Here is a 144,179-nt window from a genome sequence, read left to right as displayed (position 1 = left end):
AACAGGAATAATTTTTACTAAAATAATCTCAGTGTAAAAAAAATTGTACTGTTTTAAGGATTACAATAATAATTTTATTAGCCTGGTCCTCTGAATGTACATGCGAAGAGATTTTCAGTCCCCATCCCATTAGAGTTTTAGTCTCGAAGGGAAACAATTTAAGATTTCAGGAACTTAAGATTTCTTCCATCCCATTTCATTTGCTGGTCGAGAGAAAACTTGAAGAACAGATATTACTTCTACTGAAATCAACAGAAGTTTTGCCACTGACTTCAGTGAAAACAGAATTATGCTTTTATACTCTCTTGTTCTCTCTGTTGTGAGGCTGAAAATCAGGAAGTCATAATTGTGCTATAGAGATATACACACCTGCACACTCCTAAATTAGACCATTTTTGCTTAAATATAATTATACTATGTAGGGATCAAACACCACATTGGTTTTAGTTTTATCTTGGTTCTCCTCAATGGATCTATTTTTTTCTGCTAAACATCTGCTAAAAAGCTGTCAAAGGTGCTTAATGACACACATTTAAGTACAGTACAGTACATTCATCTGAGCAGAAGTAATTTAACTCAAGGACGCAGCATCTGTTCCGTTCAATTTTTCCATGGATTGAATGATTACAGGAAGGGAACACTAAAGTTTAATATGTTAATCAAATGTAAATCTAGTACACCAGTGCCCTGTCATATACCTAAATATGAGCGTACAATTCTTCATCTGTTTTCTGTTTCCACTAAAGATACACAAGTTTCTCCTAAAAACACTGAAGTCCTTAATCCATTTTTTAGAGATTAAAAAAGTAATTAGTTTATTTTATTATATAGTTAGCTGTTTTCTTGCTCAACCTTTCAGCCTGCAGGTTGGATGAGTGTCATAAGACTGATCTGTGGGATGAATCCTGTATGGGGTTGGTATGGGTGTCTGGATGCTGCTTCATGATACCCAGATTGAGTCCTGTGTGCCTAAATTCCACCTCACCCTGCCCAGATTGGGTCCCACATGCCCAGATTACACCTCATACTGACAGGATTGGGCACCATGTGCCTGGATCCAACCTCACAAAATTGGGCTTCACATGCCTGGATTTTGCTTTGTGCCCCACCGGATACTGCCTCACACTGCCTGCACCACCCAGATCCTACCTCATGCCACCCTGATGTGCCTGGATCTTGCCTTGCACCATCCAAATCTCACTTCACACCACTCAGTTTAGGACCGGTGCTGCCCTGCATATGTGCTGTAGCGTGCAGGACCAGCCTATCTGCTTGCAGGCCTCCCCAGAAGTCTGGAAATTTGGCAGCAAGGGAGTGGCAATTAACACCGCTACCAAGCCCTCCTGCCAAATTTCTGGACCCCTGGAGAATGCTGTGGGCCAGATGACACAGCTCCATGGACAGGATCTGGCTGGTGGGTTGGGGAATATAAATCAAAGGGCAGATGTGATGATTGCATATTATTATGTTACTATAAGGGACTTTAATCCTGACATGATTTGTTGAATTATAAGCCCACAACCACCATTGGCATAGGCAGATACAATTCTATCTAAATCAGTGGAATTGTGCCTGTTTGTAAACAGTGAGTTTGGCTTTGCATTCTAATGCTCTTTATCACTGAAAATTGGAAGTTTCACAAAGGAAGTCACTTTATTTGCCTCAGACTTTCTCTCTTGATGACTAGCTGCAAAAGTGAGTATGCATAGGAATGGGGACTGTAAACTAAGAGAAGACACCAACTATACTGCTGTGTTGGAAAGTGTTAATGGTTGCCAGGAAATGGTCATTGATCTATAGACAATTACAGACCATATTAATGTCAATGGGTATACTAAGTACCATTCTTTCAGGCTAAATAGAAAGGGCAATTAAGCCTCTTTATGTAGTGAGATAGCTAGAAAAACAGAAGGCAGAACCCAAAACAATTCAAAAGCCTAGTCAAAAGTTAAATCACTGGTTGCAAACACAAAAGCTAGGAGATTGCTTTGTAAACCTTATGTATACATTAGAAGAAAAAAGAAAAGATGGGAGAGTGGAAAGAAACAGTCAGTGATAAATTTGGTTTTCTGGGGCAGCATGTGGCACAAAATCAACTGCAGAGGCTCGAGAGTTGTAAGCAAGGAAATTGCCCACTGTTTATTTCTACTGTGCTCATGGAAACAGAACTTTGCCTATATTCTGTAAGCAAGATTGCACTAAAGAATATAATTAATTCATTAACGTCAATTTCTCCTCCTAATTGAATTACATGTACAAGTCACTATATATTAGTTACCTGCTTCTTCAGAAGGGCTCAGTAACCCAAAAGAGCAAGGAAATGAAATTAGGAGAGCAACTATTGTATTTCAAACAGTTGAACCTTAGTTATAAGAAATATCAAGGAGCTTGGAAGAATGTTTTCTAGCCTTATGTGGTATAGGAGTGGCTCTCATAATGATATAGTATCATCCGAACACTAAACTAAGGCCAGTGACCCAATGCGCTAGGCACTGTACAAACATAGTAAATGACGTCCTGCGCCTGATATAATTAAATGAAGCATGTTACTAAGGCCACATCCAGTATGGAAAGTGAGTAGACTTTATGCAAGAGGCAATGAATTCTTGGGGTGATATTGTTTATTGGACCAACTGTATAGTTGGGATAAAGTTAGACAAGCTTTTGAATGCAAGACATTTTCAATAAAAAGGTTGTCTAACTTTATGCCAACTACATAGCTGGTACAATAAAAGATACCTCCTTATGAAATCCATGCTTATCACATCGTTTCTGGAACATCATGGCTACAACATTCTTCATATGCTACCAGTACACTGTATGTCATTTAGATTAGCAGATGTGCTTGTACCTAAACCAGGAAAAGTGACTCCTGCCTGCTCCCAAGGTATCAAGCTATCTACCCCAAAGTACACCAGCTTGTGCATAAAAAACCCCAAAACAAATGCCAGTGGTTGCTGTTAACGAGTCTGAACAAAGAGCTGTCTGTTATAGCATTATCTTTGAGGTCAGGTGAAATTCTCGGTCAATGAATCTGCAGTGCATCACTTAGAAGAGGGCTGGCCAACCTGTGACAGGAGTGCCACAAGCCACTGCTGCCAGGAAAGATGTGTTTGGATCACAGCAGCAGCCAGAAGTCACTGCTTCCACTTTGCTCTGGACCCCTGGTGGTGTCCCTGCATTGTTTGCAAATGCAGCACAGCAGCAGATAGGACAGAAGCACCCCCCCACCCCACACACACACACGTACAACACCCAACTGCCTCCCTGCAGCCCCTCGCCCCCCCAAACTCCCAAAACCAAAATCCCACAGGAGCCCAGAAGAACTGACTTTATCATAGCGTAATGAGATGGCTATTCTTGTGTGTGCTCTTGCCCTCTACTGGATGGAATCAGAAGTGCTCAGCCAAGTGCCATATAGAATTTATACTGCGAACCATTAATAGAAATTTTTCTTTAAAATCAAATAGTTGTTGTCTGGGCATTTGAAGCAAAAGCATGTCAGTACTATCTTGGTTTTTGCTGTATATATTAAGATACACCCCACTCTGCTAACAACTATGAGTCACAGGTCATCACTCATTTTTATAGTACTTTTCCTCTTCTGTTTTTTCCTAACATGTCACTTTGACTCAAAATGTTGAAGTGAAAATAAATGAAATATTTAGCAATTTCTATTTCCAACTCTAAAATAGACATTGTATTATTGGAGAACTTGTTTATGACTCTAAAGTCTGGAGGAAACAATTGCTACTGTATTAGTTTTCAACAAGTTCCTATTTGTGAAAGTACTGCATGGTTCAATCAGTACTGGTGGGAAACAGCTCATCCTTGTATATTGCTAATTAGGAAGGCATCTACATGCCAATCAAAATTATTTCAACAGCAAAAGTGACAGAAGTAAAACTACAATTCATGTTCTTTATAAAATGGAACATAAAATCCAATATTGTTTGCACTAGAGCCCTTTGTTTTGAATGGGAAAGCAAATGATACTGTTTTATAGATTCCAGTGCTTCAATCATTTTGTTCAAGGCTTCAGGGCACAGAGGACCTGTCATGTCATTCATAATTCTAAATTTTACCTCCATTTTTCCATTAGCAGCCTCTGGTCCAGAGGTCTGCACCATGGCAGAAAAAGCTGATGGTAGGCTAAAATTTATCCTATGTGGCTTCAAGAAATCAAGAGCAATTTTGTTTTTTTGAAACAAGTTTTGTCTAGTTGCACAAGTATGAAAAAGGACTGGGTTTTTCTTGTCTACATTATCTCAAAACAGTTTACTATCCTCAAACAAAAATTTGCCAAGCAATTTGTTTATGTAAAATTAGTCCATTATTCAAAATAGATGCATCTTAAAGTAGCAGACCTAAACAGCTACACTTTCTGTAATTAAATGTGATCATTTTCAATATATTATCTGCAAGCTAAAAATATTTGGGTACTCTAGGCATTGACCTGCTAGACAGAGTGTAATCGTTAACAGCTATTTGTGAAAATGTATTATAAAGCTGCCTATGAACATTTGAAAATACTAGGCTAGACTCCATTCTGTTATATGGATGGAAATCCAGAATAATGAGATTGGCTCAACTTGCACTGGTGTAAATGAGAAACAGAATTTGGCTAAATAACTATATAATTCATTACATCTTTACAGGTACAGCTTCAAGACAGGTAGACTGAAGACCTGCCATAAGGGGCAGCCTACCTCAGACAGGCAAAAAGCAACAGCCAGAACTTAACAGAACACTGGAAGCATGGAAAGCGTTACACCCTATTATGGGGAGTTGCATGCTCCTCCCTGCAAAGCTGCTCAGCTCCTCTGCTAGTGAGGACTGGAGGCCCAGCTTACCACATTCCTCTCCCCATCAGCTTTTGAGGACTGCACATCTAGAAGTGCCATGTACAATTATTTTTCCCTAAACTACTGGGGACTTGACTCCAGATGTAAAGGATAAAATCCTATATGCACAGGCAATTTGATTATAGATTTGGCAATATTTGCTCATTTGTACCAATACGAGCCACTGAAACATGGGACTTGAAGACACAGGAAGAAATAGAGACAGGTTCAGCTGGTATTCTATAGGGACACTGAGAACATAGAGACACCAACAAATCCTGATCCTAGCACATCTGTAGCACAGATCCTGGCTACACCATTAAACCATATTCTCACCCTCCCCGTACCCCCAGGACAGCCCTACTCAACTACCTAACTTCATTGGCTGCTGAAGGACAGAGTCCATGATTTGGCATTTACAAGGTGTTTCAGAATGATGCTGTAGAGATAATGAGCTTCCACAATGTTTCCCTGACTCAACAAGTATTTGAGGGAAACAGATTCACCTCCTGCAAGTCTGCTGTAGAAGTGTTTAGAGTGCAAACCACTCTCCAAGCTGCCAAACTACTAGACGTTGCCCATAAGGTCTGAGGAACCCATCACCATCAAGAACATAATAATCCCTTCTGCCCAACAAGATTGTTATAGCAACCTTGTTGTGGTCACTGGGCCAGATTTGCTTTGGATTATGTAGGCAAAAGCTTGCCTAAGTGTAGGCCCACACATGGGCAACTGGTGCCACCTTAGTCAGGGGGGCATGTGCCCCCCCCCCCCGCTGCCAGTGACCTATCAGCTGCCAGGGGGGTCCCCCTGAGGCCGATTGCACTGGCTGGGAAGTGGCTGTGGCACTCCCTGAAGTGGCTGCGGCGCCTCCACTCCCCAGCGGGCACTCAGGTGTGGGGAGCGCAGCCTGTCAGGAGGTGCACATGCACCCCCTACATGTTGCCACTGGGCCCACACCCCCAAGGCAGAAAGTATGCCAGGTGGGGAGGCTATGGTAGTACAAAATGGTCACAACCAACCTTGTGCTGAATTACAGGGGCAGGAGGAGGCCTAGTGCTATCCAAAGAGGAAGAAGTATACTGGCTGGGAGGAGATGAAGCCAAGATGCTTAGAATCAGTGCATTAAATTGGAAGCACACTACAGCACATCTCTCTCAGCCTAGCAGCTTTGCCAAAGCTCTTCCACTACTGTAAATGCTCCTTTAGCGCTTGGATTCTCATTGGTGCAGAGAAGGCAAAACTGCAAATCCTTGGCCTGGACCAAATTAACTGACTTACTTCGCATGTAGGCCACCTGCATAAAGATGTAGAAACTATGGATTAGAAGCAGTGCTTCCATGCATACAAGAGATTTATTCTGAACAAACTTATTCTAGTATATACAAAGTAAGACAGTTAGTGTAAGAGTGACATTGTAGCTGTGATAGTCCAGAAATTATGCGAGAGGCAAGGATTTCTTAGGGTGATATCTTTTATTGGACCACATATGGAAATCTATCCCAACTACATAGTTGGTCCAATGAAAAAAATATCACCCTAAGAAATCCTTGCCTCTCACAAAAAAAGAGGTCACATCAGACAGTTTGAGATATGAAACATAAATCCAAGGCAAATTTATTGTAAAAGTAACATCGACACATACTTGCTTTACAACACAAGAATATTTTACTTAAAAAGGCCTATAGCAGCAGAAGCACCCAAGTCATCAATCCCAAGAATTGTGTAATTAACAAATTCAAAACACTATTTATTAAAAATGGTTAATCTCAAACTGAGTGCTACAATAGATGTGTTTTCATTAATCCTTTCTTTAAATTAGTGCTGTTTTTTTTCTTCTGCAGGGCTATTGTAGCAAACATCTGATAAGAATAGAACATTGGTTTCTTTCTTCACAAATTTCAATCCCCCTGACATCAAACTATAATGTTATTAAATTAGGTAAAGGAGCTCCTATGTAGTACAGGAACTCCTATATTAATAGAGATTTGACCAATGTCCTAAATTCTAGTCTTTTAGCTTATATATTTGCTATCACTCTAGTTCTGTGATTCTCCAGAGTTATGAGAGATCCTTTTAAGGGTGCAATGGGTGATGAAAAATATTAGTGTTGTTAGGTATCCAAATGCCAACACACAGTTCACAAGATAAACTCAGAGATTTCACACGGGGTCAAAAACACTCTGACCTGTTGTTGTCTTCTTGAGTTCTTTGCAAAATAAAAATTGGCCTATTACATTTCTGTTGTCAAAAAATTAGAAAAGCTAAGAGCCAGCATTTTCTGAGGAATGGTTTGGGTCTAAAAGGGCTGAAAAATCACTGTTCTGGTTATTAGAGCCAGATATCATCCCCATCCTAAATGAGGATCCACTTCTTTCTGCGTATTTGGAATTCCAAGCTCTCATTGTAATGATATTAAACATATGAATAGGGTAAAAATTTTCAGTATAGCCTTGGGCAAGCCACATCATATACAAAAACTTATATAATTAATTATTACAAAATCATTTGGATGATGCAGAGATACCATTTCCAGCATGGTTTATCACATGATGCTAACCTGAAAACTAAAGTTCATGATCAACACATCACTCTTAAATTATTGCAATAAAATTATCATTTTAGTAGAAATCCAATCAGAGCACTTACCCTGCAATCCATATCACCTCCTCCTGCTTCCCAAGTCCCCAAGATTCATATTCTTCCTAAAAACACAGTAAGGTTGAGCATTCCCAACATAAACAAACAAAACCCCCAGCCTACACCATATTGGAAGTATGGGGACAAAATAAAAAATGGACTGACACATGCAAGGGGTTATTTACAGACTAATTTGATTTGTTAACATCTATTTAAATTTAAACAGAAGATTCTCTGGAATTCCAGTTTGCTGGAACCTATGACCCTGGTGTAACATTTCAGGATAGTACAGCTACAGCTCCAGTGGCTTTTTTGCACCTTGCATTTAATGCTTGCTTGGATAAAGTGGGTAGACAGCAGTGGGATAATTTCTACCCAATCAGAGAAGGCAGCAGACCACTGTCCTTCACTGAACAATATACCTTCTAGCTTGCTTTCTTTCTGGATCTATATAGCCTTCACTTTTGGCTGCCCAATGAGCCAGCTTCAAGAGAAAGGCTTGAGGACACTGTAGACAACATTTAGCCTGGTGGTTAGATTACTTTACTAGGAAGTAGGAGATGTGGGTTCATATGCCCCTGTGGGAGAGGGGCATATGAACCCAAATGAACCAGATTCTCCCACTCCTGGATCAGGTGTCTTAATCACTAAGGGTGCCTGTACACATGTGGAACGTCTGCTCTGACGCATTCTAATTAGGACACATTGCAGCCGACTCGATTCATCTAGTCTGCTGGAGCATTCTAATTAGCACATTCCAGCAGCCTCGGCTCGCTGCCATGTGTATTCAGCATTCCTGCATTTCGAAATGGCAGCAGGGGCACTTTAACTAAAGCTTGGTTAGTGAGCTTTATTTGAAGCACCCCCACCACCATTTTGAAGCGCAGGACACTGAATATACCAGACATTGTGGGTGTTTCAATTACAGCGCGTCCCAGGAGCTGCTCTAATTTAAACACGTGCATATGTGTTCCAAAGGTATTAAGCTAAAGAGGTGAGTGAGAGGGTTTTCTTCCTTCTCTAGTATCAAATGGTTGCTGGTCGTGATTTTTCTCTGATAGGCTCCTTGGTGGCGTAGGACCACCTGGGGAACCAATGCTCAGAAAATGAGTGCAGGCCAAGCATGGCTATACAAGTGGAAACAGAATATAAACTCTGCATAAGAGCCCAAAATTATACTTGCGCAGCTATGTAGGCATGCAAAGGTGAAATAAGATTATCTTGGACTACCCTTATGCCTAGAATTTAGGCTCCTGTTTCTAGGAGTGGAATTCACAAACTTGAGCTAGACACCTCAGTTTTTGTACACCCCAAAAAAGATTTTGCATTAAATAACCAGTGAATAAGATGCATAAGAAATCTCAAGGGCAGGGACAGAATCCTTGGACTCCCTCCCATAAGCATCCATATAACTACCGAACATGCACAGTAGGTTGCATGCTGGCCCTGCAGAAATGAAGCTCCTTACACATACACCTTGGCCAGCACAAGTCCTGACATTGTAGCTGAGCAAAACCCTGATCATTAGAAAGCTCTAAATGCCAGAGAAGGATGGCCCCCCATGTTTTATCTGAGTGGCCTAGTAGCTAGGGCACCCACCTAGGAAAAAGGAGATAAGGATAAATATATTAAAGACTGTGCAAAAGCAATCCGGGCTCATGGTAGAGATGATATCTTTTATTAGACCAACAAGATTTTTGCAAAAAAAAAATTATTTAATTGCAAGCTTTCAGGCACAAACACCCTTCCGCAGGCATCAGAGAAAAGACTGTAAAAGTTCTCCTGGGTAGAAATGAAAGTTCATATTTTATAGGATTTCACAGAGGAGTCAATAGATGAAAAACTCCTCTGGGCAAGCAATTCTTAGCTGGTAAGGAGTCTCTCAGCTCTTTTGTAAGGCTCTCTGTTATGATGCAAATTACCTTAAACAAAGGCAGGAGTAGTGTCTGAGGTTTCAGGTGGTCACAGCTGCTTCTGGCTTGGGAAATTATTAAGATTTCATTTAAAAAATGAAAGACTGTGCAGCAGTCAGCTACTGGGAGGGCGGGGGGAGGGGGAGGAGGAGAAGAAGAAGAGGGGGAAAAGATAAGTGCCCAAGCTAATGTGCACAGTGCTATATTTTGCCTCTCTACAAACAACATGGGTACACTAAGGGGAATTAAGATAAGAGTTTTGTGAGCTGCAAGAGATACCCTACATCCCTGATCAAATAGATTTCATCAGAGAAAAAAAAAACCAGACAGACTGGTTGGGACTTGAAAGAGAACAGGGTTAAGAGATCTTGGGGGTGTTGAAAGAATTCTGGCTGGAAGAAAATATTACTAATCTGGAGGCTGGGAAATATATATTACTGGGGCTACTGTAAATGTATCTTGCAGTTCAGCCCAGAGTAGGCATCCATGAGGAATGAGGTATTAGAAGTTTAGGTTAAGATCTTTCCCCTCCCATTTAAATTTATGCTGCCGTTTGATCTAATTGTTCTGCAGTTTCATCCATTAGAACAGGCACTTGTTAAAGAGAAACTAATAAGATTCCTACCTATTCTTAATCTGCAAATATTTCTGCCTCCTGTGAAAGAAACCAGATTTGAAACAATTGAACTAGCAGAAAATGTTAAACAAAAGGACAAAGAAAATTGTGGATATATTTTAGTGAATTAAAGAGGTGAACATTGGCAAAAAAATTAGGGTGCTAAAGGATAACACAATCCTACTCAGTTCTGTTGAGGTCTGCCCAACAGTAGATATTACTGCCCATGAGCATTTTAAATACAAACAACTTCCCTCCCTCCCCCCACTAAAAGCACATATCCACTGCTCTCAATATCCATGGGGGTAGGGGAGGGAGGGCGGGCAGAAATTGTGCTATTTATCTGATAGCATTAATCTTCAGTTAACTAAGTTGTGGCGGTCGAGTGGCACGCCGAGCTGTGGCCAGTGGCCCGAAATGGCAGGCGGGTACTTTTGACCGATGGAGCAGAATTAGGCACGGATGTGTATTGGTTGCAACAAGGTTGTTTACTTACGCTACTGATGTGCGCAGCGCAGGAAGAACTGGCTTAATTGCAGTTACAAACGAGTTGCAAACATAGCGAGAGAAATGTAGCAAGAGCCCTTGAAGCAAGAGGAGACATTCCATAAACGAATTACCGAGTGCACAAGGAAGGGGATATGTCGGACAGGTCGGTGACGGGGAGTCACTGGTGGGTGATCAGTCCGCCAGGTTTACTCCGAGAAATGTGCGGAGTTCTCCGACTTGGGCGGAAACTGCTCTAACTTTTATATGGCTAGAGAGCCAATTGCTAGTCACCAAGTATGAATAATTTATAACCGGCCAATGGTGGTGTGCGTGTCTGCATAAAGTTGGCGGGAACTTTTTCTAAGCTGTAATTTTCCATTTCTGTGGCATATAGTTATTGGGTTCTGACATAGCGGAATTTTCCACCATGACCTAGTTACTGCCACCAGCGGAATTTTCCACTGTGCCATAGCATTCAGAATGATTGACAGCAGAATGACTGACAGCGGGGTTTTCCACTATGGCAGGAGATTCCACTGTGGCGGGAGATTCCACTGTGCCATAGGCATCCAGCTGCTAATGGGTTCTGACATAAGTAAGGTGAGCTCAAGGCCTAGGATAAATTAGGGGAAGAAGCTTTACTACCAAAGGCAAGAAATTTTTCACTAACAACAAAAACCTTCTAGAAAACAGACTTTCTATGCTATTTCTGTGTATGCTGCTTTCCATTAGAATAAGTGAAATGGGGTATTAGTTAAAATGCAGACACCCCTGAGCTGGAATAAGAGTCTTGAAAAAAGGTTGAGCTTTTCTACAATACGTATAATTTTTTTCCTATAAAATAAACTTCGAGTTGTTTAATGATGTCACCAATTCACACAGAGCAAGGACACAACATATGGCACATGTGGATCACATGAGTTTGAAATGAATCATCTACCTCTTTCTGACATGCAATTGAGAGACATAGCTATTAACTGTCCAGACAAGTTAACATTAACAAATCATTACTGCAATTTATAGCCAGGTCAATACAAACTGCCATCACTCCATGGGACTTCCTTGTCTGCTCCTCAGTCACCATTTTTACAATGGGCCAAGGAAATGTGAAATTCTGGTGCCCCGTCTGCTGTCTACATACTGGCTGCAATCAGTTCTAGCCCGATGACAAACTTGTTGGCAAAATCACATTGTTCTCAACTGTCTAATTCCACAGTTTATTATGGCTGGCAACAATGAAAATTAGATGAGCTTAAATTGCTTTTTTGGTGTTATTAGCATTTTTCTCTCTATACATAGTAGCAGACAAGGTAGCATCTGTAGTAGCAATACTGGCAATCCATTTTTGCAATTGACTTAAGAATTCTGAACAGTACAAGCTGGAAGTTTCACCACCAGTATTTCTGAGAAGACTAGGTGACAGAGAAAGATGTATAATTTTATCCAACTGTGTGATGCCCTAGAATTGAAATGTTAGGATTTGCTGCGGTCCCAGTTAGAGGGTGAAGTACTTTTTGCAGGACTGATCAGTCTCCCAAAGTAGCATTATAATCCCTGTTTCTAAGGCATGAAGACTTTCATATACGCTTCACAGAATTATAGGATGAAAAACAATGAATGGGCTGCAGCTCTCTGGAAGTGGGACTTTTCAGGAAATCTTGCCTAAAAAAAAAAGTTAAAACAGGTTGATTTGTGCAGTTAGAGATTCCATAAGTGAGGGGTGTCAAAGTCACCCTATGCCCTAGGCTGGATTTGGACTGTAGTGTTCCTTATGGGCTGGACCCAGCCCAGGGTCAGAGACAGATCTGACAGAGCAAGCATGTGGCCTGCCTAGGAACATGGCCACCGAGGCATGACAGCCGGAAATTCTGTGTCAGGCTACACACCCCCTAGCCATGTCCCCCATTTCTTTAGCCTGCTGGTAGCCTGGCATGCCAAATGGAGCTGCTCTGTGGGCAGAGGTAGATCCAGGATTTGCAAAGGGGAGTACAGTATTGCAGGGATGGGCTGAAGAGTCAGCTACAGGATTTGGCAGAAAGGGGTGCAATTGTAGGTGTGGCTGCACTCCCTGCTCGCAGCCTTCTCCCTCAATCTCATCTGGGCAGGCAAGCCATCAGCTGCTCCTGCAGCCCCATCTAAGTCCCAAGGAAGGTAACATTGCTCCCTTCCCCTCGATGCTCAGAAGCATGTCCCCTCTCCTTTCCTTCCTTCCCTCTCAGTCCCTTCCCCCCCCCATGCCCCAGTCTGTCCTCTGCCACTGACAGGTGCTGTCCTGGAAGGGAGATGAGCTCCTGCCTCCTTCAGCTGGGCTGGGTGGGGGCTGCACTTGCCAGGGTCTGTGGCAGCAGTGACAGTGGACAAAGGCCACATTCCCCCTCCCTGCACCTGATCTTGAGTAGACAGGGAACACCCGGGGGAGAGGGCAGGGAGGAGGAATGCACCTGCTGACTCCCACTCTTGTCATAACCCTAGGTTGAGCACAGCACCCATGCAGCCCAGCTGTAGCAGGCAAAAGCTTCACTTTCTTCCACCTCCAACCCAGAGGCATGCAAGGGAGAGGAGAGAAGAGAGGGGATGGGCCTTTGAACATAGCTGGGAAGGAAGGGGAGAAATGCTTACTTCTTTGAGAGTTAAATCCCTGGCTGTTGCTTCATTGGCCTGGCTGGAAAGGGAGGTGCAGGTGTACCACTGCTCCCCCTCTGGATCCACCCTGGCTGTATGCTTGACAACACTGCTATAAACAAGGGAAATTTCAGCCAGACATGTATGCAAGAGGCAAAAATGTTATTCTCATCACAACACACCCTCTGTTTCTTTATGAAAAGCCAGGTTGAGACTAACACCTGTCACTTGGGCAAGCGGGGGCTCTGTGGCTTCAGTGAAGCTATACTAATTTCCACCAGCAAAGAATTTGACCAGATGTATGTGCTGGCATTTGCACATATTCACGGTCTCAGGAAATTGATGTTACAACTGGGAAAATGCATCACAACCTATAACAAATCTTCCTATCCAATTTCTGAAGCCTATTGTGGTTTCAGACCAGTCAGAGGTACAAAAGATATGATCTTTGTTGCTAGACAGCTGCAACGGAAGTGCCAGGAGCAACACCAAGATCTAAAGCCTTTGATTCAATCAACAGAGAAGCCCTATGGAAGATCCTGATGAGATCTGGAAACCTGCCAAAATTTGTTACCGTTATCAGACTTCTTCATGATACCATGACAGTGGGTGCATCTACACATGGCGGTATGTATTCATAAAATCCACGGGCAAAAGCCATGATGCCGCTGCTATGTCGTCACAGCAACACACTCCCTCAATATAGCATGTTGCTACAGCAACACAGCAGTTAAAAGTAATGTGCACCACTGGCATGGCACAATACGGGCTGTTACTGCATCATCATTTAGTACTTCCTGTTGGAAATGCTAAATGACAGCACAGTAACCACGGTGCCATAGGGGCACATGTAGACATGCCCAGTGAGTCCTAAGCAATGGCTAAGAAACAGACCCCTTTACTATTAGAACTGGAGTTAAACAAGGCTGTGCAATTGCACTAGCACTCTTTGCTGTCTGTAGTGCAGCTCTTCAATGTATTATTGCTAACAGACTTCCATCTAGAGTCAGCATCCAGTATCACATAGACAGAAATAACCAACTGCTCCATAACTGAACTTTAATATGCTGCCAACATGTGGGTGTGCGCCCACTCAGTTGAAGAGCTCCAGGTCGCTATTGCTCCTGTAAAATATATGAAATACTTGGACTCACCATTGATTTCATAAAAACCATGATCTTCTACCAATCCATACCAAGCCAACCAGATGCTCCTCTACACATTATAATTAGAGGGTGTTCCTCAGAGAATGTTAAGCATTTCTCTTATCTGGGTAGCCACCTTCCCCAAAAAGTAAACAAAGACTATGATATTCAACACCAGATTAAATCTGCCAGTGCTGCTTTTAGACATCTGCAAAATTGTGTCTTTGATGATCTTGATATCAGGACTCAAAACAAACTTCTTGTCTACCAAGCTGTTGTCATTCGTACCTGGATGTATGGCGTGAAACTTGGACAACTTATCCGAAACACCTGAAAACTTTGGAATGTTACCATCAGTGATTTCTTTGGAAGATCTTCCATATGAATTGGAAGGACAGAAGACCAAACACCAGTGTTCTGGCTCAAGCAAACACCACCATCATTGAAGCCATGTTTAAGGCACCAGCCCTGTTGGACAGGACATGTCATAAGGATGCCTGACAACCATCTCCCAAAACAGGCCCTCTACTCCCAACAATCTGAAATCACCACTGTAGAGGTAGGGAAAAGAAGAGATTTAAGGGCATCTTGAAGACCAATCTGACGAAATACTGATGATGTTAATATTGGATCTGGGAGCACTGAATCATCTCATATGGCACCCTGATGTATGACAAGGCATTGGTCATTTCAAGCAAAATTGTCATGCTATGGAGATGGATAGACAAGACTTACAAAGGGAAAGAGCTGTGACCTGATATCACCAGGATCTACTTCTTCCTGGAACTATTTGCCACATCTGCAGTTGAACAGGCAGATCTTAGATTGGTTGTCTTAGTCATCTATGGACCCAGCGATGACTTCTCTATTTACTGGAAGACTGTCATCCTCATAATAACACGCAATTGCCACTGCTGCTATATCCAGTCCATGCAGATAATAATTTAAATTAATTCAAGAAGTAGCCACATTCTCTTGTGTGTTGCACATCCCTAGCATAAAGAGACTCTGATTTTAGATACTAGGTTCCATAACGTTACAAATGAATAATAAAGTATGGGCACAGAAAATGAGTAAAATTCACTGCTAAAAGTATTGAGAGAAATATCCTAGCTTAATCTTAACAAGTAGATATTTTTCCTGATTATTAGAGAAATCCAAATCCTCATCTGAAAAGCTACAATTACATGGTCACTTGTACCTTTTTATCTTTAGGGACTACCTGTGTGATTTAGGAAAGAATATTTTCTTTTATGAGTTGTACTGCATAAAATGGCTCTGTGATTTGCAAGGGGTGGGAAGCAATTATTCTCTGTAGCATATGACAGTAAACACTGTGCCAGGGGTACAATACCTGGGCTCAAAGAACCTTCTCTGCTTCACTGCAGCAGTTCCTATGCAATTTACTCAGAGTGTGTCCCAAAGCACATTATACATGAGCAAGATACTGCAAGTGATTATGTAGGCACATAGGGAGACCATTAAGCAATTGCTTACGCACAAACACACACATTCCAGCCTGTTCAGTGAGTATTGTCCAAGACACTGTAATTGCAGAAAATGCCACCAGATCTTTATTTTACCCCGCAGCACAGCACAGCACAGCACAGCACAGCACAGCAATAAGAGATGAGTCTGCATTTAACATCTAATCTCCTTGTATCTTTAGATGGCAAATTAATGTAGCGATATTGCCTTCACTAGAACAACCATAGAGGCAGTTTACATCGCCTTGTTCCTGCTGAAACTCTCACTATGTAACAGATCATTAACATTTTACTACACAGCATTGTCAGCATAGTTAATATCGGAGTCTTGATAAAGGATTTGAATATATAGCATTTTCAGTTGCTATGAGAAGCTCAAGGCTTAACTAAAGAAGGGTACACAAAGAGAACAGATCTTACCTCCATCTGAAATCCAAATTTTGCTATTAATTCTTTGATAAGGCAGAATTCACGATTCGTTTTCTAAACAAATAATTGTATTAAAGTTAAATTAATTACTCAATTAATTAACTAGATACTGAACAGTAATTGAGTTCAGCATCAGATAAGCATTTTCAAATGTGTTTGTATGTGCATGCAGTTTGTCTCTCTTTCTCCCTCTCTCTCTCATTTAAAACAAACAAAGAGCACAAGTGATCCTACAGATAGTTAGGCATGCAAGCAGACATGAGTAGGCCCACTGGAATCCATTTTGTTAATTTTGGAACCACTGTAAGAATCTGTAGGATCAAGCCAAAAAGTTTTATAATGTTTTATACCAAACAGTGATATTTTATAAGAAGTCAGCACTAAAAGATAAATGCTATGTGCTTACAGCACTCTGCTGGTCAAATGTATTTGCTCATAGTGCAAATTCTGCAGTTTGGTTTTATGCAAGGTCTGGTACTACACTATAAGTCACTAGTTCAAATCTCAACAGTTACTACAAAGTGAGGTTATATTCATGCAGTCACCATGAGACTGTTGTCAAAACGGCTAGTTTCGTTCCCCTGGAGGCTTGTTCAATTACCCTCAAGGAAAGAGTCACACATACAGGCTGGGTCCATCTAGGTTTATTGTTTGCAAACAGTTCGACCGAGGAGCAGAGAGCTCAAATCAGGGCCAACGATGAGTCCGGCCTGGAATCACATTTTTATAGCTTACATTCAACAGAGTCTTGACGTACTAGAAGTTTATTGCCTGCAGTACCAGTTCCTAATTGTGACGTCTTATCTTGTAGGCTGTACTTAACTAGTTATTGGTTAATGTGACTTATCAGGGTTAGTACGTGCGCACTCAAAGGTAGAATTGCAGCATGCTCAGAAGAAAAGAGCAATTTCAACAAAGTTAGTTAAACTTTAGTAACTTCTTATCTTAACGTAACCTTAAGGCACTGGACAGAGATGATTTCAAAATGCAAGGCAAGCAGTAAGAACCACAGCTTGGACATTAGACCTCCTGATCTTTACACAAAAGGGTCATAAGATGGTCATAAGACACTTCTATCATATGGTTGTTGCTCAAGCATTACTGCAAAATTATGGGGGCTAATGTCTTTTTACTACAAGACAAGGGACTGGGTTTTCAAAAGCACTCAGCCTGGCCCTTGGCTTCACTTCAAGCAAAATCAAAAGCTGGGATGAGTCCTTAGATTTTTTACAATTTACATCCAAAGTTTAATAGATGCAAAAGAAAAAATCTAAATGTGTCTACTAAGTAAACACACACACACATCCCTTCATTCAAGCATCACCAACCATACACTAACCCAGGTTGCTGTATTTAGGTGCCACCACAGACTGAACAGACTGCAGCACTGTTTTTTTCGTTGGACTTTAACCTCAGTACAGGTTCAGTCTGCTCCTCTTCATGGGGATGGAGCCTCAGGGCCCAATTGCATTATGACCTGAAGATTGGTACTGATTCTCTATACTCCCCCATCAATTCAGCATGTTTTTTCTTCGAATTCCACCTTGTGTGCACTGAGATATGGATCACCACTTCAGGGATACTCAGTGGTGGAAGCAGAGAGACAAAGAGCACTTATAGAGCAAGAGTTGTCAACCGGCAGTACGTGTACCCCTGCGGGTATTTGGACCGGTCCTACAGGGTATGTGTGGGCTGGCGGGGACAGAGTGCCGCCACCTCGCAGGAGCAAGACTGAGGTGGGGTGAGGGCAATGGCACCCCCCTGCAGGGCAGGGAAGCTTGCATGCAGGGGCTGCAGTGCCACACACCAGCCCGATGAGCTTCCCCCTGCAAAGGGGTATCACTGCCCTCACCCCAGCCCCGTAAGAGTCCCCGCCCCGCCCTGGCCCTGCTCCTGGGAGGTGGAGGTGCTCCATGCTCACCTGCCTGCATGCCATCCCTCCCCGCAACTTGTTGTCCAGCAGTGCGCTGCCCCCCACCCTTGTTCAGCGTCCAGCTGCCAGGGGTACTTAGACTAAAAAAGGTTGAAAACCCCTGTTATAGAGCATTTAAAAAAAAAAGTTACTCTTTCATTAGCACAAAAAGCATACAAATGTGGACAAAATAATAAGTTTCTGCACACATGTCCCTGCCTCATTTTCCTCACTAGAGTGTTTTTTTGCACATAGGTAAATGCCCTCTTAGTCCCCTGCCTTTTCCCCAAAGCCCTAGAATTTCCCTTGTTATTCCTCTGCAGCCAGTTTCCTCCTTCCTTGGTTAATGTAACAATTAAAAAAAGATTTCTCTCTTTTACTATGCTTTTCTCCCTTGCCCAAGCTTCCTTTGTCTCCATGAGTCTCCCTGAATTCCCCTTTGTTAGGTGATCTTTTGATCAATTGGTTAATCTCCACCTGTGATTCTTTGATTGCTTGCTTGCCACCCCCTGGATTTCAGACTCACAAACTGGTTTGCCCTAACTGGCAGCCAGCACTTCAATGAAGAAGCTAAATTTGATTGAACAATAGTCAATAATTACTGACCCTCTATAATTAACTCTGTGCTTGGTGCAAGAATCTCCCCTCCATTTCCTGTGTTTTTTGTGCCAATATGAAGACAAGAGATAAAAGAGAAAACAGCCAAGCCCTAAATTCAAAACGGAGTTCAGGCAGATGTAGATACACTAGGGATTCAAATATAAAAAACACATTTATACCAACTTTATGCTGTTACTGAAAAGGAGCAAACAACATACAGCTCCGTATCACTGGAACTTATTTGAATTTGGTGTAAAATTATCATGGGGCTCATAAACTGTGGAACTTATACTAGGGTAGATGTGAGTCTGCAGTTCTCTCTCCATAACCATTTACTCAAGGCAAATAGGCTATATTATTTGTTGAATGCCAGATAACAATGCCAAGACACAGTAATAGCAGTGTACTGCATGCAGCAGTTTCAGAATAGCTGCTCCTCTGTCTGATCTGGATCCCAGTATAATTGACATTGGTATACAAAAATTATGAAAATTACACTAGTGTGGAGATGACATAAGAATCCCTTATGTGAAAAACAGAACTCAAAAGTTATATACATGTATGGGTTCACCACTGTCACAGTGAATGTCCTATGTAAAATGAGTTATGATCTTGTTATAAACGCCTGTTACAAACCCTATTCTGCAAATGCCTGCAAGATGACTGTCATTCAGTAAAATAATTTTCAGAAGCACCCAGGTGACAATGAGACTTGTGTTCCTTAGTCACTTGCTGACTTTGGACAATCCTACCCTACATTATCATATTTTTGAAAAGGTGTGACACCAGTCTGTAGTTTCACTAATCGTTTCCCACTCAATGGGGCATGTTTACATGAGCATTAATGCACTTTAGTTAATGCGCATTAAATCTAGTACCTCCATTGTGAGGTACTAGGAAAATGTGCATTAGCCTGTCTTAATGCACATTAGCCTATTTTAATGCATGATAACTAAGTAGCACATTTTAGTGATGTTTTATTGCACATTAAAACAGGCATGTCTAGACATGCCCACTCATGAGTGTTCTCCCCAACTTCTGAAGAACTGGTTACATACATAGCTCCAAGTATATATGTGTAAGTGCTTATAGAATTGAGGCTGTACCTCAGTCCTATAAGATACAAGAGTTCTATTGGATTTTGGATAGTGTATTACCAATGAATTCCAGCATGTTGCCCTTGTCTTCAACAGGAGTTGAGGGAACCCAGTCCCTAAAAAGGTCAGGTACTTTGTGTGGACGAATAAGTGCTAGTTTGATGCCTTTATTCAGTCTCACAAATAGTCTCTTCCATGAGCTGTTCCATTGACTTCTGATGCCAAGAATTATTGAATAAAGGTAAGGTTATTAGAAACTGGCCCAAACAAGTATGAGCCTTGTTTACATGTTAATATTAAGTGGCTCCTTGAGCTTTTAACCCTTGTTTTGTCCATATAGTAACACCTGAAACTAATTTTAAGCACACTTTAGGTGGCACACAAACACTCTCTCTCTCTCTCACTTGCCTGCAGCTTCCAGGCCTGCACACAGAGCATGTGATACCCTTGTCTCCAATCACCTTCCACCACTAACCCCAGCTACTCACAGCCCCAACCAACTCCTTGCTGGGGCAAGGTGGGAAGTGCTGGGAAAGCAGAGGCAGAGCAAAATTCCAAACATCTATGGATATTTTAAAAACCTCCCGGATGGAGATGGAAGGGCTAAAAAAGATGACACATCCAGGAAAACTCAGACATATGGTCACTCTAACAAAGAGAATCACTTGTTTCAAACACCAACCAAGGAACTTTACAAAAACTGTGTAGAACTTTACACAGTCCCATCTGCTTCCTGTTATAGCTTTACAGATATGGGGCAGATATCATTAACATTTTTGCCATGTTTTCCCTTTATTTATTTATTTAATTTTTTAAAAGAAATTTGTGCGTGTCCAGAGTCAAATCAGTTCCAAATCTGTGAGTCATTCAAGAACCATACGTGGCCCTACTACAGGCAAGCATCCTCCACCCCTACCTGGGTTTTCAGATGCTTCCAAATCCTTTGGTGGGCGTCCTACTTGCAGACCTAAGCCCAGAGACTTGGGGTTCATATGCCCCCCAGGTTTCGCTTGTCCTCAACCATATGGCTGCAGGAACAAGTTAGGGAGGAGTCTCCCATTTCTATAAAGTCAGTATGTAGCCAAATTCTTCCCCCTAGAAGCTGGACAGTGGGAAGCTAACTATGAGGCTCCCCTAAAAAGTTCCGTCTGTAAGCACACAAGCATGCAACCATCCACAACACAGTGCCATTTTAATTGTATTATCTTAGGGTAGTTCCCCTGCCACCATCATGGTCATAGTTGTGGTGGGCCAGTAGGGGGTGCTCCCACATTGAGCCACCCTCCTCACTGTACTCGACCACCTTCCAGGCTCCAAGTGCCTCCCTGGGGGTACCTCACATCTGGACAACGCCCTTTCTGGAGCACACCCACAAGCCTGAGGGTAACCCCACCACCACCCAAAGTCTGGACTGATCTTGGACTTATACCCTCTGGGAAAAATATGTCTAGTAGTCCTTGAGGGTACTTGACCCACTGCAAGAACCGAGGGTACTTTCCTCAGTCTGAAGCACAAGTAGTGGTCTCCCTTAGTCGGCCAAACCAAGGGGACCCCAAGGCATAATCTAGGCTCTCTCCCAATAAGTCTTCCACACTAGTTACAAAGGATAACTTTATTGGTTACAAGGAGTAGGTTTGGAATAGGGTACAGAGTAGAGTAATATCAGAGAAATCCCTTAGAGCAAACAGTAGCATGATAGCTTTTGGTTATACATCTGTGTTACTGCAAGCTATATATGCAGTTAGATCCCAAGTAGCTTACTCACAAGTGTCATCCAGAGGCAGGTGGAGATTCCCTTTGGAGGCAGGCAGTTCATTGACCATGAGTTGAGAGAGAGAGAGAGAGAGAGAGAGAGAGAGATATTCAGATGGTTCAGCTTCTCTGTGAGTTCTCATCATGGCTGCTGCGGCTGCTCCTCCTCCTGGGCAGTCCTTCACTTATATAGACCTTATGACCTTATTTACCTGCTGCTAGCCAATCAATCTGAAATGCATCACTGGTTGCCATGTAGACTGGCAGGGTCTCTAGCCCCCACCCATTGCTTAGAACAATAGGGAATTTAAGCCCCAACCCAGGTGTGTGAGGCCAGTCATGTAGGCAGAGGGAGCCGGTTTCCCCCTCCCTCGGGAATGTATTCAGCTCAGGTTACAACTCAGGGTTACCTGAAGCCCATGGGGCCAGGAGTGTCTGCCCTTTGCAGTGACCATGGTAACCAAATTGTCAGATAACAGAGTTTGGGGAGAGACAGAGATGGTATTCTGCCACAACAGTATCTTCCCTTTAATATTGTAAATGATTTCTCCGTTTCCTAAAACCTGGTCCTTAATTTCCTGCCACCATAGTAGCATAATAAAGGGGCAGCAACCAGGGCACCAAACCCAGGCTCCAAGGTGGGGAGGATGGAGGGAGGGTCAGACACAAAACAATAGCAGCTGTTTTGCTGCTACTGCCATCAGTCCAGCAGGCAGCTTCTGCCCCTTGCACTGCTGCCACCCAGGGCACAGAAAGGCTCTGAGCTGCTATGCTGACTTCTTTTCTACATGAGACAGGCCACATCAACCAAATTCTAATACTTTTTTTTTTTTAGATGAACTCCTCATCATCTGGATTATCAGATTTGGGCTACTGTATATCTGAAGATTAAAGCCTATTTCCTGCAAACTGCTGTGTCTGGGCGGACCACAAATCAAGTGAATTCTATGGCTCTGTCAGGGATTCACCTGCACAGGGCACCCTACTGCAATAGGGGTGTTAATGACAAGCAACTGTCTAAGAGGTGCCATCCTTTCCAAGATTCTCAGATGACTACAACTAGGTTGTAAATAAAAGTCCATTAATGACTGGCTAGGGAAGCGGAAGCTCTTGATATGTATAACCAATTCTTTATTTACTGTTTTTAGCATAATTAAAATAGACATAGCCAAGTACTATATGTAATAACCTTAATGTTTGAAAAAAAAGAAACAAAGTAGGTTCTTTTTCGACATCCCTTCTTACTGTCAGATCTCTGGGGCAGGGACTAACTTTTTGTTTTGTGTTTATACAGGTTGAAGACAATTACTTTGGTGAAGTCACCTTGCACTAGGCCAAAGTTGCATCAATTTATTTCAACAGCAATACCTATAAGACTTCCACTCATCATGAATTACATAGGCGTGGGATCCAAACCCAAGTTTTATGTTTTATGTAAGGAGTTTTTTAGTGGCAATAAATGGAAATAAATCTATATGATTACACAAATAAATCAGATCAAAATCCCTTAACTACAGAAACAGAACAGTGCAGTCAACAAATGAAGCATTGGCTGCAGAACAAAGCCACCCAACTTGGAAAACACAGGAAATTTTTCAATATATGAAATACTTTTATTAGTGCAACAACAACTGTGAAAACAGGCTCTGTGTCATAAAGAAAACCATTTTTACCTATTGAAAATGTGACGCTCCTGAAAATGTGATGCTCCTGGACAGTGAATGATACTTTTGTATAACCTCAGGAGATAAGGGTAATGCCATGATTTAATTTCACATGAGGACTTCCAGAGCTAAAACATGATTTGATTAATAAGTCAGAAACTAAGATGTCTAATTGAAAGATGTCTTTATTATATTTTATATTAATAACCTTGCTCAACTGTACTGCAGATTCATTTAAAACCCATACTGCAGCTGAAACATTAAGGATCACTACTATTTACCCATTCCTGTGCCGACCCACTTAGATTGTATTCAGTGACATGATTGTTTACTTGATTTAGTACTATCCTTCGAACTAGCAAGGATGGAAATAAAAATGTACAGTTTGGCTTTGGACTTTTAAAAATCTGCTTCTTTTCTTACATGGCTGAATCTCTGTCTCACAGTTTTCAAACTGACTTTTCTTCAGCTAACAATTTCTTGTATCTTACAGGGTCTGCCCTCCTCCCCTTTTTCGAATCCCCTGAAGTCCTCTCTCATGAAATGAAACTTAAAAGAGACTGCTCTCATTGAAGCCACTGGAAATTGGCCACTAACTTTGTAAAGAATTGAGTGTCAGCTCCTCAGGTTGTAATTTGTTAACAATTCAGCATAACTCCACTGGAGTTATATCAATTACTCTAGATTGATGCTGGCATAAATGAGATCAAAACTTAGTCCCAATTTTTTCAAAACTCAAATAATTTACTGGACAGTTATTCTTTCTAACAGTTTTGCTAAAAGATTTTATGATTGTGTGATCTGCTACTCCTGCTATGACATACGCTTCATTTACAGCTGCATGTTTGTTGATGACAATAACTAGCAGAAGATAAATGTATATTCTGCTGAAAATAACCGATTATTTCAAATTACTGTCTTTTCAAATCCTGAAAGGGGAAAATACATTCTGGTTCTTCCAAACTGTAGAATGAAGAAGTTACATTTTGTAGATTAGTTTGCTTTTGAATATATAATTTTGTTATTAAATATGACATTGTGTCATATTTAAAAATAAATGTATTTTATCACCTCAGCAAGTGAGTCACTGAAAAGACTAAAGTTGGTTCTTAAATTTCGCACACCGCACGCCTGTTACCATAAATTCTGCATGTATGGCATGTTATGAGCACTGTATTTTGCCTGGCATATTCTTTAGAACAGCATTTCCCAACCCATGGGTTGCAACCCAAAAGTGAGTTTAAAGTATATATGAAAGGGCCGGCAACAATCACAGGAAAACACAGAAAATCACAGATTTTCTCTTTTAAAGGAGAAAAACATGGAAAACTGTGGGTTTCCCCTAGCAGGCTAGCAGAGTTCCAATCTGCCAGGGGCTGCTTCGGCCTGGGAGGAAGACGATCAGGCAGGGGGCAGCACATGCATGTGCGCGCGCTGAAGTGGCGGGCAGCGTGGGTGGCCTGAGGGGAGTGGTGGCTGGGTCATGGAAGGGGGGGAGGGAGTGTAAACCATGGTCCAGCATGCGAACAGCTGGTAGTGGGAGGAGGTGAGGGCAGCATGGCTCTCTCCCCATCTGTTACTTCTGCTGGCAGTGAAGCTGGCATGGGGTTCCTAGCAGTGGTGGTGGCAGCAATGAGTCTTGCCACCCTGCGCCACTCTGCCTTCCCACACCAGGTCCTGCCCACTGGGCTACATGTTGATATTGGATACATCCATATCCAATACTGTCTACTTGGGTCCTATATCCATCCTCCTCTACAAATGTTATCAATGAAGTTTGAAAGAGGTTGAAAATACATAGAAGCAGCATGTAAAACTGCTAAGTTTGGAATGCCTGCCTTAGTTTTTATCATCAGGAACATCCTAGCTGCTGCTCTGAAGCTTTTGAAAACATTTTAAAATAAACCTTGTAACAGGTACTCCTGCAAAGGTAAAATGTAGAGGCATGTACCTTGAAAAAAGGTGAACAAAGTACACTGATCATTACTTATCAAATAAACTAGCAGCTAGGAACCTGTGACTTACATCAGCACTTCATAGCAGAAACCTTTCCAACTATATGAAAATGAAGTTTGGGTTTTATCATCCACAGAGGAATCTGAGAAATGAATTTACCATGGGATGATACTTTGGTTTGTAGGCTTTACTACACCTTCTAATCTACTTTTTTCATTTTTATTTGTATTTTGGCTCTGTAGGTTAACAGAAAAATGATTCTAACTACTATGACCTCTAGTGGACATAATGCAATCAAGCATAAAAGTGAATTATGGAATTCTTCCCAGTAATCATGTGGATGGCTGATCTAATATTTTCCCCATCATCTTGTAAAAGGTAATAGAAATTGATTAAAATCAATAGCATTTACTTCTCTTGTCTTTGAAATCTTTTGTTACTATAAAGCTGTAAGGCTATCCACTTTTCCCACATTTATAAGTATGAAAAACATTGGTTGTAAAAGTAAATTGATAGTCACAAAAAAACCCCCATAAAAGCAAACACATGTATCTCAGGTGGTAGATGTAATGAAAAAGCAATCGCTTTATTTTGTGACTGGCTGTTTCTTTTAGAAGCAGAGCACTCTGTATCAGCAAGTTTTCTGCCCAGCTTTGGCATCAGTTTTGAAGATATATACTCACTTGCCTTTTCTCTTGGAGAAAAGGAGCCAAATTCATACCTGGTTTAAACTCAGTGAGATGAACAGAGTTACATCACAGATAAATTTATCCCAGGATGTTAAGGATGGATGTGCAAAATCATGGCACTTGGAAGAAAAAAAGGAGGAAGAAAAAAAAGGACTCCCCCCTGTTAAATTCCAAATAAAAAAAATACTAAGAGAAAATGTTAAGGAGGACAAAATCGGGAAACAAGGCAGTTGAGGTATGGCTGAATACAAACAGAAATTTCTGTACAGAAAAGATAAAAACAAGAATGGATAAAGGAATTAAGATAACTAAAACCAGTGCATAAACGGTGGGTGCTGACTTGGCTGCAAATAAAACTACAACGAAGAATTAATAGATCCTTTTGCACTGTTTTCTGAAAGGGTATGTGTGTGTCTATAAAATGTGTGTGTATGTTTATAAAAAGTGTGTGTGTCTATAAGAGGTGTGTTGGTATGTGTATGTTTGTCTAGAAAAGGGTGTGTGTGTCTAGAAAATGAGTATGTTTGTCTAGAAAAGGGGGGGTTCTAGAAGAGGTATGTAAAGGTTTATACTAGTTGTGTGCATAAAAGTTGTGTATGTCCCAAAAATGTGGGTGCATTTGTCTATAAAAAGGGTGTGTATGTGCATCTATACAACGTTTGTGTGTGTTTAGAAAAGGGGTGTGTATATATCTAGCAAAAGGATGTTTATGTCTATAGAAGGTGCATTTGTGTAGAAGGGGGGTGTATCTAGAAAAGGTACGTGTGTGTTTATAAAAGAAGTGCACATCTAGAAAAGGTGTGTGTGTCTAGAAAAGGGGTGGATGTGTGTCAAGAAAAGGTCTATGTTTATCTTGAAAAGGGTGTGTGTGTGTGTGTGTGTCTAGAAAAGGGGTGCAGATGCATATTTGTAAAAGAGGTGTATGTAAGTCTAGAAAAGGTGAGTGCATTTGTCTAGAAAAGGGGTGTGTATGTACATCTATACAATGGGTGTGTGCGCCTAGAAAAGAGGTGTGTGTATATCTAAAAAAGGGGTGTCCATGTGCGTATGTCTATAAAAGGTGTGTTTGTCTAGAAAAGGGTTGTATGTCTATAAAGGGGGGGCTGTTTCAAGAAAAGGTGGGTGTATTTGTCTATAAAAGGTATGCGTGTGTGTCTATATGTATATCTAGACTTTTCTAGGTGTATGTGCATGTGTAAAAGGTGTGCGTGTGTGTAAAAGGGGTGTGTGTGTGTGCACTGCACCTGTAGACAAGGAGGTGGAGACCCAGAGGAAAAGGAGTGGGAGAGAAGTCACCTAAGCCAGGCTCCAGGGGCTCTCTCATGAGAGATATGCCCACCCCAGCAGCGCCACACCCTCACCCCAGCATGCCGTTTTCTCCCCACTTCTCCACTGCCCACCCCATGGCCTGGTGGCAGAGCCAGCTCGACCTTTCCTGCCCCACCGCAGCTGCAGCTTCCCCGCACTGGGACCTAGGCAGGCTAAGCCAGGGTGGGCAGGGCAGTGCCAGAGCCTTTGGGCTGCAGCTTCTTGGCCTCGCAGCTTCTCATGGGCACGGCACAAGCCAGATGCAGTGAATGGACACCCCACTCCCAAGCCGCCACCACCGCCCTTCAGTGCCCAGCTCACCCTCACCCCCTGCTCTTGGCTGGGGACAAGGGCATGGAGCCTCCCTGGGTAGGCTCCTTTGGGCTGCCCCAGGAGTGGGGCTACCCCCTTTGCCACCCACCACTACAGTGTGTGTGTGCATGTCTATACAAGGGCTGTGTGGGGCTATACAAGGTGGGGGTGTCTAGAAGAGGGGGGGTATCTATAGAGGGGGTGTGGGTATATGTATGTGTATCCCTACAAGGGGGTTGCGTGTGTGTGTCTATAAAAGATGTGTGCAAGTGTGTGTCAATACAAGGTGTATGTGTCTATGAACGCAGGGATGTATATAAGGTGTGTGGGTGTATGTATATGTGTGTCTACACAAGGGGTTTGTGTATGTGTGTCTATCAAAGGGTGTGTGTGTCTATTCAAGATGCGAGTGTCTAGAAAAGGGGGTGTAGGTGTATACAAAGTGTGGGTGTATGTGTGTGTCTACACAAGGGGTTTGCGTGTCTGTACAAGGTGTGTGCATACGTGTGCCTACAAAAGGGGGGTGTGCGTGTCTATACAAGGCGTGTGTGCGTGCCTATGAAAGGTATGTGTGCATGTCTCAGTGTTGCCAACCCCACCATGTCAAAAATCATGAGACAAACTCTTAAAAATCAAGAGATTTGGACTGTAAATCATGAGAAGCTGTTTTTGAATTGTGTGTGTGCGTGCATGTGTGTGTAGGGGTTATTTGTGGAGGTGTTGGGGACAGGGGGCAGGGTGGTTGGAGCCCGGGGAAGGAGGGTTGATGTGGGTCAGGAGTACGGGGCAGCAGCAGGGCCGGGGGGGCTGTGGCTTGGGAGTGAGGGGCAGACACACAGACTCACACGCACAGATACACAGACAGACACAAACACACACACACGCAGACACACACACAGCTACATCCGCAGACACACACAGACACGCAGACACACAAATACATAGATACACTTGCACACACAGACAGAGAAATACACAGACACACACAGATGTATACACGCACACTCGCAGACGCACACCCGGTTACAGCCAGCCACACGCAGACACACAGAGGCGGCGGGGCCCCGGGCGGGCCGGGGGAGGCAGCGCACGTGGCGGCGGGGTGCGCGCGGGGCCGGGCTGTGCTGCCGGCGCTCTGCCCCGGGGCGGCCCCCGACGTGTGGTGCCCAGGCGGGCGGGAGGGCAGAGGCGCCCCGAGGGCGGGCCGAGGCAGGAGGCGGAGGCGGTCCGCCCGCCCCCGCCTCGCTGCGCCCGCCTCCCGCACCCTGCGGCGGCCGCGGCGCGGCGCGGAGCGGAGCCGGCATGGGCGGGCAGCGCTGAGCGCGCGGGCAGCGGAGCCATGAGCCGAGGGCGGGCGGGCGGCGTGGCCGTGGCCGTGCCCGTGGTGCTGAACGTGGGCGGCACGCGGTACTCGCTGTCCCGCGAGGTGCTGAAGGACCTGCCGCTGCGGCGCCTGAGCCGCCTGCACGCCTGCCGCTCGGCGCGGGACGCGCTGGAGCTGTGCGACGACTACGACGGCGAGCGCAACGAGTACTTCTTCGACCGGCACGCCGAGGCCTTCGGCTTCCTGCTGCTCTACGTGCGCCACGGCCACCTGCGCTTCGCGCCGCACATGTGCGAGCTCTCCTTCTACAACGAGATGCTGTACTGGGGGCTGGACGGCTCGCACCTCGACTACTGCTGCCAGCGCCGCCTGGACGACCGCATGTCCGACACCTACACCTTCTGCTCGGCCGAGGAGCAGCCCCCCGCCGGCCCGGCCCCGGCCCCGGCCCCCGACGGCTGGCTGGACAGGATGCGCCGCACCTTCGAGGAGCCCGCGTCCTCGCTGGCGGCGCAGATCCTGGCCACTGTCTCCATCCTCTTCGTCATCGTGTCCATGGTGGTGCTGTGCGCCAGCACGCTGCCCGACTGGCGGGCGGCCGAGAACCGCAGCGTGGAGGAGCACAGCAGGTACACAGCAGAGTCAGTGAGGGAGCCCTCCGGGTAGGAGTCACTTCTTTTCCCCCCTGCCGTCCCGTGCCGTCCCGTGCCGTCCCGTCTGTAACGTGCCGTGCCGTGCCGTGCAGTGCCGTCCCGTCGCTCGTCCCCGTGCCCCCGGGCAGGTCCAGGAGCTGCCTGCCCGCCTTCTCCTTCTTTACCCTGGGCACTAGGGCTGTGTTGCAGGCACACGGGGGTCTTTGGGCATCTGGGTGCTAGGGCTGTGTGGGCAAATGAGATTGTTTCCATAAATGTATCTTTGGGCACTGCCTGGATGCCCTGGTTCCTCTTTTTTAACCCCGGGGGCTAGAGTGGTGTCTTGGGCAGACAAGTTTCTTTGGGTAAATGGATCTCTGGGCGCTGCCTTGCTTCCCCTGTTTTAACTCTGGGCGCTAGGTCTGCGGTGTGGGCAGAAAAGGTACTTTTGGTAAATGTGTCTCTGGGTGCTGCCTCGCTTCCCCTGTTTTAACCCTGGGTGCTGGGGCTCTGTTGTGGGCAGAAAAGGTACTTCGGGTAAATCCATCTCTGGGTGCCACCTGGCTGCCCTGGTCTCCCTGCTTTAACCCAGGGTGCTAGGTCTGTGTTGTGGGCAGACAAGGGGCTTTGGGTAAATGTAGTATCTCTGGGCGCTGGCTGGCTATCCTGGTTCTCCTGCTTTAACCCTGGGTGCTAGGGCAGTGTTATCATCAGACATGGTTTGCTGGGTAAATGTGGTATCTTTTAGACCAGCTGAATAGTTGGAAAAAATTAAAAAAAAATCATTCTTTGCAAGCTTTTGGGCATAAATGCCCATCTTTGGGCATAGGGTGTTTTTGTGCTTTCCTGGGTGGCAGAGAAGCCAGTATGAGGTGTGTGCGGTGGCAGGGGTGAGGGCAGCCCTACGTGAAGTTTAGATGGTGGATGTATGGGGTGGTTAGGATGGGGATGGTCCTGCCTCAGGCAGGGGTTTAGGCTAGAGCAGTGGTTTTTGAACTGTTTTCATTTGTGGACCCCTAAATTTTGAATGGAGCTGCAGACTGCTTTGAATTGTGTGTGGCTGTTCGCATACTTTTGATTCATCATAGTCATTTTTCGCAGACCCCTTCAACATCATCTGCGGACCACAGGTTGAAAACCACTGGACTAGATCAGTGGTTCTCAACCTTTTTTGTACCAGGACCAGTTTGTAAATATGGATGGCCAGTCCTGACCCAGTGCCCCTCACTCCTGACCCCCTTCAGACCCCAGTGTGTGAGGCAGAGTGTGTGTGTGTGGGGCATGGGGTGTGTGTGTGGGGCCCCCAAGCAGCCCCTCACAGACTGGAAGTCTGCCAGCCTGCAAGGGAAAAGACACTATTTCCCATGTTTTTCTCCTTTAAAGGAAAATCCATTTTTAAAGTTTGTTCGTGGTCCTTTCATATATTTTGCAACCCACTTTTGGGTCATGACCCACAGATTGAGAAATACTGGACTAGATGACTTCCGGCCTCTCTGATTTTCTGTGGCTGTGAGTCAGCACCCCTGCCCTGAGTCCTCCTGCCCAGCATCTGCTTTGTCCTGTGTTTAGGGCAGTATAAGCTTTCAGGAGGTGCCTGCTTCCCTACCAGGAAGGCAGGGGAGTTTAGCAGCCGCCCTTGAGCCTAGAGCAGCTTTCTCAGTCATAAAGTCCTCCCAAGGGTGATACACCGTGTTGGCATCCTTAGGCGGGCAGCCACAACTCACAGGGACAACCGGGTGCTCTCCAGTAGGAACCCCCATTCTGCCTTGTCTGTTCTGGGCTTTCTGAGCTCTTTGCTCCAGAAGAATTACACTAGTGTTTAGCTCTAGTCAGAAAAAGGAGTAAAACAAAGAGCCGCTTGTCAGAGGGCAGCCTGGCTCTCAGGAGGGTGCCTCCAGGCTAGAAAAGTTTGAGGTGCAGGCAGAATTTCAGGGAGCAACTGATTGCAGTGGCATTTGCAGCAGTGTTGGTGAGGTCAGACTATGACTGCTTTTTATTATCGCTGTGCAAGTTCTGGATGGTGCTTCAAGCCCAGGACTAAACTGAACTCCCACCAGTAACGCTTCTGAAGTCCAGTCAGACTCATAGGAGGAAGGATTACTCAAGTGATGAAGGGTGGTAAAATTCAGGCCCTAAAAGTGGGGCAGACAAGCAAACTAGAGCCTTAAACTGAAAGAAATAGATGTAATCCTCATTTTTGATTTTATGTTTGAAAAGGTGGAATGCCACCTGTATTCCCTCACTGTATGTACAGGTCCCAGTTCTGAAATATATACTGTACACAGTAACGTTTTGATCCTGCAAAAATCTTGAGAGCATGAGTAACTTTTCTCCTACGCATCTTTGCAGGATCAGATTTTATCTATAGAAATCTGGATGAAAGAGAGCAGGCAGATCTAATAGAGAAGTGGGTCCATTCCCATTCATGTACATTGCATAAGGCCCACATACCAGATGTGACAGATATGTAATCTGGGGTCACACACTGCCTTTGATGGTAGCCAAAGCATGTTTAAAAGCATTTACGTGGTGAAACAAACTTTCAAAACAAATGCAAAGTTTACACTTGAGGACAGAGCCCTAAAACTACTAGCCTTATTGATGAGGACAGTCCTTGTTCTGCTGGTTTATGGTTTCATGCCAACATTAAACTGATGTAACAATAATGACTTCAGTAGAGTTAACTCTGATTATAACAGCCAAAGACTAGAATCAAGCTTACTGACTTCTTGTTGGGACTTTTCTCATAAGTAAAGAGTACTCATTTGAGCCAGGCTGACATATCCATAAAGAGAAATATATATTGTCAATATTCCCCTGTTCCTCCTGTAGTGACTGAAGATGTTTCTGATCCAACAAAAGTTTTCATCTTCCACTATTCCACCTATTTTTCTTATCCCTAAAATTAAATTCTAATCTTATCACAATGAAGTCATAATCTCGTCATCATCTGCTGCAATAGAATTAATAGGAATATGATGTATTCTACATTACTGGCCAAATACACGTCTAGGATGTATGTTAATGGTTTTCATAACTTCACTGGGAGTTGCATCTGTGTTTCCGACTGCAGCTGGACTAAAGATTTCACTACAAGGTTGTTTAGGAGGTGGAGACAGATTTGGAAGTAACCGATTCGTGTTTCGATACAAAAATTGTGGCAGGGAAAGAAGAGATTCAGGTTAAAGTTCAGTATATTTAAGTGTTCCTTCCAGGCTTTTAAAAGCTCATTTTCAAATGACCCTGTAATGCCCATAATTATTTTAGGGATCCCCTTCAAAGCAGGGATGCCTTGAGTGACTTTATTATAAAGAGGTAATTAGCTGCGTTAGTCTGGTGTTACGCAGAAGGGCAGGGTAGATTTGCAACTTTATAGAATGACTAAAGGACAACATCTGATGAAGTAAGCCCTTTGCTTACACAAGCTTATGCTATACCTCTCTGATTTAATTAGTCTATAATTTGCAGATCTACCCTGCCTTCTGGCTTCCTCTTATAGAACATAAAAAGTTGCTTAGATACCCAATGCAAAAATACGTGCTGTGAGACCTGTGCACTACTGACTTAAGTCATGGTGGTTCTGTCTTGTGGGTGGTGATTTGAAGTTGTTTCACTTACCTGAGTGCTTATTTACAGCTAAGTATTGCATGTTTGCTACTTCAAAGTAAAATTCACTTATGGCCTATACATGCAAAAACATATGCTTGTGACTTTATTTACCTGAATAACCCCATCAGGCATGTGGACAGTAAGGGAAAAATAAATAACGGGTTGGTGTATAAATAACATGAAAAGCCCAGTACTAATAGATTGAGCTTCTGTAGGACTGTTTGCAAATGCATATGCCTGGAAACTGCAAAGAACTGGCCTGGGGGAAAGGGATTAGAGTCATGGTTTACCAGTCCCTGCTGTCTGTTCCACATTGATCTCTAACATGCAGCCAGTGGTGCTGCTTGGTTCATAATAGTTCATAATGGTGAAGATACCACAAACAGATACAACACATTCTTCTTTTCTGCCCTCAGGTTGTCCCATTGTGGCGCAGTTCTTACACATAACAGTAATTACATTCCCTTTGCCTGCTGCCAGTACAAAGAACCTAAACACCCTGGAACCTAAACACACTCATTTTCCCTGGAAGAAAATAAATCTAAGGCTAGGGACAGAAATCATATATAAATCAGTTTAAGTGATCAGAAACCAGTTTAAACCTGTAACAAAACAAAAGTTCAGTGCACATAAACCACTTTCAAAATAGCTGAAACTGGTCTGAGATAAACATGGTTGTCTGTAGTATCAGACTTAACTGATTTAGGTCAAACCAGTTTATGGAACTTCTGTCCTAGACCCCTTCTTGATTCAAGTTAAATCAGAGCCCCCCAGCATCCTAGGATGCTTTGCAGCCCTGGGCTGGGCTGGGCTGGGCTGTGCTGTCTGCTCCAGCAGAGCAAGGTTGGCCCCATCCCTCTGCTCCCTAGCTGGAGCGCTACTTCTGCTCTGGCTGGCTGAGAAGGGGGTGGGAGTGGGAAACCTGGCCCTGGACCACAGCTTGGCAGTCCGTTTGGTGGGGGCAAAGCTGCCCCAGCCTGGCTTTTCCCTGCTTGATGCTTCAGCGGAGGGGGCCTTGGCCAGACCACAGTCTTGGCTCCGAACCACAGCTGGAGTTTGCCAGTGGCGAGCTGTCCCTGCCAGGCTTTTGCTCCCACTGCCTCACTCAAGCAGGTGGGTGGGTGGGCAGGCAGGGGGTGCATGGCCACAGCCAAGCCCCGACAGCCTGAGGCAGGGGGGCAGGGGTGTTTAAGCCCCCCCTGTGGCCACAAGGGAGCCCAGCTGGAGTCTGCATGGGAGGGGCTGCCACACTTCTGCCCCCATCTCGAGTGAGAGGAGAGGTCAGCCTCTGCCAGGGTTTCCTTTGTCTCTCCTTGCTGAAGCAGAGAGTGGGGGGGGGGGGGGAGGGGGGGGCATGGCCACGCCGCCTGGGGCTCAAATACCGAGGCAGGGAGAGAAAGGGTTTAAACCCCTTCCCTGGCCCACATGGGACCCCAGCCAGGGTCTGCCTGGATGGGGGAGAGGGGACAGCCCCTGCCAGGCTTCTGCCCTTGTGCTCTCCGCTCGAGGGGGCGGTGCCTGCCAGGGTTTTGCCCCCCCCCCCACCCAGGCAGATTTGGCTGGGGTCCCATGTGGGTATGGTAGGGGATTTAAACCCCCTTCCCCCACTCCCCCAACTTGTTGACCTGGGGCCGGGGTCAGGGCATGGCCACACCCCCACTCTCTGCTCAAGTGGGGAAGGGGCAAAAGCCTAACAGGGGCTGCCCCCGCTCTCCAGTCCCCTCCCTGCCTGGGGGGGTGGGGTGGGGCAGCTGCTGCTAGGGGTTTGTTTCCCACACTATATGAGTGAGGTCTGTGGCTACACCCCACTCCAGGCTGGCAGGTTTAAGGGGGAAGGGGGTTTTAAAGACTGTAAAGTCTTTATGGGGCTTTACAGCTGCCCCATAAAGTCCAATCCTAGGAACATTCACGAGTGTGTCAATTATTTATGTGCACACGTGTTTCCAGGATTGGGCTTAGTATGCTTATTTCCCAGCTGGGTTTACTGCCTTCTCAATTTAACATTACTTATTTCTGAAGTCAGATTTCCAGAAGTGCACAGCATCTATTGAGACATTGTGGCAGGTTTCTCAAAATAACTCAATATATATAATGGATGTGTTCAAGTCTTTTGACCTTAACTTAAGAAGTGAAAGGATACTGTGAACTTTTTATTTTGTTTGGGTGTTGAGGTAGAAGAACTTTTTAACATTTAGCACTCAGTTTTTGGGGTGTTAATTCCTTGGGCCATATTATTACATTTGTTTCTAACTAGAATTAATGAACATTTTCATTAAAAATGGCAATACTATACTGTCCATATACTTAAATATTTTAAAGATGAATGAGAAGAAATTAAAATCTTACCTTTTCATAAGCTTCTGTAATTTCCCCAGATCAGGCAAAACTTTGAGAGGACCGGCCTGAAGTTCTTTTTTAGTCAAATTTCCCATTCCATGTTAACCTGAGTAAGCACTGTAGGACTATACTGTTTTGTTAAATATATCACCTCATGTAGCTTTCCTAAGGTCTGATCCAAAACCGAACTGAAGTCATTGGAAGGACTCCTACAAGCTTCAGTGTTTGGATCACACTTCTTAATTGTCTGGATGTCCTGATTAGCAGAGGATGTATGTGCTTTTGTGTGTCTAGATGCTCTCTCCTTCATAAAACACAAACAAAATAATTGAGACTGCTTTCTCTGGTATCGATTTTTTTGCATAAATATTCACATACCAGTACTAGAATTGACTTGAATACCCATTTTTTTATGATATTGGTGCAAGGATCTTGTGTATATTCCTGTTAGTTACTGATCTATATACTCATCTTTTTTTTATATATTTGGATGTTTTTATTTTCTAAAAGCACAACCAGTTTAGAATCACTATTGCAAAAAATACCACCAGTGCCACGTTAATAGAATAAGCTATGAAGATTATATCTGGCTTGTGTAAAATAATTCTAGGGTATAACATATATAAAGATAAGCACTATGTTGCATGAGTTGTCATTGGAAACTAACAATCTTTATGATTTGCAATTAGGCTATTTTTAATTTAAAATACTAGCTAGAGTGCGAGTTAGTGCCAGTTAACTCCCAAGTGTGTTTATTTGGATGTGAGCACCTGCCAGTTAGAAAATGGACTTGAGACCTTAACATCTTTCACATGGTTCTCTGAAATTCCAAAGTATAATCATAGAACAAGTAACCTATAAGTCAAAGTTTCCATATTTTACCAATTGCCCTGAACCACTGATGTATCCTGTCAGGATATCCTATTTCACAGCAGGTTAGTTTAAGTTGCGTAGATTGACACTCGCTTCTGATTCTGGAAATGCAGCCACATGCCTGCAGTGGCCCAGGCCACATCCCCTCAATGACCTGGGCTAGAAGTGTTAGAGCACACTCCCTCTTTGGCTAGGGCAGACAGCTTGGGCCAAGGCTAGCCTACCCACCTACCAGGGGTGGGGAGGGTTTGCCAGGGAGGTGCAAAGCATCTTGAGAAGCTGGGGGACTGTGAGTTGACTTGACTCTGGAGGGGATCTGGGACAAAAGTTCAACAAACCAATTTAACATAAACCAGTCAAGTCTGATACTACATCCATCTAGATTTATCTGAAGCCGGTTTTGGCCAGTTGTGCACTGAACTTCTGTTGTGTTATGATTTGAATTGGTTTCTGATCACCAGGGATCCTGGTTTCCTCTGTTTAAAAATTGCAAATTCTCTGATTAAAAAACCCCAAATCCACAATTAAAACGAAACACCATTTTATATATATATATATATATATATATATATATATATATATATAGGTATCTGTTGAACACAAAGTTTTGTTGATATATTTACAATTTTAAAGCAATTTGGAAGCCTACCAGTACCTCAATCACTATAATAAAATAAATTCTAAATACCTATAAGTTCTGGTGTTTGATTTTGGATTTTTTATCATGGAAAATCAGAGCTCTCCCTGTGCCCTTCACTCACCAGGATACGGATTCAGTTGCTACAGCTGTCTTCTGCCACTGCTTTGTGGTGCTGAGCAGCCCTGATATGCTGGTGCCCTGCCTATGCCGTTGCCCCTCACTCCTGACCCACAGCCCCCTGGGCCCTGCTGGTGACTTTCACTCCCCACCTACAACCCCCCCACCCTGTCCAGCCCTGCCGGAGGGGGGGGGGGGGGCCACAGCTGCCAGGGCTATGGGGCCATGGACCCGCATCTGCAGCCCCCTGTCCCCCGCAGCAGCTCCCAAACCCCTGATGCCACCTGTGGGAGGTGGCTACTGTGGTGGAGTAGAGTGCCGAGCCTGGCTCCCCCTTCCCAATGGGCGGCACAGCTAGAGCAGAGCCCATCAGGCTGGCGGCAGGTGCATGCTGCCTGCTGTGGGCTCACGGCTCCCCGTCCTGCTGCCCTATCCCCAGGGCCTCCACAGCTGCTGCCATGGCAAGGTGCCCCCTCCCTGTATGGCAGTAGCGAGGGGCACACTTCTGTGTCGCCACTCCTGCAGCTGCTGGGCAGGCATGGGGCACTATGCCATGGCAGCGTGGAGCTCCTAGTGGCAGCAACAAGCTTCCCCACCCCACTGTGCCCTGCCCTGGATCTCACCCACTGGGCTTCAGAGTTCCAGGGGGGAGGGCAGCAGGGCGGGAAGCCTGAGCCTTCAGAGGGCAGCCTGCACCCTCCCCGTGCACAAATCTGAAGGAGTATGTGCAGTGGTGGGGAGCCCGCTCCATGGATGAGCCGCCTGCAGCTCTGTCCTGCTCCCTGCCCAGGCCCTGCAGCTGTGCATTCTGGGCCTGGGCCCCAAGCCACACACCCTGCACCAGCTGGGCAGCAGCCCCATCCCAACTCTCTCCCTCACTACGGGGGCTTCAATTCCCCTCTCCCCCCAACTTACCTCCAGGAAGCTGCAGGAGCTGCTCTCCAGGCTGCCAGGGAGCCATGTGCATGTGTACGTGCGCATATGCACATGGCACCGCCTGCTGATCATCCTCCTCCTGCTTCTCTCAGCCCCTTGCAGGTTGAAACTCTGCCAGCCTGCAAGGGGAAACCCATTGTTTCCCGTGTTTTTCTTTTAAAGGAGAAAAATCCACGGGTTTTCCTGTAAAATGAGAAAATCTGGGGTATTCTCCTTAAAATGAGAAAATCCACATTTTACCGTGTTTTTCCATGGTGAATGGAATCTCGGCTGATACTGATCTATGTGTAATTTCTGACCCTAGCCCTGGCGATGTCATGCTTCCATCTTCGGGAGTGGGATGGGGAAATAAGACTTCCAAACTCTGCTGATTCGAGATTGCAGAAAATGGGCTCCTGGTTTGTAGAGGGGCTGTCCTGCATAGTGCTGTTTCTAGATGTGCGGGGGTAGAAATTTAGAACTGATGTTTTCGGTAACAACATCATTTTGCACAGAAATATTTTTGAATCTTTGCTGTCTTGATGTCCTGGCATGTCCCTGTCCTCAGAGCTGTAAAACTGCATTAAGATTTCTCTCAGCTGTTGGAGGATAACAGCAGGGATGCTACTTTCCCCTTATGTTGCTTTTTTTGGCAGTTCAGAGACTTCTTTGCTCCCTTCTGAGTCACACAACAGATGGATATGTAGACACCAGCAAGTTTCCGATTGGTTGACCCAACTATAAACTGATCTTGTACATGATCTTTCTACGTGCATTCTTAAGTCTTACCATAAGGTCATTAGAAGTCATTTGATGCAATGGAGACACAACAACAGTTGTGTGAATGTGGGTGTTGTGCATACCCAGTGTTGCTAATAAATAACTCATTAATATCAGGAAAAACACTGTTCCCCCTTTTCCACATGCAGAAATCATGATTAAATCTGTGTTGAATGAAACCTTCAGCTACCAAGCATGTATAATTGCTATTTTGCCTAAGCAAAGTAAAATAAAAGTAGCTGCTTTCTAAACAACATTTATCATCAATTACCAGAGGGCCTTTGTTCATATTATAGATTTCTGCCAAGCCTCTATTTAAAAATTTAAGCTGTATGTGAATCTTAAAAAGTACAGTAAATACATCTGAACCCACTAGTGTTTATTTGCCTAACTTCACAGAATGTGAGAATGTGAAACCACCCAAAACATTTGTTTCCAACATTTAGTTAAAAACAAAGGAAAAATAATACTCTTCCTCTTCAGGCTAAGAGCCAATTGGCAGGTTGTGGTCCCAAACATCATTTTCTGATTAAATTTTACACTTAAAAACAAGGATTGCAGATTGGTAATTGAACTACAGATATAATTTGAAATTAGGGGTGTAAACGCCTCTGGTAATCCTGTCTTATGCCATAACATTTTCTCATAAGGACAGAGAGACATATACCCAGACCCATGCGTGGGTGGAAAAAGAGGAAAAGGTTGCAAGGACGTGCAAGGAGGTCACGTCTCCTCTTACTCATGCAGATGCTGGACTGAAGGGAATCTGGAAGACAAGGCTCTCAGGTCTGGGTGCTAGGTGCAAAATCAATAGAGAAGGATGAAGAAGAGACAGGACTAGAGTTTTCTTCTTGCCAGTTGCAATGACTAATAGAAGGCAGCTACTTAGCCATATTTGGGCACAGTAGCTGCACTGCACAGCAAGTCCAAAAGGTTTTTTTTACCTTAACTTGGGGTAGTGCATTTCACTATTGATGCTGTGGTTATATACCAGAGCATAGTCCAGCCAGGCACACTATCACTGGCAAAAATTAAAGAAGAATACTTGGATTCCACTTAGAAGTTTTGAGAAAATAATGCATCGAAAACTCCCAACCCTTTTTATGTTTCTTATTCTATAGTACTTACCCAGGCAAAACTCCCGTTTACCTCAAAAATAAGTTATCATGTCTTCACGTCACTGGGAATTGCTAGAGAAAGGACTCAAGCACTGGGACCAAGAGTTGAACATTTTTTTTTCTAGTTCAATGCTGCTTTTATGTGAAAATAGGCATTAGCAACAACTGGCACAAATTGATGTTGACAGCCTTTAATCACATACTGTCTTGTCATCTGTTTTCTTCATGTATCCTGTTGCCTATGTATGTTTTATTCATGGCAAAAAGCCACACCGCTGATTTCTTTTCTTTTTTTGCCCTCAAGATTTCAACTAATTTGTTGGTGAATACTAATAAGAAAGTAAATTGTTACTCTGGAAAAAATTAATAATTCACAGTTGAAAGATGTTTTGTGACAACTGAGAATGATTGCATTACAAACTAGTCTTGTTGGGTCACTGACAGACATGGTGGGGAAAAAAAGGGCACTTTGCTTTCAGTGTAGTGTGCTCCAATGATAGCACATGCCCAGAAGAGGAGCCGCATTAGTTTGACCCAGCTTGCCCAGCATCTGTATAGATCAGGCACTTCCATGGGGCTTTTTGGCACTTTTATCTAATAGCTGATTCAGTTATCTAATGGCTGATTTGCTGGGTCAGACTAACACAGTAGTTGATTCAATCAGCTATTAGATAAAAGTGCTAAAAAGCACCATGGAAGTGCCTGATCTATACAGATGTTGGGTGAACTGGGGCAAACTAACGCAGTTCCTCTTCCAATAAAGCTCCATTTTTGTTTGTTTTTTTCCATGTCTGTCAGCAGCCTTAGTGATTTAAAAAAGATTCTGACAGCAGTTGAACCAGTATATATGTAAAATTGGTTATTCTGCTGGGGTATCATCAGACAGAACAGAAAATGAAAGAAAATGATTGGTTTAGAGTAGAAACAAGGCAATAGAGAACTTAGATTCTCAGTTTATTGACAAAAAACTACATGGATGAAATGCCAAGAGTCTATTTTTAAAACTTATGGGTATCCAGAGATTTCGAGTTTTAGATGAGAAATAAACTCTCATTGTGTACAGATTAATGAAGGGAACATTAACACTATAGGAAACATACCATGTCATATGTGCTGGAATAGCTAGCCACTGAATAAAAAGAAAAGGATTCAGCATTTTTTTTAAATGTCTCAATTTCTGTGAATTTTACAGGGAGCATTATTAGCTGCTTATATTTTTTCCTTAAATCTGTTTTTAATGTGTTTTTAATATTAAGCTGGTTTAAAACTGAAATGAAGGACAAAACCATGATCAAATCATATGGCAGTAGATACACTTTATGGTATTGGGTAAAATATAGTATCTTGTAAACATATATTTAAACTTTTTAAATTACATATTAGTTGGCAGATGGACAACAGCAAAACAGTCAGTCTGTCATCTAGCACAATAAGCACTAAGCAGTTTTAAATTGTATGTGTATCATTTATCCTTTTCCGCCTTACATGCCTGCCGTTTAAAAAGAAATGATGTTTTGCATAAGTAAATATTTTGAGAAATTTATGAATCATGATTATAGAACATGTCCTGACACCTGTCTTCCAAATAAATGAATGTTAGATGGCTTCAGTTTCATATTAAATATGAAAGATAAGTAGACTGCATTAATGGCTTTGCTAAATTTCATTTTTAATAGATGCAATTTATCCATTAATGAGCCTACAAGTAACAACAAATTACTTAAGGTGGAGATACTCAACCTGAAGATGCAAAACTAACCTGTATCTCCACAGACTTCTCATGTAGGTTAGAAGTCTGATCATCACGTTCTTCTAGCTGTTCCTGATCACAGGAGCACTAGCCATCTCATCAGCAACACATATGGACCAGAGCTGCTGGAATCTAATCTCAGAAGGGAAAAGAAACTGGCCAGAGAGAAGTACCCCTTTCTTCCTGACAGTAGAAAATGGGTATGGAAGGAAGAATAGGAAGAGAAACTGCTTTTCTTGTTCTTCTTCTCAATAGCCAGGAGGTACATGGATTAAGAGGGGAGAAAGACAGGTCAGAGAGAGTGATCACAGTTATAGCATTGAAGAGTCTCAAAGCTACAAGGCAATTATATTATTATATCCCAAATTTGCTTTGTTTGATGATCTAATCTCACTGCTCCAAACACTTCAATCAAGGCAGCAATTATTTTGTAACTTTCATTGGTTCTAGTCTATGATAAAGTGGCTTTCCAGTTCTTTGAAGTACACTATCAATTTAAGTTTACTGTCCAGCTGAAAAGCTGTTGCAGCTGCTTGTGGTCCAAGTGAGGTCTCTAGGTCTTCTAGCTTTCATGGTCTTGGAGGGTCTCCTTGTCTTTAGCTATTGGGTATATAGCATCTCTCTCACCCTTTCTTGGCCATGAAACTAACTACAAACTAGGTGTTCCTTTGCCTGTCTCACTTGTAGGACTCAATTGAGTAGACATTCTTAGAGCACACATAACAGAGTGGGCCCTGAAGAAAACATGCCCAGAGCTAGCAGATTCCTTTAATCTGATACTTGAGTGATCAATAGGATCCATCTAAGATGTGGGAGATCTGCCTTAAATTCCCTTTACTGCCTAAGAGTATTTGAATCCACCTTTTTGGAGAATACCCTAATCTCTAGGACACTATTTTGTGCTGGGAATGAAGAGGTGCTCTTAGGAGTGAAGGCACACTCCTGTCCTATAGCTCAGATTTTTTTTCAGCATGCCAGCTTTTGTGAATGTCATTCAGAGGTGTCTAACTCTCCCCATGCACTGTCTTGTATCTAACGTGCCTAACTCTCCATATATTGCATAGGGAGCTATGCGACTAACAAAGTTGTTGTAAATTCTGGCACTGACTCTGCTGTTCACCAGGGGTATAACAGCTCCTTGGGTCAGATTAAGGGCATGGAACTAGGGGCACGGTCTGGATTGGGCCATGGTCTGGATTGGTCCCACAGACCAGTCCTGTGAACTGCAGTCAGTACACAGGGCTGGTCCAGTATAGACACCACATGCAGCACACAGTACAAGCTGGCCCTAACATATGTACTGGCTCCAGCTCATTGCATCACATGCAACACACGCCAGCCCCAGTCCTGGTGCCACATGCTGCATGCAGTGTGAAAGGCTGGTCTGGGGCTTGTGCTGAATATGGTGCCATATCTGTGTGCTGGATCCAGTGCATGGTGCTAGTCTGAATCATAGAAAATTAGGGTTGGAAGGGACCTCAAGAGGTCATCTAGTCCAACCCTCTACTCAAAGCAGGACCATCCCCAACTAAATCACACCACCCAAGTCTTTCTCTAGCTGGGTCTTAAAAACCTCCAAGGATGGAGATTCCACAACCTCTGGGTAACCTGTTCCAGTGTTTTACTACCCTCCTAGTGAGAAAGTTTTTCCTAATGTCTGACCTAAACTTCCATTGCTGCAACTTGACATCATTGCTCCTTGTTCTGTCATCTACCACTACTGAGACCAGTCTAACTCCATCATCTTTTGAACCCCCTTCAGGTACTTGAAGGTTGCTATTAAATCCCCACTCGGTCTTCTCTTCTCCAGACTACAAACGCCCAGTTCCCTCAGACATTCCTTAAAAGTCATGTCTCTCAGACCCCATTCCTATTGCCCTCTGCCAGACTCTCCCCAATTTGTCTACATCCTTTTTGTAGCGGGGGAAAGGGGAGGCAAAACTGAACACAATACTCCAGATGTGGTCTCACTAGTACTGAATAAAGGAGAACAATCACTTCCCTTGATCTGCTGGCAACATTACTAGTAATGCAGATATTGTTAGCCTTCTTCACAATAAGGGCACACTGTTTGCTCACATTCAGCTTATTGTCCCCAGGTCCTTTTCTGCAGAGCCGCTGCTTAGCCAGTTGGTCCCCAGCCTGTACCAGTGCATTAATTGTTCTGTCCTAAGTACAGGAATATGCAATTGTCCTTGCTGAACCTCATGAGCCTTCTTTTGGTCCAGTCCTCAATTTGTCAAGGTCTCTCTAAATCCTAGCCCCATCCTCCAGCATATCCACTATTCCCCACATCTTGGTGTCATCTGTAGACTTACTGAGGTGCACTCTATACCACCTTCTAGGTCACTGATGAAGATATTGAACAAAACTGCCCTCAGGACCAACCCCTGGGGCACTCCACTCGACACCAGCTGTCAGCTAGACATGCAGCCATTGATTACTACCCTCTGAGCCTGATGCTGCAGTCAGTTTTCTATCCACCTTATAGTCGCTTCATCCAATCTGTAGTTCCTTAGCTCGCCTGCAAAAAGGTTGTGGGAGACCATATAAAAAACCTTGGTAAGTCAAGGTATATAATTTCTAGGGTTGGAAGGGACCTGAACAGATCATCAAGTCTGACCCCCTGCCCTGGGCAGAAACAAGTGTTGGGATCATAATATCCCAGCCAGATATCTACCCAATATCATATCCACTTCTCTCCCTGCATCCACAGAGCCAGTCATTTCATCATAGGAGGCAATCAGGTTGGTTAGGCATGACTTTGCCTTGTTGAATCCACGCTGCCTGTTCCTAATCACCTTCTTCTCCTCCAGGTGCTTAGAAATGGATTGCTTTAGAACTTGCTCCATCATTTTTCCAGGGACTGAAATGAGGCTGACCAATGTGTAGTTCCATGGATCCTCTTTATTTCCTTTCTTAAAGATGGGCCCTTACACACATGCGGTGAGTCTATTCCGATGCACTGGAAATCTAGTATGTCAGAGCAGACTCAATTAAACGAGTCTGCTGTAGTATGTAATTGATGCACCTGGCGCTGCGTTGGGTGCAGGTGTATAAGTGGTGCAGCATGCATTAGTGCTGAGAAAATGGCGGGTGGTATGCTTTGAACTAAAACATGTTTGATGCGTTTTAGTTCAAAGCACACCACTGCCATTTTCTCAGCACTGATGCGCACTGTGCTACTTATACACCTGTACCTGATGCAACACTGGGAGCTTTTAATTAGCACTAAAAGTGCCCAGTGTTGCATTGGGAGCATGTGTTAAAATGCCCTATATATGCCCTTTTCCAGTCATCCAGGACCTCTCCCAATCGTCACAAGTTTTCCAAGATGATGGCCAGTGACTCTGCAATCACATCAGCCAACTTTCTCAACAGCCCCAGGTATATTCCATCCTGCCCCATGGACTTGTACACATCCAGCTTTTCTAAATAGTCCCTAACCTGTTCTTTTGGCACTGCTGGCTGCTGACCTCCTCCCCAAACTATGCTGCCAGGTGCAGTAGTCTGGGAGCTGACATTGCCTGTGAAGATCAAAGTGAAAAAGGTATTGAGCACTTCTGCCTTTTCCACCTCGTGTGTCACTAGATTGCTTCCCCCATTCAGTAAGGGACCCACTCTTTCCCTGATCTTCCTCTTGCTGGTCACATACTTATAGAAACCCTTCTTGTTATCCTTCATGTCCCTTGCTAGCTGCAATTGTGCTTTGGCTTTCCTGATTTCATCCTTGCATGCCTGAACAATGCTTGTATACTCCCCTCTAGTCATTTGTCCAAGTTTCCACTTCTTGCAAGCTTCCTTTTTGTGTTTTAGCTCACTGGAGTTCCCTGCTAAGCTAAGTTGATCTTTTGCCATTCGTGCTAGTCTTCCTGCACATCAGGATGGCTCATCCCTGCGCCCTCAGTAACTTTTCTGTAAAGTACAGCCAGTGCTCCTGGACTCATTTTCCCTTCAGACTGGCCTTCCAGGGGATCCTGCCCATCTCCTGCCCAACACTCTCCCAACAGATGTCAGGGTGATTCAAGTTCCCCATGAGAACCAGGGCCGGTGATCACGAAACTTCCACTAGCTGTTTGAAGAAAGCCTGATTCACCCCTTCCTCCTGGTGTGGTGGTCTATAGCAGACACCCACCACAACATCCCCCTTGTTGCTCTCCCCTCTGACCCTAACCCAGAAACTTTCAACAGGCTTGTTTCCAATTTCATACTGGAGCTCTGAGCAATCATACTGCTCTTTTTTTTTTTTTACCTAAAAAGCAACTTCTGCTTCTCTTTCCCCTGCTTGTTCTTCCTGAAAAGGTTATAGCCCACATGACTGAAGCACTATCATGGATGGGTATCTCACCAAGTCTCTGTTATTTCAATCATGTCATAATTGTGGGGGTCTGAGCTGGGGGTCTGATCTGGATTGGCCCAGATCTGGCACACAGGGCTGGCCCAGTCCAGGCCTGCATGCACCATATGCCCCAGATCAGTCCTGTGTGCTATGTGCAGCACATGTCAGACCAGCTCCATGTACCACGTGCTGCATGCAGGGTGCTCTGAGATCCATAGGCAGCACCACAGGCTGGATAATAGAGCTTTGTTGCCAGCATCCAAAAGGGAAAATACATAATCTGTAGTCCAAACTCAGTATCATCATTCTGGCTGCATAAAGCCTACATTTCTGTGTGCGCTATTTTGAAAGAACATAAAGGTTATAGCCAAATGTGAGTTTTTAAACATGGAGATTCTGTAGATAGTCAAGGGGACAACAACCTTATAACTTGTGCTGATTGTATTCAGTGCCACCACTAAAGCAAACAGTGAACTCTTTGTGAAAAGAAAAACATTTTCAAGAGTCACTTATTTTATATAAACCAAGTAGGTTGTAATGAATATTACATCAATATTATGCATTTCATAGGCCCTCTCTCTGAGAAGGCAACCTGCCTTACACAAGTTCTCTGGCCAGCAGTATTAGAATGCAGCAGGGTGCCCATAGTGGCTGCTGCACCCAGAGGCAGCAGCAACTATTACAATAGCATGGCTGCAGCAAAAGCTGGGTTTCTCATCCCCCACTCCCATCAGTACCCAGTTGCCCCACTCTGTTTACATTACTTACCCTGGCTATGCATACAGCTATAACAGCTCTCTCTAATTCTATTTCTAGCTACTTGTTAATGACAGCAGTTAGTTTACGACGGTGGGAGGGGGGTACGGTGTTACAGATGATTCCTGTGTCCATTACCTCCTTCATTTTTAGAGTCCAATCTATCTTTGGATATAGGACCTGCACTTAAAGTCTACCCATTGAGGCTAATACAGCTGTTAGGTTATTGCCTCTGTGGTTTAGACAACATCAACATGATCTCTTGTCCTCAGCCAGCGACTCTGTGAACTAACTCCTATGCCATGCTTCTAGTACAATTGATTTTTTAGCAAAACAAATGCAGAATCTTCTCTGCTTGAATTTCAACCTTGAATCCACTTAATGGTTCTGAAAATATTCTGGTCCACCACCTCCAAGCTATCCTTCCTGGCTAGAGAAAGCTTCTGCAGTGGTGTTGGGGATAGATGAAGTAAGATTAGTCTTACACTGAGTGCTGGAGAGCTCCCTTTTAGAATTGGTAAGTCTTTTAATTATTTTAGATGTTACCCTAGATGGTAGATAAATGTTTCAGAAGTGTTCCAGATTTTGCAAGTACACTCAGATATATTGTCATTAACAGTAGCAATGTGTAATCCTAACAAAGCATTCAGTAAATAAAATACAAATGTAATCAAATCCCCATCAGTAATCAGTTAGTAGCTGTGCTCAGCAGATCAATTTGTCTGTTTTATTATATGTACACAATAAGGCTCAGAATAAGATAGCATGGCTCTCTGGTACATCCTCTTTTACAGGTTTAAAGTAATATCAGTTTAGTAATGTCTGTAAACAAAACAAACATCCATTAAAATGTTATTAACGAAAATAAAATGTTCCACTTTGTTTCTTTTGACAGGATAATTGAAGCTATCTGCATAGGCTGGTTCACTGCAGAATGTATTGTGAGGTTCATCATCTCCAAAAACAAGTGTGAGTTTGTCAAAAGACCCTTGAATGTCATTGATTTGCTGGCAATCACTCCTTACTATATCTCTGTGCTAATGACAGTTTTTACAGGGGAAAATTCTCAGCTCCAGAGAGCAGGAGTCACTTTGAGGGTCCTTAGAATGATGAGGATTTTTTGGGTGATTAAACTTGCCCGACACTTCATAGGCCTTCAAACGCTTGGTCTGACTCTGAAGCGTTGTTACAGAGAGATGGTTATGCTACTTGTATTTATCTGTGTTGCTATGGCAATTTTTAGTGCACTTTCCCAACTCCTTGAAAATGGGCTGGACTTGGGAACAAAGAATAAAGACTATGCCAGCATTCCCGCTGCCTGCTGGTGGGTAATAATTTCTATGACCACAGTTGGGTATGGCGACATGTGCCCTATCACTGTACCAGGAAGGATTCTTGGTGGAATTTGTGTGGTTAGTGGAATTGTTTTATTAGCCTTGCCAATTACTTTCATTTATCATAGCTTTGTGCAGTGTTATCACGAGCTCAAGTTCCGATCTGCTAGATATGGCAGGAGTCTCTCTGCTGAATTCTTAAACTAATGACTGCATCTTCAACACATAATAATACTAATAGTACAAACGAAGCTTATTCTTGGTAGAAGAAGGTGGTGGACACTCCCTTCATGTGCCCTTCCTGCTGAATGATTTAAGGAATAATATCATCAACTTTGGAAAACATCAGACACCATTCAAATCTGAAGAATGCCTACCTGCTTTGGGCCCATAGCATGGAACAGCAGGGGCAGTAGTGGTATTGAGATCTGAGGAACAGAATAGAACAACAGTGGGTTTGGAAAGTCCTCAACCTTTCATTTGGCTTTGCCCTCATTTTGCGGTTTTAAACAACCACACACCAAAAATAAATACATAAAGAAAAAATCAAGGTCTTGCTATAGAGACATGAAAGGGCCTACAACTCACTGGGAGTCACTGCTTCTTAGCACATTTGTCTGAGCAGTGTATAGCAGAAGTTGGTAAAATATTTTAAAATCTGAAGGTCTTTTGACCTAGTTCTCATGAGTAATATCCAGAAAACATGGAAACATTGTAGTGGAAAACTACTTTGACTCCTTCAAGCTATGTGGTTGAGGGAATAATTTGGTCCTATGAAAGAGGAAATATATAAGTACAGAGGCAAGGAGAGACTCAGGACCTGATTCTGATCTCATTTAAAGGCACTTAAATCCACAGGAACATGTGTGAAATTACTTCATATATACAGTGGAGTAATCAAGATAAGTAGTTGGCTTTATGTTGTAGCAGATGCTTATTTTACTGCAGTTAGTGTTTCTCTGCTAATAAGGTTTACAATCAAACTAATACTGTATTTTATAAAAATGAGAGTAAAATTCAGTCATTGACTGTATGTTCGATGTACTGACTGCTAGCTCAATGGGTGAGAGAGCGCAAATTTTGCTAAGCACCATCACCATGAGGCTATATGCCCATGAGCCTTGATTTTTTTAAATTTTATTAACCACATTTCTTACATCAATGTGAAATAGTTTACCTAAGAGAAATGAGCCATAACAAGAGCCCATAATTTGAGACATTTCAAAGTAATCTGGAGAAAGCACTAGAAAACAGGAGTGCATACACACGCACTATGTTGACTTAAAACAAGGTGACTTAACTAAGTCAACTTAATGGTTGACTTAATTTAAGCCATGTTGGAGCATGTACATGTATAGCTCCTCGACATAGTGGCAGCCATCTTGTGAGCTAAGTCAACTTAACTAATGCGACTCAAGATAATACAACTTGAAGGTGCATTATCTTGCGCCACATTTCAATTGGACTCTGTTCCACATACGTATATATGCTGTGACAGTTAAGTTGATTTAAAAAAGTTAAGTTGGTGTAACTGTCAGAAAGTTTGTACTGTACATGTGTACACTCCCCAGAAGAACAATTATCCCCTTTCAGGGACTGGTGCAGAAGTCCTAAATAAGGTGGGTATTTTTTACCTTTAAATTCTCTGATAATCCTTATTGAGGGATCCACTGTGAATTGATATAATTTAAACATAAGTTAAAAGAAAACCCTGTCAAGCAGTCTGGGTGATACAGAAAAGGAGTATTCCAAATGGCCGGAAGTTGTGCTTGGCAAAAAGCAATGTATTTTCCAATGTCAGTATAGGACTCAAAGGAATGAAGTTAGATTCCAAAATGTGTACACTATGTTCCTTGTGTAGTATTGCTTGTCTATAACTCTGAAAGGCTTTAATATATAACTATGCTGTTAAACTTTATAAATACATTTAGGTATGGCTTCACATATTTATGCATTAAACAAAACCCACAGGAAACAAAAATTCTGAATACAGGGGCTCAGAATTACTAATATATTTGAATGTGATATTCTTGCCTGAAAATTGTTGAAAAATGTTTACTATTACTCTACAATAGAAGGATATTTTGATGCTTTGTACACATTTTTGTTACAGCTTTAGAAATAAAGTGTCTGGCACCTAGAAACTGAAATCTCCAGTTCTGCTCATTCAAACTAAAAGTATTAGTATAAGTATATAACCAGTACTTGTAGAGTACTGACCTGAAAAGTTAGAGCTCTTAAGTGGGATATTAGTAGTTTATAACGGAGAAAAGGTTATTCTGCTACAGATAATCAATGAAAGAAGGGAACTGTTTCACAGTAAGAAGATGTAAAGCCATCTGAAATAAAAATCAGCTATGCTCTTGATTTTCATGGTTCTGATTTTCATTACACATTACTTCGCCTGAAGTTCTGGTTTCTTCAGTCATTTCCAGTAGCCAGAACTAAGAAAGGGCTTAGATGCCTACAACAGAACTTAAGCAGAATGGCGTGGGGGAGGTAGTGCAAGTTCCAGTTCTTGTTCCTAAAGTTATTTGTGTTTCTTAACCAGAGATTGTTGAATACATAAGTAAGGATGGCAGCAGGATCATAACCCAGGACTCCCCATCCCCAGGTGAATGCCCAAGCCTGTGGAAAAGTGAGGATGCCACAAGATCCTTTTAAGGGTGCTGCAGGGTGCTACACAATATCAGCACTTTTAGGTGTACAAACACCTACACATAATTCACAAGAGAAACCCAGAGATTTAAAATAGGAATCCATAGTGTAAAAACCCTTCTGATCTATTGTAGCCTTTCTGAGTTGTTTGAAACAGAAGAAAGCTATGCTAGCTTTCACTTGTTTTTTCACTACAGCAAAAATAAGAGCTGGCATTTTCCAAGGGGTGCTTGAGTCTAACAGGGTTGAGAATGACTAACCTGTAGTCAGTAGACCTATGCGAATAGGGAAGAACTCGATTCGGATTTGGTCGATTCGGAGGACAGTGATGGGGGCCTCTGGGCACTCATGGCAGAGCCCCCCTGTGCAGCGCGGGGCAGTGGGGGGCAGGGGAGATGGCACCTGTGTGGCAGCTGCCCTATGGCGCAGGTGCAGCGCAGCTTGGCAGGGTGCTGTGCGCTCTCTGAGAGCTGGGGCTGCGAGGCTCCAGCTGACTGCTGGAGCCGCCCCACCTCCCAGATAGCGCACCCCACTGCACCTGTGCCATGGGACAGCTGCTGTGTGGGTGCCAGGCAGAGGTGGGGGGGCAATCCCCACTGCCCCCTACTGCCCTGTGCTGCACAGGTGGGCTCTGCCACGAGCCCTCAGAGGCCCTAATCTCAACTGCTTTTTCCTTTTTTTTTAAATTTGCTGGGAGGCTGAGCTGGGCCCGGGGATGGGGCTGGGCAGGGAAGCCATGGGGGCTTCTCCTGTCGGACCCCCAGCTGTGACTGCCTCTGCCCTGGTGGTGGGGGGGCCACGGGGACTATGCCCTGCCACCGCTTGCCCAGCCAGTGGTGGGGGGTAGGGCACGATGCAGCCGTGGCTCGCTCTGGGTGGCAGCAGGGCGTAGCCCCTACTCCCAGTGCTGTTGCGCCCACATCCTGCGCCCCCCTCCCTGAATCCAACAGCCCCCGCTCCCCGCCCCAGCTGGGCAGCTTGTCCCAGCCCCAATCCCTGCCACCCCCACACCCTTCCCTCCCCAACAGACTTACCAGCTGGAGGCAGCTGTCAGCTGCCTGTTTAGTCTATGGCCGAATCTCCAAAGCAGCCAAATCTTTTCCGAAGCTTTTCTGAATTGATTTGGATGCTTCAAATTGATTCAGAGCTTTTAATTGGTCTCCCAATTTGATTCAGATTTGGAGATTCAGCCCCCGAATCAGGCCAAATCTCCTCTGAATCGAATCAGCTACTGAAGCTCCGCACAGCCCTAGTAGTCAGACTCCCTCTTGCTTGCTGGCTGTCTGGCTCCATCAAACTTGCACTCCTTTCTGCACAGCAGCACAGTTTCAGTGAGCTATGCTGTTCGGTGTGGTTAAAGCACTCACTTGGGAATTGGGAGATACAAGTTTAACCCAGGAAATGAGGGGGGTTCAGTGTTTGAGCTGCTAGAACACGATATAAATGGTGGGCAGAATTCCTACAATTGTCTTATTAAAGAAAACAGTGAGCCCTGTTCAGTTCTTTCAGAGTAAAATGTTGGTTCTTACCCTCAGGAGAGGTTTAGTCTCTGTATTTTCTGAATTGCCCATCCGAGGTACCTGCTTCTCCTGATATACTGTACAGGAAGCCTGGTGCTGGATTCGACTCTGGGGCCCAGCACCTAATATCAGGCTTTGCACTGCCTAAGTTGGTAAGCACCAAAGTCCTTTATCAATTTTTACAATTATGCAAGTCATTTTTCAGCTTTCACTGCAAACAAAACCCCAGTTATAAATTAACGCATAAAATGATTTACAAAAAATTGATTTGTATTGTGCATCATTTTGTATAGACAATTGAAGACGTAGTTTCCAAAAAACAAACCAGAGTGTCTAGAATATATATAAGAGCACAGAAAATGTGTTGTTTTATGAAGTGTTTCTAAACAGATTTTTCTTAGAATATGAAGAGTACTTAATTATGTAATGGAATATGTATGTTTATGAAATTGTGGAGGTCATCTTAAATCATGCAGACTTTTAGGTTGCTACTGTTCAGCTTTGTCTCGCAGATTAAAAAGAGAACTATATCTCTTAGGTGTTTTTAAGTTGCATTACAATAATATATTAATTTGAATAGGTAAGTGAATATTAAGTAAGATTCCATTACAAATAAATTTGTCTTTCTACAGCTAGCTTATGTGTAGATCATTTGCTTTTTCCTTTATTTTAGTGTTATTAATACAGTTATCAGTGTGTTGACAATAGAGTTTCTTTACTCTTTACAGAAACAAAGCTAAAGCATCTTTATATCAGAGGTAGCCTTAAATCAGAGAGCCTCATAGAAAAGGATTAGGGTCTTCTGATTTCTGAAAATGTTTGTTATATTATTTTCAGTGGACTGATGATTTTCACAGTGAGTCTTTCTATAAATACTGAACTGTACATGTATATGAAGATGAGCATTTCTTTAAACTGGTAACATTATTTTATTAAAAAACACCTGCAATTTATTTTTAGTTTTATATAAGCATTTGGTGCAGTATTCTCTATACCTAACACACTGTTTCAAAAACTATAAAAGAACAGTTGGTTCATTCTCAACCATTTCCCTCACCCCCACACTGAAGTGATTGACGTGTGTAAGTTATAGAATAATATTTTTCAGGACAGGTTCTCAAATATTGAATGAGACACAACATCAAGATAAACATAGAACATTTGAAACAAAAACTAGGGACAAATAGGAATTCAGCAAACCTAGAAACATCATCACCATGGTACTCAAAGAATTTTGTTCATGCAAAATTCAGCCACCGTAAATGAATACCAAGCTGCTGTTGTTCCTCTTGAAAACCCCCTATTATTTCACCCCACCCCCCAGATGGTCACCTATCACCCCACACTGGAACCAAATCAGAAGAATCACCAAACAACTACAGCCTATACTGGACAAAGATCAGATGTTGAGAGAAATATTACCAGCCCCTCCACTCCTGGCTTTCAAACACCCCCCCCCCCCCAACCTTGCCAACTCATCAGCAGAAGCGTACCCTGTTTTGCCCAATAGACAGCAAGTGAAACACACAGCCTTGCCTTGGCAAAAAATATCTTCACCTGTCAGCACATCTCCACTGCCAGTACTATCAGCAGCCCCCCATAAAGAAACCATCAGTATCCGTGGTTTCTATACATTTCTTTCCCTAAAGGTGATATACCCGATCCAATGCACCAAATGCCCTCGTGACAACTGGGTGAGTGAAACTGAACAGCAACTACACAAGAGAATGAACTCTCACAGAAAAAAAATATAAAGGATGGAGACATACGCTTACCATTGGGAGCAAATTTTTCACAGAACTACTCTCTTTCTGACTTCACTATCCTTGTACTCAAGAGACATCTCAACACTTTTAGAAGGAAAACTTGGAAACAAAAATTCCTAAGCTAGCTGGACACTGTGAAACTGTGAACTAAGGACTAAACACCAATATTGGATTTCTGGCCCATTATAATTTATCTAACTCCTGAATTCTTTCCACACAAGGAAAGTGAAGTCAGTCCTCCACTGCCCCCTCCCCCACATTTCCCTTCCTTTGATAGGCCTTGATCTCCCAGTAATCAACTTCTTTTCTTTTGCTAATTGCGTGTCTGCTACATCTGAGCATTTCTCTCAGCCTACCTCCCCTATGCTGTGCTTCACTTTCTGTGCTTAGTTTACTATAATCAGAGGAAGAATATCTTACATTCTACAGCTTGTCTCACTTTAACTCAGCTGGTCCAATAAAAGATACCAGAAATCCTTGCCTCTTGCATTCTAGGTCTTGACACTGGCAAAGCCTAATTACGAATCAAATCTTGAACTCAAACCCTGTGAGGTGCCCAGGGTATCCTAAAAGCAGTCTATTCTGGCTGGAGTCATTAGTAGAGGGCATCCAGCAACTTGCACTATTGGGCCCACAATATATTTCTCTTAGTGCCCTACAGTAAACCAGTAGACACCCTACCACATGCTCTGCATATATGGAATATTACCATCTCCTTTGATGTCAGACTGCTCCAGCAAGAATATGTAATGTCTTTAATGCAGATCACATGACAGAGGGATGTAATTTTCTTTTTGCCCAATTGTCTAGAAGTCAGATTAAAAAACCCAGAAAAATAGGTGACTGTGGTTACCTTGCCCTCTCCAAGATTAGATTCTATACTGGTTGGCTGCTTTAAACAGCTAGGTGCAGGTTTTCTGTGGATTGATTTTTAAGCTTGAAGCTGAGAAAAATATCCTTGTGGCAGAGATCGCATTTTAAGTCTTATGAACACAGCAGAGTCCAATGAATATATAAAAACCTATTAACGTGAGAGGCTACATTCTATTGCATTTATTAAATTCTCAAGTAGGCTTAGATGTCTAAGTGTGATGCTATTCTACCCCACTCCAGTCTCTGGAAAGTTAACAGAAAAAGGTGTATGGGTCTGATTGCTAGTTGTTTGCAATTAAGTCTCAAGGGTAAGATGACAGTGTGTTATAGAAGCAAGTGCATTTATCTTTATGCAGACTCAAGTAGCATGGAATATGATAGAGGCAAGGATTTTTGTGGCTGGTATCTTATTGGACCAACTGTTTGGGATCAACTGAGATAAGCTTTCTTCAGGTCTTAAGAAGGACGCTCTACATCCAAAAGCTTGTCTCAGGCTCTTCCAAACATGCCATTGGTCCAACAAAAGATATCATGCACAACAATCCTTGCCCCTCACATTGTTGCTGAACCATAATGGCTATAATGTCACTTCAGCTACCAAAACATGTACTATGATCGTACTTAGGCACCCAGTATGTGGTATAGGATCTGATCCAAGGTTCATGTCTTGATTAATGCTTGTATTCTTTCAGGGGAGAGGAAGGGATAGGGCAGTTTTCATCGTGTGAAGAATCTTTGGCTGTCCCATAGTTTTCAGGTGAACCCTGCTGCACCAGGGATAAAAAAACAGCAGCCTTTCTGGGTCTGAAAACACAAGTCTCTGTCATTTTGACTAACCTCATCAGACATCATGAAGCAAGATTTATTTGTTGATACTGTATTTATGACATCTCCCACCCCCAGATAAAACTTGTGCTGTTTTTAGAAGGTGGACCAAAGAAGGAAAGACTTATCTGGCCAGCAATGAAAACACAGGCAGCTGCAGTAGAGGGTGGTGATAACCTGTGACTGCCTGTGGACAGTTCCTCCCTCTGCAGCATCCATGGCACCAAGCTGCCTGAACTGTAGTTGAGGGTGTCCCTTCAGTATGTGCAAGGTTACTTTCCCTTCTTCTCATTTCACTTTGTTAATGTAAGCGACACCATCAAATGTCAGACTGGGGCAGACCCTGCTGCTGAATCAAACTGTTATCTCTTTCCCCTGTGCAGATGCTCCTGCTGCAAAGGGTAGCAGCAGCTAACATCTAGACCACTACTGTACAAATACTGTAGCAAACATTTCTGCCCAGAAGAGGGTAGTGTTGCACACACCGTCTAGCCACCTCATTTCAGCACTTAAATCAATGAGTTCCTTGTGAATAGGTTAGCAGGAGTGCTGTGAATTTCCATGGTGTGCACAATTTTGGATGAATAAAGCCCACTATGCTAATAATTTCTTCACGCATTAATAGGATTTCTCTCTCTCTCACACACACAAGAAATCCATGGTCAAGCCGTTTTGTCATCTGAAGGTTGTATTTTTAATATGTTATGAGCTTGGTACTGCAGCTCTGTCCATGCATCCAGAGACACATAACCACAGGATTATGTTGTATGGGTAGGCATAGCAAAGCAGGCTGATCACATTGGTTTAAAAAGAAATGCTTTGTTTTCATGATTTAAAAAGGAATATGGCCCAAATAAAACATAGAGTGAAATAGTAATTGATAATAATTCATGATTTTCTTGCTATTGTTTTCTTGTTATTACATGGATTAAAAAAATCTATTTTCTTATATTTTTAATTGGTTCTGTTATTTTCTCATCACAAGGAAAAATGATAAGTGAGATTATGACGTGATACCAGCTAAAGATCTGCCAAGCATATCTTGAAAAGAAATGATTGAGTGTTCATACTGATAAGTATTTGAAAACTAAAATAATGTATAGGTGTGAAATATAATTTGAAGTAAGGAACCATGTTTGCAGATAAAATCACAGGTAAAACTTCAAGGACATGTTGTGCGACACTGGCATGTGGGTTTACTGAGATTGTTCATCTGTTTTGAATATGATTAAAGGCCATAGGAACATGATATAAACTTTAGTCAAATGACTAAAATTACAATATTTGTGACTGTGGCTTTTTAGAATCCTTTGTTCTTTACAAATTGAATAGTGAGCAATTTTATAGAACATTAATTTTATATATTGTTTGCATATCTGTAAAGAAACATTCTGTATGATATTTGAAAGGTGAATAAATTTTTGCTTCCTTAACAATCTGAATTCAGTATTATGTTGTATTTGCTGACATTATGTATCTTGAACCCTGCATGATAAAATGTACAATTAAGTAAATCGGCGAGGCAAATTTCATTGTCTTGTGCAACAGATCTGCTCCTTGTGGCTATTCTTATCTGTTTAATGTAATGACAAAAAAAAATCCTACTACTTTTTAACCCATTAGAACTGCAGAGACAATAAAGTTATAAGAATGAGCTGAATTCTGTTCTGGAACCATGTCACCAACACACACACACACCCACCCCCCGGCTCCCCTGGGATGTGCTGAGGAGTGCTGTGCCTCTCACTGGAGCTAGGGCTCCAGGCTGGAGCTGGAGGTGCCATGTGGGCCCTGTCTGACTCACGGCTCTGGCCGTATGCCCCTGGACTGGGTGGGCACAGCCGACCCAGGCTTCGCACCCCACTCCCCGGTTAGGGCACGGCTTGGCTGGGCCAGGCCGGGGGGGCTGCGATGCGGCGGGCCCAGCCTGGTTTATCTGCACATTACCAAGATATGGCAGCAGGTGCTGGGATGGGGCCGGAGCTGCGAGTCAGTATGGGGCAGACAGAGCACACGCACTGCCCCCAGACTGGCCAGCACCCCGCCCCAGCCACAGCCCCACAGCTCCCAGGTTCCTGCCAATCTGGGACTTTTGCTTAAATTTTCTGGGATGCTGAGACAGCCTATATAATCCGGCCAATCCAGGACATATGGCCATGCTACCAATACGGTAGTAATACAGCCAAATTCTGTTCTCAGATACCCTTAGGCAACTTTAAAGAAAACAACGGGGGTGGGAAGCCTAGTATAAGTATGAACAGAATCTAGCCTGCTGAATCTTTATTCCTAGAAATGAGACATGACCCAAATTTGACAATCAGAATCTGAGCTTACAGAGTGAAAGTCAATATTTGATCTAGAAGCCATTGAGAGACAATAAATAATGAACCGCATAATACTGTTTTTACAGAGTCACTTTTTAGAGTAAAACCTGGATATATATAACTTGCATAGGAGTCAGAAAAAATATGATATAAAACATTTAACATTTACAGTGGTTCTTATGAACCTATAAACCAGGAAATAGACTACATTTAATTTACTGGAATGCATTTGCTTAAAAACAAATTTCTCAGTGTGTTCTGAAGTTTCAAAACAAATGACACATTGACTGGTACAGCTATTTATACTACTGCAGTCATCAGTAAAAGTAAAGGCATTTAAAGCACACTGTCAGAATGAAGAAATATCAACTATAATTTCCAGAATCACAACTCATGATCTTCCATTTTCATCCTTTTAAAAGCCTTAAAAAATTCATGATTTGGATGTCAAATCTGATCGATGTGTTATGATTATTTGATATCAGACCAATGGGATTATAACAAAAACCAGCATTACACATTAGAAAAAAGAATATTTTTACTTTTGTTATATTGTATTTATCAGTTTAAGATGATATTACATCAAATTAATCAGTGAAGAAACAAGAAATAGATTCCACATAGTCATATCAGTATATCTTGTAAACATTTCATTGAAAAAAATTCCAAAATATTTTGGAGACTTGGTAAAGAAATAAGATTTAAGTCTGAACATCTTAAACGGTGCAAAAGTGCTGAGGTTTTTTTTGCAAAGATGCTAAGCATCTGAGGTCCTCATCTGTTGAATTTGAGCTATAGCTTTAGTGCTTCTGAAGAGAAGGCCCTTGATCTTTCAGAAAGTGCATACAAGATTCTTATGACCTAAAGAAACTTGCAGTCCAATAATGAGCAAAACAAAAAAATGATAAAATCAGCTCAACATTAGAATCAGTCTCCAAATTACCTAAACACTTTTCTTAGTTATAAATCTTTACTGTTTCCATATTCATTATTTATTTATACTGAGGTAGTACCTTTGAGCTGTAGTCATGGACCAGAGATCCATAATGCTTACAGAACAAAAAAAAGACAGTTTCTGCAAATGGTGTATAATCCCAGGATAATTATAATTTCTGAGTTTTTCTGAGAAAAGGACTGAAGTAGGAAAACATAAAGGCACAAAATCTTTCCAATATATTAAAAAATAACCCTCCACAACAACTTGCTAATACGAAGCTGAGGTTAGAGCTGCACATTGCTCACCGCGGCTCGTGTACTTCCTGAACACAAGAGCTTCACTCATGAACACTGGGAATGCAGACTGAAGTATCCACAGATACCCCTCAGGGGAATACTAGAATTACATAAAGCCCCTAGGCTACCCATAAATATCAAGAAACAAATTATAAATGTTAGAAAACAGGAAAAAGCAGAGTTAAGATAACAAATACCCTATGATTTTAGCTGCTCACTTTGGGATGCCATCACTGCTTTATCTTCTTTTGGGAAAAGGTATTAATTTACCATAGGTAAGGAGGTCCAATGCCCAATCTTCCCTTCCCTCACCTGCACTGTTTTTTCCCCCCTGTATCCGTGCACCACTCAGACCCCTTGACAACTCTTGCTTCAGGACTTCTTTTCTCTGTGGTACTGAGGAATTAATCCACTCTTTCCCATGGGGAATCACACTTAGAATTTTTTTGGAGAACTTCCTCCTTCTCTCTTCCCATCAAATGGTGCTGCTCCAGGAAATGGAAAGGGATTGAACCACAAAGTCTGAAACAGCAGACCATAAACAAGACTAATTTAAAATCTCATATATATTTTTTAATCTGGTGGTTAGCAACACTGCTTAAAGCTTTTCAATTCCAAGTTAGCATTGATACCACATTCAAAACTGCATCTAAGGATGTAAAGTGCTTCCATTTTGATTTTCTGCCATTTGACACCAGTCTGCCTTCCTTCTGTACAAGCATGAATTACTACACCGAAGTCTAAGATAATACAAATTTCTGCTCTGGCAACTTGACCACAAAGTTTTGATCCATATTCTACTAGCCAAGTCAATTTATCACAATCATGTTTTTGCATACTAAGACCACAGCAGCCATCAAGTCCTACCTTTGTGTCAATACAATATCAACTGGCTATTAGCCATATCCATCCCTCACATTATTTTAATGCAGGAGGTCTCCTAAGGGCTCATTTACCAAAGATGCTTGCTATCCTCATTACCCCCAATCCCAAGTTAGAATAAAACAAAAACTCATTTAAAACATCATAAATTGTCTTGAAGATTGGAATCAAAAGATAAGCCTAACCAAGATTAACCAAGAATTTAAGTCTTTAACTGAGACACAGAGCTTCTGAAGAAAACAGAAAGGTTCAATCTAAAAACATCAGAATTCATAGGAAGGAACAGGATGTATCCATTGAAATGGTGTGCATTGATTCAGAAGAAGTCATACATAATCCAGGAACTCTCTGCTAGATTTTGTATTTTCTCCAAACATGCAAATTATATTTAATTAATTCAGGATTTTGTATCTGAGTTTCTTAGGTTTCAAGGCTGTAATCTCCCAAAACAAACACATTTAAAGGTTAATCCTAGAAGTAAAGTTAAAAAGCACAAATTGTTTTATTTGCAAATCAAAGCCAACTCAGAGAAAATGTTGAGTATATACAAGATGTTATTATAAATCTCTAATAGCATTAGGAATATGTTTCTGTTGCTTCCACCCATAAATCGGACCAAAGCATCTCTAAAGCAGAGGCATGGGGATTTAATTCCTAACTCACTTCTCCCTGAAGCAATAGAATGGCGACTACAACAATATTCTAGAGAATGGCTTTAACTTCAATCATACTAGTGTAAGACCTACTCTGCTAGATGATGCTTTGCCAATGCACTCAGGAGACCTTTGTAGGCTCAGCTGCTGCTGACCTGTTTGGTAACACCTGGACCCACTGCAAACAGTTAATGGTGGCAAAGCAGTGATTCAAATTGTCTTGAAGATTAGTATCCAGTGAGCACTGTTCTACTTTGAATAATGTCAATAAGCAATACTGATAGTGCTCTGAAGAAGTCAAGGAGCCAGGAGAAAAACAGTAAGATAACATCAAGTCCTGGTACAATGTAGTAAAGGGGAGCCTTATTAGAGAAAGAAAAAAATATCAAGCAAACAACAAATGAGCGTGCCAAATCCTCACTTCCCAAATCCCATCTCCCATCAGATATTTTCCCAAGTCCCTGAATATAATCTTCAGGATTTTAGTAGAGCATTCAGACACAACAAACAGTTCAGAGAGAGCTCTGTTATCCCATGGGCCCAGCATTAGCAGGCAGAACTTTGACTGTCCTGCTCCAAAACCACAAGCCCCTCCCATTTGAGATACACGAGACTCTTCATTAGCAGCCGAGAGCACGGACCCAGAGAAGCACAGCTGAGGCAAAGAAAGCTGAAACCCTGTGTGAGTTTTGGCAAGGGGAGGATTTTTCAACAACAAATTTCAGTGAAAATTAAAGTTTGGAAAACTTCAGCTAGCTCCAAAGAAGAGCCATCTGATTCCTTTTACACCACCCCCCACACTGCTATACATCTTACTCTAAGCAAAAGCAATTTGTGCATGGGATAACTGGGACTACTGGAAGGTTCTCCCTAACACAGTTTGACCATATTTACTGGTAAATTTATCAGACTAGACATCACTTTAGAGGAGTGCTGGAACAATGCAGAGGTTTCACCAGGCAGATCCAACCAGCAATATCTGCATGCTGAACTCCCTGCTTCTGCCACTTTCCTGCCTCTTCCAATAGAGATGACCCTAAACCTCTCCTGTCTCTTCAGTTCCAGCTAGAATTCTGCTTACTCCAATGCCCTCTTTTGGCTGAGATGCTGTCAAGCTCCCTCTTTTACTACTTCTCCCCAGTTTCTACCTCCTGCCCCCCAAGTTGTTACCTGAAGTTGATGAACTTGCTTCTCTCTGTAAGACAGCTGCAAGGCAGAAGGTTGGATAGTCTGAATCTTTAGCTGGGACCTTTAATTCTATTGCACTTCCTCCTTTCTGGAAGGAAGTGACTGGAGCTGAAGAGGAAGAAAGGATGCCTGGAGAGGCCTTATAGGGTAGACTTGTCTAAGACCCATGTAGGGATCACTAAGTGCTCCAAGAGGGAGAGGCAAAGACAGTGATGAAAGGTTCAGGCTACTGGGTATACCAATCATAGATTCATAGATGCTAGGGTCGGAAGGGACCTCAATAGATCATCGAGTCTGACCCCCTAAATCATCCAAACCTAGACTGGAAAGGCCCCGCGGAATTCCTTTCCAGACTAGCTAGCATCCTGCTGATCCTTCTGAGGTCCAGATTGACCAAATTCCTCGCCTTCTCTCCAAGCCATTCTTCTTCTTCAGGCCCCCAATGACCATGAACCCTAGCATTGGACCAAGGTTTGTTAATCAACTATTTTTTCTTCAGCCAGCCCCTTTAGCTTCAAGTAAGGCTGCTGAATAGTTTTGGAGCATAATTAAAAAATGCTTATATTCTGCATTGTGCTATAGCCAGGAACTCATTTCATGACATTTAATTGTAGGCCTCAAACTATAAAGACCACCAGAATAGTGGCACTGAGCAGCACAGTCATTCTCAGTAACAGCAGAACCAAGGAGAATAACAGGGTCTGGCTGTGTCTATCAGCTGCCATAAAAAAAAACTCCATTATTTTCATTACATCTGTACACTGACTTCTGTCTGAGGAAGGGCACTGTTTGTCCTACAGGCAGGACCCATGGCAGTGGGGAGCACGGCAGCAGAAAAAGAACTGCATGGTAGGACAGAAGAGCACAGTGGACTCTAGGAAATACCAGGCGCGTCTACGCATTCATTAATGTGCTTATATACTGTGTATTTAGTTTAGTACTTGCTCAATAAAGTACTAAATAAATGTGCAGTAACTAGAGTTACTGCGCAGTAGTGCTGGTGCATAGTTATTTTGTAACACTTACTGTGCATTAACCTATTAACCAGGGAACTGGTTAACCTATGGAGAAACAGAAAAAAAGTGGATTTCCCCTACTACCCGAAAAAACACGGATTTTTCATTTTAACAGAGAAACACACAGATTTTGCATTTTCGCAAAGAGGTCTGTGCAGGATGGCAGTTCCAGTCTGCAAGGGGCTGGGGGGAGTGGAAGGAGGGTGGTCAGGCAGCAGGTGCCATGTACATGTACATGGCAGGTAGGCAGCCTTGAGAGCAGTTCCTGCAGGTAAGTCTGGCAGCGGGGGAGGGGGAAGAGAGGGGATCGAGGCCCCCATAGGGAGGGAGTTGGGCAGGGCTGGGGCAGTCAAGCGGTGCATGGGGCTTGGGGCCTGGAGCCAGAACGTGTGGCTGCAGGGCCCCAGCGGGGAATGGGACAGGGCTGTGGGCGGCTCATCCAGGGGAAGGGGGCAGGGCTGGCTCTCTGCTGATGTGCACATTCCCACGGACACAGGGGGACATGTGCCCCCCAGACCTGTGCGTGGGGTAGGGGTAGGGGCAGGTGAGGGTTGCTCACTGTGGGCTTGGTCTCCCCACCCTGCTGCCTTCCCCCTGGGACCTCTACAGCCCAGCAGGCAGGAGCTGGCATAACAGGGCAGAGTGGGGCCAGGCGAGGGTGCTCCTGGTCACTGCAAGCCCCATGTCACCCTGGCAAGGCACCCCCTGCCTGCCCTGCAGCAGCAGGTACAGTGGCTTGGAGTTGTGCCCCTTGCTGCTGTTGGGTGGGCAGGGGGTGTGTTACCAGGGCAGCATAGGGTTTGCAGCGGCAAGGAGCTTCCCCACCCAGCCCCACTGTATCCTGATGTGGTGGGTCCTGTCTGCTTGGCTGCAGAGGCCCCGGGGGGCGGGGGCAGCAGGGCGGAGAGCCTAAGCCCACGGTGGGCAGCCCACCCCCACACCTGCCTCTGTCCCGCACACAGATCTGGGGGCCATGGTTCCTCTTGTCCCTGCAGGAGTGCACGCATTGCTGGGGAGCTGGCATCTCTGCCTGAGCCCGCAGCAGGCAGCCTGCACCCATCCTCACCATGGGCTCTGCTCCCGCCATGCTCCCCGTGGCGGGGTGGGGAGCCGGGCTGCTATGCTGCAGCAGCTGCTGTCTCAGCTCTGTGGGCTGAAAGAGTTCAAGCACTTTCCCACCACACACTTTCAGAAAGCCAGTAGAGAAGGCTGTATACCATTCATGGACTGAGAGACTGAAGATATAATTCACGTAGGCATCAACAAATTCTTGCCGATTAGCCTTCTGCACCGTAATTTTGTCTCCTTCAGGTATTAATTTCTTCTGCTCTGTCACTCCATAGCTTTCCCTGCATATTGTAAAATTCAAGCAGAACATTTCTTCTACATCTTCTCCAGGGTAATCTAAAAGTTGCTGAAGACTCCTTCCTTCTGTAGGGGACAACTCTTTTAAATCTTCTAAGTAAGGTGTCATGTTCAACAGCTTCTTGTATAGAGCCAACGGAAAATGGAGGTCGACCACAGTGAAGTTGTATATGGCAAGTCCACATATTATTCCAATCGGGTGAAACCAGTTGTGTTCTACAAAACACTTATCTGAAAACCAGAGCAGGTTGGATTCTGCATAGTAAGTGAACATCCCATAAATGGGATTCAGGAGCTCTTTTAACAGCAAAAGGAAAAATTCCTGCTAGACTTTAGGAAAGCTGATCTCAATGTACTCAGGCGATTAGTCAAGGAAGCACTGCAGAGTAGGAGTTTTGAAGGGATGGGAGCCCAAGAAGGGTGGCTGTGCCTAAAAGAAATGATCTTTCGGGCACAAAGCAAGACGATCCCCGAGCGAAGCAAAAAAGGGAAAGGGGCCAGGAGGCTTCCATGGCTGACCAGAGAAATCCAGGGCAGCCTAAGGGCCAAAAGGGGAGCACATAAAAAGTGGAAACAGGGTGAGATCACTAAAGATGAATATACCTCCTCTGCTCGTGCTTGTAGGGAGGCAGTTAGGCGGGCCAAAGCTACCATGGAGCTGAGGATGGCAACCCAAGTAAAAGACAAGAAATTGTTTTATAGATATATTGGGAGTAAAAGGAAGGCCCAAGGAGGAATAGGACCCCTGCTAAATGGGCAGAAACAATTGGTGACAGATAGGGGGGACTAGGCTGAACTCCTCAACGAGTTCTTTGCCTCAGTGTTCCTAAGTGAGGGGCACGACAAGTCTCTCACTGGGGTTGTAGAGAGGCAGCAGCAAGGCGCCAGACTTCCATACGTAGATCCTGAGGTGGTGCAGAGTCATTTGGAAGAACTGGATGCCTTTAAATCGGCAGGCCCAGATGGGCTCCATCCGAGGGTGCTGAAGGCACTGGCCGACATCATTGCAGAGCCACTGGCAGGAATATTCGAACGCTCGTGGCGCACGGGCCAAGTCCCAGAGGACTGGAAAAGGGCTAATGTGGTCCCCATTTTCAAAAAGGGGAGGAAGGAGGACCCGGGCAACTATAGGCCAATCAGTCTCACCTCCATCCTTGGTAAAGTCTTTGAAAAAATTATCAAGGCTCACATTTGTGAGAGCCCGGCAGGGCAAATTATGCTGAGGGGAAACCAGCACGGGTCTGTGGCGGGCAGATCGTGCCTGACCAATCTAGTCTTTTTCTATGACCAGGTTACGAAACGCCTGGACACAGGAGGAGGGGTGGATGTCGTATACTTAGACTTCAGGAAGGCCTTCGATACGGTATCCCACCCCATACTGGTGAACAAGCTAAGAGGCTGTGATGTGGATGACTGCACAGTCCGGTGGGTGGCAAATTGGCTAGAGGGTCGTACCTAAAGAGTCGTGGTGGATGGGTCGGTCTCGACCTGGAAGGGTGTGGGCAGTGGGGTCCCGCAGGGCTCGGTCCTTGGACCGATACTCTTTAATGTCTTCATCAGCGACTTGGACGAGGGAGTCAAATGTACTCTGTCCAAGTTTGCAGATGACACAAAGCTATGGGGAGAAGTGGACACGCCGGAGGGCAGGGAACAGCTGCAAGCAGACCTGGACAGGTTGGACAAGTGGGCAGAAAACAACAGGATGCAGTTCAACAAGGAGAAATGCAAAGTGCTGCACCTAGGGAGGAAAAATGTTCAGCACACCTACAGCCTAGGGAATGACCTGCTGGGTGGCACAGAGGTGGAAAGGGATCTCGGAGTCCTAGTGGACTCCAAGATGAACATGAGCCGGCAGTGTGACGAAGCCATCAGAAAAGCCAATGGCACTTTATCGTGCATCAGCAGATGCATGACGAATAGGTCCAGGGAGGTGATACTTCCCCTCTATCGGGCGCTGGTCAGACCGCAGTTGGAGTACTGCGTGCAATTCTGGGCGCTGCACTTCAAGAAGGATGCGGATAACCTGGAGAGGGTCCAGAGAAGGACAACTCGTATGGTCAAGGGCCTGCAGACCAAGCCCTACGAGGAGAGACTAGAGAAACTGGACCTTTTCAGCCTCCGCAAGAGAAGGTTGAGAGGTGACCTTGTGGCTGCCTATAAGTTCATCACGGGGGCACAGAAGGGAATTGGTGAGTATTTATTCACCAAGGCGCCCCCGGGGGTTACAAGAAATAATGGCCACAAGCTAGCAGAGAGCAGATTTAGATTGGACATTAGGAAGAACTTCTTTACAGTTTGAGTGGCCAAGGTCTGGAACGGGCTCCCAAGGGAGGTGGTGCTCTCCCCTACCCTGGGGGTCTTCAAGAGGAGGTTAGATGAGTATCTAGCTGGGGTCATCTAGACCCAGCACTCTTTCCTGCTTATGCAGGGGGTCGGACTCGATGATCTACTGAGGTCCCTTCCGACCCTAACATCTATGAATCTATGAGTCTCCCATGGTTGGCAGCTGGGGCTCAGGTGCTGCTGCAGGGGGTGGGAGGCTGTGGACCCAGGTCCCTGGCCCTGTAGCCCTGGCAGCTGGGGGTCCCCTCTGGCAGGGCTGTGGGGGGAGCAGGGGGCTGCAAGTGGGGGGGAGCCAGCAGGGGTGTGGGAGGGAAGTGAGGGGCACCAGCAGAGCCAGGAGGCTGTGGGGGGTGCAGAATGAGGGGCACCAGAAGAGCCAGGGGCTGTGGCTTGGGAGTGAGGGGCCTGGACCTGCATTCTGTGAGCTAAGGGGGCAGGGGGAGCCCTGATTTTTCATGATAAAAACCCCAAAATCAAATGCCAAAATGTATAGGTATCTAGAATGTATTTTATTATAGTGATTGAGGCACTGGTAGGCATGAATGACTAGTGCCTCCTGCAATGGGGGAGCACCATGGAGGCAAGCAACAAGCAGGGACTGCCCGCAGCTGCCACCAGCAGTGTTGGCAGTGGCGAGTGGCAACGCCCACAGAAGCTGGGGGTGGCCAATCTTGGGTTCGGCATGTACCCCCCTGTGCTCCTCCTGTGCGTTGCCTATGCTGGTAGGTGTCCAAATTTAATTGTCAATAAAACAGTGTGTTTAATTGATACCTATATACATTTAGTGGTGTTTCAGTTTAATTGCTAATTTGGGGCTTTTAATCAGAAAATTTGAGATTTTTTATTAAGGAAAACCAGGATCCATATTAATAACACTGCACGATAGGTTATTAGCACGGTTTTAAACTGTACACCACTGCACAGTGTTATTAGGCTAATGCACAGTAAGTGTCTCATGTAGCTGTGCCCACTGAGAGCTAAAGCCCTAAAGTGAGGCCTTCAACCAAGCAAGCAAAGATGCCCAAAAGCGGGAAGCCTGAGTATATTTGTATTTGAATGAATGTTTCCTTACCGAACTGCACATTATATTTATCTTCAGCTCCTCAGCATCATGCATCCAGAAACCTAAAAGATAATTCCAAAGATTTAATGAAACACAAACCATCTGAATTAACCCATCTGTAAATAGGATAAAATGATAAAATTACATGCTGCATAGGATGTCACTGAGGCTAAACTATGCTGCAGAGAGGATAATTGACAGATAAAGTCAATTGCACAGGACTCTATCACAGGGTAATGGTTTCCTGCTGCTAGAAGAATACACTTATAAAAAAAAAATTCTGAATCTAATATAGTACACACATTTATTTTCAATGCAGGAGACCGATCCCATTACAGGAATCCATTATGATGATGTTACTTTTATAATACTAAATGATTCATAAAGCAGGAATCATTTTGTATGAGAGAACTTTCTGCAGGAACAGGACAGTTTCTCACAGTACTGGGAAGGCTTCATTATTATCAACCTTTATAATCAGTCAAAAGAAGATTGAAGTACAACTTGTTCTGACTTAACTGGCTGAATTTGAACCTTAGGAAACTGATAGTCTATCTAGAGCAGTGGCTCTCAGCCTTTTTAGACTTGAGGCACCTCTTCAAAACTTTTCAGAATTGAATGGCAGCCCATTTTAAAAAAGGAATTTAAAGATATTATTCTTATTATAATATAACATAATCAATTAATAATTAATATGTTCGTAATTAATTTGATGGTATAACTCTATTCCATTCACCCCACCGCCATCACTGCTGTGCCCAAGTGGAACAGTGCCGTGCACCTCCGGAAGAGCCAGATCAGGAAGTGCCTGTGGCTGGAGTGTGTTTTTGCCACATCTCCTGTGAGAGCTGAGCCACCATTCTGAATTCCACTAGACCCACAACACAGTTTTAGGGGTGAACTAAAAGAGTAGTAGGAAGCAATGTGTTGTGTTTGGAATTACAAACCCTTTCCCCATAGATTCGCAGCATCTACAGAAAATGCACAGCCTCTCTGCTGCCCCCCAGGAGTGGACAACTGAGTTGGATATCCACACATACTCCCAAGTGTATCTGCACAGAGGTACTCATTTTCTTTTGCTTGTTTTATTCTTTAGAATTCAAATGTATTTTTCCCCAATAGATGAAAAGTTTCAATAATTAAAAATATAACCTTCTTCTCAACATATATATTATTTATGTACTATTTGTGCTTTACTCTGCTTGGGGAAGAAAACAGGTTGAACAGTTGAACTTTCTGGTTTTCATTCACAACAAAATGTTTGCTTAGTAAATACTCCTTGTCCCTGATTCTTGCCTGTAATCGAGACAGATTTGTACAATTTCTGGCTTTAACCTCTCGTGAGTTATAAGCATTCTAGGAAAACATTTAAATACAACCAAAAGGCTTTCCCAACAATAAATGTTGAATGTCTGAGAGCATTCCTGTTGATACGTGCCTTTGTAAAATACATGCTTTACAAAAAACTACACCTGGGACATATGCTACTTAATGGTAAAAACATGAGCAAATGGTGACTGACTGGAATTACTTTTATTTTGACTGTGTGATCAGGTCAATGCCAGGGGACTGAAGGATACTTTATGCAATTTGGGGCTATCAAAAAAGGAACAACTCATTCCACAGTCTGTTTCCACTACAGTTGAGGAGACCACAAGGAGGGTTACACTGACTGAAGACTGAACTGCTGCCCACTCTTGCCAGAACCTCTAAGCCACTAGCCATCCCCATGATGTATCATGTAACATGTTCGATGTTTCCCAAACTTTTGATACCCGGAGCACACTCTTCTGGATTAAAATTGGCAAGGGTGTTTGCTCTGTCCACTGCCTGTCCCCTCCCAGCCCCTGGTCTACACTTCAGGGCTAGGGACAGACATTCAAAAAGCCTGAGCCTGAATTGATTCAATTGTTGCAGGTTAGTTTAACCTGGCTAGGCAAGAAATACCCAGGTAAGAGACCCGGATAGTCCTGGGATTAGGGGGGCAGTGCATACACATTCAGAAGGCCTTAGATGCCTCTACACTAATGCTTGTAGTATGGGGAACAATTTGCCCTCCTGCTAGCTAACACAAACCCAGACACAGTGGGGCTCAGTGAAATGTGGTGGGATCCAATGCATGACTGGGAGGTGAACAGCAAGGGCTACAGACTGTACAGGAGGGATAGAACAGGGAGAAAAGGTGGGGGTGTGGTGCTCTATGGCAAAGAACAATTCACATCCTCAACGAGCAGCACTGGGTCAGAGGAGGGGCAGACTGAAGTGCTCTGGGTCAGAATACAAGGGGGTGGGGGGAAAGGGACTTAACAGTGGGTGTCTTCTACAGACCACCCAACCAGGGAGAAGAGCTAGATCGGGAATTCTCAGGTCAGCTCGTGGAGGCAGTTAAGTCAAAAGATGTGGTCATCATGGGTGACCTAAATTATCTGGACATTTGCTGGGAAGAGCAGTCAGCCAGGTCTGACCACTCACGTAGGTTCCTAGTCTTGTTACAGGACCTCCATCTAACCAAGGAGGTGCACAGTCCCACCAGGGGAAATGCCTTGTTAACCTGGTCCTGGCCACAAGCAACAACCTGGTGAGGGTACTGTGGGTGCTCAATCTCTTGGGCGTTAGTGATCATCGCCTACTGGAATTCACCATCCAGCGCAGGGTGACAAAGGCCAGTAAGACAACAGCCCTGGACTTCAGGAGAGTGGATTTCATTGAGCTAAGGAGACTAGTCGGGGAGGCACTGAGGTCCCGGAGGGATGGGGAGTTGGGAGTCCAAGAAGAGTGGTTGTTTCTGAAGGAGATGATCCTCCAAGCCCAAAGGGTAGCAATCCCAGCACGGATCAAAGGGGGCAAGAGTGCTCAAAAGCCCCCATGGCTCACCAAAAGCATCCAGGAACGTCTCAAAGCTAAGGAGGCATACACCCAATGGATGGGAGGGGCCATCACCAGGGAGGATATATATATATACTTCCGTTGCTCGGGTTTGTAGTGGGGCTTTTAGGAAGGCCAAGGTGGAGATGGCACTGGGACTAGCAACCCGGATCAAGGATAACAAGAAATCCTTTTTTAAATACATAGGGGGTAAAAAGAAGGTTCCAGGTTCTCTGCAGACACACTTGGAAATCCAGTGGTCTCATCAGATGACAAAGCTAACCTATTTAACAATTTCTTTACCTCCATTTTTCTAAGCAAGGACCACGTCATCCCCCCCACTGGGATCCCTGATGGTCCCAGGGGAGGCGCAGCCAGGTCCAGGGTCAGAGAGGACCTAGTCAGGGAACTTCTGGTGGGACTGGACATGTTCAAATCAGCAGGTCCTGACAGTCTCCACCCCAGAGTGCTGAGGGAATTAGCAGAGGTCATTGTGGGATCCCTGGCATAGCTTTATGAGCACACGTGGTGCTCTGGCGAGGTGCCAGAGGACTGGAAAAGGGCCAATGTGGTCCCCATTTTCAAAAAAGGGAAGAAGGAGGACGCAGGAAATTATAGGCCTGTTAGTTTTACCTTGGTCCTGGGGAAGCTCTTTGAGAAAATTATCCAGGTGCACATCTGCAAGGAGGAAGCAGGGGAGTGTATGCTTAGGGGCAACCAACATGGGTTCATTAGAGGCAGGTCCTGTCAGACCAACCTGGTGGCCTTCTACGACTAGGTCACAAAATCCTTGGATGCAGGTGTCATGCTTGACATAGTCTTTCTGGACTTTAGGAAGGCCTTCGACACTGTCTCTCACCCCATTCTCGTTAAGAAATTAGGAGATTGTGGTATCGATGCCTACACAGTCAGATGGGTCACCAATTGGCTGGAGGGCTGCACCCAGAGGGTGGTGGTGGCCAGGTCATTTTCGAGCTGGAGGGATGAGGACAGAGGGGTCCCCCAGGGCTTGGTCCTTGGGCCCGCACTGTTCAACATCTTCATCAGTGACTTGGATGAGGGGGTGAAAAGCACCCTGTCCAAATTCACAGATGACACTAAGATGTGGGGAGAAGTGGGCACGCTAGAAGGGAGGGACAGGCTGCAATTGGATCTGGACAGGTTACAGAGGTGGGCGGATAAAAATAAGATAGGATTCAATACTGACAAGTGCAGGGTACTGCACCTAGGGAGAAAGAACCAGCAGCATACCTACAGGCTGGGGAACTCCCCTCTCATCAGCACAGAGGCAGAAAAGGATCTTGGAGTCATTATAGACTCTAAGATGAACATGGGCTGCCAATGTGGGGACGCAGTCAGGAAGGCTAATCGCACCTTGCCAGCATCCATAGATGCATCACAAGCAGCTCCAAGGAAGTGATCCTCCCCCTCTAAGCAACACTGGTCAGGCCACAGTTGGAGTACTGCATCCAGTTCTGGGCACCACACTTCAGGAGGGATGTGGACAACATCGAGAGGGTCCAGAGGAAGAGACTCGCATGATCAGGGGGCAGCAGCGCAGGCCCTATGAGGAGAGGCTACAAGACCTGAACCTGTTTAGCCTCCACAAGAGAAGGCTGAGAGGGGATCTGAAGGCTGTCTATAAACTGGCCTTCAGAGGGAGACCAGCAGGCAATGGGAGAGTCCCTGTTCCCCTGAGCACTACTGGGAGTAACAAGGAATAATGGCCATAAGTTAACTGAGAGTAGATTCAGGCTAGATATCAGGAGGCACTACTTCACAGTCAGGGCGGCTAGGATCTGGAACCGACTTCCAAGTGAAGTGGTGCTCACTCCTACCCTAGGGGGTCTTCAAAAGGAGGCTAGATAATCACCTAGCTGTGGTCGTTTGACCCCAGCATTCTTTCCTGCCCATGGCAAGGGGTCGGACTTGATGATCTGCTCAGGTCCCTTCTGACCCTACCAGCTATGAAACTATGAAACTAAACCAGTTTGCAATCGCACAGACACACACAGAAATGCAGGCACATGCCTGTAGTGGCTCAGGCTAGAAGCTGGGGAGCGCTAGAGCAGCCCTCCCTTCCCTTCCATAGTGCTGAGCTGAGAAGGGCATGGCCAGGCCCCGGCAGGATGCCCTGATTAGGGAGAGGTCATCCCTCCCCGCCCTGAGCAGCTCAGCAGGCAGTTGATAACACAGTGTTTATCATCCCTAACTCAGTGTTTATTACCCCTTAAGAAAACAAACAAACAAAAGCGTCTCTCCATTAGTTGAAGCTCTTGTTAAACAACTTTTTCCAAGGAAGGAATGGAGGATCATTACCAGCTACCTGTTGATTAACTCCAAAAAGCCCTAAGTGGACTCAGTCCTGTCTGCCTTTGTCTGGTCTCCCACAGCATGGACCATAGCCAACATGTGGTATACTAGCTAATGCTGAGAGGTGTCTGTGTAAGGCAGAGGGGAGGGGGAAATCTCTGGTTAGCAGGGAGTGGTGAGGAGGGGGGGGGAGCAAGGAGAAGCCAGGTAGATGTCTGCAGTCTCTGCTGGAGCTGCAGCCAGGGAACAGAGGGCAGGGGCCAGCCCTGCTGTAGAGCAGAGGGCCCAGCTCAGAGAGCATGCTGGGATGCTGGGGGAGTCTGGTTTAACTTAAATCAGGAAGGGGTCTGGGACAGACATTGTATAAACTAGTTTGACCCAAATCAGTTAAGTCTGATACTGCATTCAACCAGGTTTACCTCAAACCAGTTTCAGCCATTTTCTGATAACTTAAACCGGTTTATGTGTAATGTCTGTCCCTAGCCCAGTGGGCGAGGGCAAGGCCCACTGTTGTGGCTGTTCCTGGAGGGTATCACATGCAGCTCCTCCCACCAGCCCTGCGAGTGGTTAAATTTGGTTAAATTTATATAACTAATGGAAAATTTTAGCACTAAAGTCAGGATCTCCTTCTAATTGTTTCAAGATTGCTAAGTCTGTTAAAGAGAGACCTACTCATGGACAATCACAATCAGAAGCACTCATTTCTCAGCATGTCACCTGTGCTGTGCGTGGCACATAATGGCAGTAAGGCAGCAATGAATTCCAGTGTCTTGGCTGACTATTCTGTGCACCTTGCAAAATTGTTTCTTTTGACTGTATCTATCTATAAACATGTTGGTAGAATGTTGTTACTTCCAGTTTCTTTCCTTTACAGAGCATATTCTTAGTGAACATCTTCCAAGGGTTTTTTTAAAAAAAAATATTATAGAAAGACAAACACAAAAAAATTCTAGCAAAAACCTTTTAGAAATGACTGCTGCATAAACAAAGCATGAGTGCACGCAGCAATTGCATGTTCTAAAACAGCCCACTCAGTTGTTCTCAACGATTCAAGAACACAGCCACATGGGCAGATTCACAGGGTTTGAGTTGCCGGCATCTGTGCTGAAATAATGGTCTGCATGTTAAGGTTTTATTCATTAAGCAACTTCTTCAACAGAGGAAAAATATTGATTTATTTTATTTAAACCCCTCCCCCTCCAGATATGGCAGCTGTGTAAAAAAGGCAACTGAGAAGTGTTAATGTGTCTACACATCGTGATCCAAATGCTATTTCTCTATCAAACAAAATACGTACAAAAATACCATTGTGCCTGAAACCATGTTGTCTTGACAAGCTGTCACTATGGAATGCCTCAGTGGGTCACAACCCAGCTACACCAGCAACTCCATCTCTGTTCCTAACCTGCCCAACTGGTTATGTCCTTCTGGGACAACAGGGCTAGGATGGTATGTGACAGCAGGAAATAAAGCATCATTGGTAAGGAAGGAAATGTTGAAGAGCTTGCCATGCATACCCGATTCCTCTGACAAGCGCTTAGGTGGTATGGTATACTAAGGGAAGACACGGTAAATGTTCCCACAGACAAGCCTAAGAGGTCCCCAATTACTTGGCAATATATTAACATGTTCCTATTGCTTTCAGTGGGTGCAGACTTCAACCCTGAATTTTCAGACTAAGTTTCTACTACAAATTGCTGCACCCTGTAGACTTCCACTGCCAAGTCACATGCTCTGTTTATTTACTCCCACTCTGGGCTTTGAATTTTTTCACACTTTCCGATCTGTCACTAGCAAATATACAAGGGATCAAACAACATACTTGTAAACCACCATGTCTTCAAAATAACTGTAATTACCAAGTAAAAGTAACAAGTCACAAATGCACAATCCCAATGCATGTCATGCTACACATTTTTGCAAACGACAAGGTTTCACAACACTCTTTATATTAGTAAAAGATTTTGTAATGTCTCAATTGTTGCACAGATGTTCAGCTTCGGTCACTTGACCTCAAGCAATATCAAAACCATAGTGTTTCACATGGTGTTTTTTCACATGCCCATCCTTTTGTCGGGGGTGTGTGTGGGGGTATTGTCCTCATTCCCCAAGGAGCAGGTGGGATTTGCACCTTTATGTGGCCACCTCAGTGGGGATAGATGTAACATTGTGGCAACCACTTACCACCATGACCACAGCAGGAGCTCCGATGTCATGGATCCATGTTTGTCTGGCTCAAAACCTTCCTTTCTCAGACGAAGGAGAGTTCAGTATGCAGAAGGCCTTCCCATGACAAGAATCAGTGTTATCTTGTCCAGGACATCTATGCAGGTTTGGGGGGTGGAAAATGCCACTGAGGGGCCACCCCATGGTTCTGCTACCATTTCCATGAACCTAATGAAAAGGCGTTCACAAAAATGAAAAACTGTGGGTGAGGGAACCATATTGTGTATTTCCCTTCCAGTAAACAATCCACATTTTTCGTCCTTATGCATCTTCTGTGGAACAATCTTTCCTGCAGTTAGAGACGTTCTTACGCTGCCCCATATCCCAACATTGTATTGATTTTTGTGGCATTATCCACCTCCCAGATACATACATTTGCATAAAGCAGTGGTCTCCAACTCTTTAAAGCAGGAGATCACCTTTGGTATTTAAAAGCAACCCAAGATCTACCGGGCACCACCGCCCCCACCTGATTCCCCCCTCCACCCAGCAGGTAAGTCTGTGGGGGGTGGGGGGGGGCAGATCAAGGCAGAGGGAGAAAAATTATGTGGGAGCGTGCCTCCCAAGCAGGTAAGTCCCACCCAGCACTCAGCCTCACACCATGCAGGCACTCAGCCTCCCACCCCAGACTCAGATTGACTCCAAGAGGCTCAGAGTTCTACCAATGGATCGAGACCCACTGGTTGGTGACCACCGACATAAAGAAATGCAAATACATTTGCGTCAAGAACTTCTCAGAAAGTGACAGAAAACTGGCAAAAAGGGGGCTCCTAAAACTGGTAATGGGAGAGACAACATTTATCTGCAGGGTACTGTCATGACCCAAAGGTCTGATTTTTTTTTTGTGTGTGCTTCGGCACTCGAATTATCCCCGTGGGTTTACAACTTCATTGCACGGAGGAGTTCTGCTGCGCAGAGAACCTGCGTGCAAAGGAGTGTTCCCGCCACGTTGCAGCGATCTTTGCAGGGTGCATTTCCTTTGCAGCACAGAAATGCACGATGCAAAGATTTCCCGCTCGTCGTATGCAGATTCGTGCCCCGCAATTGGCTAGTGCTAAATTATTCACACGTGGCGGCTAGCTATTGGCCTGCTAGCCGTATAAGAGGCTTGAGCAGTTTCCGCCCAAGCCGAAGAGGACTCCGCATCCATCTCGTGGGGACTCTGGGTGTGCGCGGCAGGGTAATAGAAACCCTGTGTGTCGCTCAGAGGAGTTTGGTGGCCTGATCCACCGCCCACCTCTTCCCGTCTTTGAACGGAGCCTACTATAAGACGTAACGACGAGTTTTATGCGTGCTTGTCCTGGACATCCGGAGTTTGTCTGCGTGGAGCCTAGCAAGCTCCACGTGATTGTTCGTGTTCTGTCTGCGTGGAGCCTTGCAAACTCCACGTGTGTTCGTGTTTTCTGTTGTAACCGCAACTCAAGCAAGTTCTCAGCCTACACCACGACCATCTCGGTGTAAGTAAAACAATCTTAAAATCAAACGTTACGTGTCTGTGCCTAATTCTAGCTCGGCGACCTCCCTCTCCGACCCGGCCTGCCCAGGTGGCTGGCCGCAGCCCGCGTGCAGAGCAATGAAAAGGGCCCAGGGTCTGACCCGGCCCGCACAGGTACAAGCTTGAATCTTAACCAGATCAGGAATGACACAAAAGGAAGCTGACGACCTCTAGGTTAGGGCCAAGGCACATTGAGAAGTGGGCTGCTGCTAGTGATGCTGTTGCAGTTGTTAGAACAGTGGTAGGCAAAATACAGCCCATGGCAAGTCTCTCAGCCCTGCCTGGCCCAGGCATGGGAAGCAGCTTGGGTCATGGCTCATGCAACCCATCCCACTCCCCCAGACACACAGTGGGGCTGGGGTGGCACAACAGCCAGACTCAGCTCCCCAGCAGCCCCAGTGGCTGTGGCTCCTTCTAGGTACCACTGCCAGCATCATTGCCATCACTGAACCCAGCCCCACTACCTGGGCACCCCGGTCCTCTGCCTTGCCCTGAATCCACCACTGGGGGTACCAGGTGGAGTGGGTGGGTGGGGTCTCCATGAAGACAGCCTGGGACCTTTGTGGGCAAGGTGTGCGCTGCTGGGAAGATGGGTTGGGGCTGTGAGTGGGAGGTGTTCAAGAGCAGGATGAGTGGGTGGGACCAGGGCTGAGATTACAAGGCGGTGACAGTGTGGGGCTGGGGCCTGGGGCAGAGCCATAATCTGCTCCTCACATGTCCCTGCAACAGCTGCCAGTTCCACAGGCATGGGGGTGTGGGGAGCAGATTGTGGCTCTGCCCCAAGCCCTGGCCCCACACTGTCACAGACCTGTGATACCAGCCCTAACCCCCACCTGTCCCATTCCTGGACACTGCTCTCCACCCATCCATGGCCCCATCCCATCTGCCTATGCCCTGCCTGTGGAGGTCCTGGGCCAGTCTTTATGGAGACTGTTAGGGTGACAATAATTTGGATTACTGAGGTGCATTGGATCTGCAGCTGGAACAAGGCTTTTAATCTTTGTCTCAGCAAAGCAGCTGGTCACAAGGCAAAATGATGTAAGAAAATAAACTTGCAAATGCTTAGGCAAGTAGTTTCTTTAACAATGGAATTGTGTGAAGGATACACGATTCCTTGTGTAAGAAGAACAAGATGCAGCCCACCAGCTATCGTCAGGAGATAAGACAGAAGCCAGACCTTGGAGAGGCTGCTGGAGTCAGCAGACAACCAGAAAGAACCAGCAAGTGACCGAGAGTACGCGAGTTCCTGGCCTTACGCATGTGCTCTTAGCAGACAGGCATCTAAATGAATGAAATGCATAGGCAATTCTATGCGAATGCAGTAAACAGTAAACAGAGGAGGAGCTTGAGATGGGAGGAGAAATGGGTGGAACCTGAGGAGGGACATAGGTGGAATGAATGTTAATATGTATGAACCAAGGTGTGTAAAATGTGAAAGGAACTAATGTTCAGTGTGGCTCCCTGGTTTGTTCGTTTTTTGGGAGCTAGTCAGAAGTTGTCTCCATTCTGAATAAAGCTGTTGCGAGCAATGTGTGCTAGTGTTTGCTCCCTGCTTGCTCTGGCTAATGAGTAACAGGATCCATGAGCAATTGGCTCGTTGTCTCCCTAATTGTTGGGTGCCACATGAAGTCGGGGTCTAATAGAGACCCTGCCCATCCACCCACCCACTCCATCTGGTGCCCCCTGTGGTGGGTGCAGGACGAATGGGATCAAGCCAGATAGGATCAAATGTCTGCCTGCCCCCCCGCCGTGTCAAGCCAGGTCAGCCCCTCCTCCTCCCCCCGCTTGCCTACAACAGCCCACCAAAACTCCCCAAATGGCCTCCAGCCCAAATAATTTCCCAGTCCTGTGTTACAAGTTCCCCAGAGCCATAAAGCCTTTTGTGACCGCAGAAAACTCTTCAGAACAACACCATGTCCACCTTCCCTGCCACACCAAGTTTCAAATGAAGTCACCACTGCCAGACAAGTACTGATGTGGACATTGCTTCTGCTAGAAAGAAGTGCTTGGTAACAAGGGAAACACCTGGATAGCAGAATATTTTATTGTTATTTCTGTATTTACCCAAACCCAAAACAAGGTTTTTTTCACCATTCAAAATGGCGGGGGGAGGGGAGGGGAGGGGCAGGTCTTGGCTTCAAGTACCAGCCTGGGGCACCTGTGGCTCTGGGTCCGCGGCCTAGGTGCAGGGCTGGAGCTGCAGCTATTACTGCTGCTGCCTTGTGGCAGCTGGTGTGGTGGGGGAAAGGGGCCACAGTGAGAGGGAGCACTGGGGAGACTGCATGGTGCGGTGGGGCAAGCACAGGTGAGACAGCATGGGACAGTTGCGGGGAGATTGCATGGTTTGCAGTTGTGGTGGGAGCCTGGGAGGAGACTGTCACAGGAGGTGCTGCAGCTCCTGCTAGGATGCAGGCCCAGAACTAGAGTTGCTTCTTGGATGGGGCTGGAGTTGTAAGGTTTGACCTAGAAACTACTATGCAAAGCCTAAGCAAAAGCGAATGTTGTGTGTCGAATGCCCATCTGCAATGATAAGGGGCAGACAGTCTTAGATAGAGGAAGCTTGAAAACAAAAAACAGAATCAGAGGTACTGGAGCAAAGAGCTCATTAAAATACTAAAAATCACACCCCGAGGCGGGGAAGATATATGCTAATGGAACATATATGTACGTTAATGAGATACATAGCTAAAACACAGGTATAGAGACATGCTCAGTAAAGAACTCCTTGCGTCACTCCTTTATAACCAATTAGCAAACAAGGATGCTTATGAAGATTCAACCTCTGGTATATAAGGGGCTCAGTATTGAATGTGCTTGTGCTTGTCTTGGGAGATTATTCCGCTTGCACCTTTTATTGCTAGCAATAAATCATTTTTATATTTTCACCCCTGGTATCTTTATTGGCCTTTGCATACCGGGCACGAACCCAGACTTGGGCTGGGGCCTAACAGAGTCACCATGTGCTCCGTGCCCTGGCCTGGAACTGGAGTTGGAGCCAGACTGGCAGAAACAGGCCAGAAGGCAAGTCACCAGGTGGGCAGACAGCAGGGTGAGGGGAAATGACAGGGAGGAGAGCAGGCAGGAGCGACGTGTAGGGGGTGCACACAGGTGCACGTGCACCCCCTGTACATGGCAGTGCACCCCCTGCAAAAAGATGACCTTCCACTAATTACATCCTAGATATGGAAAATGTATAAACTATAAATTATAAATTCATAAATTTACAACTTATTAATTTATAAACATATTACTTTATAAAGGAATCAGAACTCGTGGTAGAGGTGATCCCTTTTATTCGACCAACTCAATTACTACACAGATCTACTTTTAACTTTATAACTTTATCAATTTATTCAATACATTCCATTTATACATTTTACAATTTATCAAGTTAACGGATACATTTATAATGAAATCATTTATAGTTTCCCACCTCTAGAGTTGTAGGGGGTGGGAGTGGAGGCATCTTCACTTCCAAATGCCCGCACACTCGGGTAAATACGGTAGTGAGCGCCATGGGGGAGGCAGGGCCCTCCCACCAGGCACGTGACTACTCTGGAGTAGCCCGGCGAAGGTCGCGGAGCCGCCCGGTGACCCCGCCCTCAACGGCGCAGCCGGGGGTGAGGGCCCGGGCTGCACCTGCACCTGCCCGCGCCTGCGCACACGATGATCACGCGCCCCCCAGCCCCACCTGGGTCGTCCCCTCTCACGTGGACGCGCCTCAGGGAAAGCTTCCCCTCTCCCCCTCGCTAAGCAACAGTTGCTGGGCAGGGGACGGAGCTCCCCCAGCGTACTCCACTGCGAATTGGTTCGTTTTAAACCCCACCCTCGGCCGCCGGCCGAAAGACCTTGCACACTTATGAGAAGGGAACGGAGCACGCATGCGCACTCGGTTTTGCCGGGTCGGGCTGCCTGCGTCGTGCCTGTCTGAAAATGTGTGCGCGCCCGCAGCCGCCCCCAAAGGCTCGCGGCGTAAGCAGTTCTGCTGCGCCCCGCGGCGGGCTCCTGGGCAGCGCCGGCGTGGCCCGTTCCGCGCCTGCCGTTGCTTTTCGAGTTCACTTTTCAGGCCCCCTTCGCAGCCCCCACAGCTCGGCGGGCCTACTAATGCGGCCGGCGCCGGGCTTTCCTTCCTCGTTGTCACAGTCGGGCCGCGGTTTCACGTGTGCGGGGTAGCCAGACGCCATGTATTACAAATTCAGCAGCTTCACGCAGAATTTGATCGGGGCGGCGGCGGCGGCCGCCTACAACCCTCAGGTACCGCGGGGCTCGCGCCCGAACCCTTGACCTTCATTGTGGGTTCCTCCCCACCCCGGGGCAGGATAGCGGGGCCGGCGCTTGGAGTGTGTGACCGAGGGCGGCAGCGGTTGGTGCCGAGCATCGGGGGCGCTTCCTGCTGCAGCTTTGTTCTGGCGGCGGTTGGGAGGGGGCGGGGCGCACGGTGACGTCCTTCTCGCCCCCCATGGTGTGAGCAGCCCAGTTTCTCAGAATGGGATTTGCAGCCTGGGCTCCTTTTGCCCCCCCTCGAATAAAGGCGCCTTGCAGAGCTGTCAGTGATTGGGAGCCCCTCCCGCCCCGTGCCACGCCACCCTGGAAAGGCTCAAGGCACCCTGGGGTACCATGGCGCTAGGGTTGCTGAGCCTGCAGGATCGCCCTGGAGTCTGTTGGAATTGGATAGATATAAATCTCCAGGAGATCCTGAGAGTCACCCAGGAGATGAAGAATAGGTTATTTATTTGAATAAGTACTAGATGTCGAATCAGATTTGTGTGTTCCTGTGAAGAGCATAGGTTCTACAGGCACTGGGTCAGTGGATCTGCCCTGGCTGTGGCCCCAGCTATTACTGCCCCAAGGATGCTCCCCCCTTCCCCCTGCTCAGTGACTGGTGCCTCCTGGGTCTGGGGGGGGCACCTGAGGTCCCCCTGCAGCTGATAGTTGAGCTGGAGGGGTTGAAGGAGGGAGGGTTCCCTGCCCATGCTTGGTGGCAGCCCCGGAAGTGGACCAGAAGTTCTTTCGGTCCACTTCCAGGTCCACTGCCAAGCGTGCGAGGGACTCTTTTTTCCCCCCCCCCCCCCAACACTCCCATGGGACGCTTCATCTGCCCCACCATCTTAGCGTTCACAAGCTATGTCTGGTACCTTGAGGTACGTAGAAAACACATATAAAGCTGTGTCTATGGCCAAATTGCTGATTCCGTGGATCAGAATTGAATCTGAAGATTCAGCAGAATCAAATTGGGACAGCAATCCAAATCAGCAAATCGAATCACTGTCCCCTGAATCGGGCCCAATCTTAATCCGAATTGATTCCCACTTCGCACACCACTAGCTCCTTGCCCAGCTGTTCACCCTTGACAGCACCTCTCCTGGGTGGTCTCTGTGGAGACCAGGTAGAGTGGCGTGGCCAGGGGCTGCTGGGAAATGGAGTCTGCCACAGGCCCAGTCCAACCTGTGGGGTGGACTTTGCCCACCCCTGCTTTATCATTGCATCCATTTATTCTTTGTGATTGAAATGTTATCTTTAGCCATGACAGCAAGATTTTTTTTAAAATTTTGAATACAAGCACAAGTTCTCATGGCAGACTTGCAGGTAATATTTTGGCTTGCCAAAGGTAAGTGACATGCCATATGCCACTTGGGCCAGGTGGAACTGAGGAACCCACTGTGGGCTGGGCAAAGTCCTTCCATGGCCCACCTCTGCCTTAATCCTTACTTAACAGTGGCAAGGGTACTTGAAATGAGGGTGTTTGTTGGCATCCCTCCCCACCTTTCCTCACAAAGCACTCAGTCATCTTAATAACATCTTCTGTTATTGATTTGCATATTTGCAGAGGAAAAGAGATGATGGGTATATTCATTGGGGCTTACAGTTCAACCCTCAGGAGTGAGCTGCAGGGGCATCTTTACTAAAGCAGAAAGGGTTACCCAGCTAGTAGGAGGACATGATTTGGGGCATTGTGAAGATTGGCGGAAAGCTGCCTTTAAGCAAACTTTTTGCATTTCCCTTCCTGTAGCTCGCTTTGTGCTAAAAGGAATTAGATAGATATAAATCTCCAGGAGATGCTGAGAGTCACCCAGGAGATAAAGAATAGGTTATTTATTTGAATAAATACTAGATGTCAAATCAGATATATGTGCTCCTGTGTCTGGGGAGGCACCTGAGGTCCTCCTGTGGCTGATAGTTAAGCTGGAGGGGTTGAAGGAGGAGGGGGGGGTTCCCTGCCCATGCTTGGTGGCAGCCCCAGAAGTGGACCAGAAGTTCTTTCGGTCCACTTCCAGGTCCCTGTTCCCCCCCCCCCAGATTTGTACACCCACAGCAGGCACAGGCCAGCAGGTGCCTGGCTGGACTGGCACAGACAGGAGCCATCTCCATGGCCCAGTGGGCAGGACCCAGCACAGAAGGTCGGAGCGGGATGGTAAAACTCCTTGCTGCTGCTGCCGGGCCCCCTGTGTCAGCCATACCACCAGCAGTGCAAGGAATAACAGATGCGGGGAGGGGGTATGTGCTACCCTTACCTCCTCCCACAGCCAGTTGCTCCCCTCAGGTCATGACTACTCCAGAGGGGAGGTGGCATGGTGGGCAGCGTAGGCAGCCTGAGGGAAGTAGCGGTGGTGACTGGGCTATGGCGGCAGGATAGAGCCACAGCCCAGCGTGTGTAAGTGGCTGGCGGCAGGAGGAGGTGAGAGCAGTGCAGCGTCTCGCCCTCATCCATTAATCCTCAAGCTGCTTGTGCATGGGTCCTGGTGGTAGCAGCAACTATCTTCCTGCCCCACTCTGCTGTCTCACTCAAGATCTTGCCTGCTGGGCCATGGAGGCAGTTTCTGCCCATTCTGCAGCTCTGTTACCCCACTGTGGGTGAACAAAATGGGGTGGGGCAGGTGCCTCCCCCCATGTCCTGCTGATGTGGGGAGTTGGGGCCTGGGGGCACTGGGTAGTGGGTCAGGAGTGAGGGGCACCAGCAGAGCTAGGAAGGGAGGAGGGCTGTGGATTGTGATTGAAGAACACTAGCAGGGCCAGGGGGATGAGAGTCAGGAGTGAAGGGCACCAGCAATTTGCACTGTGCAAATTGCACAATGATGAATATTTACTTGGGAGTAATGGAGAGCCACATGTTGATATTGCTGTTAATGTTTTAATATTGATTTCTGTCTTTAAAATTAAGACTGTTGAGCTGCTTTAACTTGTAGGGTGTAATAAATATTTTGGAGCCAAAATACTTGCATGTTTTTTACTTAAACTATTTACTAGGTTGGGACTGGCCATTGATGTGTACAGATGGGTCCTGGTACAAAAAAGGTTGATAACCACTGATCTTCTTACCCCCCTCAGCTGCCACCTAACCCTGGAGGTGCTATAACTAGTCAGGCATTTCCCATTTTGACTAACTATTCTCTGGGCACTTAAACTCGTTGTTTCTTCATACCACCTTAACCACTTCCTCCAGCCACATTTCTAAGCAGTGGCTACATCTGCATTGTGTGCAAATCTGCCAGATTAGGTTTCTCAGAAGGCTTAGGTAGAGGAGCACTTAGTTTATGGATTGCAGCTGTGCTGAGGCACAAGCGGGGCACCCAGACTGATAACAGATGGTTGTACCCTATAGACTATTTTAGGCATTTTTACTTGAATCCTATTGGATAAAATGCCCAAACAGCCTCTAGAACAGAAATACCTGCATGCAGCTGGACAGGTGCGGGCAAGAGGAGAGTGTTCCTTAGTAACACTTACGTGAAAGGAGATGGTGTTAGCCATTTTCTGTAAGTTTATTTACGTTCACTCGCCCAAGGCAGTGCCCACCACCAAACATCCCTCATTAGAGCTCCCTTTGATTGAATGCCTTCCCTTTTCTGTCCTTTTCTTTTAAAGTAGTATGGAAAAGTATCTAGATAGGCACTTAATTTCCACAGAGTTTCTTGCTTGTAGATGAGAAATGAATTTGTTGCATTTTGAACTAGAGATGAACCTCAGAAATTTATCAGTTACAAATCAGTATAGCTTTTTAATTGGATTACAGTGGCTGTAGTTATGTGCGTGACTGGGAATCAAACCCAGGTCTCCCACCACTTCACCTTCTGTCTATAATGCATCTTCATATTGCCTGTGGTAGCTTGTTTGCCTGGAATATGATATGGCTACATAGTGAGCTATCCAGGGAATATTAAACTTTATGCCTCTATTTATGCAGGGACTCAAACCACTGGTATCTACCGAATTGCCGACTCCAATTTTTGAAACGCCAACTAAAGTGGCTTCAGAGTCTCCAGCAGCTGTTTCTTATTTGGGAAAAAACAAGGTACCAGAACTACAGAAGCTATTTCAGGTAGAAACCAAAAACCTTTACTATACCATGTTCTACCCACATTTTACACTGAGTTTTTTATCTTTGATCTTCTTGGACTATAGTGGCATGACTTTTAATTGTAGCTATGGTGGCTTGATGTGGTGATCTGTATAAGCATAACCTTTCTTTGTCCCCTCAGAAGGCTGATGGGGTGCCGGTACATCTGAAACAAGGAGTTCCTGATCAACTGCTGTATCGGACCACTATGGCTCTAACAATTGGAGGGTCCATTTACTGTTTGATAGCATTATACATGGCTTCACAACCGAAAAACCAAAAGTGAATGACAATAACTTTGAAAAGGATGGTATTTCCCTGCAAAGCACAGTGGTGGATTACCCTCTGCACTTACTAGTACTTTTGATCCTGTGATTCTCAGATCAGCATTCAATGAGAAAATGTATTGGACATGGCTGCCAAAGCAAGAAAATTTAAAGGCAATGTCTTGATTTCCTGTAACATTTCTTTGAGGTCTCCTGTCTTTCCTTCCCCATCAGCAGAAACCCAAACAAACGTAACAGCCTAAGAACATGGGTGGGTGGGGTAAAACTCTTTCAACTTTTGGATGTTGGTCATGGAAAAGAAAAATCTTAATTGTCAAAAGAGAAGTGAGGGAATTCTAGGATAGGAATGATTTTTGGAAGTAGTCTCAAGAGATTTGCTTAATTTATTCCTTGATAGCAAAAATCTGATGGCCATATCCAAATTATAGTATAGCTGTAATGGTGCAAACAGTTAAACATTTTCAGTTTGTGTATATAAACAGAGGATTACTTTGTCCAGTCTTCTAAGAAAAATGTTTTCAACCCTTGTACTGTATTTATTCAGCTATGTGAGCATAGCTGCTTATAGCACTGTTTTACATCAATGCTTCTGTATTGTAACACCAGCTTTATCAGTTTTTGTCATCCCTTTTGTCAAACTATATTTTCCTAAAACTAAAGATACATATTTTACTGTGGAATAAATATAGCAATACATCTATTGAGATACTTCTCATTTAAATTTTTATGTGGCCATTCAGTGTTTCAGAACAAATCTGGTTAATGCCCTGTACCTTTTTTAAAAGCAGACACTTGGTTGAATGCTATCTAGATGTCAGAGTTATTAACCCTGTGAAATTCTCAGAACTAATGTTAACAATTATTTCTTGGACCACTGTCATTTCATATCTTAGTTACATGTAAACTAATAAAATGGCACAAATAAGTTATATGTTAAAGTGGAGGTCAGTAAAATCACTGAATTACTCTGTTCTTTTTTTTTTATTGTAAAACTAAGCCACCTTAACAATAGTGGGTGAAACCTTGGAAGGATGCAGTAAGCCAGGGGCATTATGGCATGCACCCTGTTAGTTGGATAGACACTTATCCAGTTTGTGGACTGACATTATAGCACACTCACTAAATCTGCATGTGTGGATGCAGAGGTCCCTTTCTAATTCCCATGCTATTCCAAGCTACCAAAGTCCATGTTTATGTTCAGGAGCCTGGTTCCTTCCCTACCTCTTCTTGTCACTGCATACATCAGACTGCCACTAACTTTATTTTGGCTTGAAAAGTAATATGGTCTGGCTCTTATTAGACAAAAAGTAAGCATTTAAAATGCTTGGTGTTTTAGAGACCCCCTTGTCTTATAAAGACTGTTTCATAGAAGGTAAATAGCATACTGCTTTACATGAGAAACAAGCTAGAGATTAATGTTAGTTCCCTTTTTTGGTTTCTTAAATTTCATCTGTTTGAGAAGCTTGTGAGAATAATAACAATTGAAGGGCATGATGAGAAACTGACTAATTTCAGGAATGGAGGGTCAAAGGAAATGAACACTGCCTTTAAATCAAACTTGGTTAGCCCCAAGAGCCCCTGCTTACACAACCCACAAGCCCACTTGAAAAAAAGTCACCATGGGACAAAAGACTTTCACTCTCATCCTGACTGAAGAGATCTGTACTAGAATGGGTGGGTTGGTCTGCCACCACAAGTCATTAGTTCAGAGGTGAATTTTGAGTTAATAATACAAAAGAATTACACTAGCTTATGTATAGAGTTCATAAGAGAGAGCTATTTTTTTTTTTTTTGTATTAAATATAGAGGTAGATGTGATCTTTGCCTAAAAATGCAAAGCTTAAGTTACCCTTCAACTGAAGGTTCTTACCCCAAATATCATTGTGGAATGAAGGGAAAAAAAATGGAAGTGTCATTCCCTGTAGGCTGCTTTTGAAGGGAGTAGCTAACCAGACCACTGGGTACATCCATTTCCTCAGGAGGAAACTTGAAACTCTTTTGCCATAGACTTCAGAAGTCTTGCCCTGCTTCAGACCTTGCTCAAGAGCTGTTCAGCCATTGTGTCTTTGGAAGCAGAGCCAGGCAGCAACTAAAGGTTCTGCTGTAGCCAGAAGTGAAGTGAAGTGAAGTCTCTAACAGTTCAGCTGATCAGGCTCTGTTAACTGGTCTATGGCCTTTCTGCTCTTTCCAGCAGGCAATTTATAGAACGTTCTGAAGCTTGGAAAGTGGCATCTTAATTTTGCCTTCTTTTTCAGCAGCAAGCACAGCTGAAGTAGGATGAAAATATGGCTTTTCCCAAAAGCAATAAAGCTTAGTACAGGCTTGCTTCTGGCAAATGACTCATTATTTTGAGGTAGAATGGGGAATGTTTCAAGTCACTATTCCAGAGTGAAACAGGAAAAAAGGTTCTCGGGTGTTTTTAAAAGAGTCCATTAAAAAGGCAGAAATTGGCTGCGACTCTTGAGAACCTGAATAGATTTTCTGGAGGCAACAGATTCACTATGAACTGTGATAGAAAACTAAGCCCTTTCTGTCCTAAAATCCAAACCTACCATTTCATCTTTAAAGAAAGATGTTTTTTCCCAATCATCATAGTAAATATTTCTTATGAATAAAAGCTTCCCACTTATTCTTTTATATAGTTCCCCACTGAACAGTGCTTTCCCCCAATTAAACTGTAGCAAGCCAACAAATCATATAAGCAGGGAAGGCAGCCATATGAATTTTGGTTGGCTGAGAAATTCCTAACTAATGGTGCCTGTAGACAAGTGGGGAAGCTGGTCTACACTAATTATATCATTCCAACAGATTAATTGAGTCTGGTGGAGCATGTTAATTAGTGTGCCTCCAGCAGCCTCTGTGTCTCATGTATCAGCAGCCTCATGCTTCAAAATGGTGGTGTGGGACCTTTAACTAAAGCTTATTCAACAAGCTTAAGTTAAAATGACCCTGCTCCCATTTTGAAGCACAGGGATGCTGATATATGAGATGCTGTGGGTGCTTTAATTAAAGCAACTCTTAGAGCCTCTCTAATTAAAGTGCCCCCCACCCCTGGAGCACATGCCACCCCCAGAGATCCTGATGCCAAAATAATCCACACCTAAAAATGGGCAGTGCACTTTGGTGGCAGTGCACACCCCCTGAAACTAGAGTCTGGTCAGTTGGAGCTATACCCCAGCTGTTGCTGGCTAGGCTCCCTGCTGCTGGATTGCCACAGCTACAGCCCCTAAAGGCCCCCAGCACTACAGGTGAAGCTGCTGGGGCCAGCTTAGGTGCTGGCCCCAGCCTCCCCTACCCCACCTGGGGTAACATGCTGCATGCCAGAGCACATGTGTGGAGACATTCCCTAGTGATAAGTAGCGGCACATATTGTTTCCATTCATTGGGATGCACCCTAAAAGTACTGCTCACTCTGTCATTGAAGGAAGCAATCAATCAAGTGAAGTGTCCATGACACCAAAACAATAAAACCTGTGTCACAGTTTTAGACTGTCATAGCCATCTGATGCCTATTGGGTGCAGAAGTCTCCTTGCAGTGCGGGATGGAGTAGGGAAGGGGAGGAGGGCTTCTCTCAATTTCTGTAGACAAAACGAGGAATATACCCAAGAAAGTTCCTTCAAGTATTTTCTGACTTATTTCATCACCCTGTCTTTCATGGAACCCAGAAAGCAGCATTGGTCTCGTATCCACTGCTACTGGTCTCCCTACTCAACTCTTTCACAAAGAAAACTATTATGATTTTGTGCACTTTCTAAACCTCACAGATACAACTCTTAGATATAAGCACTAATCCTTACCCTTTTCTTTTCATGTTTGTTCTAATGCATGCTATTGCATTTGCTCATCTTTTGTGGTGCTTTTAACAAAAGGTAGCCATTGAAATGCTATGGGATTGTTTTCTGGGTTATTTTCAATCTATCTCAAGTATATAAAAGCACTTAGCTCTTGCAGAAAAAACTCATCTCACTAGCCTCTCAAGATAAGCCCCTGCCTATATTGTTGGAAGGTACAACTGTTCCTCCTAGGAATCATTCGGATACTAAGATCTATATCTAGGCAAAAAATGAATACTAAGAGACAGAGGGGAGCATCTTGGTTACACAGATTTGCAGGGGCAGTCACTATTGCAATATATTTATTTCTGGAAATGGATGATGTCACTGAACCTGAAGACATGTTTCCTAAAGTCATTTTTCCTTAGGAGTTGTGGCACTGGCACACTAAAGCACTCTGAATATTGAGGCATAATTCAGTTGAAAGCACACTTCAACAGTAAAATGGCTGCATTCAACAATTCAGGTTGAAGGCTTTTGGGGGCTGCCTGGATCAGGCTCTAGTGTTGCATGTGTCATAGGCTCCTGGCAGATGTGAAGGTAAAAGGCACCATGGGTTCTGATGCACAATCCCCATAATTGTGCTTCATACCATGCCCATGTGGCATGGGAGGAAGTTGATTATAGGATCAAACATTACATCAATCAAGACTTACTGCCAGTGCAGGGGGGGCCCAGGATTGTGATCATGATCCTGGGCTCCCCCTACACCAGCAAGAAGCAAATTCCCACAATTGGGAGCCCTGCCAGCTGCTCTAGGCTCCTAAGCTCAGGTGCATTGTGAGCCCCATCAGCTGACCGGGCTCCCTGCCATGGGGATGCACCCTTTGACTGGGAGCCCTAACCTGGCCACGTGTTCAGTTAACAGTATGATAGGAACCAGTGACAAAGTTGTTACACAAAAAATATGCAGTAACTTTGTGGCTTATTCCTTGTTTGATCACGCCACTACTTGCATTTGTGTGTGGCTAGGTAACAAGAGGTGATTAACTGGTTAGTCATGTCTTAAGTGTAACGTAGGTCAGGGGCCATACAGTAAAATCTTACCCTCATATACATATTTGTGACTTAATCTGCACAACAGCCATGTAAGGTGGGTTCATATTGTTTCTCCAGTTTATGCATGAGAAACATTAACAGATTGAGTGGATTAAAAAAAAAGGACAGATTCCAGTGGTATTTAGAGTCCAAAATTCTGATCCTGTAAACCACTGCTCACCTACTAACACCCCAGAGGTGCCTCTACTCCAGCAGCTACCTCACATATAAACTTGATTAAAAACATAAACCAGGCGTTTTTCCCAGCTGGTGGTCTCAGAGCACACCTAACACAAGCCAACACATGGTGCAGTGGCAGCTACTGGTTCCTTTTGAAACACTGCCTGAAGAGGAGGAGAAGAAAGAGGGTGCTTCTACGCGAGACAATGCATAGTAGACATTGACTGAGCATTACAGCATCACAGCGAAAGCGGTGCTATTATTCTAATACATGATAGCATTAATCTACTGTGCATTAACATTCATGAAAAAAGCATGCGATCATGCCAATGCGCAGTAGGACAGCCTACTGCACATTTAATGTGCAATAGGCACTGCACACGAATGAATGTGTAGACACATCCAGAGGGGAAGAAGGTCAGGAAAGGGGAGGTGGTGCTTTTTACATTAACTAGATTTGCAGCAAACGCTAGAACCTGGGACCTCCCTTATACCAGGTGGCTGCCTTAACTTTTAGGCTCCTTCTTGCTTTCCCTGACCCCAGAACAGGGGCAGCCACAAGGGCAGCAAAGAGGGCAGTTTACAACTAGTTCACTAGGAACAAGGAGAGGAAAGGGAAGATGAAAAGGAACCAGACACCAGATCCTGCTCCTGGAAGGTAAGTGAGCCAGGGCTGCTTGTGTGTTTGGCTTGCTGAGTGTTTAGTTGGTGGGCTATGTGTTTGTGTGTGCTCTCTGAGCGGCTGGGAGTGCTGCTAGTTGGGTCATGAGTGCCTGTGTCTGACAAAAGCCCTAACAAGGTGTGGAGCCAGTTCAGGCCCAGAAGGGTATAAAAGGACAACCTTACCCTGAACAACCAGGGAGGGGGTGAACAAGAACAGCAAACGGCAGTTTGCCACCACCTCTTTGAAGGGGAGCCTTTAAGGTAAGTTGTTTCTTTAATTAAGAGTAATTAGCCTACATATATTTAGTGTAAGTAGCTAAAACTCAGCTGTTAGACCAATACTTAAGCCCCTTGTTTAAATAGAGCCCAGAGTGAGGGGGAGTTTGAAGAGAAGTTTGCTCAGAAACTCACTCATCTTTCTTCACTGTAAGATTGGTGAGAGGAAACAGGTTAGCAAGGGAAAAGGAACTTCTTGGGACCAAGAAGCAGCGGACAGAGTTACAGGGGAATTTGCTAGGGAAGGTCTGCTTGGAAAGAGGGGCAGGAAGAGAGAGATGGCAGACTATGAGACCCAGAGAGATGACTGGAGATCATCACAATGTCACAGCCACTGCCACTTCCAGCTCTTCTTGCACCTGTGAGGTGTCTATCCAGGCAAGGTTCCCTCTAAGCCGTGCACAAAAAAAAAAAAAAATTGTCGCTCACTAACTTCTTAATGCTGCGCACCTGCCCAGAGACTAGCTGGGCTGTGGCTTCCTGGAAACCTGGAGCATGGCAGAGGCACCGGGGCTGGCACGGGACACTTGCTGGTGGTAAGTTACTGCTTGCCTGCACTCCACTCCTCACTGCGTCGGCATCCCCGCGGGGAGCGAGAGCAGTGTGGGGCAGGCAGTGGCTCCTCCCTGAGGTGAGGCGGGGGTGAGGATGGGCTGGGGCAGAGCTGGGCACCACACGGGCTCCGCCGGCTGTGGGGACCTGGTCAGCCCCTTCAGGTGAGCTTCACTCCGAGCCCTGACACCATGTGCCTCCTTGCTGCCTGGTCCACCCAGTAGCAGGACACACGTGGCTCCATACATTTCCTAGTGATTGATCCAGTCTTGATTTAAATGTCCCAGACAACTGGACTGTGTATAGCAGTGTACTATTCCATTTATTCTATCCTGTTCTTATCTACCTTCAGTGTTTCACAGTACCTGAGAGCTTTACAGAGTATATTAAATGATGCGATTGGTCTGTCACATGCAATTCATTCTCTTTTGCACGCTCTCCTCAGGTGGAGAATTATACATAAACTTTTCTGTTTTGGTAGGGTTTTATATTTTAATTTTTTTACTGTACACTTTGTAGCTATTGGAGAACAACTATTGCAAACGAGAGGCACGCACAAAAAACAATCTACTTCAAACTATGCAGGTGGAAGAGAGCTGCTTAGAGGTAGAAATAAAATGTTAATTTTTCTCTGTGTGTGTATAAAATGCATACTCTCTATATAAAAACTAAGATTTTATTTATACCTATAAACTATATTATATCATATACTTTAGTATTTCAAGACTCTTTTCTCCCAAATAATGTTGTGAGAATAATTTGCTCAGGGCACTGAAAGCGGGAGGTGGGACCAATTTGGGAACAGACCGAAGCGGCACGCTCACGGATTGAAGTGACACATTCCTGGATTGCTACAACTTAGAGGGAACATTGTATCCAGGCAGGACTGCTCACTGTCATGGTTTCCACCCAGGTCCTGGTTTGGTGCTGTGGAGACTCTGATTTGCAGGTTCCTTGCAGTGAGAGCCAGGTGGGGAGTACCTGTGATGTGAGAGTACCACATGCTGTGGAGTGGATGGCTGGGGCACAAGGATGCTTCAGTGCAGGGGTTGCCTGACAACTAGCCTTGCACTGGAGCACCCTTGTGCTCCAGCCAGCCCCTCTGCAACACATGGAACCCAGTTGGAGGAACCCTGAGCTGGTAAGCTGATCCCCCAGGTCCCCTGCCAGCCTGGGCTGCTCCCACTGGGCTCCATGTGCTGCTCATGAATACATTCTGGAGCTTATTGCTCCGGAGACTTTTACTCCCAGGCGTGTTGTTTGAACATGTGCCTGGGAGCAAAAAACTCCAGAACAGTAAGCTCTGGAGTTTCGTCATGTGCATTGATTGCACATGTAGCCATGCACACTAACATACATACCAAAGTTACATCAATAGGTATGGGATGATCTAGTTGGGGATGGCCCTGCTTTGAGCAGGGGGTTGGACTAGATGACCTCCTGAGGTCCCTTCCAAACCTCATTTTCTATGATTCTAATTCTCTTTTGCACAGCAGCAGAGCTTCAAGGAGGAAGTCTCAAAAGTGTCTCCTACCACAAAGTAGCCTAAAGCTTAGGTGCTGGAGATGTGCCTGATGGGACTCAAATCCACATCTCCCAAGACAGAACTAGACCTGGGTCTCACCACATCCTGGACGAGTCCTCTCACTGTGATACTATTAGTGTAAAAAACTGAGGGGTCACACATTAAGAGAAGAGGGACCTCTGGTATTTGCAAAAGTGTGTAGGCACCTGTTTTCAGGAGGGGTGTTTCAGGCTCTGCCTCCCAAGTGGACATGGGTAACCCCAATGAATGGGCTGGATGCAGGATACACTGTACTTAGTGTTTCCCCTTAGCTCTAGGCAACTGCACATAAGCCATGCTGATGTTAGGCCACTCCAGGCTCAGCATGCCCACTGTCTTTGATTCCATTCTGAGATGCCTCACACTCCACATGCCCTTGATAGGAAGTTTACCTAATTCATTCAGGATTTTGATTCCACTCCAGGGGTTAGATACCTATATCTTAGATGATACAGTGCCTTCCTTTTAAATGCCAGTCTTTTCTCTCATCTGGCTCCTGAGCGATTTGCCCAAGGTGACACAGAAGGTCTACAACAAAATAAGAAACATCCTGTTTACGTTCCTTCCAAAAATATCTGTGTGTGTGGGAGGAGTTGGGGGAAGGGAGGGCACAAGCTAGCAACTGGTATTATTACTTGCCACATATGAACACTTTCTGAAAGGTCCTTTCAATATTATCCTAGATTGTACAGCAGAAACTTAATAAAACTGCAAGACCCATGAGGATACAAGAAAACTTGATGCATTTAATTAGAATACAAATGCTGGCATATAACATTTTGGCATAAATGCATAACAGAGAGTGAAATTATAATGAAATAATCATACCTTGGAGTGTTGGGTGCTGCTCCTCCCCCACCCCCAAAGTCTACATTACTCAGAAATGTGAGTATCTCAGGATAATTACCCACCCCTTTAGCATTTTCTTACTGTTATTAAAAAATACTTCTTGAAGGTAACACATGTTAAAGCAATAATCATTTACCTTTCCAGAGCTGGCAGCTTGAATACAGTAGTATGCTCTGCATATCCCTGTAGCTATTTAAAAAAAAACAAAAACCCACATTTTATGCCTTCCAGAATACACTGAATAATGTACTTACAAAGGGCAGTGTTTGATAGTATGCAAGACTTTCACTTGCTTTGTAAGGTTGGTTACAAGGGGATTCCTTTAAGCAAGTTTCAGAAGTGATCAGATGTTCCATTTGAATTCTGCTTTTCAAGTACATTTTCCCTCCAGTGTTCAAAATGAACATGAAATGGATCACTGCTGATCTTGATTTTTACCCAAAGTTCAGAGCAATGATACTTTGATTTTGCTTTGCTTTGATGCATTAGAAGGAGTCTGGGCAGAAAGAACCAGAAGACTAGGAATCTGAACTTACCATGACTGGGGGAAGTACTTTGTTATCAGTGCAGGTAGCAGTGGAGACTACCAGAAGCTTTGCAAACAATTTTCTGTACATTTACCAGTTACCACATCCCCCACATGAAGCCTTGTTCCAGATTTGCTTCCTTGGAAGTAAGTTGCCTATTAGTTATTGCTTCTACTAACTCGCAACATTAATTTCAAGTTGTGTAACATATGCTATTAGCTAATGGTTTTTCAATGAGAAAAAATAAGAAAATTAAGTGTAAACTTACCTAAATAAATTTCATTGAAACTATGGCTAAAATGGCCCTAAAACTCAATTAAAGTACTGAAATATTTGTCTGCATTTTAACATATCACATTATTAGCTCATTCTTTCCTCTTTCTGGTGCTTGTCAAAGATCAAAGCCTTCACATTAGGGCCAATTCTCATCCTAGTGGTGTAATTGGGACTAGCTTCATTGAAGTTAATGCATGATTTTAATCTGAGAGTTCAAAAAGTGACCTCTGAGTATCAATTTACTAGAAGATAATTTATTTTGTAATTAACTGGAACTTATTTCAAATAACTATACTATGAAATGATAGAAGTGTGTTGATGGGGAGAGAACTGCAGAAGAGTTGCATTTAGCTTTTCAAAGAAAGGGGAAGTGGAGAAAGGCTCTTAAAGAGTGGTACTGGAAACAAGCAGGCCCTTCTACTTATTTGAATGCTCCTGAAGCTTCAGTCTGGATCTAAGGTTCTGTTTCTTTTGGCTATCCCTCCAGATGACCCCCCTTTTTTTTAAATTTATTTTTTGTTTTAAGCAAAGACCTCTGTATTCTATAGGGTGTGTGGAGGAGGATGGAGGGGAGCGGAGATATTCCACAGAGCTCACAACCCAGGAGCATAGAAAACTCTACTGCTTTTTCACTTCCAGCTTTTCTTCAGAAGTTTTTCAATTTATTTCTGTTTTTTCACAGCATTTTTTCCATTATGCTCCATGCCATGAAAGGAATAAAATTTTTTTCCATGTTTGAAGTGCATTTCTAAAAGGCTCATATCAAAATGAATACATTTGTTATGTTTATTAGTATTTTGCCAGTTTGAAGAAGCCCTGGAAGTCTCCTCTGTGAAGCACATAAACTTGTCAACCCAGCAACTCTCGATTACAGCAATATGCAAATATGCCTGTTCCTCAAGTGGTAAATCTTTGAAGAAACTGTTAGACTGTGGCCATTTGTAATGGTGTCATAGATTTCATAGACACTAGGGCTGGAAGGGACCTTGGAAGATCATCAAGTCCAGCCCCCAATCTTTTCTAAGACCTTCCCTGGGATAGAGGTCAGGCTGATGGGCCTGTAGTTAGCCAGATCCACTTTCCTCCCTTTCTTTAAGATAGGCACCACATTGACCTTCTAATCTTCAGGCACTTCACCAGAGCGCCAAGAGTTCTTGAAGATCTGTGCCAGGGGCTGGGCTATGATGCTAGCCAGCTCCCCGAGTACCCTGGGGTGTAGATTGTCAGGGCCAGCTGACTTGAAGGTATCAGCCTCTCAAGGTGTTCTTTCATGAGGTCAACATTGATGAAGGGGGGTAGGGAATCTCCCTCACCCAGGCCTCCCTGTCCCATAATGGGCAAGGGCGTCCCATGGGACTGATGAAAGACCGATGCAAAGTACGCATTTAATAAGTTGGCTTTTTCCTGGGCATCGGTTGTCAGTTGTTGTCCCTTCTAGTTTAGCAGCGGTCCAATGTTGCCCTTGCTTTTCCTCCAGATCCCCATATATCTAAAAAAGGACTTCTTATTGTCCTTGATACTTATAGCTAGTTGGAGTTCAGTTGCAGCCTCGGCTTTCCTGGTTTTCTCCCTGCAGGACCGGACCAGAGCGGAATATTCCTCCTTGGAGGGGAATCCCGTCCTCCATCCTATGTAGGCCTTTCTTTTTAGCCTCAGGGTGTCCGCTAGTTCCCTGGAGAGCCAAGGGGGCTGCTGTGCCCTCTTGTTGCCTTTCCTCTGAGATGAAATAGCTTTAGCTTGTGCATCAAGGATCGCTCCCTTAAGTAGCAACCACTCTTCCTGAACTCCCCTCCCCTCGGGGTTGTGGTCTCTTAGGGCCTCACTGACAAGCCTCCTGAGCTTGTCAAAGTCAGGTTTCCTGAAGTCAAGGAGTTCAGTGTTGCTGACTGATTTGCCAGCTTTATGGCAGATGGTGAAGGTGATCAGCTCGTGGTCACTGTCACCCAGCTTTCCGTCGATCATTAGGTCACTGATTAGGTCGTCCCTGGTTGCGAGTACCAGGTTGAGCAGTATTTTACTTCTCATTGGCCTATAGACCTCTTGTGGCAGACAGAGGTCATCCACGCATGAGAGCAAGCTTTGCGACTGCTCAGATTTAGCCGAGCCTTCTTCCCACGAGATGTCTGGGTAGTTAAAGTCTCCCATGACAACCAGGGACCTGGAGCATGCGGCCTCAGCCAATTCCCTGGCCAACTCCTAGTCAAGCTCTTGAGTTTGGGTGGCAGGTCTGTAGTAGACACCCACCATTTTGTCCCCTGTGCCGTGTTCCCCACAGATTTTAACCCAGAGGGTCTCCAGCCGTCCACCTGGTCACCAACATCAGCTTGCAAGGATGCACAGCTGTCTTTAACATAGAGAGCTATGCCCCCACCCCTTTTGTCCCCTCGATCTCTCCTGTACAGGGTATAGCCATCTATACCTGTGGCCCAGTCATGGGTGGAGTCCCACCAGGTCTCCGTTATCCCTATGACATCGTAATTATTTGTGTTTAAGCAGGAGGATGAGTTCCTCCTGTTTACTCCCCAAGCTCCTGGCATCTGTGTACAGGCAGGCAAGTGTCCCCTTGGGGGCCCTTGCCTTGCCTACTGTTTTTTCCAGGGCTGGGGCAGGGGTGGGCTCCCTTAAGTACAATATTCTATTTTCAAGCATCCAACTGTCTGGCTCTAGAAATCCTGGAGATACTGTTTCAGCTACAAAACTTCCTAAAATACACAATTTTTTTTTTTTGTTTCTTATAGTGAAGTCACAAATCAGCCTTTCTGAGTAATCTCCAGCACTGTCCATTAGGGAGCATATACTTGTGCAGCCCCTGTTCACCTCACAGCTGGTTGCTCTTATGTAGCCATGCAAGGGTGTTGGAAAATTCTTTAATCCCTGTAGTGGCCCTGCCTGGCTGAGTACCAGAGATCTGGGTTTTCTGTTTCCTATGGAAAAATGGAGAAAACCACTGATTATTTTTTTTCCCCCTTTACCAAAGGAAACTGGATTTCTTATTTTACCAGAGAAGCCTGCGGATTTTGCAGTTTTACAAAGAGCTCTCTGCAGCCTGGCAGAGTTCCAGTCTGTGGGGGCTGGGAGGGAGCAGGAGGGCAGGGGACGGTCCAGCAGGGGGTCACATGCAAGGTGTGTGGGGAAAGCAGCGGCCACATGCAAGGTGTTTGTGGGGGGGGGGGGGGGGGTGGAATTGAGGCCCCCATAGGAAAGGAGTTGGGCAGGGCTGGGGCTGCTGCCCAGCCCAGAGGTGTGTGGGGCTTGGCACAGCTGCAGGGCCCCAGTGAGGAGTGGGATGGGGCCGTGGGCAGCTCATCTGGGGGGTGGAAGGGTGGGGTTAACTCCCCAATGCTGCACATATTCCCAGGGAGCAGGGGGGACCTATGCCCCCCAGTTCTGTGCGCAGGGTGGGGTAGTGTGGGCTGCCCACTGTGGGCTTGGGCTCCTGCCCTGTTGCCCTCGCCCGGAGCCTCCATAGCCTGGTGAGCATGACCCAGCATTGCAGGGCACAGATCTGGGGGCCACAGGTCCCCCTGCCACATGGGAGTGCGTGCAGCAGCAAGGAGCCAGCTGCACCCCCACCTGAGCCTGCAGCAAGCAGGCAGTGGGGGAGGGGGGGGGGCAGGGGAGTGGGAGCCGGGCTCCATGCTCTGCTTCACTGCAGCACCCACCAGGGGGACAGGGTGCTGTGGACTGGGGTCCCTGGCCCCATAGCCGTGGAAGCTGGGGGCCCCCGTCAGCAGGGCTGTGGGGGTGAGTGAGGGGCCTTTCATTTTAAAATCACAGGTTTGGGGGGTTTATAAATCAGACAACTTGCAATTTTTTATTTTAAATCGGAGAAAGCCAGGATCCCTGCTGAGTACAGACTAGGCTCCATCAAGCCCAGCGGTCAGCAGGACCAATTTAACCCCTGACAACTCAGGGAATCAGAAGCACACTCCAACCACAGCTGCAGAGAAGATGTCCGCAGTGTCCGATTGCCTGCCACATTCATTTTTTAGTCTCTTTGCTGCAATGGGTGGGGGGAGGGGGTCCCAGAGTCCTAGTGCATTGTGTCTTTGTGTATTGATTCTCTTTGCAGCATCTGCTGATGGGTATAGGGACATGGCCACAGCAGGAGCTGGGTTGCAAGCAGCAGCCTGAGGTGGCAAAATGTTGCTACTACCTGATCTAATGTACTGTGCTATACATGCCACATTTTCATATACAGGAGAAGCTAACATAATAAAAGCAGCATTAACTGTTGCTTCATCCTCCCCTCCCCTTGGCAAGGAGCTTAAAGGAGTTAAGAGCCCAACTTTCATTTAATGTTATTTAAATACAATATCATTTGGGTGCCCTTGGGTCTCAGGTTTACAGGCATCATTCTGCATACACCACTTGACCAATCCTTTTTTACAGCTGATGTGAAGAGCAGGATAACCTTCCAGGACCATGGTCGAGGTTCTGGGGTCATGGGATATCACCTCCATTGTGACTAGGACCACTAAACAGGATGTGAGCAAATGAAGCTATAGAAAGGTATGTTCAAAGGCAATGTCTGGCCACAGCAGTGCTATCATAGATGGCTTGGGGATTACATACAAGAGCTTAGTATCAGAAAACATCAGCTTTCATTCATTATAATGCTATTTAATTTCTGCCTAGAGCACTCTGGATCATCAGGGAAGGCATCAATATGGAAAATTAATCCAAATGATAAGAACACTTGATTTTCACTAAAAGCAGCAACTACCATTGAGCTGAACTAACTCAACCCAGGATGTGTCTACACAAGACGCTTAATGCACATTAGTTTAATTCTACTTAGCATTAATGCAGCTGACAAAAACCATGCTAATGTGCTAACACACAGTAGATTTAGTGCAATGTGCATTAAGCTTCACACAGAAAGCATTCATCTGCACTAGTGCACAGTAGTGCTGATTATGGCACGTTATTACAGGTACTAAACTTAATGCACTGTAATTACGGTGCACTGATGAATGTATAGACATACCCCCAGACTCTGAAACAGTAACAAACACACCAAACACAACCCCTCTCCCCTACAACCAGCTAAAGCTAAGCAGCTCTGCACAAAAACATATGCTCAGCAACAGAAGTATAACCACCTGCTGTTGTTGGATTTGTAGATGTGTATCTATCATGCCTATAATTGAATCTTTAACTAGTTAGTTGATGGCACACAAGAAAAAGCAGAGTTCAGCTTACACCAGCTCTGCAGAGCCAAGAAGAATAAAGAAACACCGGGGGGTACCCAAATCCCAAACACCAACAAAATAAATCTGAGATTTTGATTTTGGTTATTTGTGCATTTAAAAAAAAAAAAAAAAAAAAAAGTCACACTAAATTAAGCAGCAGACCTGCCTGGGCATATTCAAAGGGAGTTGGTCTATGGCTTCCAGAATGGTGCTGTGTTTACAAAGTTACTTTGCAGAGAAGTGTATTTGGCAGTATCAGAGAGATATAGTTTCACAGAAGCCCATGCCTAGAACACTCCCTTTTTGTCCTGCAATTTCTTTATCTAGTTTCTCCCAAAGCCTGCTCAGAAACCTCTGAAAACTCATCAATGATACAAATTAAAAGACTGTCTTTCAGAGGAGTCACGTTTGCAGGGGCTGTGGTCTCCCGACCATGAAAAAACTGCTCCATTCCACCTTCCATCAAGGATATCTGTGCCCCTAGGGCTGGTTTCCAGAGGGACAGAAGCTGTGTCAGTGATCTGCTGTCAGCTACAAAAATGGAGAGCAAAATAAGGATGGTTTTGCTATATGAATTTTGGCTTGTATGTACAATTTGTAGTAGCCAGAGAAAGATTTAAGTATGTCATTACTGAAGGTTTTAAACTTAAGCTGAGAAGCCTGTTGGCAGGTTTTCCTAGTTTATGAATTTTGCTTTTACTTGCACAAGCTGAATGGCAGTCATAAACCCACATCCCCTCTCAGTTGCACACATTTAAATCAAGAGCAACTTTGCTGACTTTGGGACAGTCATACTGATGTACAACTGATGCAAGCGGCAGTGAAATCAGTTCCTGCACGTTTGGCCAAAACGAAGTTTGGGGAGATTTGCTTAATATCTTATCTTATTGCCTTTCACAGACATTTCTGCCAGATGCTTGCTACCCAGTATCAGTTCTGCATCCAGTAACTGAACCCAAACAGATGAAAGAACTATCGCAAGTAGCCACAGCAGATGCTGTCTAAGGATTCTCTTGTGGAAATAAATACATAAAAGTAGTGAAAATGAGAGACCACAAGCTCCCTAAGCTTGACTCTGGTACAGCAGTCACCCCAATAAAGAGAACCTAACTTTCCCAAAAATAGCAGGCAAGATTAGAACGAAGAATCTAAACTTCAGGAAATATCTTTCCCTTTTTCATAGCAATATCTCTAAGTAATCACATTGCACAAATGTCTAATCTGGCTTTGTGTTGACCAGAATTGGGGAAGGCAACAAGGCGGGAAACTGCAGTATATGTGATTAATCCAGATTCTTACCTGGCACAAATCAGTGTAGTTCACCGAGTAAAAAAAAATGGAGTAATGCGAATTCAGCCTAACTGAGAACCTGGCTCAACGTTTTTAATAGTAATTGCACAACATGGTAAGTCTTCAAAGCTGAGACTTCATTCTATTTTCCATTCTCTTTGAGTTATTCCCCTCATTGGAAGTTTACTGAAAGATGTTTCTACCAAACAAACACTTTGATTTTTGACATAGCGGTAGGGGACAAAAAAGCCTGGAAGATTTCCCAATAATTCAATTAATAGTGTGATAGGAACAAGCCACAATGTTATTACACATTTTGTGGAATAACTTTGTGGCTTATTCCTCTTTTTACCATGCCGTTGACTGATTGAACATTTAGCTGGGTGACAACTTAAGACATGTTTAACTGGTTAATGAGTTAAGCATAACATGTAGATGGGACCTTAGTACATGTACACACTTAGTTAGCTGTAAACAGCCCATATCATGCCAACAACGTGCAAATTTCCACTGACACCACTACGAAATCTAAATTGGGATTTATGGAAGGACACATGGCCCAGTTACATGCTCATTAGAGACAGGAAAGCTTTAACTTTAGTTAATAGCATTCAGAGCATAGCTCTTAAAGCGCAATTTTACTACAATGGCTCTCGTTAATCAATAAACTTGCTCAGGTCAATATTTTCAGCCTGCTTAGTGACTCAAATATATATGTATTGCTTTTACCATTACAGAGTCACACAGCCCATGGAGAGGGATCTGGGTCATGTCATCAATTGTTTGCTGAATTACACTTAAATGGTCCCCAGTAATTGCACCTGCACAATTTTGCAAATTAGAGCATAATATGAACACAGTGAAACTGGACAAGTGCCACAGAAGGTACAACTTCCCATGCAGAACAATTATTAACAATGATGGTGCACTCAAATGGAACAGTTTGATTTTCAGGTTCTGAAAAAGTTTATAGGTTTGTCACTTTAAAAAGTATTGAAAAGGAGCACATTTGATCTGGAAATCCCTGAAAAAGTTTGAAACCCAGCATGCCTTTTTTTCCAGGCTCTTTTCCCAACAAACTGCACTGTAATTGATCTGGATACATTGGTCTTGTCTTTAAACTTCAGGGGTTGGGTTTTTTTGGCAATTTGTTATTTGAGCATTAGTGAAGAATATGGAAAAGGATGACAAAAGGAAGTTTTATTTCAAATCTATATGGGTGAGGGGGGATTTAGATCCTGTTCTTGTTGGAAGCTAAAACTCCTTAATTAAATTGACTTCCTAAATAGAACATTTCTGGAATACCAAAAACAAAAATGCCAACCAAAAGGGTGCCATTATATTCTCTGGTGTTATAATGCATTTCCTCTGGGTTTCCTACGATTTCGTTAACTAGGATTGACTGAATGCCCAACTGGCTCCAGAATTCTTGCCAAAAAGCTGAATTTTAGTCCTCGTTCAGTTCTTACTCATCCAATTTAATGGGCATTTTGCCAGAGTAAGATTTAAGTAAGGACTGCAGGACATAACATACAATTGCTCATTTGTTTTCATTTTAGCAACCAGGGGTAGATTTTGATTCAGTTATAGTGGTATATATAAATCCACAGTATTTTGATTTGCTTCCCTAAATTTACTCAGGATCCACACTTGTTAATCTCAAGCAATATGAACATCAGCTGATCTGTTAATATTATAGAGCCAGCACTTTTAGTTTTTGTAGGCAATGGCAGTTATTAAGCAAAGATTTCACTTGGATGTTGCGTCCACCTTCTGTATTGTAGAAGTTTGATTTAATCTTTATTCATGATGGTTCCATTTCAAAATAGGCATAATTGCAGAAGAAGGCTACCACCTTCTGGTAGCCTTTTGGTTACATGTGAATTAATCAAAAGAGTTTTACTATATGAACCCTTCATAAGTGATATTTTGTTATGGAAATACTTTGAAGATCATGCTTTTCAAATACAATTATAAAGTATTTGAAGTCTCTTTGAGATCACATGTAGAGTAACTGAATAAACACGGGGCAATTTATACCTGTACAAGATCCAGTTGGAAACATACTGGATTTTTTTTCTGTCAGCAAAGTGATTGAATTGGAATAAAAATTGGGAAGAAAAATTCAGTTCAAGTCAAAATGAAACAAATTTGTTTTGACAAAAAAAATATCAAAAAAAGAAAGAAAGAAAGAAAAAAAATTCCAGGTTGAGTCAATCTAAAATATTGCATTTGACCTAAAATTAAAACACTTCTTTTTAGATTTCCCATCTATTCTCCCTCCCATTCAAGTTTAGGTAATCAAAAGCAATATATAATAACAATATAAATGCTGCTTTAGGATAAAAAGTTGAAACATTTCCATATTTTCAAAATATTGGGAACAAATCCATGGCTATTCCAGACTGAAACATCTGTTTTGAAAATAGACACAAAATGCTTTATTTTTCACCCCCCCCCATCTCCATTTGCTGAATTTCACCAAATTGGTGAATAATCTCACACTCCATCCATCCTTCTTTAATTTTCCAGAAGATTTACTATTTACTGGTGGGAGTACAATACAATCAGATCACCCAGCTCCAGTGTAAAGTACTCAAAGCTATTCTAGCATAGTATAATTTTGTTCTTACTTTTCACTAGTATAAATGATTGAAGAAGCTACCAGACAACTAATAAACAGGCCCCAAGAAAAATTTTAAAGCAATCTGGAATAATAATATATAAATAAAACATGTTATCTATAACGCATATAGATTCAAGCATATATAAAGCAGATCAAAACCTATCAAAAGGGAGGCCCTTGTTCTCCCAGTAATCAGCTTCTTTTCTTCTGCTAAAAGTTGTCTGCTGTGGGGGCCGAGGATCAGGAGTCCTTGGGAACGCTAGCTGGGGTTGCGGCTGCGATCCCGGGACGGGCCGATGGGTACTCTCTATCACCGGAGCGGAATTGGGCACAGACGAGACACATATCAATTGGAAAAACAGATGTAGCTTTACTTACACTGTAGAGTCGTATACAGCACAGGCAATCGTAGTTGCAACAATTATCGTTAATCGAGGAGCTCTTGTAGACCGGGTAGCTCAGGTCTAACTCGGGCATGCAACACGGAGGATACGTCACAAGGCTTCACCGACGGGGAGTCGTTAGCAGGTGATCAAGCTGCTGGAGTTCCACTCCAGGGGGAATCGCGGAGTTCTCCAACTAGGGCGGAAATGCCCCTAACCTTTTATACGGCTAGCGAGCCAATTGCCAGCCGCCACGTGGGAATAATTTGACATCGGCCAATTGTGCAATGCAAATCTGCATTCCTCAGCGGGAACTCTGTCCACACCGGAACTCTTCACCATGCCGAGACTTCCCCTGCCTTACCGTGCCTTGTGCTGGAAAGTTCTACTGTGTTGAGGCACTGATCCAAATGAGCTCTCACATCTGCTACCCTTGGCAGTTTTTCTCCCCCCTCTTCCATCTGTCTTTTACTATGCTGTGCTGGCTTTTACTTCTCAGACCTGAAGAAGAATGTCTAACTTTATCCCAACTATGCCCTTGCTGCAATAAAAGCTGTCTCCCTAACACATAATTAGGGTGGCCACGCACATAGTTCCTAGACCATCATGGCTACAACATCACTCTAACACTACCCGTTATGATATGGACATTTTGGTATAAGATGATGGCTAACACCAAATATTTTAATATAAGCAACTAAGAGTTATGCTTGAGCAGAAGAAAAGTTTATCTTCTTTGCCCTCGAGGAAAATGATCAGACACTTTGGTAACACAGAAATGCACAAAAATAGACAAAATAAAGTTCAGTTTTTGGATCACTTTTATTCTGAAAATGCTATGCAGCACGAGCTGGAAAGAGGAAAACGTTCTGGTTAAAATTTTCAAAATAAAAATTCTTGTGTTCCATTGATTTTAAGTAGGACGTAATCACTGAAGTGCCTAAGACCCTTTGAAATTATTATTTCATATCCTACTACCAGACTTTGCAGGTGTTCAAGTGCTGCAGGTGTTAAGTTATTAATTCAGACCCCCATTTTTGACACAAAGTTACTAGGCTAATTCTGGAAAATAAGACACATTTAGAAACAAGTTTTGATTCATTGACCTCTTACTGTTTTATCTCATTTAATTAATTTCAATGTTTAAATGAAACATCCCTCTCCCTCCCCTCCAGTGCTGCTGACCCATTCTGTCTTCTTCATTCAGTGTGACTAATTTCTTATTTAATTTTAAGCATTGCTGAAAGATCTTCATTTGAATTTGAGAAATACCCGACATTAATGCAATACAAAATTATACCAAATACTCACAGCTACTTTGATGGGAACACTCATGGAGCTTAGATAAACTGTTCTGAATACCAAAAGGGTACATGAGACATGAAGTGTGAGCAGAACTGAACAACATCTGACTTCTGAAAAAGTATACAAGTAATTTTAGGAGATGGCATGCTCTCCGTCTTCCTGAAGTTTTCAGCACTCTCAGAGAAAGTGGTGCTAAAATGTTTGCAATGGACTTGGGATTCTAATTTCAGTGTGCCTCCTGTTGAAGCTATTACTCAGCTTTGAATTTAGTCTATATCAGTAGCGCTCAACCTCCAGCCTGCAGAGCCACATCATCTGGCCCTGTAGAGCTTCCCATTGGTCAGACTTGGCAGCAGGGAGTGCTTGGCAGCATTAATTGCCACTCCCCAGCTGCCAAATTTCTGGACTCATGGCAAGCTCTGCAGGTGGATAGCATGGTCCTGAGCACTAGCCTGGGCATGCAGAGTCAAGGCAGCACAAGACAAGGTCCAGGCACACAGGGATTAACCCTGGGGACTGGTCCTGTGCCACTCATCTGGCCAGCAGGGACAAAAGATTGAACACCATTGATCTATACTCAGGCAAACTCCCTTAGCTGGATCTGACCTGATGAATTGCTGAGGATTGTTACTTTTAATTAAATCAATTGGGAGAGACAGTTTTCTGCACCCTACATGATCAGGTCCTGATAAAAGTAGCTAAAATGGGAGGTCTGTTAAAGCTGCATTTCTCAACCCATGGGTCACAACCCAAAAGTGGGTTGCAAGAATATTTCAAAGGGTTGCTAGCTGTGGCAGGGCAGAAGGGTGGCAAGAAGGCACCTGCCCCTTCCAGCAGGGTAAGGGGGCAGGAGACAGCTGTGTGGCTGAGCTGGTGGCACTGGGGCTGGTGCCCATGTTCACAGGGGCGGGACGGCCAGGAGATACTGTTTGGGAGATGGGAGGGGCCATGATCAAGCTGCCTGGCATGGAACAGCAGCCCCAGCTCAGGGCAATGAGGGGGGGGCGGGTGTCACAGGTCTCTCCTCCTCCTCCCTCCAACCTGTGCTGGGGCTGGACTCGCTCAGCTGCTGCCCGTATCAACCAGAGCCACCCGGCTTCTGGCTTGAGCCACTGCAGGCATGTGGCTGCATTTCCTGATTTAACAAAGAATGTCCGTCCCAATGTCTGTCCAGTTATTAATCAGTTTCAACTGTGCAATTTAGACTAACCTGCAAAGAGTGAATCAATTCAGGCTTGGGCTTTTTGAATGTCTTGTGGTCTTAACAGAAGGTCTTAAAACAGAAGAATTAAAAGTAAAGAAGGATCCAGGACACTGTAATCATTCCATACAATTGTTGTATATTGGAGAGGAAGCACGTGCCACTGAGTAGAATGGCTGATTCCGTCTTTGGCCTTGCCCCAGAGTTGCTGTGTGAGCTTAGACATACTGCTAATATGGTTGTTATTACCCAATACCAGATAGTATTCTCTTGCTTCACAGGCATTTTTTGCCTTACTTGGCAACTGCTGATCCTCTGGACCATGGTGATGTGCAAAATGTCTATGTGGCTATCACAACAAGACCTACACCTAGGCAGGAGTGAAGGCTGCCCTAGACCTACTATTCCTCCTTTAGGCTATCAAGACAGAGTCCAAAAGCCAGACTGCGTGCACACATTCAGTGCCTCAGTGGTTGTAACTTTGGCCAGAAAGCAGCAGATTAGAGCTGCTGCTGACTGCCTAATGCACCAGTGAGGGTGTGTTTCTGTCAGTGTGATGTCCCTTACCCTTTCTCTCCAAGTACGCCAAGCCAGTGGGGGCTAGGGTTTTGAGGTGCCCTATGTTCATCTTATTTTGATATAGTGGTATTTAATAAGAGCTACCCTACCACAAGTAGTCCCATCACATTGCTATCTAACCCTCCAGTCTGATGTAGTTTACAGTCATACTCATGTCACTAGTCAAAAATGTCTGGTCCTGTTAAACCATGACCAATGTGAATCATGTCTGAAAACACTGCAAGGTGCACATGGCATCGTGTACCCTTAAACTGTGTGCTTATTTTGATAAAATAACGAAGGAGTTAGTAATTGTCTTGCCCCAGGCATCTTCTTTCTTGATAGCAATTGCCACAGACTTTGCAATACTGTTACCTAGCAACACCAAACATTATTAGCATGTAAAGACACATGGTCATTAATAAGTTATCATCTTCTAATACACAGAAGATCAACCCCCTCTAAACACATTTGTTATTCTGATTTGCCAGACAGAGCTTTAACTGTGATGCTGTTTCACTACATTTCATTGCTTAACATGCCATATTATTAGACTCAGTAAATCCTGTTGAATGTTGCTTTAGAAGAGTTGCTAGAATGTCTATATTGTTTTTATAAACTGACACTGTTACGTGAGTGTATGCTAGTGTCTTCACTGAGGGACACAGCATGAATAAGCAGTTATGCACTGGGACTTCCTCCTAATGTCAACGCACTGGCAAGATCCTATTCCACTTGTTAGGCACTTAAAAGGTCTAAGTGTGATCCTATTTCAGTTTGTTTGGGTCCTCTAAACACTATTAAGATGAAAGGAATGTTTTTCAAGGGATTTAAGCAGGGATCTTACTTAGAAGACAAAGTACCATTTAGTTTAAAAACCAATGTGTTAGGTATCTGTGTTTTGCAGAACCCTGGGGTTCCATGAGAGACCATCAGGGGGTCTACCAAGAGATTGGGGGTAATGGCAGAGTGGGCTGGGAGGCAGTTCACTGCCATTGCCAAGCCAGATTACCTGGCTCCATGTCAACTCACAGGACAGGGGTAAGGGCTTTGCAGCAGAAGTGATATGAAAAGTTTCTGTGACTTTAAGAAGCCTGAAAATCAGAAGGACTAGAAGCTAGTTCAATGCCTCCAAGAACACAAGCTTGCACAGTTATGTGGCATTTAGGCATCTAAATGTAATCCCCCCAAAACCATTTACATATAAGTAATGGGAATTGGAGCAGGGATCTTACTTAGAAGACAAAATACTAATTTCATTTCCTAAATCAGTGGGAAGATCTGGCTCAAGACTTCTAGCAGTACAGGTCTGTACAGATGACATTGCAATGCATACTCCCCAGGTGCTTTGTCAACTGGTTTAGCAGACTCTTGCCCTCACTCACCACCTGAGCACATTTTACTGACTCTAGGGGGTTTAGCATTTCTGGTGGAACTTGACTCCCCCAGTATCTGGGAGCAAAGACTAGTTGGGAATGCATGCTGCCTATGGATTCACAAGTAAGAGAGTGTGTGTGTGTGTGTGTGTGTGTGTGTGTGTGTGTGTGCGCGCGCGCGCGCGTGCGTGCGTGCGCAGGGTTTGCATGTCTTCTTTCTGTACATTTGTGTTATACTAATAGCACATCTAAAACATGTTAAGGACTCCATTCTTGGTTTGTTCAACATGCTTCTCATCAGCAGCATTTTGTTCTCCAAGGACATGATCCAAAATGCCTTCACCTTCAGGGAGGTGAGCTTTTCTTTGTTAAAGAACAACTGTTGCCCTTCAAGATTTCTCAGAAGTCAGTTTGATATGTTCAATACATGTATTGTGCCATGAAACAGCAAATATTGCAAGTCTTCCCCCAGTTGTTTTGGATATTAAGCAAACCTGTGTGTTTGAAGTTCTTGGTAAACTGTTCAAAATGTCACAGCTTTGCTTATGCAGTTCTGTCCTCAGACAAAACTCTGATTAGCCATTAAGTAACTGAGCTCTCTTCCACAGCAACTAACACAAATCCCACCAGGGAGCTTTGGCTCACTTTCTACGTGGAGGCAGATAAATGAAGGAACGGGAGGAGGAAGGGTTTGCATGGTGTAACTTCTCATGGGGATTATTTAGCAATGAGAAATTACTCTTCAGAAATCACATGTTTACCATGCTGCTTTACTTACTGCTGAGTTTTGTACAGTAAATACAACCTTATCTAGTTTTGAATCCAACCTCAGAACATGGCTGCAGGCAGAAAAAACTGAACTTAGAATCAGAGCTTTACTTAATAGATTATACGTGTTTTACAGTTTGTAGAGCCACTCCCGCAAGTTATGAACACCCTTTGTCCCACACAAATGAATGGGGAATCAAGGATATTCACTCTTTCACAGAATTGGCTTCTTTGGATTTTTACACCTGTAAGCACCTGATGCTGTGATACTTACAGTTGTATAAAAGTGGCAAAATGCATGTCAGCGCTGAGAAAATGGCAGCGGCACACTTTTGAACTAAAACACATAGAAGGTTCAAAAGAACACTGCCACCATTTTCTGCATGCTGACATGCATTTTGCCACTTATACAACTGCACGCAAAGCAGCACAGCACACCTTTGGATTTGATTAATTGAGTCTGCTCCGAAGTGGTGGACCTTGGGCGTGTTGCGGGACCAAAAATAAGTGTATTAAAGCCCTTTGTTGCGTGAAGGCAAACCAGGACCTGACACAGGTAGTTAAACCACTCCCCATGCAGAGCTGTTGTGTGCATTAGGGATCAACTGGGACACAGTACACTCTAGTCCCATGGCACTCTCCAAGTGATGTGAGAGATCAGGAGCCCTTAGACTTTGAGCCATTAGGAATTAACTGACTTGATGCTAGACTTATAAATCTACATAGGCTTTAAGTTGTCTACTCAATTTTTTTCAAACATCATTACTAAGTTGACACATGTAAGTATATCTTCACTAATAGGTGCAGAGGCTATCAGATAGATAATGTTGCACCTATTAGGTATATAAATGAACTTACATATCTAAATACAATTCTATTCCACCCTTTTTGAATCTGTAAAAAATAGGGAAAGTGAAAAATAGGTTAGTCCTGTTCCTATTCATCGCTGGTTTTTTGTGTTTCTGTCTTAAGAGAAAGCTGATGTTTTGTTGTTACAAAACTAGATTAATCTAGATTTTTAGAGATTTGAACAGGATGGACTAGAATCACACTTATTATTGGGTGTCTAAGTCCATTTAGATCCTGTAACAAGATGCATGGCTCAGGGCCTAGATTCCAGCTGCAGGGGGTTAGAGGGTAATAACCTACCTGCCTAGGAGCTCTGATCCAGTTGACAGGGATGATTGGCTAGTCCAGGAGGAAGTTAAATGTTCCCAGAGAGATGATGCTGGGGAAGGAAGGGAGCTGACAAGAAAGGCAGTACTGAGGTGGAGCCCTTACCCTGGATAGGAGAAGTAGGGGGGCGGGTGTTGAGATCTTGCTATTCTGTTTCTTTTGATATATGAAAAAGCGAAGACTGGATCCTAGGCCTGAAGTAATAACCCGCTACAGATACCCAATAGGTGGAATAGTGTAGAAACATAGGGCCAGATTCTATTTGAAACTACAGATCCAAAATATGATATTTTCTTGGTCACTACTCTTTGTTGAGACTGGCAAAACTCTATTGATATCCAAGACTTGTCCATCAGTAGCTGCCCTTTCTTTATCTCCCCCCCCCCCCCCCCGTGTAAGCCCCAAGAAGCTCTTCAGAATATGTATAAGAAAAAAATGGGGCTATGCCAATTTTTTTCTGGTGACTCAAATTCCTTGAACCCACAGAAGATGGCACACTTTCAGTCCCTATGAACTAGACAGCAGCAAGCTCTATATAAAGAAGCTATCATACTCAGCAGGGTATGTGCACTGGAACTTAGTGGTTTGCCTAAGCTAATACACCTATAGTACTTGTGATCCCTTCACTAGGCTGGTTTAGAGCTCTATTTCAGATATCTCTACACAGCAATACAATTTGCAGATATACCCTTAGTGTCTATCAGCATCTTAAAGTCAGCATCAGCCATATCAGTTTAAAAACAGGAAAATATTAGAATTATTCTTACAGATATGGCTTGTTATACAAAAGGCAAAAAAGGAATGTAATGGAATCCATCACACTTTCCTTGAATGCTATGTTACCCAGGTATCCACTGGAATTTTGTCTAAACTTGAACTGAAGACTATCAATAATAGGAAACAATATTTTGTGCTCCCCATATGTAATCAAAAGATAGTAGTTTGCTCTATATGCATTTTCTTTTCATTGACCTCATGTTGCATTCTCTGGCAGCATGAAGCAGAGCTCAAGAACTGAGCCCTGAAAATTGGCTCAGAAAATTCACACATTAAGAGTTTCACAGCACTGAAATTTTCAATCAACTTTCCAAATTTGTTCAGAGTTTAGTTTGGTTTTAAATTGATGAATTATTCTGGGCTCACTTAAGATGGGTTTCATAACTGTTACTCCTTCCTATTTCTACACTGCTTTGGTGAACAGGAAATGCTGACACACAGCTAGATTTGTCAAAGATATTTAGGTGCCTAGTGGGATTTTGAAAAGTGGTCAAGTTAGGAGCTTAACATGTCCACTCTGGAAAACTCATTTAGATACTCATGGTGAAGAAGTTGCAGCTTGTTCATAGAAGTTTGATATCTAGACCTGTAGGTCACCTTTCACTTAGATTCATAGATGTTAGGGTTGGAAGGGACCTCAATAGATCATCGAGTCTGACCCCCTGCATAGGCAGGAAAGAGTGCTGGGTCTAGATGACCCCAGCTAGATGCTTATCCAACCTCCTCTTGAAGACCCCCAGGGTAGGGGAGAGCACCACCTCCCTTGGGAGCCCGTTCCAGACCCTGGCCACTCAAACTGTGAAGAAGTTCTTCCTAATGTCCAGTCTAAATCTGCTGTCTGCTAGCTTGTGGCCATTATTTCTTGTAACCCCCGGGGGCGCCTTGGTGAATAAAACCTCACCAATTCCCTTCTGTGCCCCCGTGATGAACTTAAAAGGCAGCCACAAGGTCGCCTCTCAACGTTCTCTTGCGGAGGCTGAAGAGGTCCAGGTGCCCCAGTCTCTCCTCGTAGGGCTTGCCCCGCAAGCCCTTAACCATACGAGTGGCCCTTCTCAGGACCCTCTCCAGGTTATCCGCATCCCTCTTGAAGTGTGGCACCCAGAATTGCACACAGTACTCCAACCGCGGTCTGACCAGCACTCGATAGAGGGGAAGTATCACCTCCTTGGATCTATTCATCACGCATCTGCTGATGCATGATAAAGTGCCATTAGCTTTTCTGATGGCTTCATCACACTGCCGACTCATGTTCATCTTGGAGTCCACTAGGACTCCAAGATCCCTTTCCGCTTCTGTGCCACCCAGCAGGTCATTCCCTAGGCAGTAGGTGTGCTGGACATTTTTCCTCCCTAGGTGCAGCACTTTGCATTTCTCCTTGTGGAATTGCATTCTGTTGTTTTCTGCCCATATGTCCAACCTATCCAGGTCTGCTTGCAGCTGTTCCCTGCCCTCCAGCATGTCCACTTCTCCCCACAGTTTTGTGTCATTCACAAACTTGGACAGAGTACACTTCACTCCCTCGTCCAAGTCACTGATGAAGATATTAAAGAGTATCGATCCAAAGACCGAGCCCTGTGGGACCCCACTGCCCACACCCTTCCAGGTTGAAACCAACCCATCCACCACGACTCTCTGGGTGCGACCCTCTAGCCAATTCGCCACCCACCGGACTGTGTAGTCATCCAACTTATGTCCTATTCCATGATTGCTCCCATAAGTCTTCAGTGGGACTAACCATGAAGTACTATTTAATGGCATCAACTCTACCCTTGCAAGAGGCAAGGAGTTTTTTGGGTGATATCTTTTGTTGGACTGTGTAGCTGGAATAATGTGAAACTAGCTTGTGAATGCAAAGCATTGTTTTTAGGTCAGTCTCTTCAGAGTACTTGGCATTTGAAAGCTAGTCTAATTTGACCGCAACTATGTATTTGGCCTAATAAAAGATATCACACCCTAAAAATCCTTGCCTCTCACATAATACCAACAACATCTTAGGTGTGGACCAGACAGTTCTGAGGGATGAATCCAGAGAAGAGAGTTTGGGAAAAGGTTTGAGCAGAACTTTCTTATTTGGTTGATGCCTCTGACAGGTTCCAGAAAGGTGGCATTTGAACTTTGTTTGTACACAAAACAAAGATTGGGATAGACACCTGCTCATTCTCCAGGGCAAATCTCATCCTTATGCCCATGGGTGGATCCCCGATTTTCAAGAGCAAAGTGTAGGAGCACTGGGGGAGGCGGGGCGGCAGTGGGGGGTGGGGGAGATGTACACCTAGCTTCTAGCCTCCTCTGTCCCCACTGATGTGGCTAGACCACCTTGACAGTCTCTAGGGACACTTTTAAGTCCATAAAGCAGGTGAAACCTCCCCCCTCCCTTCTCCTGCATCCCCTAGTTTTGCTTTTCCTGCTGTTCCAGGAGTGGGGTAAGCACCAGAACTGTTTATGTCCACCCCTGTTGGGCTGTGCCAAAGCTAGCCTCATCCGGGACTGCTGCAACAGCAGGGTGGAAGCAGGCATGGGAAAAAGGATTCCCCCTGTTACTTTTCCCATCCCCAGCTAAGCCCAGGCCACATGCAGCCCAGCTAGAGCAGACAGGATAAGCTCTGGCATTTCCTCAATCCCTGGGACAGCAGGGAAAGTAACAGTAGCAGGTTGGGGTAGGGGGTGGAGGGGAAGGTGGGAACAGTAGGAAAGGGGGATTTTCACTTCCTTTAAGGTCTCCAAAAAAGTCCCCAGAGGTTCCCATGGTTCAGTGCAATCCAAAAGGGGGTGCAGCCATGCCACTGCACCCCGTCTTGATCTGACCCTGTTTATGTCCGTCCTTCTGTGGCATTGAGCCTCAAGAAGAAATCTTTAGGGGATATTTCTAAATTAACATCGTCTCCTTTCTACTCAGCATGCAGTAGCATCTTTCCAATTAGCAGATATTCCCTCATTTTGCTCTATACTCCCAGACTCATTATTCTAAATTTATCTGCAAATTGAACAGCCTTTACCCATCTGTAATTAGGCCAAGTACTAACATGTCCTAAATCCTTCTGCACTGATGGCATTATTCCTCATTAATTTTCCTCCCTTAGTGTTGTTATTTTATTAAAGCCATGGTTTTGCTGTTGACTTCTTGAGTGACCTTGGGTCACTTAGACCTTCTGTGCCTTGGTTAACCCTCAGTAAAATATGGAGAATTAATCTTATTTCTCTTAGATCGATTCATAAAAAGCGTTACAGAAAAGTGGAGAGACCTTTATTATTGTAGAGCCCTTTCTCTAAGGGTTCTGACTAACGTTTATAGGCCAATTATTTTCAGGGTTTCCGACCTTTTTAGTCTTATTTCTTTGGCTGTTTGCCAAAGGGAGGAATTTTTAAAAGAAGGAACCACTGGGATTCAGAGGGCACATCTATACAGGATGCTTAACTGTGGGCAGGGGCGGTGGCTCAGGCAGGGTAGAGTGGGGAGTGCTGGAGGAGGTGGTCAGCCAGTGTCTTCTGCATCCAGTACTCTGGTCCCTGCTGGCAAGTGTGTGGCTCTCCTGGGGCCTCAGCAGGGGGAAGGGCAGGCTGCCAGGCATCCTCCACCTGCCATGCCTCCTTTGCTCAGGCCTCATGGAAGAACTGCCTCCAGGCCTCACAGATATTATGCAGCATGCAGGCTGTGATGATGACCCAGGGCCGGTTGTCCTGGGTAAACTTGAGATGGGCAATGATGGTGAGCCGGTAGCCCTTGAGACAGCCAAAAGTCGCACTCCACTAGGGTGCAGGTCTGGCCCAGGAAGCAGTTGAAGTGGGTATAATGGGGTTCCAGGTGACTGGTGTAAGGCCACATGAGCCAGGGCAAGAGTGGGTATGTGGGGTCCCCAGTGAGGAGGAACAGGACCACCCCAGCACTCAGCTGCAGGTCCAGCACCCCCAGTGCAAAGCACCTACTCTCCCCTAGGCCCGGCAAGCTGGAGTTCCTGAAAATGTCGACCTGGAGGGATGTGGGCAGTAGGGTTCTGCAGGGCTCAGTCCTTGGGCCCGCACTGTTCAACATCTTTATTAGTGATGTGGATAGGGGTGTAAAAAGCACCCTGTTCAAATTTGCAGATGACACTAAGATGTGGGGAGAAGTGGGCATGCTAGAAGGGAGGAATAGGCTGCAATTGGACCTAGACAGGTTACAGGGGTGGGCGGATGAGAACAGGATGGGTTTCAACACGGAGAAGTGCAAGGTGCTGCGCCTGGGGAGATAGAACCAGCAGCAGACCTACAGGCTGGGGAACTCTCTTCTCATCAGTGCAGAGGCAGAAAAGGATCTTGGAGTCATTATTGATGCCAAAATGAACATGGACCGACACTGTGGGGACGCGGTCAGGAAGGCTAACTGTACCTTGTCATGCATCCACAGATGCATCTCATGCAGGTCCAAGGAGGTGATCCTCCCCCTCTATGTGACACTGGTCAGGCTGCAGTTGGAGTACTGCGGCCAGTTCTGGGCGCCGCACTTCAGGAGGGATGTGGACAGCATCAAGAGGGTCCAGAGGAGGGCCACCTGCATGATCAGGGGACAGCAGGGCAGGCCCTACAAAGAGAGGCTAAGGGACCTGAACCTGTTCAACCTCCACAAGAGAAGGCTGAGGGGAGATCTAGTGGCCATTTACAAACTAGTCAGGGGGGACCAGCAGGCATTGGGAGCACTACCAGAAGTGACAAGAAATAACAGTCACAAGCTGGCAGAGGGTAGATTCAGGCTAGATAGCAGGAGGCGCTACCTCACTGTCTGGGCGGCTAGGACCTGAAACCAACTTCCAAGAGAAGTGGTGTAGGCTCCTACCCTGGGGGTCTTTAAAAGGAGGCTAGATGAACACCTTGCTGGGGTCATTTGACCCCATTACTCTTTCCTGCCATGGCAGGGGGTCAGACTTGATGATCTGCTCAGGTCCCTTCTGACCCTACCAACTATGAAACTACGAAGATGAGGGCATTGTGGGTGCTGCTTGCCCAGCTGGCACTCATGTGCATGAAGGCATATCGGTGGTCCATGATGGCCTGGAGTGCCATGGAGTGAAAGCCTCTCTGGCTGTATTATAGGCAGTCTCCATGGGGTGGGCAGGTGATGTGGGTCCCCATTCAGGGCTCCAATTTCCTGGGGGAATCCCAGGGCATGGAACCCTGCCACCACCACCAGGAGGTTGTGCATGTGGAGCACAGCATCTCTCAGCAAGTTCTGGAGGGTGCCACACACCCCCAGGACAACCTCTCTGGTGGTGGACTTGTCCATGCCAAACAGGTGGCTAATGCACCACAGGCTGGCAGGCATGGCCAGTTTGAGCAGGGCAGGCCCCATCTGGGCGTCTGAGGGGAGGGGCAGCCACATGGCAGTGTCCTGCCCCTCTAGCTGTGGCCAGAGCCGCTCCAGTAGATCGTGGAAGGTGGCCCGGTTCATCTGGAAGGCCTCCAGCCACTTCTTGTCATCCCAGGTTGCTGGACAACATATTGCTACCAGTCCTGGCTGGCCCAGCAGGCTCAGAGGAGGCAGAGCTGCAGGCCCAGGAGGGTGACAGCAGCCCCAGTGGTGGCATCCTAGATCTTGTCATTGGCATCCCTGGTGGGGTCCAGCCATGCAAATGGGGTTGAGGTAGCAGGTGCTCAGCAGCAGCCCTGGGACGGTGTGTGGCAGATAGTCACTGCACATGGGGGAGCTGGGATGGGTGAGATGGCTGTTGGCCAGGTGGTGGTCAGCACGGTGGGCCAGCACAGCAGCCAGCAGGAGTGTGGGGTGATGGCAATTTCCAGGGGCAGGAGCAGCCATGGCACAGGGAGGCAAAAGTAAAAAACAGTGAGGAGAGCACTGTTGCATGCTGTCCATGTGCTGTGCATTCTGCTCCTGGCCCGGGAAGTAGCTGGCCAGAGAGCAGCAAGCGGGGCTGGCTTTTGAAGAGGGCTGGCAGCTGTGGCCAGAGCCAGGAGCTCCTCCCTGGTGGTGGCCAGGGCCAATGCAGGGCCCCAGAAAGTCAGCATATCTGCTCCAGCTTCCCTGAATGTGTAGATGCCTGCCTGGGACCGTTTACTTGTGAATATTTACTCGTGAATAAACTGGTGCTACAGCAAACGCACATATAGATGCGCCCAGAAGGAGGGAGAACAATTCATTGCATGTTTTCTTATATCACATTGCTTTATAACTGGCCCCCCTCCCTCCAATAAACTCCCACATATCTATAGTAGATGTCAGATACTTAATCTACAAAGAGATAGATACAAGGTGACAAGTAAGCCCCTCAGTTATCTCATGAAAATGAATTCTTATTTGAGAAAATTACAAAAGGAGGAAAAACCCAGTCATGTTATCATATGCCAAAATGGGTTGCCAACTTGTAGCACAAATAGCACAGGCAACAGATTGGAGAAGTTGATAGGCAGAACAGTGGCAGATAGGGCAGGGAGCAGAAAGCAGAGGAGGCAGGGAACAGAGTGTAGACAGGCAGATTGGGCAGGGGAAGGGAATCAGAGTGACACCTGGGAACAGTGTGGGGCTAATTTGTGGCATGCTTGCCAAAAAATTGGACCCCTACTATCCTAAAAGATCATCATAATGTGCACAAACAGGTGTCCTGGGGTCTCTTACCATTTAGTCAATGTTTCATTCTGCAATGACACTGTTGTATATTCTTCATACAACTGCATCCTAGCCAGTTGTAGGTGCTGTGGGTAAGAATTGGGTAGAATCCCTTTAAATAGCTTGTGAACCTTTCTACAGGTCCTCATTGGCTTCTTCCTTATTGAAGGAACTGAAACATGGCTAGAGCAACAGTGTGAAAATGTAATGAGACCTTGCATGGCTTTGAAATAGTAGAGTTTTAGGTTATATCAGAACATAGATTTCTTTAAAGAACTACCTGTTATATGAACAGTAAAGTTTTACGCTAGAAAATCTGGTACTGGAGAGGGCGCATTCAGTGTCATAGCTACGCCAGCAATTCTTTATAATCACTTCGTAAATTATGGATACACTATGCTCGTTTTATTCAGTCAAGTAGGGGAAGAGGCAGTGTAAGGCTCAAACTGCTAACCTCCCTTAGCTAAATGGGACCAGAATCAAGTATCCAGGTTCCTGAATTCCATCCCCCCCCTTCCCTGTCACAAAACAAGCAGGCAGAGAAGGAGGGAAACCTTGGCTTTGCCTTCCTTCTTGGGTCAATCACCAGACCAAAATATCTGATTGTATGCAAGAGGAAAATTAAACTGCAGACTTTTGAGAGCTGCAATAAATTTACAGCTCCTGTTATGGCAAGAAATAGGAGCAAGGCAGGCAGAGATGGAGCAAATATACCTTTATTTGCACCCATGATAAAGACACCTTCCAGCCTATATTAAGGCACAATTTCTCTGGTTCCTAAAGCAATGTAGAATTAGTCATCCTGAAACTGTGATATTCCATGCTTCCCTCTATCACCGTAAGAGAGTTTGGCATCATGTTAACAGAAAGCTAAAGGAAAACACACACATTTTGGCTGCCTCTGGTTTTGTGTGACAGGATAGTGTTATCTTAACTACTTTAGAATAGGGGCAATATCTGCTGTAGCTACTCCAATTTCCATGCTAACTTTTTCCAGCCTTCTTGTTCCCCAATCCTTGTCATCTATAATAGCTTTCATCTTCCTGGTAACCACCTCACAAGCATTCAACAGATGTTCTAATCCTTCCCTTACTAACCAAGTAATCTTCTGATCTTTAATCAAATGAACATCCTTGCTGCTCATGAAGCAGAAAAGCTACCGAAAATGAATTTGCAAAGCTCTGCTCACCTTCTGTTCCACGCTATCAGTCACTGACATTTTTTAATCATTTTGTAAACTGAAGAGTTGTTCAGCAGCTGAGGTCTCCTGCTCTGTTTGATCCTTATTTTTAGTTGTGCTTTTCCCGTTAACCTTTCTGTAGCTGCTGATTCCACATTATTTCCTCCAATTCCCAGACGGGTCCCACAGTTCTGAATTACACTATTATGTGGCTGCACTGAACAAACATGTTGTAAGTGATTCCAAGGTGTATCTGGTAGGAAATCAGCAAATTTTGCTTTTCTGAATAAGACCAGCTGCATGTGTGGAAAAAGGTCCTGTGGGAGATGCATTTTCACTAAGAATCTCATTTTGATGCTCCATTATATGCAATAGATATAGGCAGATCATATGAAATTCAAGTCCACTACCTTTTTAGTCCCACCAGCACAACCTTCCTCTTGGTTTCACCTAGTCCTTGTATCACCACAGTCCTACTTTTACTACAGCTGCTTTCTCAGGGACTTGAGATATTAATGGTGTCACAGCATTAGGACACTGGAGGTTCTGGCTGAACTTCCAAGGTCATGCATACCACATGACCTTTTCAACATGCCACAAGCAATTGCCTTGTTGCAACTGCTGAGGGTTGCCAGCCCCAGACTATTAGGAGGCTGTGCATGCATCCCTACCTCTTTAGGATTTAAGATGTGGTCTGTCTCCATATTCTCCTTTCTACTTGCCTGTGTTCATATAGGTGGCACCTCTTGCAAGGCCTTAGAAAGCACGGCACAGTGGTATTTTAGACCAGTGTGTCACCCTGCTCTGTTTTCTGCCTTATATGGTTAACAACCTCTTTCCAAGGCAAAATTGCTCAAAATATTACTAGTTACATCAATTACAATCTTTTTTGGCAGTTCAAATATATATATATATTTTTTAAAGTTTGTTATAATGCATCTCCCTAACACTCCCTTATCTAATCACCTAAAAATAATGTAGAGTTGTTTTTCATGTTTTCTTTTTTCCTATTTATCTTTCCCCTTTTCCTGCTTCCCCATTCCATTCTCATATAGCCTCTAGGGATCTGTGTACATCTCAGTCTGACACATACTAGTTGAAATGAAAAATCCCGATACACCAAAAGAACACATGGCAAACAATTTTCTTGGCTGTTACTTGCTTTCTAGGCTGTAGCATGCCTCTAGTAGAACAACTAGTTTAACATACAGAGAATGCCATTTAGCAGCAGAGGCTATGGTCAACCTATTACTAAGGTGCAAGTGCCAAGTGAAGCTCTTTGTATAGTTTTGAGAAACCCCAAATTATTTCCAGGTTGAATTTGTCAACTAGTTTTGGCCAGAACGATAGCAACAAAATTCTGAAAATCTCTCAGAAGTCTCAAGAAACAAAAAAGAAACAAACAAATGCCAAAAATTGTTTTGACATTTCAGTTTGGGGAATTTGTAAAAAAAAAAAAAAAATGAATGAAGGGATGGATTCATAAAACCAGTCAGAACAACTTTTACTCACTAAGCCAGTGGCTAGGTCCCAAGCTGTGGGAGACATTCACCAAGATGTGTTCAACTCCTCTCTGCTTGAGGTGATTTGAACCCGTCTCCAATCTTTGAAGAATGCCTGGATGACTGGATTATACAGATATAATTGGTCTCTTTCCTTAAACTTTCCTCCTGATTGAATTCCATTACCTCTGACCATCTAGGTTGACCTCCTCCACTTTAATTTATTCTGCCTCTATTGCAAGCACCCGAGACCAAGAAATACAGCTTTTGGTTGAGAACAGTCTTCAGGAAAAAACTCGGGATGTCTATACATGAGCAGGGAGGCTGCCCTGATGCGCTGTAATTACAGTGCATCGGAGCAGACTTGATTAATCGGGTCTGCTACAGCGTAGCAACTACCATGCTCCAGCAGTTTCCTGCATCTCGCGTATCAGCATCCCCACACTTGAAAATGGCAGCAGGCGCATTATCTAAAACTTGTTCAATAAGCTTTAGATAAAGCACCCTTGCCACCATTTTGAAGTATGGAGCCGCTGATACACAAGAAGCTCCAGGCACTTTTATTAGAGAAGCTTGCAGCCACACTAATTAAAGCACACCCCCCCCCCCCCCCCAGCATGCATATAAACACCCTTTAATATTTAAAGTTGAGTTGATCTGAACCCAAAAAGTTTTTTTTTGGTCTGGCTGCTAAACTGAGAAACCAAAGGCCTACCAATTCCCATTCTCATTCTTTCTGTTACACACACAGTTCTCAGAGGTCTCATGTGGCACACATTTCTAAATTATGTTGATAATTTAGTTAAATGTTATCCAGTGAGGGCACGTCTACATGTGACATTAATTCAACACAATAAGCTCCAGCACAGTTCGTGCCTGGGACTGTAGCATGCTAAGCCAGGGCACAGCAGCCCTAACTGGCAAGGGGCCCCGGGGGTCAGTCTGCCAGCCCAGCAGTCCTCCAATCCTTCTCAACATGCTGTGGAGCAGCTGGCTGGGGCATGAGTGCTATAGTGTGGGGCTAGCTGGCAAGCAGCCCCCACACTGTAGCACTCCCATCCAGCCCTGATTAGTGTCTATATATGTGTGCAGTGGAGTAAATACTTCACAGTAGGATAGGATAGTACTGCACAAGTACTACAGCAGAGCTAATTAGTTTATTCCAGCCTAATGGTACCACACACGTAGACACTGATGGTTTACGGAAGAGCTAATTAGTCAGCTCCGCAGGAAACATCTCGTGTAGATGCGCCCTGCCTATAGTCAATTGGATGGTTATTCTTACTATGACATCCATACCAAAGTGATGGGAAAACTTTGAATAGCTTGAAATAGTGCAGTCACTTCATACTCAATGACTGCAGGCCCTGGGCAGCCTCACTGATCCTATGTTACCAATCACTAAATCATAACTATCCCCAAGACTACATTTCTGTTACTAGCTATGCTACCAACTTTATTTGTGAACTTAAAAAAGTCATTGGACTGCTGTGTGCCTCCATTCCCGGCCCCCCCCCACAGCTCTTCAAGGTTAAGGATTGTCTTCTTAGGATCACATTGTGCTAGACATACTGTGCTAGTGTCTCAAGACACTATGATCACAAACAGATAAGTACACCAAGACCTAGCATGGACAAAACTTTATGGCAAGGTTGCATGCGATTACAAGTACTAAGGGTCTTACTTTATGAAAACCTTTGCTGAACTCCATTCTTGCTACCTTCCAATGAGGAAGTTAGACAGAATGTAAGTGGGAAGTTAATGAGCAAGCAGATTGGTAGTTCTGTGCCCCTAAGTGAATTTGTTTCTCCATTTATGACAGGCTGAAAATTATACTTTTGATGTGCAATGGAGTCATGAAATGCTAGGTGAGTTAAAAGTGATGGTGTTGCTGTAATGGTCCAGAAAATATACAAGATATAAGGATTCATGGGGATCTTTTTCTCCAAAAGAGAATTTGAATGCACAGCATTTACAAATTAGCTAAAAACAAAATAAGTGATACAGCAGGAATCCAAATATTGGTTTAAAGGGACAGATGATTAAAAGTAGTATTTCTACCCCCCTCTGCCTACAAAGTTAGAGCAGTGAGAGACTCTTCTTCACTATGAATTTTTTTAAATGCACAGAATCTACTGATAATTTTATAGTAGCTAGGGTCAGGAGGGACCTGAACAGATCATCTAGCCTGATGTTCTTGTATAAACAATAAAGGTGTCTAGAATGATGTAAACTTATATTTGCAGGGATAAACTAAATAATCCCTGCCTCCCTTCTCACTACCAAGAGAAGTTATCACCCTTACTAACTATTCTTTCCTTAAAACATAATTTGTTATAAGTGTTTTGTTATACCCAATAATCACATCCATTAAGCAAAATTATTATGTGCATGATATACATATGTAAAAAGAGAGTAAACTGAAAGCTTCAGGATCCCCTCCTCTGGAACTGGCAGGCGGGGCCAAAGAAACACTAGGAATTAGGTTTGCTTCATGGAGTTATTGTATTACTCCCACTTGAAGACAAGGGAGTCCCCATCTAGTGACCTGAGGAAAGTAAGTCTTCTTCCTGTTGATAGCAGGGCTGGTTAAAAGGAACATTTTTAATGGGTTTTCAACAAAATGAAGATTTGTTATATAGTACCTATTTTTCTTCAAAGTTTTTAAATTTTTCCACAAGAAAATCCAGATCCAACAACTGAATAGTCTCTGGTTTTGGCAGGCAAAAATGTGCGTACACACATGCACACCAATTTTTGGACAAGCAGAAGTTTTTCTTTTTTTTTTCTTTTTTTTTGTGTGGAAGAAAAAACTACCACACCATTTTCCTACCAGTCTGAACATGAGCACTGTTGACCCTATAAAAAGTTCTCATTCATTTTAGACTTGCTTGAAGCATCAGGACAGCGTTCTTAATATAAGGGCTTTGTTGTACCATATCTTGCAGTCCTTACTGAAGAAAAAGTGTCCACAGAAGTCCTCATCACATTCAAATTGTGGTCCTAGTTACTACATTTCAGCCCCCTCTCCCAATATGGAAGTGAGGCTGCCTTTGCCTCAAACTGTCTTTGACACAACCTGACAATTATGCAAGCAGGGACAGCATATTAGGCCAAAGGTTTGCTCTCTAGTCCTTATTTTCTTAGTAAAGAAAAAGCTCCTTTAACTTGTCTTGGTGTAAGACCATCAAAACAATCTTAAGAAGTATAATAATGTCTCTAAAATATTATGATGCACCATGAACAATATGTGACCCAAAGCTTATGATTATCAAGTTATGGCATGCACAGAATTTAGTTTCTAGTCCTAAGCCTTGCTATTTGGTAATTGTTAGGAACTAAAGGATTTGACCAAGGTCTGCTTCATCTGGTGTCAGTTTTAAGCAACCTGCATTTTGAAAGAGGAACCTACTAATGCCACCAGTCCCAGCTAGTTCTCACAGATACAGTTCTCCCCTTTCCATGCTTACCATAGGTGTGAGCAGTCACTTAAGTTACTAGGTCCACATAAGTGCTGTAGTCCCCCATTCTGTTTTACTAAGACTTCTGAGGCAATGGTCCACAGTTCTTAGCACTGCAGTAAGTTGAAGATGCTTTGGACTTATTTGTCTAAAAGGTTCAAATACTTAAGTTCTTGGCCAAAACCAAAACGGTTTTGATTTTCCAGACATTTTCCATAAATTTGTAACCAGCTCTAGGAGTGTAGGTTGTAACTGTGTTGGTCTAAGAACACAGGTAGACAACCCAAAGACCCTGGTCTGCCTAACCAGCTCTAGCTTATATTCTCTTAATGTAATTGTTCTGAAGGGTAAAAACAAAGCAACAAGAAACCAAACAAAACACCAAACATTGCTTTCTTGAAGGACTATCAACCTTGTGAATTTTTTCTTTTGCTACAGCAGAGTGTTTCGGGGCTTTTTTTTTTTGGTCCTTTTATTTCCTGTCACTTGCATATGAAATTGATTTGCAGAGACCAAGCTCCCTTAGGGTTTCTGGTCAGATTAAACCAACGCTTCAAATGATAATGAATCTGTTTCTGAAAAACGAATGTTTGTCTCCTTTAAAACTGCATGAAGTTCCCTTGAGCTTCATGGTTCACCTAGCATTAATGTTACCCAATATAAATGATGGGACTTCTCTGTGAAGACAGTGTACAGCTGCTTATACTTAATTACAACATATAAGGTTGGATTGTGTTCCTTTGATTTTCTGCTTTGTCATTATTCTACCTTTTGAACAGAGTATCTATCAAAGTATAAGGAAGTGCTGCATGTTTGTCCAGTGACAGCCATTTATGGAATTCTTCCCCAAAGCTCTTGGAAGAAAAAGATGACGCCAAACATGTGAAACTTGGCAGTTGTCTCCATGTTTGCTTTAGAAAAAAAGGTGTTTCAGAAGGCAGACCCCATACTGCAGTTTAAGTAAAATGAAAATGCATTGGCAGGCATTTCTATGCTATGCAAGGGCCTTGTTACATCTTACAAGGGTAAGCTGCACAAATGTTGATGGGTGTTAGTGCTAGCTTGAGTTTGGAGCAGTCTTATGTTCTGGCCAGCATGGATCTGGAGGACTAAAAAGGTAAGAATCTCTTCCTTCTCCCTGCCCATTCCAGGCTTTCCTCCTGCCCCTCAGGGCTCCCCCAGTCATGTCCCCCCCACCAACCTCTGGGGCTGTCCTGCTGTCCCCCACCCCGCTTACTTCGGCAGCCACTCTTTCTGTCCCAGAGGAGCAGGCAGGAAGGGGTTAACCTGTCTTCATGGTCCCTGCCACTACAGCAGCTTCTCTTAGGTACACACTGCACCCTAGTGTAACATGAGTCGGGTAGCATGCATCAGAGATAATCCTGCCTTGGAGTGATGTAACTTTGAGTTGCATAATTAGTGCTTAAAACTAGTTTCATGTGTTAATGTGTGGACAGCCCAGGAGTTAAAAGCTCCAGGAGCTGCCCAAAATTACCATGCAACAAGTCCCTAACATAACTTGCACCTACCATTAAGCATAGAGGAAAAAGGCCAGGGGACAGGAGTAACCCTTCCAATCATTCTTGCCCATGCCAAATATTCCAAAGTGCTAGGAACTTCTACTACATGCAGAACCAGCACTGTCATCTCACAGAAGCAAGCACTCTACTAGTCCTTAGGATGGGATTACTGAGACCAGGGCTGTCCAAATGGTGGTCTGTGGCCTGTATGTGGCCCACATGGGGTTAATGTGAGGCCACTTGGCCCTCACCTGGCTGCTATTGCAGCAGGAGGCTCCAGATTCTCATCTCTCTCTTCTGGCTGCTGCTTCCTGCCTTTTCCCCCAGGGTTGAGTCCAGGGCTGTGAAACACGGGTTGTAGTTGGAAGGCACACTGCAGGCAAGAGGAGGTATTGCTGGAGTGGTCAATGCTTCCAACTAAAGCATGCTCCCCAAGAGCTACGACAGTGAGGAGTTGTCTGTTCTAGCCTGTATCCACTGGGTAAAGCAGCATAAGCATGAACAGGGGAGTGATACTTAGTAGGGCTGTGTGAAACTTCAGTACCCGATTTGATTTGGTAGAAATTCGGCCCGATTTGGTGGCTGAATCCAATTCAAATCAGGAGACCCTTTAATTTCTCCGAATCGAATTGGAACCCTCCAAATTGATTCAGAGAAATTTGGCGATTTGGACATAGACACAGCCTGAAATGTTTTTTCTACATACATCTAGGTACCAGGTGGCTTGTGAATGCTGCAGAGCTGGGGTGGATGGGGTGTCCCACAGACACAGGGGGCTGTCCAGGGGGCACAGCACAGGGGGCTCTCCAGTGTGCCCAGGAGCGGACCTGGAAGTAGACCAGAAGCACTTCTCGTCCACTTCTGGGTCCGCCGGAGAGCACTCTAGGGGGCCACTACGTGCTGCCCTGGCTCAGTGACTGGTGCCTCTTGGGTCAGGGTGAGGGCACCCGGGGTCCCTCTGCAGCCAATTGCTGCGCCAGGGGGGCACAGGGAGGCTCCCCAGTGAGGTCCCCAGCAGATCTGCAAGTGGACCAGAAGTACTTCTGGTCTACTTCCAGGTTTGCAGCCAAGCACATGGAGGCCCCCCCACACTGCTCCATGTGCCCCAGCATTGCAGCATTCACAAGCCATACTGGTACCTTGAGGTAGCTAGAAAAAAGCATTTAAAGCTGTGTTTATGTCCCAATCGCTGATTCTCTGAATCGGCATTGAATTTTCAGATTCGTCCGAATCAAATCAGGGACAGTGATCCAAATCAACAAATCGAATCACTGTCCCTGATTCCAGCTGAATCTGAATCCAAATTGAATAGGGCCCACTTTGCACACCCCTAATACTTAGCCAAGCTGGGCAGTGGAGGGAAGGCATTTGCTTCTGGCAACTGAGAAGGAGCCACTTTCCCATGGCATCTCTCATTCTTCTTACTGTTCAGGCTGGGGGCTAACCCCTACAGTCTCAGAATTGCAGTGTGAGCTGCCTAGCGTAGGGCTCTGCTAAGTGTAGCACCTACATAAGGATGAATTGGTGTCAAGGCATCTCTACTGTAAACAAAATGCAAAGTATTATTTTGTCCTTTTATAAATCCATGGTGTGCATACACTGTGCCCAAACTGCAAAAAGGATATAGAAGAACTGCACAAGGTCCAGAGAAGGACAACAAGGTTGATTAGCAGAATGGAGGGTCTTCCATATAACGAGACACTAAAAAGGCTAGGGCTATTTAGTTTAGAAAAAAAGAGATACGTGGAGGGGAGAGGCATGGTAAGGGGTTTACAAAACATTAAGTGGTGAAAGTAAATAGGGATTTATTATTTACTATCTCTCACAATACAAGAACTAGGGGTCATAAAATGAAACTAGTAGGTAGTGAGTTTAAAACTAACAAAAGGAAGTGTCCCCCCCGTCCCAGCATGTCATTTAAGTGTGAAACTTATTGCCAAAGATGTGGAAGCTGACAGTTGAGCCCTTCAGCAAAGTGGGAATATTTACAATGGTGTCAGGGATAAGATAGTGTGGGTAAATTCTTGGCCCCCTGAAGTAAATAAGAGATTTTGATGGTTTTTAATACCACCTTGATATGGAATTGATATTTTTGTAAAAATTATTGAAAAAATAAGTCAGTCAATCACCTTGGTATGTTCTTCCCTGAGCCTAGTTCTTCCATATGATATTAATCTGCACTGTATTAAAGACCTACTTGAACTTTTTCATTAGGAAAATGGAAATTCAATAATAGTGTGCATCCTGTACTTTTATATAAGGTATTTATAAAAGATTTATCTTCCAGGATTTACATGGCTTCATTTTGAACACTTGCTCTTCAAATTAAACAAAGGATAAATTGGGAGATTACTTTTATCCATCTCAAAATGTTTTTGGTTTGTGTCACCACCTAATAAGAGGATGGAAGAGTAATGGAAAGAGCTTATCATAAATATCATGGCACTTTGTGAATGCTAAATGACCTTTCTTTTTACTATACTAAATGTCAGTACATATCACTGTTATGGCACCAAAAGGTAACAGAGATACTGGATAAATGTCCCATTAAGAATTTCCTAGCAAGTAGATGTCAGAGTTTCAGTATGTTATTGCAGATTTCTAAAGATAGCCCTAATAACGTAACAGGTACACTAGCAGAAGTCTCGCTGTTCCTTTTTTGGTGGCTAGCCACGAAAATAGTCCAGTGCGTAGCTACTACACACACACACACACACACACACACACACACACACACACACACACACACACAGAGGGATGGTTTGCTTTTGATCTTCATTTTGTGTTGTGACACCAGTGCAAAATGCAACTAAAAAAAAATGGGAATGGAAAGAATTTATGGTATTTTGTGCTGATGAAAGCAACTACACAAGGTGCAGATCCATCCAAAATCTGGATCCCAGATTTTGAAAGGAATAAGGGAGCAGCAGTAATGTAGCAGTTGCAAGAATGGGATAGTGAGCATCCATTGAGGCCAGTTTTATAAAGGAATAACCTGGCAACCAGGCTGCATTGCTGAGCTCCAAGTGTTGCACCAAATTAATACCTGTGAAACTCACCACATTCTCCAGGTGCATTCGTCATTCTGCATTAGTAATATCTGAACTTAGTTTGAACTCCTGTGACCACCCTCACACTGTAGCTCTTGGGCATACTATTGCCCTCTGGCAGAAAAGAACTTGGCTTGGCCTCCCAACCATCTGATAGCCTGTGATCTCACCTGCCACATCTTGTTTTTTCCTATGGTTATAGGTCCTCAGCTCAGTTGGAAAGAGGGGTGATGGATATCTGGTCTCCACATGCAGTCTCCCGGGCCTGGCTCACCTGCACAGCAGCTTCTCTCTCTCTGACCTGGCTCACCTGCTTATGGCTCTGCAGCTGAGCTGTTTCCATTAGCAAAGCTCCTATTTCCATGCTGCTTCTTCCCTTTGCCTGGCTTCTGTGGTCAGGCCTTTTATGTGCTCCCTGGAAGAGGCTTGGCCTTCACCCTTAAAGATACAAGGCCCTCTTTATTCATATTATGGAAACTTTACCATTATTATAACGCTTCAGACAGTTTGGGGAGTATATGGAAATCTATGGTCTGGCAAGTTCATTACTAAAATTTGGAGGCAAGAGTCTTAATCCTTTTTCCTTCTGCTTCATCTGCCACCAAGACAGAAACTTGTGATCTAGTTCAGTGGTTCCCAACCTTCTTCATACTGCGGACTGGCAAACATATTTAAATTTAAGTTTTCATGTGGGGGTGGGGGGTTGCAAGGATCAGATCGGGTTCGGGCACTGCAGGTAGTGGCCTGGGGGCACCTAGCTGGGGCTGCCCAGGAAGAAGGGGCTCTGCTGCCTTCCCTAGGAGCAAGCAGTGGAGCCACCTCCCTGCTCTCCACCCTGGGCATTTCCTTCACTTGCATCCCCCTGCTCCCAGCTGCTGCTTGGCCTGGTGCAGGCCCCAGTATCTGTTGCATGGGCAGTGCCTTGCTGGGCATGAACATGGCAGTGCAAGCAGGACGGGGCACACAGAGTTGGCTGCCTCCCTCCCTAGACTGTCCCACCGCCCAGCTTTAACCCTACACATGGCTGCCAGCAGCCAACCATTCATGGCATGATGGTGGGAACCTCTGATCTAGTTTACACAGTCCATCCAACAATGCAGGTTGTCATGATTCGAGAGGTAGCACGTGCGCACTGTTTGCTCTTTCCATGCTGGAGCCTCTTTCATTAGAAACTAAAAACAATTTCTTTGGGAGAATGCCCAAAGATGGTTGCACCATGGCTCCTTGTTTCAAGTGTTTCATTCCTGTTGGATAGAAACCTTCAGAAGAGTCACAAAAAATAATGTGTAACAAGGCTCTTGGAGTGCTTAGGCTATAGCCTACTTTAAAAAAAAAAAAAAAAAAAAAAAGCCTTCTGTAGCTTCCCACATTTCTTGTTCTGATGTGCCACAGAGACGGGGGAACATAAGCAAACTGCAGTAGAATAGATATACAATCAAAGATGGTAATGTATACCAAAAGTCACATTGTAACTCAGGTCTAGAATTAGAATGTGGATTTGCTAAGTGGGTTAGGTATGGTTTTCATAAATCAAATTAAACGGTGGGTTACTCAGCTACGTTTTTTAAAACAACTAAAACGTTCAAAATACTGTAAGTGTCTATATCACGCTACAATTAATAGTTTTCTCCTCAGGTAGGAATTCACAAATAATTGAAATATGTTTCAAACTACTGTGCAAAACACAGAGAGAAAATAGCTGTGGCATTTTTCTAAGTCACATAAAATAGCAATCAGATTGTTCAAGGACTGCAGTGAAATGCAGTACAGAGAAAACTCAAGGTTCATTTTAGAAGCCATATTTAAGGGGTAATGTCAATCAAGAAAAAATGGTTTTCCTGTCTGTTGAATGAGATACACACACCTGTCTAGCAAGCCATTTAAACACTGGGGACTTTTTGTGCAGAAAAAAAATGCTGTCCAAGGTTCTTTTGTTGTTAAAGCTACTTTATCTTGTTACTTGATAATCATTAAAAACAACTGCCTTCAAAACAAGGCAGTTACTTCCACAGATGTTCCTAATACTTTGAAACCCACTTAGACCATATATAGATATTTTGGGTGTTTATACACATACTTCAGGAGTGGAGAGGGCGAGTTGCTTTAATTAGAGCGGCTCTGAAAGATCTTCAAGATTTTTTTCCCAGAGCAGAAAGTGGCTGGAAAAATAACCTGGGAACAATCAGGCTTAAATTGCTCCCAGGACAGTTTCCTTTTCTTCCGAAAGAACTCGCAGGACAATTCTCCAGCATCCCAGGGTACTCCTATTTTCCTTCACCTCACCTCCAGAGATGGTGTTGCTTGGGATGGATTCTACTGTTCTAGCAAGGCAGGGAGCAGATCATATTCCCTTTACAATCCCCATATTCTGCTTTAGGGACATACAGGATGACCCTGAGCAGTTTATGTCAGCTAATTTGTCACCAGGCAAACTAAGGGAGCCTGTGGAGCATACTGAAATGTGGGTAGAGGCCTCCTGGCTGTGTAGTGTAAGCAGTGCAAGACACTTCAGCATGGAAAGAGCAAACAGTGTGCACACGTTACACACTCTGTTCCTCAGGGGATCAGCATTCCACCATCTGTTCAGGAAACGCCACCCCCACTTAAGAATTCTCCCAGATCATTTGAACACATATACACAACCTTAAGGCCTTGTTACATATTGCACTTTTGAGCTGCTTAAATGTTGATTGGTGTTATGCTTGCTTGAGTTTCGGTAGTCGCACCTTAAGGCTAAAAAACGTTATTAACTTATTTGATTGTCCCCCTACCCGTGCAATTGTGCCTTGCCACTAGAGGGCTGGCAAGTAGGGGCCTGACTAGGAGCTACAGCTGTGAGTTTGCTAGCCAGTACAGGGCTGGTGAGCCAGGACAGGGTTCTGTACCTGCTCTAGGCTGTGTGAGAGATGGGCTGGGGGGGAGAAAGCATGAGTCGGGGAAGCAGAGTTAACGGGATGGGGTGGGTAATGACATGGGAGGTGGAAAGAAAATGGGGGGGGGGAAAGCATGGTGAAGTGAAGGAAGTCAGCTATTGAAGGATTAAAAAAAAAAAAACAAACCACCAGAAAAAACACAAAAACAAAACACCCCCAACAACACAGTAGTGAAAAAGAAGAATTTAAAAAGAAATAGAAGAGGAAGTAAATTAAAAAGGTCTTATGTTTTTAATAAACTTGGCTTTGGGATCAGGGTAAGGGGTGTGCTGGTTATGTTTTCCGGGATGGCCAGGAGGTGGGAGCTGTGACAAGTTGCTTTTGGGGGAGCTAATGCCCCTCCCATTGGGAAGAAAGCCCCAGCTTCTGCCCCCTACCTTTGGACCTGTCCACACCCTGTGACCTGGCTAGCTGGCATATGCTCTGCAGGCTGTTTGCATGGGGTTGTACTCCTGGGGGTGGGCAGGTCACACCCCCAGGGCCAAAGGGGGAAGTTGGCTTGGTACCAGAACCAGCCCCTGGGCTGTAGAGTTCAGGGGGTGGAGAGTTTGTCCACACAGAACAGGCGGCTTGTCTGTGTGGAGTGACCACACATTAATGGAACATGAGCTGGGGAACATGGATCAGAGACAACCTGCCCTGAAGCAGTGTAACTAAGTTGTCTAAAGAGTACTTAAAACTAGTTTCAGGTGTTAATGTGTGGACAATCCAGTGGTTAAGCACTCTAGGAGCCACCTGAAATCAATGTGTAACAAGGCTGTAGCCCAAGTACTCCAAGAGCCTACTTCAGATGCTATGAAAGCTTAAACCTTTCTGAATGAATTACGTTTTTATAAAAAAGGCACTACCCTGCCCTGCCTTCTCCCCAGTTTCAGACTAGCATGACTAATTCCTCCTCTCTACTTCAATTATTATGTAGATTGCACAAGAACTATCAGCGCTGAAGTTTAGGAGTGTAAGTGCCACCCGTTATAGTGGAAATGGTTGAACTCCTTTGTGAAAGTGTTGTTTCCAAAACTGAAGACAGGTCAATGTCACAACTGAAAAAGGCATGTCAAAGCCATTCAGGGGAGAACCACTTTGCTGTGTATGCATAGGCACATACTCGCACAAAGGCAGAAAGCACCACAGAGACAGTGAAGGCAATTTCAGACGCAGCCCAGATAAGCACTTAAAGAAAAGAAAAGCCTAGAGAGCTTTTGGGCCATGCCTGTGGCGAAAGTCTTGCATCTGTGAGCAGTCGGTCTTTGTTTTGATACCTTTGGTTGCAAAGAAACAGGATTTTGCCTCTTCCTCGAAGAGATACCAACTTCTAATAATGAATTTCTCTCTATTAAAACAGCCTGCAAAACCCTAATCTTGGGCTAATCACTCATGCCAAGAAAGGGTATTAATGCATTTAGAATGAAAAGATGAATGCCAAGAATACAAGTCTGCCATAAAGATAGCTCCAAGTACTACAATAGCTCCTACAGCCCTATTAAAAAAAAAAAAATTAAAATTAAAAAATTGCAGTACAAACTCTCCATACATACGAAGTACAGTCCACGCTCTGAAGAGCTTAAACTCAAAGAACAGCTCTGACAGAGACGTACTCAATGGACACGTCCCCACATGCAGGGATGTATGTTTGCTGTGGCACAAATAGCAGCAGCACATATTTGTGCTGCTGCTTTGTGCTCCAGGGCACACCCCTGCACATACACTCTGGTGTGCACCAAATTTTTCCAGATGAGGTAGGGGAGGCTGGCCCCAGGAGCCTGACCTGGGTCCCTAGCAGCCTCCTGGGGCAGCAGCAGCACCAATCCAGCAATCTGAGCAGCAGCCAGAGCATGGCTCTGGATAGCCAGGCTCCATTTTTGGTGGCTTAGGCTACTGCCACATGTGCTACACTGCTCTTTTTAGCAGAGGATCTTTTTTGACACCAGGATTTCCTGGTATCAAGTTTGCAGCATAGCACACATGCAACCATTTTTCAAGTGCAGTTTGCAGTGACTCAAACAGCTGAAGCACCGCAAACTGTATGTGCACACTCTTGGATGTGCCCAATGGGGGCATCTACATGTGTTATTTATTGCAGATTTGATTGAACAGCTCTGCAGTAAGATGTCACTGTCTACATGTGCAGAGCTATTAGGCCATTATATAAAACTAATTAACTCTGCCATAAGATAGTACAGTAAAAGCTGTCTTAACTGGCATTCTACTATCCAGAATACTTTATTAACTGGAATTTCCGGCCGGTGACAAAGTGGGGAGGGGAGAAGCTCGCCATGCCCCCCTCCGCTCCGCAGGGGTTTTCAAAAAGGTTGCCTCAGATAACCAGAATTTTTAGGTACCCAGCACTCCCTTACCCCACTCATGCTAGTTAAACACAGCTTGTACTGCCTGACAAGTACTATACTGCAGCTATATTACTGCCTGCCAGCCAACCCCACACTGTAGCACCCTCATGCCCAAGCCATTCTCTACATAGAGCATTGAGCCAGGGCAGAGAAGCTCCGGGCTGGCAGGCTGACCCCACAGATTCCCTGCCAGCTGGGGCTGTACCACCATTGTTCAACATGCTGTGGTTCTGGGCTCACATGTAAATGCTGTGCCCGGGAGCAATAAACTGTAGCTCAAACTGTGCTGGAATTTATTCAGGTGCACTAATTGCATGTGTAGATGCACCCAACATTACTAAATCCAAACAGTTAGAAAAAAACCAAACCTACATTAAATCTCATCCTTAAAACACAAAAAAAAACCCAAACCCAACTCCACCTCCCCCCCCCAAAAAAACAAACAACCAAAACAAAACAACCCACCAAACCATCCTTAAAAATCTTAAGACAGCTCTGGTGCTTGATACTCAATGTATATTTTCAACTACTATAAGGATTAGAAACTCCCTCATAAAAAAGTGAAAGACAAGATTCCTCTCCTGTTCTCATTACTCCAGGATCCAGGGCTTTAAGAATACTGTATCAGATATCATGAGACTTGACAAAGAATAATTATCCCTGTTGTGCAGCACTCAGAGCTGGGACCAGGTTTTCAAAGAACAAATGCTCATTTAGCCACCTTGTATCCTTCTGCACAGATTCCTTGAAGATTACCAAAAAGCATTAACAGGTTCAGAAATATGTCCTGGTAAAAATAACAAACCAGGAAATGCACAATGTATAATGAAAAGCAGCACCATTTTCAAAATGAAAAGCACAGGCAAGACAACAAGAGACTGGAAGACAAGCAAAGTGTCAACGATAGCAAAACGTTCTTTGGGCTTCAGCCTACCCAAGGACCTTGCTCTGTGTACAGCTTGCATTGATAGTAATAGGACTTGCACAGTAGACAGAGAAACAGACCTTGGGGAAAATCCTCCTCTTTGATCATTAGTGCAGATATCCTTTCCAGAGTGCAATTTTTATATTTATTTTATGGGCTTATGCAGTCATGGATTGCATATGAAATACATAGTAGATCTATGGGCAAGATCAAACTTCCTCCAAGATGCTCACATACACAAAGCCGAGGGTGTTACACAGAACTGCTATTTTGGAATTGAGGAAACCAAATCCACCTCAGAAAACTAGAGCAACCCATGTTCTGGGGAGGGGATGGTTAAGTGATAGGAGATGACTGCTTAGGGTCTTACACCATGGCTATTGCTATGGTGTTTGGGCAAACATTTCTAGTAACAAGTTTCTGGGATGGAAAGTATTCATTATAGAATTGACAGACTCCAGAAAGCCCTTCTGCTCTACTACTCCACTGGTTCTGCACAATGGAACTGCAGTAGTTGCCATATTTGGGGGGCTCTGCATTTCACCCATAGTAAACGGAAGTTGAAATAGTAATTCATTTTTTCTTTCATGGAAGGTAACTAGACAATGGACCAGATCCAAAGTCCACTGAAATCTTTGGGAGATGTTCCATTGGATGAGGTTCTATATGCCAGACTAATGGCTGCCATACCCAAGTTGAACCTGACTATGCTATACCCAAAGGGATGACTGGTGAAAGTGAATAGTTGGCTTTGCAGGTAAAAGGTTAAGAAATCTAGCTACTTACCAGCAGTGATTGAAGAAGCTAAGTGGGCTGAGTTCTAGCCTGCACTTCCAGTAGGGAACATGTATGGGGACAGTGGGTTTGAGGGCTCAGTGTTGGCATATTTTGCCGTAAATAGTTCCATAAGCAGGGCACCTTTATACCCTTTTTGCCCCAGGGACAGATGCTGGAATAGGTCTAACAGCAGGCTGCAGGGACTGCTCTCTGCCTCATGACTTGGCATTTCATTGTATTGGGTAAAGTGTTCTCCCCAGGTTAATACCCTAGTTTGATAACCTTTATTTTGCAAGTGGGGCTGCCTGAGGCCTGAGGACAAAGACTGAGACTCAGAGAGCTAGAAGGCTGAGAGAGAAAGTTCAAGGGAGGACAGACAGAGAGAACTGGAGTCCAGGTCTCAAAGCCAGGGCATTTCCTCTTGTGAAACCATCCTAGGACTGGCTGCAGGGGGTCCTCTCAGAAGAGGGAGCCTGAAAAAGGATGCTTCTTGGGGAATCCCAAGGCAGAGATTCCCTTTGAATGTAGCATTATCCCATGACACCGGATCAAAGTAATACCTCCCCCACCCAGGATAAAAAGTTAGATTTCATGCAGTGCATCTTAAATCATTCTTGCAAAAAGAAATCTGCCAAGGATGACTTGATGAGCATAATCTTAAAAACTATAGGTCAAATCAAATTTCAGAGCTATGAGGGACTGATTACTGAAGCCTCCTGGATACTGCAGAGACACAAATCAAGTTTCTTCCCCCCTCCCCCACACTTCTCTCTTCCTTTTATTTTTTTGAAATAAAAAATGTCTTATAAAAGAGAGGGAGATTTTCAAGAGAAACTAAGTGGTTAGGATCACAAGTTTAATAAAATCCTTTTGAAATAAAGCTATAGATTATTGGTTTTCAAGAACCTACCATAAATAGCATTTCCAGCCATACACATAGGTTTATACTTTCATTTAGAAAGAGCTAGAAATAGAATAGTAAAATGTTAGAAGGTTATTCAAAGCATCTGTAGCTAGAGCAACTGAAGATGTTACAAAAACAACTGTAGATAAAAAGGTACAGAAAATTCAGAACCACTCGGAGCATGGAAAGCACCTTTAAAACAAAACAACAACAAAAAAAACAAAAACCAAAAAAACTCCAAGAAAACCCCCATAGCAATCCAATTTGCGCAGCATATTGAAAAACCACATCTTGTAAGACAGGGTAATAATGCCTAAGAGTAGTGAACAGGAAGAAAGATGCTTTTACAAAGAAAAGATTGAAGGAAATGATTTTCCAGAGCCTGGAAATGAATTCATATTACAGCTTGCATTAACTAACCACGCAAGAAACTACCAAGGAAACTGTTCACCTAATGGAGGCTATGGTAGAACATAGTTGTGTGTCTGCATGCTGCACTTTTATATTTTGTCAGCATCTGGCATCAGATTATTTGTTGTCAAAAGATGCAATAGCAATATGCCTGTAGCTCAGATTAGAACCCCTGGGCATTGTCTCAGTGCAGCAAGATTGGCAAAGCCAACCCTGGTTTGAGGCATGGCTGGGACTTACGAGAGTCCTGGCAAATTCCCCCCTGTGATGTGCAGTGCAGAGTGCAGGCTACCCTGCACTAACACCCAAGCAGCTCCAGAACAGAGACGATACTAAAGGTGAAGTCTCCCCTGGTGTTTTGCTGAACATGACCTATTTTCATATCTAAGAATCTAGAGTGAAAGAGAAGGTGAAGCATCATGCGTCTGAGAGCAACATTTCAAAAGCACCTTCAGTTCTGTTTACACTAAAGTTGCATAAGTCTTGAGATACTCAAGCTAGCTGCAGGACAGCCAGAGGAGCATGAAGCTCAATGTTGGCTAGCTGCTAGTACCAGTGCCAAGACAGGTCCCAAAGTGTCGGTAGCACCCTCTTGTGGCCATACTAACCCTGTTCTATTCCAGCTCCCCCTTGCATCCCTTTACAGTCTCAGCGGCCGTACCTTGATAAAAATCCTGGAATTATCTTATTGATGCTGTCCTAACCCTAACTTAACTTACTTAGTCAGACCCTCAGTCTGCTACCAAAGACCTATCTTGAGTTCTGCCAGCAGTTACCAGGTACCACATGTCCTCCCCATGGGCCCTACCTGTGCCTTAGGTTATTAATCATGCTTTTGGAGTGGATGAAGATCATAAATACCACTGTTTAGTAATGCCATGCTTGCAGATGTCACTCAACCATTTTTGTTGTTTCCTGGCTCAGTCCATAAGAACCTGAGCAGCAGAACATATTTCTTTTCCAGGCTTCAGCCTTTGAGGCCTTGGCCCCTTTTTTCTCATGGGGCTTAGCTTGGCTGTTCTTTCCCTGTTCAAGTGACAGGAGCAGAAGCCCCTGTTACACTACCCATTTACTGCTAATTTGGCATCTCTACACTATACTGCAGTTACTCCTGTGACTGTCACAGATGTAGCTCAAGACTCTTAGGCTAAATACAGACAGCCAAGAAGCCCTGCATAGACTGAACCAATAAGAAAGTGAACATTCACTTTGATTCTGGAAATGCAGTCACATGCCTACAGTGTCCCAGGCAGGGGGCACTAGACCACCCCTCTCTGCTCAGCTGGGACCAAGCAGTTTGGGCCAAAGCTAGCCTGCCCACCCACCTGGGGGGGCAGTATGCAAACCATCCTGGCATGTTTAGGAACTGTGAGAACTTGAATCTGGAGGGGATCTGGGACAGAATTTCAGTAAACTGATTTAACCTAAGTCAGTTAAGACTGATCCATTCAGGTTTAAGTTAAACTGGTTTCAGCCATTTTGAAAGCGGTTTGTATGTACTGAGTTTCTGTTGTGTTTGAACTGGTTTCCAATAATTTATACTGGTTTATGTGTAATTTATGTCCCTAGCCGTAAGTAACTTCCGAGACTTTAAAACTAGTGACCTTTTAGTTTGTTTTTGCTTGATCTAGAGCTGTTATACTGAAATCACACAGATGCAAAATCAGGAAGGAAGCACATGGCAAAGGTGGGATCATTAAAGAAATCAGAGAGTTAAAGGAAACTGAACATAAAGGGACTACTGATAGCAATAGTGAAGATCTCCAGTTTAAAAAAAAAAAACAGGGGAAGGAGATAGGAATTATGGTATGCTCTATAAATTAACTGCAAGTAAAGGGTGTTCATGTGTGCACAAAGAGCTTTTCCAACACAAGTGGGAAAGTGAAGCTAGTGTTTCAGGCCTGGTAGAGACATCACACTTGTACCCATAAGTATAGACTGGTTTCCAATCACTTAGAACAGAAGTTCGGTACGTGCAGGGTGGTTTAAAATGGCAGAACTTGGTCTAAGATTTGTTCCTCCCACAACTCCCCACCCCAAAGAATGAATGTGTATTCCATTTGCTACTGATCTAAACTACTCTGCTTACAACCCCCCCCCCCCCCCCCCCCCAAGACTGTGCAGCTTACATTGAGTCTGCCCCTGGTTAGGTACAGACATTCAAGGAGCTCAGTCCTTAAAGATCTACAGTTTCCCACACAAAATAGAGCACAAGCATTTACAAAGGATGTTGCAATTTAATTTTTTAAAATTGGATTACAGGGATGAGCGGGGAAGGTAGGAAATTGGTTTTCTTATAGGTGACACCTTGAATAGTGTCCTTAGTTTAACGTGTTTATTTGTACCTTGCATATTTAGAAAAGTCTTTAGAGACTTCACTAATAAAATCCTAAAAGAATAGGGTTGGAAAGAACATCGGGAGGTCATCTAAGTCCATCAGTGTCAAATTCATCTGGCCCCTGGGGTGGATGAGGGGTGTAGGGCCAGGGTAGGATTAGAACAGGTACCAGGCATGTGCTGCCTGAGGTGCCCATACTTGCCCACCCCTGCATGCTGGCACTGGTGCATGGGGCCAGTCTGTGCACCTGATCTGGACTGACCCCAAAGCTAGGGCACAGGGCTGTCAGCAGAGCCTGACATTCCTGATCTAGTTCCAACTGTTGCTTAAGGAAAAACATTCCAGTCCAAACCATCCTGAGCAGATGCCTTTCTAACCTATGCTTAAAGCTTTTCATTGACAGATTCTACAGAGATTCTCTAGGTTCTAGTACTTGACAGTCAGTGCAAAGCACTTCCTAACTTCTAACTAAAAATCTTGCCACGCTTAGACTTATGTGGTCATATTGAATTTCATGTCTGTGCAGAGGGGTAGAACTGGGGCTATTAAGTTCTGCTTAAGCTCTATACTGGAAAGCATGCATAATTTCAATTACAAAGCACAGTGAGGGAAAATAAGGTGACATGCATGTTGTGTTCACATTTTAAACATCTTTCAAGTTTTAATTTAGCAAGCTAAGAGAAATTGGCAACTACCTTGTTTTCTATTTGCATCCGACTCGTGAGTTTGTCAGTGCCCATATGCTTCTAGTTCCAGTTAAGACAAAGTCAGTGTGACAGTGATGCTATTTTAGAGTCCTTTGAACTTCTTTTGGTCATAAATACTGATTTATATCACTGCAACTGTCTTAAATAAAAGACAAAAAAAATCTAACTAATAAGGCACACACTAGCTTAGATCTTTTTTACACCATCTTGTAAGGAAAAAAAAAAGCCAACTCTCTCAACAGCTGGCCTCAAAAATATAAATTAACATTAAAAGATTTAAGCCTGCAAACAACGCAACTGAAAGACAAGATATTAAAACTATTGATTGTAAAAATGTATGTAAAGTTCCTGATTTATTTTGAATTTAAATCTAAAGTGTGTTTGCATTTTCTATGTGGCTGGCTTGGCCTTTGGCTCTGGTTGGCTAGATACCTGCAGCATGGGTTATCATTACCCCTCACCAATTCCTTCTTGTTTTGTAACCACTGACAGCTGCCTCAAATAATAAGTTATCTGTGGGCCATATTCTGTCACCTATAGTGGCATATATCCACAGTAATTCCAATGAAGTGGCTTTAGATTTATGCTGGTACAACCAGCCACAAAATATGGCCCTGTATTACTACGTCTATCTATTTGCAAAGACCAATGACCTCAATGGTATTAACAGGTCTGGGGATGGAAAAGACAAATGAAACTGGTCTTAGAACTGTATAACTAACAGGCTAATGTTCTAAACAAGGAATTACCTTGTTTGGTTTGGCTACAATAGTGGAAACATAACTGGTTTCTTTTCAGTGTTGCCAAACTATTGATCAGACATCTAAGGGCTTTGTTACACTTCTCTTGTGACATGCCATCTTTTAAAATGCTTCCATCTGCATATTAATGAAGGAAAATGGATGCTAAGTGTTCCCCAAGCTTCTCAAGTTTATGCCACTTTGGGTGAAAAATTAACCTTGGGTTGTGCTACCCAGCTCATGTTGCAGTAACAGCAGTCAGTTCCCAAAGACATAAGGCAAGTAGGATGCACTTCCATCAGCTCCTCCACTCCTGCTCTGTGGATGATCCACCCACCCTCCTGAGCTCTGCTGCCGAGGGGGTGGTACTGCCTAGTGTGACAAGGGTGACTTCTAGGCCCGTTGTTAGCTCCGGCCCACTCCCTGGTCTCTGAGCAAACTGCCCGCCTTGCTTGCCTGCCATGCTTTGTTGTTAAATAATTAAGATGTTAAATAGGCAAGAGGCTGCCCTTCCAATATCCCAGTTGTAACGGCACTGTTTACATGCACCAACCACCCCTTATGTGTCTGATGCCTTGCAGATGTCCCCACTGGTGGTTTTCACTGGGTCTTTATACACACAAAACAAACACATACAGGGCTCCAAGCCCTTGGCCCCCTCACTGGGGCTATACACCCCTTGGGGCTCAGGTGGCTGAAGCTGTGACTGGCCCTAGGTTCTTACACCCCCATGCTGCCCCCTCACTGGAGCTCCACACACCATCCCTCACTGGGGCTCCATCAGGGTCTACCAGCCCATCCAGCTCAAGTGGCCATAGCTCTGCCTGGCCCTCTACCCTGGGGTATTGCACCCTGTGAAGCTCAGGTGACTGCAGCCACATCTAGCCCCCTCCCAGGGCCTCTGCAATCACAGGACTCATAAAGAGCCTGGGGGCTGCTCCACGTCCCTCCCCCAACCTGGACCCTGCCTCAGAAGTCCCATGAGCCTGGGCTCCCCCTATGCAGATCAAACCTACCAGGGATGTGGAGACTGGGGTTATGAGGCATCCCACACTCCAGTGGGGAGGCAACTGGCCTGGCATTTCCTGGGGGGGTCCCACACCACCAGAAGCGCGCCCCCCCCTTCCCCAGGAGGGTGCAGTTTCATGTCTTACCCAGGACAAATGAGGCCCCCTCCTTCCTCATAGCCTTACTCTTTACCTCCGAGTATTGCAGGAGCAGCTCAGCCCAATATTGCCTCCCTGACTGCTCCACCAGACTGCTGTCTTTCTGACCTATGTTTGAAAATGGCCACCACAATTAGCCACCTGGCAGCTGCCTGCTCCATCCCTTAAAGGGATGGAGCACTAAAGCTGCTAAATTGCACCTAGCAACAGGCAGGGTCCCACCAGTGCTGACTGGAGAGTTCAAGCAGCGGGATCATTGGAACTGGGAGGTGGAAAAGCATGGGGGCTGTGGCTTCCATCCTGGGGTCTGGGGGCAGGGAGCTGCGCTGTTGTGGGGAGCCCCCTACTGACCTCCAATCCCAGTCCCCCCCAACCCAAGCCCAGTCTCTCCCAGAGAGGGCTGCACATTTTACCTGGAGCTGGGTGAAAGCTGGGGAAAAGTTCAATTAACCTTGGTTCCTTAAGGCGATGTGACATTTTTCCATGCTGCTTGGCCAGCTCTCCCCAGCCAGGTGACTTAATGGGGATGAGGCTTCCCTCTGCACCAGCTCTGTTCCTGTCCTGGGATAGGGGAAGTGGATGAGGACTATGCTGTAAAGAGGCTGGAAGCCCAAGTACAGAGCCTCTGGGCTTCAGTGTCACAGAACACAGAACCACAGAGGAGCAAGGAAGTGTGCTTCCCTCTGGCTCCATGCTCCTGCCATGCTAAACCCCAGCAGCTCCATGCTCCAGTTTCCCCTACCAGCACAGAGCCACTGTGGGTGTAGCACAACAGAAGCGTGAAGCCACAGGGAAGCATACTTTCCTGCTGCCCCTTGCTGCTGTGCCAAGCTCAGGAGGCTCCTGTGCCAGCACAGAGCTGCTGTGGTGGGAGCATGGGGCCTCAGGGAAGCATGCTTGCCTGCTCCCTTGGGTCCAAGCTCCTGCCACACTAGGGTGGCTGTGTGCTGGCAGCAGAGCCAGCAGGATTTGGCATGGGAGGAGCACAGAGAAAGCATGCTTTCCCCTGGCTGTGTGCTTCCATGTGCTAAACCCTGGTGGCTCCATGCTGGCAGGGGAAACCAAAGTGTGAAGCTAGTGGGGTTTAGTGCGGTGAGAGCATAAAGCCGTGGGGAAGCATGCTTCAAGGCTCCTCACAACTCCATGCTTCTGTCATGTTAAACCCCAGCGGCTCCTTGCTTTAGCTTCCAGCTTCTCTATGATACAGCCCTTTGCTGCACATCCCCACCTCAAATTCAGGACATGAGGTAGGTGCAGAGGAAGCCACAAGACACCTTCAAGCCACCTGGCCAGGGGAAAGCTGGCACCACTCGGGGGAAATGGAGCCATACAGCATGGGGAAATTTCAATTCGCCTGAGTAACTGCTGTTAACGGAACTTTTCCCTGGCTTTCACCCAGCTCTGGGAGAAATATTGCAATATTGCAAAATATTGGCAAAGGTAAAAGAACGAACTTAAAAATTAATGGAAGTTTCTATAGGGATAACTTGATAATTCATCATTAAAATGAATGGGAGTTTCTACACTGAATAGGGACAGGATTCAGTTCTAAAGTAAGCCATCTGCCTACAGTGTTCCACATTTTAGACCTTTTTCATAAGCTCTGAACTGCTTATTGACTAAACGCAATTGTTGACAGGTAGACCTCCAAGGGAAAGTTGAAAGCCAAAGCACAGAGATGGTATAGCAGATATAGCAGCAGGTGAGTGGGAGCTGGAGGGCTGAGGGATGGAAGGATCAGAGAGGGAGAGAAAAGTCTAATCCAGCTAAAAAGGATCAGCCATGTACCAGAGCTGGCATGCAGGGGTGGGCAAGTATGGGCATCTCATGAAAGACATGCCCTGTGCCAGTTCTAATCATGATTCCTAATTCAGATAAGAGGATCAGCCAGAAGAGGCCATTGGCTTTTGTGTGTGTGTGTGTGTGTGTGTGTGTGTGTGTGTGTGTGTGTAAAAAAGTAAGTTACAGATATATAGGTGTGG

General features: G+C 44.6%; 2 protein-coding genes and 1 long non-coding RNA gene across 4 annotated transcripts; 2 read left to right on the top strand and 1 right to left on the bottom strand.

Moving 5' to 3' along the window:
* Positions 1 to 28,712: 28,712 nt before the first annotated feature.
* On the top strand, positions 28,713 to 57,083 carry KCNG3 (potassium voltage-gated channel modifier subfamily G member 3). Of its 2 annotated transcripts, none has more exons than XM_014598023.3 (2): positions 28,713 to 29,461; positions 47,561 to 57,083. In XM_014598023.3, exons 1-2 carry the CDS (start codon positions 28,815 to 28,817, stop codon positions 48,204 to 48,206), a joined length of 1,293 nt encoding a protein of 430 aa, XP_014453509.1. In that variant the 5' UTR covers positions 28,713 to 28,814; the 3' UTR covers positions 48,207 to 57,083. The 2 variants fall into 2 exon arrangements, with proteins under 2 accessions (XP_014453509.1, XP_014453510.1); XM_014598024.3 differs by having other exon boundaries at positions 28,716 to 29,428.
* A 1,402-nt stretch (positions 57,084 to 58,485) lies between these two features.
* Positions 58,486 to 80,494, bottom strand: LOC132245701 (uncharacterized). The gene is made up of 3 exons (XR_009457399.1): positions 80,041 to 80,494; positions 67,718 to 67,770; positions 58,486 to 59,720 (listed from the first exon to the last, which is right to left on the bottom strand). It is a non-coding gene; the product is annotated as an uncharacterized LOC132245701 (long non-coding RNA).
* Positions 80,495 to 80,701: 207 nt separating this feature from the next.
* Positions 80,702 to 86,195, top strand: LOC102570786 (cytochrome c oxidase subunit 7A-related protein, mitochondrial). Its single transcript, XM_014598011.3, has 3 exons — positions 80,702 to 80,861; positions 84,790 to 84,924; positions 85,085 to 86,195. The coding sequence occupies exons 1-3, from the start codon at positions 80,790 to 80,792 to the stop codon at positions 85,226 to 85,228; spliced, it is 351 nt and encodes a 116-aa protein (XP_014453497.1). The 5' UTR covers positions 80,702 to 80,789; the 3' UTR covers positions 85,229 to 86,195.
* The last annotated feature ends 57,984 nt before the right edge of the window (positions 86,196 to 144,179 follow it).

The sequence above is a fragment of the Alligator mississippiensis genome, chromosome 1 (genome assembly GCF_030867095.1).
Source record: "Alligator mississippiensis isolate rAllMis1 chromosome 1, rAllMis1, whole genome shotgun sequence".
NCBI lineage: Eukaryota > Metazoa > Chordata > Crocodylia > Alligatoridae > Alligator > Alligator mississippiensis.
Note: the sequence above shows the minus strand (reverse complement) of the source record. Positions and strands in the feature narration are given on the sequence as shown.

Coding starts and splice junctions, on each gene's coding strand:
- LOC102570786 (XM_014598011.3), top strand. CDS start 80,790: ATGTATTACAAATTCAGCAGCTTCACGCAGAATTTGATCGGGGCGGCG. Junction 80,862..84,789: donor CGGCCGCCTACAACCCTCAG/GTACCGCGGGGC, acceptor CTATTTATGCAG/GGACTCAAACCACTGGTATC. Junction 84,925..85,084: donor AACTACAGAAGCTATTTCAG/GTAGAAACCAAA, acceptor TTGTCCCCTCAG/AAGGCTGATGGGGTGCCGGT.
- KCNG3 (XM_014598023.3), top strand. CDS start 28,815: ATGAGCCGAGGGCGGGCGGGCGGCGTGGCCGTGGCCGTGCCCGTGGTG. Junction 29,462..47,560: donor TCAGTGAGGGAGCCCTCCGG/GTAGGAGTCACT, acceptor TTCTTTTGACAG/GATAATTGAAGCTATCTGCA.